Source organism: Lepidochelys kempii, chromosome 18 (genome assembly GCF_965140285.1).
Source record: "Lepidochelys kempii isolate rLepKem1 chromosome 18, rLepKem1.hap1, whole genome shotgun sequence".
NCBI lineage: Eukaryota > Metazoa > Chordata > Testudines > Cheloniidae > Lepidochelys > Lepidochelys kempii.
The window spans coordinates 4,487,044-4,629,344 of NC_136397.1; the positions used below are offsets into that span (position 1 = coordinate 4,487,044).

General features: G+C 48.3%; 3 protein-coding genes across 8 annotated transcripts; 2 read left to right on the forward strand and 1 right to left on the reverse strand.

Moving 5' to 3' along the window:
- Positions 1 to 5,249: 5,249 nt before the first annotated feature.
- P3H1 (prolyl 3-hydroxylase 1) lies at positions 5,250 to 30,313 on the reverse strand. Of its 2 annotated transcripts, none has more exons than XM_073316402.2 (15): positions 29,873 to 30,313; positions 23,718 to 23,870; positions 21,808 to 21,997; positions 21,350 to 21,481; positions 15,542 to 15,681; positions 14,400 to 14,489; positions 14,059 to 14,111; positions 13,430 to 13,551; positions 13,020 to 13,147; positions 12,053 to 12,148; positions 11,417 to 11,567; positions 9,840 to 9,957; positions 9,276 to 9,351; positions 6,781 to 6,921; positions 5,250 to 5,918 (listed from the first exon to the last, which is right to left on the reverse strand). In XM_073316402.2, exons 1-15 carry the CDS (start codon positions 30,278 to 30,280, stop codon positions 5,775 to 5,777), a joined length of 2,142 nt encoding a protein of 713 aa, XP_073172503.1. In that variant the 5' UTR covers positions 30,281 to 30,313; the 3' UTR covers positions 5,250 to 5,774. The 2 variants fall into 2 exon arrangements, with proteins under 2 accessions (XP_073172503.1, XP_073172502.1); XM_073316401.2 differs by having other exon boundaries at positions 29,858 to 30,312.
- Positions 30,314 to 30,772: 459 nt separating this feature from the next.
- On the forward strand, positions 30,773 to 44,624 carry C18H1orf50 (chromosome 18 C1orf50 homolog). Of its 2 annotated transcripts, XM_073316283.1 has the most exons (5): positions 30,773 to 30,849; positions 30,952 to 31,037; positions 37,002 to 37,088; positions 38,716 to 38,847; positions 41,336 to 44,624. In XM_073316283.1, exons 1-5 carry the CDS (start codon positions 30,810 to 30,812, stop codon positions 41,519 to 41,521), a joined length of 531 nt encoding a protein of 176 aa, XP_073172384.1. In that variant the 5' UTR covers positions 30,773 to 30,809; the 3' UTR covers positions 41,522 to 44,624. The 2 variants fall into 2 exon arrangements, with proteins under 2 accessions (XP_073172384.1, XP_073172385.1); XM_073316284.1 differs by lacking the exon at positions 30,952 to 31,037 and having other exon boundaries at positions 30,782 to 30,849; positions 37,006 to 37,088.
- Positions 44,625 to 48,836: 4,212 nt separating this feature from the next.
- CDC42 (cell division cycle 42) lies at positions 48,837 to 99,132 on the forward strand. 4 transcript variants are annotated; one of them, XM_073316923.1, is made up of 6 exons: positions 48,837 to 48,936; positions 64,293 to 64,434; positions 84,260 to 84,332; positions 88,065 to 88,174; positions 88,287 to 88,484; positions 89,545 to 90,203. In XM_073316923.1, the coding sequence occupies exons 2-6, from the start codon at positions 64,330 to 64,332 to the stop codon at positions 89,584 to 89,586; spliced, it is 528 nt and encodes a 175-aa protein (XP_073173024.1). In that variant the 5' UTR covers positions 48,837 to 48,936; positions 64,293 to 64,329; the 3' UTR covers positions 89,587 to 90,203. The 4 variants fall into 4 exon arrangements, with proteins under 4 accessions (XP_073173024.1, XP_073173021.1, XP_073173022.1 ...); XM_073316920.2 differs by lacking the exon at positions 89,545 to 90,203 and adding an exon at positions 97,138 to 99,132 and having other exon boundaries at positions 48,838 to 48,936; XM_073316921.2 differs by lacking the exon at positions 89,545 to 90,203 and adding an exon at positions 95,608 to 96,013 and having other exon boundaries at positions 48,838 to 48,936.
- Positions 99,133 to 142,301: the final 43,169 nt, after the last annotated feature.

Here is a 142,301-nt window from a genome sequence, read left to right on the forward strand (position 1 = left end):
CTTCAATCTCTTTGGTCACTCGATTACAGACCTAAAAGTGGCAATTCTTCAAGAAAAAAACGTCAAAAACAGACTCCAACGAGAGACTGCTGAATTGGAATTAATTTGCCAACTGGATTAACTTAGGCTTGAATAAAGACTGGGAGTGGATGGGTCATTACACAAAGTAAAACTATTTCCCCATGTTTTCCCCCCCACCCGCCTCAATTCCTCAGACGTTCTTGTCAATTGCTGGAAATGGCCCACCTTGATTATCACTACAAAAGGTTCCTTCCCCCGCTCTCCTGCTGGTAATAGCTCACCTTACCTGATCATTCTCGTTAGTGTGTATGGTAACACCCATTTTTTCATGTTCTCTGTGTATATAAATCTCCCCACTGTATTTTCCACTGAATGCATCCTATGAAGTGATCTGTAGCTCACGAAAGCTTATGCTCAAATAAATTTGTTCATCTCTAAGGTGCCACAAGTCCTCCTTTTCTTTTTGTAAAAGGTGTGGTAACTTGTGAAGTCAGCCTGTAAGTATTCCTAGCTGAAATGTGTCATCATCTGAGGAGCGCACCTACTGTGGAAGGTAAATTTAACAACTCTGCCTGGAGACTGGTATCGTATTGAATCTTTCTTCCTCTATTACACTATTACTGACTTTTAGCAATGAACCTGACCAGCATTGGTTGTTTGGTCTCTTGAATATATTTCACACTGTACCAAAGTGTGGTCAAGCAATTGCCTGTGCAATTTATCAGCATCCTAAAACACCTCTGCATGCCCAGAGATGGCTGGATTCTTAGAAGGGCACTGCTGAGCACCAGGTTATAGCAGTATGCTGGAGTTTGCTCTGCAGTATCCACCCAAATTCTGCATCCTTCCACACAGCTCAGGGGCAATCATTAAACTAGGGAACAGAACCGTGTAGCAGAGCACAGGCCTAAACTGAGTCACATACTGCCCAATGCTAATGCCCCCCCCCCCCCTCCCTTCTGTTGGTTACCCACATCCTCCCTCAGGTCCACCTTAGATTGGAGCTTCTTTGGAGGCAGGGACTGTGGGGGGCACATGGTCCCCCTTTGTTGGCTCTATACAAATAAATCTGAAGCTGGGCTGCTCACAGCCTGGGGAGCAGGGAATGGCTGACTGCATCAAGGCCCCTACGCTTACCTCTACATCAAAGCGGGTCTTTGGGGTCCCCCACTTCCCATCCCTGGACCGCAGCATACTCTCAGATTTCAGAGCATGTACAAATAGCCTCAGGCAGCTGGAGGCTTCACAGGGGCTGCCAGCGTGCTCTCTAGGAACGCCCCTACTAGCTATCAGGGTAAGTGCTCGCAGGCAGCTGGGTTCCCTTGTGGGGCTATGAAGCCAAGAGGAAGAGGACGGGGCTGGTGCTGCTGGGAGCTGACGCCAGCTTTTAGTTTCAGTTGGAATCTGATCCAAACCTTCTTCATCAGCAGCAGGTTGTTACTGCAAGTGTCCGGCTGGACATTCAAGCAGCTTTCCCCACAGGTCATACCAGGGGGCTGGGCCAGTCCCTCCAGCAGGTGAAAGTGGAGGAACCCAGCTCTTCGCCCTGCCTGCAGAGACCGGGCTGACAGATGAATTGCCTGTAGAGACCCTATCACTGCAAGCTGCCAGTATTTTTGCATGCCCCCAGCTCCTACATACAAACACGCCCCTTCCAGAGCCCAGCCCTTGGCCTAGTAATAGAGCTCTGGTGCTAATGGCCAGGTGTGCATTTCATTCCCATGGAGGTCAGAGAGAGGTGCAGAGACTCACTAGGGCTCCTGCAGGCCACTTTACCTTTGAGAACATAACATGAGAACAAACGGTTGTCTGTGCCCCAAATCGAACAGCCCTGCTCCCCCCCTCGCCCCCGGAAGGCTGCTGGCGCTCAGCAAAGAGGAGCCACATTAACGCCAATTGTGGGGACTCCACTGATTTTACAGATTGGTTCAAGCTAATAAAAGCCTCTTGCTAAGCTCTACATGCAGCACACAGCCCCCTCCCTTCAACCCACTGCCTATGGGGAAAGCCGGCCTCCATGGCACAGCCTGCAGGCTGTTGAATCGGGGGGGGCCAGATGGCAGAGTCAAGGACCCCTCCCTGAAAACATCCTGCTGCAGCCCCTCTCAGTGAAGCTAAGAGCCTGCTATGCTGTAGCATCTCCACTGATTCATTCACCTGCTGCATGTCACTGCTCAGGTAGCCAGGACTCAAACCACTGCAGGCTGTCAGCTGTGCAGCTGCTCCCTGGGAATTCTGTGCCAACCCCATCAGATGCTGCTGCTCTCACAGCCTGGTAGGCAATTGCTGCTGCTCTCCTACAAACCCTGTGCTGCTGGCCCCTTACTCCCTGGCTGGCAGGATCCTGTTCTGCCTGGTTAAATCCTTTACACATTCCCAGACAGCATCCAGCCAAGGGGACATAGCGACATGAAACAGTTCCACCCCCCCAAAGTACAAAATATAGTTGGAAACAAAGGCTTGATGAGAGCAGGTCCAATAATGAACAAGGGGAATAAAATAAGTGCTAACTTTACACTGGCTGAACTGCTGGCTGGCTTTGCAAACAGCAGGAGATGATGCATGTTGCCCATTGTGCTCTCTAGCCCTGGGGTAGTTTCTTTCCCTGCCCTCACCCTGCCCCTTAGTTCTTCTTTCACAGGCACCACAAGTCAATATCGCGACTGATGTAGCAGTTAGATGGCTGAACATCAAGGGCAGCGAGGTGTTGCATTTCACCCTTCAACCATCTAAGTGCGCACTCCTCCCACCTGTTTGACCATCTGCCCCGCAATCACACTGTGACGACTGGGGTTAAGCCAAATTTCTGTACGGTGGCAGCCACTCTCACTGTTCCACTCAGCAGCCTGTTAAGCACAGTCCAGGATCCGTGTCCCAGGGTGCAAACAAGTGGATGTGAATTCTAAAATTCATCGGCATGTCTGCGTCTCTATCCCACAGTAGCTGCCACTCTGCGAGGACACTGCTGTCTGCCCTGATAGCATTATTCATCTGAGATTGGCACCAGACCGGAAGCACTGGACGTGAATGCACAAATGGCTGCTGCAAAAGTTGTCACGGAATCAATCACAGAAAGTCAGCAGGAACTGCAGGTGGAGGGGTTTTCTTCTGGAGGTGGGCTGGTCTTCTGACAGGAAGCACGTTGCTTATTTGCATCTATTGAAACCATTGTTAGCCTTGCATGCAGCAGGTTGTTTTCATCAGTCATAGCCCTCCATGCAGTTTTAAGGGTAATGACATTGGGTCAAAGTTTAGAGGGAGCTGTATGAGCCAACACACAGATGTTAACATGTGGCCAAGGCAACCACTAACGATACGGACGGCTGTATTCAGCTCTGCATCAATGAGATGCGTACGCTGACTTCTGCCCAAACTGTAGCAATTCTACTGAAGCAAATACCAGCGCCAGGACTGAGGTTCATAAAACATCTGCCTCTGCTCCTCAGAAGGTTCCTGCTAGTTTCTGGATCAAGGTAGTGCGGGAGGTGAACTTTTTTCTTAAGTGTTCTAGATGGGACCTCTATGGTAGACTATGGTCCGGTCTGACTCCTAAATAAGTGACAACTGGCTGTAAAGGGAGTGGACAATTAATAACACCGACTGTAATGGGCTGATTGGCCAGGTGATTGTTTAGAAGGAAGGTTGCAGCCACTATCTTAGACTCACTTAATGTACGACTCCACTGATGAAGGTAACTGGCCAGAGCATTCATGTCCTGGCTGAGTGACCTTCAATATTGCTTAGAGTGTTACCCACATCAGCGCAACAGATGTTCCCCTGCCCTCTCATGGCGAGTCGCATAAAGCAAAATTTAAGTAGACAAGATGCAGGATGCATGCTCGCGTTCTAAGCAAATCCTAAGTTCAGTCCTTTTCATAGAGGGAAAGAGTCCCTGTGCCATGAACCGCTCAGCTCAGCTCGCTCTCCGTTGGCCTGGTTAGGAACTGCTGCCCTCAAGTGGGCAAACTACAGCCAGAAGGCTCTTCAGCCAACAAAACTGGAAGGGACCATCTATCCCAGTGCAGGTTCCATCCTACTTGTTGGATGCAGAGGCATCGTTGCTTGCTGAGAGGCCTTTAGCATGGAAGGGCTTTGATTTCCAAAGGATGCTCCAGCTGGTCCAGTAATCCCCATTAGCTCTGAGCATGGAAAAGCAGGGAGCCAGCCAGAATGGCAGCTTACGTGACACGGATTCTGAATTCTTCTACATGTGCCATCTATCAGCTTCAAGAATTGCACTGACAACAGCTCATGCAGAGAGCCCAGGAGATCCCAAGGGAATGGATATGGAGTATGGCAGGACAGCATAGCCCAGGCAAACTATATGGGGAATTAATATTCAATAATGGGCTCTTCAGGCTAGCAGACAAAGGTCTGACATGATCCAGTGGCTGGATGCTGAAGCTGGACAAGTTCAGACTGGAAAACAGGTGTCCATTTTTAGCAGAGAGTAATTAACCATTGGAAGAAGTTGCCAAGGGTCACGGAGGATTCTCCATCACTGGTCATTTTCAAATCAAGATGGAGGTTTTTCTCCCAGATCTGCTGTAGGAATGATTTTGGGGCAGGTCTCTGGCCTGTGCTACACAGGCAGTCAGACGAGGTGACCCCAGTGGGCCCTTCAGGGCTTGGAATCCAGGACTCGACTTGCAGCACTCACAGCAAGCGCTATGGAAAATAAGCAGAGGAGCATGGATAAGGGTTACAGGCATGAAACCTGGAAGGTGCAGAGATGAGAGAAGGGCCAGAAAGGAAGCAGTAAGACAAGTGGGAGAGTGGAGACAGGCAAGGGAAGGATAAAGTGGGGGACAGAGCAGGGGACAAGGGCATCGCTGCCATAAGATGATACCATGATATTGTCCAAGCATGGACAATACACAGGGCAGAGTGGGATCCAGATGGTCCATTGCCAGAGGGAGACATTCATTAAAGGGCCGTTGCAGGGCAAAGGAGGACAAGGAATGCAGTGGATACCAGACACCTCCCAAATGAGGTCCTCAGTGGGGAGTACGGCACAGAATCCACAGCTCTGTAGCAAACAGACTTGCAACATGAACCCGGGCACTGAGTCAACAGACCCGTCCCCGTTTTCACAGCATCCCATGGTGCAGGGAGCCAACGGGTGCCTTGACTGCTGCCTATCCACTCAGTGGATCGACACTCTACTTATCCACACAGACACCAGGCTGTGACCCAGGGAGGAGCTGATCAAAGGAGAAACCAACAGATTAGAAAAGAAACCTTTATTCCCTGGTTGTCATTGGAAGGCACAGCTGTGACACAGTGTGTTCGAACCAACAGGCCCTTTGGAGGTTCACTGGCTGCAGCTCCAACCCTGATCAGCATCTCCCTAACTCCAGGCACTGAAAGTCCTCCCAGCAGCCCAGAACTTTGATCCCTCCCAGAACGTGTATGTCTCACAGTCTTACCCTGGGTTAGTCATGTCCTCGCTGCAGGAGATGGGGAGGCAGGATGTGACTAGTGACACCAGGCACTTCTCAGGCATGTGGCCCAAACCAAATCCAGCAAAGCTTCCTCTCCAGCCCCAGCTATGCCTTAGCTTCTGGGCAGGCCAAGGAAATCTTTGCTCCTGACAAGAGCTTTAAGGGAGTTAGTTGCCTTCAGTTCCAGGTCCAGTGTCCTGAATCCACAAGCTGCAGTCAAGGGGGTTTGAGTCCTGAAACGAGATAGCTAGTCCCGCTTCCCTCAGCAGGGCCGAGCTGGCGCCTAACAGGGCCCTTCCTGGAGGGCCATCACAACTCGTCCTTTCCCTCTACACTCTGCCCAGGAGCGTCTGTCATGGCTGGCAGCTCTGCTTCCGGCCCCTTCAGCTGAGACAAATCCACCTCCTCTGTGTTGAAGAGCATCTTCACCAGATCATCAGCCTGCACACGCTCCTGGGGGGGAAGGGGAGGTTAGAGCACGCTGCAAGAGCCAGCCCCCTGCTTTGCCCTTGTGGCACTGGGGAGGGGATCCCCAGAGCATAATGGGATCACACCCCAAATGCAAGGGCATAGGACTCAGAGGAACCTCCTGGGTCAGTGAGTCCTGTCCCTGCTATCGTAGCCAACCATTCAGATAACCCCATTCAGAAGCTGGGGACCTGCTCCAGAATCTCACTGCCTGGATGGCTAGAAACCTCCTAATGTCCAGCCTGAGTTTACTCCTGGCCAGCCCATTTATTTTTGTGCTGATGCTGTTCTTTAGCCTAAACAGCTCTTCCCCGCACCTGGTGTAGTAATAGACAGCAGTCAGCTCCCTCTCAGCCTGCGTTTCAGGCTACCCAAGCCCTGCTCTTTCAATTTGCTCTCGTAAGATCAGCTCTCCACCCCCCTGAGCATCCCAGCAGCCCTTCTCTGTGTCACTCCAGCACGGATTCATCTTTCTAGCACACGGGTGACCAGAACAGCACACACTGCTCCAGATGAGGTCTCACCAGTGCTTGGTACAATGACATTAGAACATCCCAACCTCTACTTAAAACATGCCCCTCCTCCCCTCCCCAACACACACAGCCTAGGCTTGCCTTTGCTATTTTCACAGCCCGACACTTGCACAGCAGCTGCAGGGGGAAAGGCAAGTCCCCAGGGATCTCAGCCAGCTGTTTTCCGTACCCCAGAGCCCATTCCAGCGCTATGGAAGCCTCCTTGAGGAAGGCAGGGCAGAGGAGGAGGAGGGGGTAGGTGCACAGCTGGGGGACAGGCATGCGTGTGAGTGGAGAGGTGCCGAGGCAGTATGCCAATGCGGGGCAGTACTTACTCGTTCGCTGTGTCGCGGGTCCAGAGTGAACCACAGGGCGATGGCACACCGCTGGCCCTTGGTCACGGCCTTCACCCCGTGCGGGTTCTCCGAGCCAGAGGAGAAGCCGACAGCACGCCCGCACTGCGGCTGTACCTCTGCCTGCAGGGGACAGGTGCATGGATTAGGACCCCCTAACCATCCAGGCAGCAGCGGGTAATGAGGGACGGGTGAGGTAAGAGCCAGCAGACAGGCCAGTCAACAGGGGAGACAGGACCCTGGGGGCCAGCTGGAGAGGGGATATTGAGGGGATTAGAGTCCCCAGTGCAGGGCAGAAGCAGAGGCATCCCACTGCAGAGGGGTGGCAGCAGGGGACTATGTTCTCAGACTCTGCTGTGCAGAGAGAACTCCAGGCAATGCCGGGCAGTGGGAGTGTCTGCCCAGGAAGTGGCTGGGACAGCCCAGGTCATACCCACTCGGCTCCCCAGCTCTCCTGGAGGTTCCATCGACACCCAGCCTGAGTGATGCAGCACATGCTCTGCCACTGGGTCTTCCCCCGTGGGAGGAGCTCCCCAGGTTCCTGGAGGCCATGGAGGCTAGCCAGGCAGTCAGGCGCCAGGGGATTAGCCTCCACAGGGATCATTCCTGCCCTGTACTGCAGCACAGCCCCAATTCTGCCCCTTGTGACGATGACGTTGTCTAATTTATAACTATGCAAATCATTCTTGCTACCACCATTATATAATTCCAACGAATCTTATACAAAATATAACTCATGGCCAGAAAGGGTTAAACAGCTTGCAGGCTAACTAGCCCAAAGCTGACCTTTAAAGACATATTAGAAATGGCAAGTAGGGCCATTCTATGGCTAGATAGGCTAGAACTTTGCAATGCAAACCTGTATTGTCAGAAATTAGAAGTGATACTATTTGTGTGTATCTTAGATGCTAACTGTGTAAACAGACAGTGCCTGTCTGTCACTATAGCTACTAATTCAGAGCTCAAAAGGGAATATTAACATTTAGATGAATCCTGGGCGAAATAATGTCATTGTTTGTATGTCTCTGAAGTTTGTGATAGACTGCCTAATGGATAAATTGCTCTATGTTAATTTGTGTAACTAATTACTGGTGGTGTTTAGAAAACAGAAGGTTACATCCAAAGCCTATTGTTTATCCAGGACTGTGTGGTCAAGTGGATGCTAGAACATCAAGTGGATGTATAAAAAGACTCTTGGGTCCTGATCCTGTTTATCTCAGATCTGCTTAAGGTTTCATGCAGGGGAAGCCTACGCCACAAGGATTGAGCTCCTACCTCTGACTGGACCGCCCTGAAATATAACCATTGGACTATAACCTATGGACTATTTCTGAAAGAACTCCTTGCAAATACAAAGCTCACCATCTCTGCTATGAATCTGAACCTCAAAAATTGAACTCATGTCTGTATTTATACTGATCTTTTAACCATACTCTCTCTCTTTTGATTTTTAATAAATTTTAGTTTAGTTAATAAGAATTGGCTGCAGCGCGTATTTGGGTAAGATCTGGAATATTCAGTAACCTGGGAGGTGATGTGTCTGACCCTTTGGGATTGGTAGAACCCGTTCTTTTATACAGATGCTCCCTGGATTACACAAGACCTAACTTATGCAAATCTGCACTTATGGAAAAAGTTCCATAAGCTAGAAATAGGAAGGGGTTTTTTTGTGGTTTTTTTTTTTGGCGTAATGGTTGAGTATACGTTTCCGACTTACGCAAAATTCAAGTTATGCAAGGCATTGCGGAACGGAACGATTGTGTAAGTCAGGGAGCGTCTGTATGATGAAGTAAGATTTTCAGAAATCTTCATCATATCTGACATGGGTACCTGGATGGAGGCTTGAGGCTGGGTCACTTCAAGGGAACTGTGCTGTTTGGACTTCTGAGTAACCAGTGAGGTATAACAGAAGCTGTTTCGTGCTGGCTGTGTAAATCTAAACATTGAATTATCCACCAGTTTTGGGGTTTGTCTGCCCCATTCTTTGCAGTTCACCCTAATTGAGTGACCTCGGCTGACTCCCCACTGGGACCCTGGTCACACCCCTCTGTAGAGATGGCCCCATCCCACATCAGAGTGCAGCCATCTCCATTTCCCAGCCAGGGTAACAGCGGGAGTGCTGCCTCCCAGCCCTCTCAGCACCGGAACAGTCATGCTGCTCCAATGGGGAGTTATTCCTGATTAGCTCCATGTACAGATGCTTGTAGTCCAGTGGATTAAGCTAATTTGGAATAAAGCATTCTGGAATCAAAGTATCCACACAGGGAGTTAATTGGGAGTACTTAATCCACTTTAAAGTCACAACCTACCTAATTCTGGATTAATTTTCACGTGTAAACAAGCTCTCAGGGTGAACCCCGAGTGTCAGCCACAGGCAGAGTGGGGCAGGAACTGGGTAGAGCAGAAATGAGTCTCCAACCTCTCCAGAGCTGCCCAAACCAGAATCACTGTGCCCTTGGGGCAGACAAGCTACTTACAGTCACGGTGGTGGCGTCCAGTTCGGTGAAGTAGAAGGCTCCTCCTTCGAAGTCCCCATTGAGATACAAGATGACACTAGAGCCAGACAGAGCAGAGAAGGCATTCACTACCCAGCAGCCTCAGCACGCCTCCCTCTGCCCCAGGACTAGCCAGAGAAGAGACACCTACCGATCCCTCTCCCCCTTTCCCAAGCAGGTAGCGAGCATGGCAGGAAGCCTTTCTGCAGCCTTGCTGCTATGGACTCTGAATGCTGGACAGCTCTGGATCTTCCTTCACACACAACAATGTCCAGGAGCAGTTGTAGCCACACTTCTGAGACTCCCTATTCAGCAAGGTCCCTGTAACTAAGTGTTTTGGCCCCTTTAAGTGCAGGTGCTGGCAGCCTGTCTGTCACTGGGGCTCGGTGGGGAATTCTGGGAAATGTAGTTCCCCAGTAAGGACTGAAAGGCCAGTGATCAGGTCACCAAGTAGAACCAGGCAATTGCAGGATGGGGACTCAGCCTAGCTCCTGTGAGCCTAGGCAGACTGTGCCTTGAGCCAAGCACTGCTCGCATGGCTGTTACCTGTAGTCCCGGAATGTGTACGCTGGCGGCTCCTTGACGCACACCATGGCCTCTGCATTGAGAATGCAGTTATCCACGTGCACGGCATGGCTGGAGTCTGTCCGGTCCGCTTGCTTATCTGAGATGGAACGAAGCATGGATGGTTACAGAGCCTGTCCTGAGACGGCAGGATGTCCATCTACAGTCACCAACCCCTGCACCCCAGGGCACTCACAGCAAGGATGCCCTAACCCCCATGAGCCTCTCCCCTCACAATGCTCTGACCTGCGATTTCGGGGAGGCCAGAATTCAGTGGCAGCTGGCAGAGCTGTGGTCCCTTGTTCCCTAGGCCTATAAGGAGTGGCACTGCTCCATGTTTTAGGGGTGCAATACCCCCAAACCTACCGCATCATCTCAATGGGAGCTCATGATTCCAGTTCAAACAATGACATGTTATAACTATCCCACTGCTCACCCTAGCGGACACATCCAGCCAATGCACTTTCCAGTTAGGTTGGATGCACTGGGGGATACTGGGAATGGCTGGCCAAGTTCCTGGGGTGGGGGAACTAGGAGTTCAAGCAACCCCCAGAATTCCCAGTCACATCTGCCCCCGCCCGTGAGACTCAGCACCTCCCTCCCAGATTTTTAAAGGTACGTACATATCGTTGGGCTCAGCACTGCAACAGCAAACTGATTTCAGAGCCTAAGTCTCATGCTCTTTAGGAGCCTAAACTCACTGACAGGATTTTGGCTCTGTTCCTAAATCACTTTGGAAAATGTGAGTCTCCTAAGTCAGCTAGGCTCTGCAATACTGAGAACAGCAACACCATAATACATTTCACAATCTGGGCCAAAAGCTTTAAGTGCCTCTGAATGCTGGAAACCTGAATCACTTGCCTCCTCTGGTGTCAAGAGCTCCAACGCCCCCCTATCCAGCTGCCAACCTCCTGGCTGCCGCTTTATGTGATGCTGTTATTTGCTGCCAGCAAAACATGGAGGCATTTTTGAATTGAAGCCACTGCAGAATCAATGGCTGAGTTCTGCGGAAGTGACGGGATTCAGCTTGCCACAGAGCAGGCAGGGCCTTGGTGCCAGTCTAGGACACAAGGCTGAAGTTCTGAGCAGTGGCCATCTCCCTCTCCCACTGCATAGTTTGCTCTCCACGTCCTCTGGATTTAGCAACCAAATCTGCACAACTTCTTCCTCCTGTTAGCCCTGCAGAGCCAGCCCAGCCAAGAGGGAGGGAGCTGGAGTCTGTCCCCTCCTGCACATCAACAGAATGGTTAGCTAAGTGCCAGTCAGTTACACCTGGGCCAACTCACCCACACCACCTGGGCTGCACAGGTGGCATCAAGGGCAGAATCCTTATTACGAGGCAGGTGAGAGATAGAGAGCCCACTGGAGAAGTGGTTTGATGGTTGTAAAGGGAGTCCCCCCGGCAGCAGCTACCCACAGGGCTGTGGGAGGAGACGGAGGGGTCCTGCCACCAGCAGCAGCCTGAATCACGAACACCGGGAAGGGGAGATGCAACACCAGCAGCCCACTGAGCAAGGGCGGAGCGGGGGGGGGGGGGTGGGGTGCTGCCAGCTACTCGCCTGCGATGGCCGTGCGGCACACCAGGTGAGAGTAGGAAAAATAGAGCGGGGTGTCCAGGCGGAAGTAGGACTCCATCACGCGCCGCACCTTCTCCGTCACATTGTAGTAGAGCCTGGCACTGTGCATGGACACCTTGCCCTCCTGCCCCAGCTGCAGGGGGAGACAGAGAGTAGGAGCAGCAGTCAGGTGGCCTGGCTTCTTCCTCAGTGATCTCACCCGGTTTTGTCCCCAGAGCCAGCAGTTTGGGCTGGAGCGAAGGGCAGCAATGATAGAGACATCTCCTCCTCTCTGCAATCCTTGAGGGCATGAAGGTCCCCCCACCCCTTGGCTGATACAGGGACAGTTCTGTAAACTCACCAATCATTACTCTGGGGGGCCTGAATGGGTAGGGCACACCCTGGCGACCCCGCCATTCTCCAAACTGGGCTTCCTCAGGGGGCTCCCCAAATTTGTTTATGCCTCCAGGTGAGAGAGCAGGTTGGGCGCAAAGCATCCTGCTAATGCCTTCTTCCCCCGACCTGCCTCATCCCTTCCAGCCCATCTCCCCCACCCCCCAAGCCTTTCCCCAGTGCTAGCCAAACTCTTCTCTCAACCACGTCCACAGCATCCCCCCTCAGTCAAACAAGCAAACCTACCTTGAGGGACTTATAGACAGTCACGCCATAGAAGGTCTCGCTGGGAGTGTGAGGGGAGGTTTTCCCGCGATAGCCATCCCCAGCAGACGCAGCTGCCTGCAAAACCCAGGGTCAGACGTGAGACCCCCATGCTGCCGCCTGCTCCTCAGAGAAGGGCAGGAGCGGGCTTTAGCCAGGGCACGGAGACTGGCCAAACCCTCAGAGAAGCCGAGCAAGCGTGGTAGGGCCGGAACCACCCCTCCCCAGGCTTTTCCCTGGAAAGGAACAGATGTGATGCCAAAGAGCACTGGGGCCTGGACAGGCCAGAAATTGTAACAAAGTCCCACTGAAATAGTTCAGGGTCCTTGGCAAGGAGTTCAGATCCTGCCCCCCTGACATGCTGGTACATGCTGCAGATCCTCATTACCCCAAATCCAGCCTCCAACCCGAGCTCTCTCCACCCTGTCCTGGACCAGCCCTCACTATCGCATCCCCTTCCTGCTGCCGGTCAGAGGCCCCACCCTGCAGACACAGACCCTCCCAATATCAGCCTGAGACCCATGGTAGCCAATGCCACGGGGATGGGGGAGCACGTTATTGCTCGGAGCTGGGTAACAGGATGATCCCGGTGTGCAGGTGCCGGTGGGGCAGACGGATGCGATATTCTCCCCAGTCAGGGGGCTAGGAGGGCTGCTCTGGGGAACTAAAGTCCTGGCTTAAGAATTGCAGAACGAGACTGGATTTAATTCCTCTCAAGTGGTTCACTCTGGATTGTACTTTTAAATAGGTGACAGCCACACTCCCCAATGCTCTCCACACTTCAGCCCCATCCTCCCCTCCCAGGGTCACTCAAAGCAACCCCTTCCCTGCCCCCTGCTCAGCCCACTCTCCCCCGTCGCTGAGCTGCCCTTCCCCAGCCTCCATGCCAGCCGGTCCCTCTCTTGCCTCCCCAGTCTCCGGGTGTTGGAGCCGGCGACGAGCTACTCACGTTGGTGAGTTTCTGCAGCTCCAGACACTCCTCCTCAGAGATGACTCCGTCCACCACCACTCGCTGAGAGCCGTTCAGCAGCCGGGAGTTCATGGTGATACTGAGCCCATCGTACAGCAGGGGCCCACCTATAGGGCCAAGGAGCAATACTGGAGTCCGGGGAGCCCTCTGCCGGGGAGTGTGCATCAGACGGCACTGCTACCACTGGGTGCGTGACAGGTACAGAGGGTGGCATGCGCAAGAAGGGGGAGAGGCCATTTCGCCTCAGCCACAGGCCACTCCTTTGGTAGCACTGAACATCCTGCTCCCTGCCCAGAGCCCCCAGCTACAGCGCACACAGGGGTGATGGCTTGGCTGTCCGCTGGGTCACCGGGGGACATGTGGGCACATTTCACAACTCCCTCTCTTACCTTCCCGCATGAACTTGCTCATGTCCGCAGACTCCTTGGTTTTCTCCTCCACAAGCGTCTCTATCTCTTTCATCAGGTTGCTGATCTCCTCGGAGATTCGAGCCGCTGTCTCGCGCTCCACCCTGGGCACAAAGAAGCTGTGAGCTGCTCTCCTGCCTCTGGGGCAGACGTCTAAGTGATGAGCCAATTGGGAGATGGGCAGGGGGCTGGCGGCAGCAATCCTGAGGCCTCCACAAAGGGGGCAGAGACCGAGAGGTGTAGGGGAAGAAGATGAAGCTGTGGGATGGGTTCAGCAGTCAGGCAGATGGGGCGGGCAGTGCCCCTGGCTGGGGGCTCAGCAGTCTGATGACATGCCCGTAACACCTTCCTGATGGGTTCATTCCAGCCCTAGCTCCCATTTTACATAGCATCCCATCCCACTGGCATGCTCAGAAACTCTCACAGCCTCCAGCCCAGCCCTCACAGCTACTCTTGGAACCACCAGGCTCCCCCGCCTGCTGCAGCAGATGGGTTTGGAAGATTCCAGCTACAACGTGCATTAACAGAAACCCCCACAACAGCGATTCCACATGCCAGCAGTGGGAGCAAAGAGACGATGCTCCTGCAAGTGTTACTGAACGAGTTCTCACTTCTGCTTCTCACGCAGCCTCTTTGGGATCACCTCCTCTGGGGTCCACGTGTCCTAAAGGCAGGAAAGAAACCAGAGATACCCTCATCCTTGCCCGAGACACCCCAATCCATGGCTCAGACACAAGGGTGCAGCCCTGTCCAGGGACAGACAGTAGTGCCATTGAAGAGCAATCAGCCCATCACAGCTCCCTCTTCTCCTCTGCCAAACCACCCCCCTCTTCCAGCACAGCTCCTCCCCTTGGTGCCCCACAGACCCCACCCCCGAGCATTCAGTCTAAACCTGCCCACTTCTAGTTCCCGCAGGTGTGTCCAGGACCAGGCCAAGGGAGTCTCCACTCACCGGATCCACAAATGGAATCCCGAAGGCATCGTAGCTGAAAAAGAGCAGCTCCTTCTCCAGCAGGCTGCGGTGGCGATACACCCGGATATTCTGAAAGCGTGGGAGAGATGGATGGGTCAGAGCAGCTTACATGGGCTTTCCAATAGACAAGCTGGTCTGGCCACTGCGGGGAACCAGGCGCCATGAGGTGAGCATTACAGAGAGAAACAGAATTCCAAAACTGGAGGCGTGGTGGGAATGAAAGTGCAGGACTCTGCTATTCTATGCCATGTTTCAATCCCTCTCAATACACCTCAATCCAGTCCTGCAGCCCCCTGCTCTTCCAGTCCCAGGTCCCTGCATAGCTCTGTCGATGGAGACCATTTCCAGTCTGAAAAACTTAGGGATGAGCGTTAACGCCAGGTTCAAATGGAAAGCTGCTCTCACCCCTACCCATAGACTCTCCATTAAACATCTCCCCTTTCCATTAATTCCTACTTTGTAATGGTAGCAAATAAAGCCAATAAGTTGATTTGGCAAGATGTTTTTATGACAGGTGGGGCTGGTTGTACCATCCCCATGTAAGCTGCTTGACACTCCCCATTATAAGATCCTGTTTTCATTTGCTTATCACTTTGCCAAGCTTTAACCATCTGGGCTGAAATGTCCCACACGGAATGTCTGCTTCAGGCTATTTTTCATTTTGGCCAGTTTGGCAATTTCTGCAAACGAAACGCCTGCAACACCAGACATTCCCTGATATTTCAGAGGAAGGTGCAGAACCCCACACTGGATCAGCACGCACTAACATGCGGATGGGATAGGCTTCTCCCTAGCCCTGCCAGTCAGTGATTGGCTGGTGCTCTGAGGCAGGATGCTAGCTTACGCTTATTCCTGGCTCACATAACCATAGAAATCTGCAAAGTACTCCAGCCATTTTTACTGAGTTGTGTCAGCTGAGCTTTGACCAGGGGTTCTGCATCCAGTCCCTTCAGCACCAGTTGGAACGTATGTGTGAGGAATGAAGACGGCCAATCCTAATGCTGAGCAGATTGCAGCCCATCTGCCCTACAAATACCAATCCCAGGTCTGCAGATGCTGCTTCAACAGGCCTGGCAGAGCTCGAGGAGTGGTTTGCCGGGGACAGACTGAATATCACTCACTTCTCGAGGATCAATAGGTGCAGCCAGCCTTTCCCCAAGGACAGCCGCGTAGTAGGCCAAGTTTTGATTCATCACTTCATCATTAGGGAAGAAAAGCAAGTAGGTCTTGGCGCATTCAATGGCTTTCTCGTAATTCCCACCTGCAAAGAGAAATCAGCTCATTGAGAGAAGCCGTCCCTCTGTGCTTTGCAGAACGCCGGCAAGGAGGGGCGCAGATCAGGAACAGGGCACATTTCCAGCACAAGGATAGTCAGACTCAGATTTAGCACAGGGTCAGATTCAGACGTAAGAATGGCCATGCTGGGTCAGACTAATGGTCCATCTCACCCAGTCTCCTGTCTTCTGACAGTGCCAATGCCAGATATCTCAGAGGGAATAAACAGATCAATTATCAAGTGATCCAAACCCTGTCATCCACTCCCAGCTTCTGGCAGTCAGAGGCTAGGGAAACCCTGAGCATTGGGTTGCATCCCTGACCATTTTGGCTAATAGCCACTGATGGACTCATCCTCCATGAACTTATCTAGTTCCAATTCCCTGCAATGGGAAACCTTGGTGTTCAAACCCTTTTCTCTCTGAAGACTAGGACTGGTTAGTTACTCATGTTCAGTCTCATTATCATGATCAGACTCATTTCCATCATTTATCTTTTGTTTCCCAGTTTCACAATCATGGGGAGCAATTTTTCCCTGCACTGCAGAAGAACGGCCATGAGAAACGGCTCTGAAGCACAGCTGTAAGAGTACTGCAACACCCAGCCAGCATTTCTCAGAAATACAAGGGTCATGGTGTCAGACCTGGCAAGTGCTGTAAGTGATGAGAAATTGGCTCTGCAGTAGGAACTGTCCTGGCTTCTCTGGAACCAGGGAGATCTCTCCTCTCAGCTCTTCATTCTGCTTTGACTACTTCTACACCAGGCCAGATCCAAAGGCAAAGTCCCTCTTCCAAGTAGACAGAGGCAGGACCTCCCTGCACAAGGCTGGTTGGCTTGCAATCCTTCGCTGATGTACCTTGTAATTCCAGTAAAACACGAACTGGGAAGATGGACCAAGAGAACAAAACAGTTTGGAAATCACAAAAGGTAGCAGAAGGGAGCTCGGAATAAAAGAAGAACTCCAAGAAATGAGATCCAGTCTGTGCTGCAACCAGCTAGCATGAAATCATGCACCTCGTGTACAGGTGTGTATCAAAGGGAAGAGAGAAGAGTCTGGCATCTTCCCTCCTCCTCCCAGGCCTGGCCAATCTGCTTTGGACACAGCAGAGTTCACCTGATTTCAGATGAATGAGCCCTGGAAACAACACCTCCCTCAGTCCTGAAAGGAGCTTTCAGAGAATGGTAGAGTGAGTCCACACCAGGATGGGAAAGGCTCAAAAGCATGTCTGCATTTGGTAAGAGCCTTTGCAACAGGGTATAGCAGGGCCCCCCTTGGTCCTGCTTCTGCTCTGCTCCAAAAACCACTTTAGTGTAAGGTTATGCATTTAGGGATTAATAACAAGAATTTTAGTTATAAGCTGGGGACGCATCAATTAGAAGTAACAGAAGAGGAGAAGGACCTTGGAGTATTGGTTGATCATAGGATGACTATGAGCCGCCAATGTGATATGGCTGTGAAAAAAGCTAATGCGGTTTTGGGATGCATCAGGAGAGGTATTTCCAGTAGAGGTAAGGAGGTTTTAGTACCGTTATACAAGGCACTGGTGAGACTCACCTGGAATACTGTGTGCAGTTCTGGTCTCCCATGTTTAAGAAGGATGAAGTCAAACTGGAACAGGTACAGAGAAGGGCTACTAAGATGATCCGAGGAATGGAAAACTTGTCTTATGAAAGGAGATTCAAGGAGCCTGGCTTGTTTAGCCTAACTAAAAGAAGGTTGAGGGGAGATACGATTGCTCTCTATAAATATATCAGAGGGATAAATACTGGAGAGGGAGAGGAATTATTTAAGCTCAGTACCAATTTGGACACAAGAACAAATGGATATAAACTGGCCATCAGGAAGTTTAGACTTGAAATTAGATGAAGGTTTCTAACCATCAGAGGAGTGAAGTTTTGGAATAGCCTTCCAAGGGAAGCAGTGGGGGCAAAAGACCTATCTGGCTTTAAGATTAAACTCGATAAGTTTATGGAGGAGATGGTATGATGGGATAACATGATTTTGGTAATTAATTGATCTTTAAATATTCAGAGTAAATAGGCCTAATGGCCTGTGATGGGATGTTAGATGGGGTGGGATCTGAGTTATCCAGGAAAGAATTTTCTGTAGTATCTGGCTGGTGAATCTTGCCCATATGCTCAGGGTTTAGCTGATTGCCATATTTGGGGTCGGGAAGGAATTTTCCTCCAGGGCAGATTGGAAGAGGCCCTGGAGGTTTCTCGCCTTCCTCTGTAGCATGGGGCACGGGTCACTTGCTGGAGGATTCTCTGCTCCTTGAAGTGTTTAAACCACGATTTGAGGACTTCAATAGCTCAGACATAGGTGAGGTTTTTCACAGGAGTGGGTGGGTGAGATTCTGTGGCCTGCGTTGTGCAGGAGGTCAGACTAGATGATCATAATGGTCCCTTCTGACCTTAGTATCTATGAATCTATGACTCAGCAATCATTGGTGCAGTTTATTTACAGGGTGCAATCCACCACCTTCTTATCATTTACATCTTGGGGGTTTCAGCCTTAGGGCCTTCTCAATCTCTGCAGGAAGGAAGGAAGAACTACCAACCATCTTTCACTCTCTGGCTTCCCACCCTGCTTCCTTCCTCTGGGCCTGTATATAGCCCCAGGCTAATCAGGCTGGCAGCTGTTTCCCCTTTGCCAATCAGGTACAGGTTTTTCTAGCCAGCTCCAATTAATCTCCCTGAATTGGAGCTGGCATGACAGAGGGCTGGCTCCGCAGTTCCTCCTCAGGACCCTGTCACAGCCTTGTTTTGGGTCTGCAAGGGGTGACCATACCCCTGTGCAACTCAGGTTTGTGATGGTCCCACTGCCTGTGTGTACGGAGGGGATGTGGGGGTGATGGGAGGGAGACCCTAGAATCAGCCCAAGTTAAGCAGGAGAGTGTTGCACTGCTCCCATAGCTGGTGTGGCCAAGAAACGGAGACAGGCATGCACTTACTGCAGCTTCTCCACTGAATGTGGAAGGCTCTGAGAGGAGCAGGGTGGAAGGAGTCTGGATTCAAGGTCTCACCATGCCGTCCTTTGGTGAGCGCCCTTACCATATGCTCAGGTCTTCACTCTCACCTGACAGTTTTGCTCAAAGTTCAACAGGAACAAAATATTGACAAGTGTCTGTTTTGTGATGGGAACATCCCTGGGCCTTTGCTACTCCCATGTCTATCGTGCTGCAGCAGCCACTGAGTCGCTGGAGCCAGCATCTGGGGAGGGGAGCTCCCTGCTCAGAGCTGCCAGAACCTCACCACTCTGAAAACAGCTGCAGCCTCCTGCTAGACACCTACCAGCCTAGTGGAAAAGAAACCATGCCACCTGCTGAAGACAAAGAACTGTGTGCCAGGAAGCAATGAAATCACCCAGTTCTCATCTGCTGACAGGGAGGAAGTACACGAAAGCACCTGGACCAAAGCAGAATACACAGATGAGGATTTCCTAGACAGCAGAGAGGCTTCAAAACAGTTTGGTTGGAGGCTGCAAGCAGGAAATAAATCAGACACTCGGAAGATAGAAATGGGACGGGAGCGCACCAGGAGCATGGACAGTTATCCCGGAGCTAGGGGACAGGTAACGGATGTTGCCAAAGCAAGGAGAAGGATCCTGGACTCAGAGGCTCACCCCATCTCCATATCAGGCGCCACTGCCGCAGGCCTACTAGTTTTCACCCTCGGAATACACGTCCAAGTACTATGCTTAAGCAGTGCACAGAGAGACCCAACACGTTCCATTATGACCCCCCATTTTCAGTCACTTATAACTCCAACCAACTAATCATCTGAGCTGAAGTTTTCCAGGTTTCATTTCTTCCTCGGGTTGACTTTGTTCTGGAAAGTTTATGCAGAAGCTGAGAGGCAGTTCAGCTGTTTCCCAGGAGTAGGATAGTGAAAAATAGCGAGTTTTGCCAATGCTAAAAAAAAATTATGACTGTTTTCTGAATAGTTCTAATGCCTCTGTGGTTTGGAGCAGGAGCCTGAATGCTGGCAGGGGGCAGCTGTGGGACCAGGGAGGTGCCTTTCACTATCCTCACAAAACCTGTCCAGATCTGGCCTCAGAAAATCATTTGCACACACATAGCAGAACTTGTTCGACATTTGGCCCTTAATTTTCTGAATGTTCCAATTGCACTGGGCCTGACACCATGCCCGCCTGAGCCTCCTGCAACCAGCAAACACAGCGAGCTAGTGCACCAGGTGGGATACGGACAAAAGAGAGGATGACCCTCCTCCAGCTGCTACTTCTACTTTCTTTCCCCAAGATATCCTTTGGCCAAGTGAGGGTCACTGGGTTAGAAGACCATGTGTTCTAGTCTGACCTTTCCCACTGACTGATGTTAATAACTTGGCACTTCATAGCTTTTCAAAAGTTGTAATTAACAGAGGCCTCCTGCTGGCTCCCAGTGTAGGGGTAAGTATAATTTCTCCCAACTTACAGATAAGATAGCCCAGTACCAGACACTGCACCAGGAATGGAACCCGAGTTTTAAATATGGCAGAGCTGGGTCTGCCAAAATTAAATGCTGCCTCAGGCCAAATTTACCAGACCTGTGACTCTCGGTCAGTAACGTGGAGTGGGTTGGCTGGGACCATCACAGAGGCAGGATTAGGAAACAAAACCAAATACTAACCTACCTCTCAAGTGCGGTGTATGTCGCTACATGTTGTGCTAGTCTCAGCCTGTCTTCTTTGTTGGGACCAAAAGGGTCGATCTCATGCCCTTGCTTTGTCCAGCACCTAGCATGAGGGATCATCGCAACCCCGATCGGGGCCTCTACGTGCTACTGTCATCCACATCAGGAACACTGATCTCAGGGTTAGGGCGCTGCCCTGGGAGCCCGGAGAACTACATTGTATTCCGGGTTCTGCCTGACTTGCTGTATAAAGCTGGGCAAGTCACTTACACAAACATTTTCTGGGTGCCCAGCTGAAGACACCTAGGGTGTCATTTTTCAGCAGTGCTGAGTACCCACAACTTTCACTGACTTCAACTAAAGCTGAGAGCATTCAGGATTTCTGAAATCAGGCTCTAGGACTCCAGTTGCGCACCCAGCGTCAGTGGACACTTGGCCTTAGTCTCTCTGAGCCTCAGTTCGCCAACTGTAACACTCCTCTGCTATCTCACCTGGGTATTGAAGATAAATGCGCGAGTGTCTCTGTTCAGATACTACAGTTACAAGTGCAACACAAAAGCCCAGGAAGGAATAAAAGATTCCGTTGTCAGTGCAGCATCTGGATAACGAGCAGAAAATAAGTCCTCGGGCTACACAGTGAACGCCAAGCAACAGACGAAATACTGAACAGTTGCCTCGTTCCCTTGCACCATCCCTCCTGGGCACTGAATGATGCAAGGGCTCTAGGGCAAAATATATGAGCTAGTGTAATTTACGGTTATATCATAATGCACGTACATAAAGGGGCACAGCAAGTTGCCTGGATAACAGTAACTCTGGTGTTTCCTAACTTCTGAGTGCCCGACTCTGCAACACTGATGATCTTCTTCTAAGGTAGTTCTTTTGTCTGGACTCTTGTACCCTCCACTATCTGTGCAAAAGAAAGAGGGATCAAGACAGCTAAGTTGTGTGCCAGTGATCCCAAGAACCCTAATGTCAAGGCTTCCCAAGCATCAGAGAAATAAGAGAAATGCTTCTTACTGTTGTAATAGGCAAACTGCAGGTAGTTGAAGTGGGATGGAAGGAAATCCTCAATGGGCTTGTCCTGGCCCGGCTGGGAGGCTAGTTCTGTAACACAGCTCTGCTTACAGCTCAGCACCTGCACATAATGATCTGGGAGAAAAAGACAGCACATTTTATTGGTCAGGGGAGATCTGTACCAGAGTAGCATTCTTCAGCCTGGAAGAGGCTTCACTCAGGCATTACTGTCATTAGGACCAAGAAAATGGGCTGGAGAATTTAAATCCCCATTAGCCCAACCTTAGCATAGTCTCTCGAGTCATCAACCCCCCATCTCTCTGGTGGAAAGTGCCCCAGAAATCTGAACTGATAGCCAAAAACATTCAAAGAGAAAGCTGCAGCAGTAAGTACAGTATGCAGGGGCCCGAGGCAGGCAGTCCCTGTGCTACACGCCAGCTGGTTTACCGTGGTGCACACACCCGTAATGGCCTGGACCAGGTCAGCATTGTATTCCAGGTAGTTGTAGCCTTCGTAATCGTAGGGCCCCTCGCAGAGAGCTCGACATTCGGTGTCAGCTACAAAATATTCCTCCAGCGCCTTTTCCATATGCAGAATGGCTGGTTCTGGCTGCTCCTCTGTGTAAAACTTCACACCCAGGCGGAACTCGTGCTGCAAAGAGCCAGGAGGAAAAGTGAACCTAGGCCCCAGCCAGACACATTCCACCCTGGGTGCAGTTCAGCACTGTCCCCGCAAATATCTCGCCCACCCTCTGCTCACTAAGGCCCAGGGGCAGTAGATTGTGGCTGCCCAACTTCACAGGGTCCCTCAATAAAAAAGATCTCCAAGCAGATGGCAAGCTGAATACATAGCACACAGACCATGGGGCCAGAGGACAGATGCTCTCTCAACAACAAATCATTACAGCCTTCAAAGCAAAACTGCACCGTCAGAGAGGGGTTAGTCTACTGTGGCCAATAATGCTATCCAGGGCTCAGGGCTCTCATCTTTCATGCATCTGTTTGGGCCAAGGTCAATACATGGCCAGTTAGGCATGTAACATTTTGGCTCTTCCCCATGATGTGTCTGAGTGTTTGGGGAGGGAATGGAGTGGAAGAAATCCTCCCATCCCAATATTTGCTGCTGGAAATTTCACACCTCCACATTTCAGGTATTCCCAAAGATGAAGAGCTCTCTGGTCTGTGCTATGTGCACTGGGACAGGCTCTCAATTCAGCACAGTGTCGCAGGAATGGTGCACTTCCACGCTGCTCCACATAGGAGAATCCTCCTCTCCCCAAAGGCCCTTTTACTGGTGCCCCCGACACGTGGCCACTTCACCGCACACAGAACACAGCTCTTTTAGCCAGCCAGCCAGCCAGGCCATTGAGCTCTGGTCCCATATGACCTTCCCCTGTCCAGCTGCACCCCTGAATCTCATGTGTCGGTGACAATGCAGGCTGGATGGTTTAGGATCCCTGGTTCCAGGCCTTTTCAGTCATTTTAAATGAATTACCATCTATTTTTTAATTCTGCCAGTCGAAAAACACCTAGAGTTTTATTATCTGTGATGATGCTCCACAAATGCCCAGCCCTCTCCATATTCATTGGCTTCGATGCAGAATCTGACACAGCAGGGTAGTCAGGAGGGAACTGGGGGTAGGATACCAGGCTGTTGCCTCCTCCTGTCATGTGAGCCTCTTTGCTACAAACTCATAGCCAAGGCCAATATCGAACCTTAGGGGTGGCCTGCTAAAGAAGTGATTTTGACACATGGGCTTGGGTTCCCTACGATGTGGGCCCTTCCCTGAAAGGTTGCTTCCCCTATCTCCTCCCGAAACACTCACAAGTACTGATAAGGTCAGGTTAGATCTTCCTTGGCTGTCCTGGAGGGCTTCACCTGAGCTGAAGGGCAGGGGAGTTGAATCTTTAACCAAGACATCCTTTCTCAACAGTGTTCACTGGGTGTTGGTAGTTAAATAGGTGTTTAAAAATAGCAAGACCTGAAAAGTTTTACAACATTGACAAAATCCTTTACTTCTCAATCACTCAGCTTTCACATCCCTGCCCTGTGCAATGTCACTGTTTCACTTGGTCGCCATCCCCAGACAGGACCTGAACTTCTACCACAGAAGCAGAACTCTCCCCCCAGCCTCTTTACTGTCATAAACCAGCAAACAGGACACCCCTTTTATTCCATCGTTTGTAGCCATTGCAGGTCAGCTCCAGAGATCACCCGCCTTGCAGGTGCTGAGTGAGACTTTGCTCATTCAAACTCTCCACACAGACTTTGAGTGCCCAAGGAAATGATGGTGCCAGGCTGGCAGGTGAGGGTGGAAGCCTTGACCCTGAAGAGAGACCTCAAACACTTGCGGGAGGAAGGTTGTTCTTACCATGTGAGGCTTGGCCTCCAGGTCTGTGAAGTCCGACTCTTTGACTCCTGCCATCATCTGGTAATACTCCAGGTTCTGCCTCATCTCCACATGGTCGGGGTTCCCAATGAAGAAGGTATGAGCGGCAGCCACAGCCTTATCGATCTTGTGGATCTAAGCAAAGAAAACATGGGGAAAGGTGAGACCGAAGCCCCGACTCTCCACCACACAGGGACAATGTACTCGGCACCCTGGGAACATGTTACTATATCAGCACAGCACAGGTCTCGGCCACTTCTCCCCACGGATTTGCCTAACTCCACCCAGCCATAGTCCCTGTCCCCCCAGCACACCCCAATTCAGCCACTCCCCATGGGCCCTGTGCATGCCCACACCAGGTTAACAACAGGACTGGTAACCTCACAGCACCTGACCCCTCCCTAACAAAAAAACGCAATTTATCTGTGCCCACCAGAACTCCAATTCAGGTCTCTTATTCCCACCACCCAAGAGGGCCCTTGGCGTGGTCCGTGTGGCAGCACTGAACTGGGGCAGGAATAATCACTGCTGGTTGACAGAGATTGCGCTGGACAAGCTGCCTTGCCTCCCTGCTTCATGCTGCAGACACACTGAAAGAGGCAGTGGGGATCTCAGCTTAGATAAACATTCCCCACTCCCAAATAACAATATAGCCAGGGCCCTAAGGCGTGGGAAGCTGCACTTCGATGGAGCAGTTCCTGGTTTTAATGAGTCTGTGGTTTGTTTTGCTTTGTCACACTGACTCTTTGGGGCAAGGGAACACGACTCTTAACGGAGGATTTCCTGGTTTTCGAATGCTCGAATTGGGGTATGGCGATCTCCTCCCCCACAACGGACATGGGGAGCAGATGGGACCGTTGAGGCAACAGCCTGAACTGCACCATAACCAAGTTGCTTAGAAATGAAACCATCCAGCACCTTTTTGTAAACGTCACAGGTCAACTTTACAAGGAGACTTGAGAGCACAAATAAACCACCCAGTGAATTCAGGATGATGCGCAACGCTGGAGAGTTTCAGAGCAGCAGCCGTGTCAGTCTGTATTCGCAAAAAGAAAAGGAGGACTCGTGGCACTTTAGAGACTAACAAATTTATCTGAGCATAAGCTTTCGTGAGCTACAGCTCACTTCATCGGATGTATGAGAGTGAAAATCCCACGCTGCTCTGGGGGAATGCTAGGACCAGACAAACTTAATCTACTGGGGAAAGCTACTGGCTTCTTCAACTGCCTGTGTACTAGAACCACAGGAGAACTTCCCCTCAAGACAATTTGTGTGGAAAACTGTACCAGCCCAGCCTTCCCCTGCAGGGCACAACCAGTCCCTGCCAACTCACCAGGAACATGTCCCGGACCCAGACTGAATGAACAGCCCATGTCACAGCTGGATGTCATTACTTACTAACCAAAACACTAATCCCGTCTCTTCCTGTCATAACTATAAAGAGAAGGGTAAACCCCTTTAAAATCCCTCCTGGCCAGAGGAAAAATCTTCTCACCTGTAAAGGGTTAAGAAGCTAGGATAACCTCGCTGGCACTTGACCAAAATGACCAATGAGGAGACAAGATACTTTCAAAAGCTGGGGGGAGGAAAAAACAAAGTGTCTGTCTGTGTGATGCTTTTGCCAGGGACAGAACAGGAATGGAGTCTTAGAACTCAGTAAGTAATCTAGCTGGATATGCGTTAGATTATGATTTCTTTAAATGGCTGAGAAAATAAGCTGTGCTGAAAGGAATGGATATTCCTGTCTGTGTGTTTTTGTAACTTAAGGTTTTGCCTAGAGGGATTCGCTATGTTTTGAATCTAATTACCCTGAAAGGTATTTACCATCCTGATTTTACAGAGGTGATTCTTTTTTACTTCTTCTATGAAAATCCTTCTTTTCAGAAACTGAATGCTTTTTCATTGTTCTTAAGAGCCAAGGGTTTGGGTCTGTGGTCACCTATGCAAATTGGTGAGGATTTTTACCAAACCTTCCCCAGGAAGTGGGGTGCAAGGGTTGGGAGGATTTTAGGGGGGAAAGATGTTTCCAAACAATGCTTTCCTAATAAAAATAAACCCACATTTGGTGGTGACAATGGAAGTCCAAGGGAAAAGGGTAAAACAGTTTGTACCTTGGGGAAGTTTTAACCTAAGCTGGTAAAAGTAAGCTTAGGAGGTTTTCATGCAGGTCCCCACATCTGTACCCTAGAGTTCAGAGTGGGGAAGGAACCTTGACACTTCCCCAGCTCTCCATACACACCTTATACCTTGCATCAGTCTAAACATTTATTTTCTTTTGTGTTCCACAGAGCCCCAGGCTGTGGGCTGCTACTGCTTTAGCTAATCCCAGCTGTTTGAAAGTGTGGCTGTCCTGCAGGGGCAGCACAAAATTTCAACTAAGATCTAAAGGTCCCTGGTTCATTCCCAGGTTTTGGGAGGCTTTGCCCATGCTTCCTTATTTTGGAACGGAAGGATGGTTTTGAGGTTAAAGCACTGGACTGGGACTCAGGAGATCCGAGTTCAGCTCTTCGCTCTGCCACAAACTTCCTGTATGACCTTGTGCAAATCTCTGGGCCTCATCTCCCCCGTCTGTACAAGGGGAATAATAATCTTTCCGGTCTCTCACCCATTATGTCTCTTTAGATTGCAAGGTCTTTAGGGCAGGGATTGTCTTTTATTATGTATAGTATGTACAACACTGAGAACAATGGGGCTCTGATCTCGGATGGGGCCTCTAGGTGTGATGGTTAAGGCTGCATGCCTTCTGCAGTGTTCGGTGTGGCTGGCCCCGGGGCTGCCCGAGCAGATCAGGCGGCCCCTGGGCCAGCTGCACTGGCTGCTACTGGGGCAGTGTGGGTGTGGGAGGGGGCTCAGGGCTGGGATGGCACTTACCTGGGGCTTCCCAGAAGCGGCAGGCATGTCCCTGCAGCCCCTAGGCGGAGGAGCCAGGAGGCGGCTCGGTACACTGTCCCCTGCCCACAGGCTCCGCCCCCTCAGTGCCCATTGGTTGCAGTTCCCAGCCAATGGGAGCTGCGGAGCTGGAACTCATGGCCGGGGCAGCATGCTGGAGCCCCCCAGCCTTCCCTCCCCCTCAGAGCCGCAGGGACATGTGGAGCCAGGTAGGGAGCCTGCCAGCTCCGCTGCCTGGCTCTCCCTCCCACAGCAGGGGTCCCGAGCTGTGCGCCGCTGCCCCCACAGCACCAGTGGCGGTCCCGGGACATCCCCCCAGCACCTCCGGCCCACACTCCCAGAGCACCCTTGGCCCAAGTTTTAGTTAGGGGTATATAGTACAAATCATGGACAGGTCATGGGCCATGAAATTTTGTTTACTACCTGTGACCTGTCCATGACTTTTACTAAAAATACTCGTGACTAAAACATAGCCTTAGCAATGGTCATTCAAATGATAATTAATAAGAGTCTCCCAAGGGAAAACAGCCTCCTTTTCCCTTCCCCTGGGGGGAGAGAAAGAAATGGAGAAGACATCATGTGAGACAGATGTCAGGCATGTTGTTTAATGCAGCTCTGGAAGGCATTCAGACACTGTGCTGATGGGTTCAGTATAAAAACCTGAACAGAATATACAGGGCAGTAGTGGAAGACCAGACTCTTACGTTATTTTAAATTGGACGAGACAAAGCCCAGAATGCATCATACAGACTGATCCTGCCCTGGCAGGGGCTGAACAAGCTGGCTTTACAGGTCTTTTTCATTTCTGCCTTCTGAGAATCTATGAATTACACCTTATCCCAATGGTTTAATTTTCATGAGAACTTAAAGAGGACCCATCCAGGTGAAATCTAATCAATAAAAACCAGAACAAAACACAGCTGAATAGTTTCAGGTTCTGCATCTACCCAATGCTGCGCTGCCAAATTTTTAGTTTTTTAATCTACATTTTTCCATTTAAAAAATATTTTCTCTTCCCTCTTGCTCTGTGAAAGACAAGTAACAAGAGACACCAACGGAGTGTACAGTGGAGAGTGAAACTGTCAAATGCACAAAGTAAACAAACTGAAAACCAAATATTTTTTCCTCTCATTGCCTTCAGTATTTGATTTTAGCTGTTACTTGTAATGCCAGTAGGTAAAAACTATTCACACAGACATGGGATTAAATGGACATTTAACCAGCCTGACCCAGTATTTTCTTTAAAGCTTTCTTGGGGAGCAAAGCAGAGACAAAATGTCTGTGGCCCCCTATTCTTGGGCTACAGGAGAGTCTCTGTGCCACAGAGAGTCAATGTGATCATCGATGCAATACAAAACTTCCCGAAGGAATCAAGACCCCCAACGCCACATAAGAATATTCTTTGCAGTTATTTCCTTTAAGTGCCCAGTGGGGCAGATTGTTAGCGCTAGCATCATCGTTACCACTAAAAATACAGATCTAATGGATGTAAACACTTATATGCCTCAGTAAGGTCACTGAATGGGACAAAGACATACCAGCGGCAAGGAAGGGAGTGTACAAAGGGGCCATTTTTTCACTTTTCTGACTACAACTGCACTTGACATCAGTTCTGAAACATGTGACCCTCGTGGATCACATTACACTGGGCATGAAGGATGATACAGCCCCCAGCTCACTACGTGGCATTTCAGCTTCTGAAGAAGGGAGGAGGAGAATAGAGGGGGCTGGACTTTCTGCTGCAGGAAAAGGAGGGGAGACATCTGGAACTGCACATGTGGCATAAACTCCATTACCCTTCCCTGCCCTGGGGTCGGAGAAGCAGCGAGAGGGGAGGATGGAGAGCTCCGTGACTGGACTCTGTTACATGTGCTGAACTGGGAAAAAGGAAATGTGCTAAATACAAACCAAGGCACAAAAGGAGTTAGGGGGGATATCCATTTCACTAGCATATGGCACCGCGTGAGGCGGGGGCCACAGACTTGGCACTGCCCCCACCATCTAGCCTACCCATCACAGCACAATACTGGCCTGTAGCTAACTCCCAGAGAACACCCTTCTGCCCATCTCTAGTGTTATCTCATGCTCCCACTGATACCTCATGCACTTCCTTGGGTCATAGCCTGCACTTCCCACTGCCTCTCTCCTTGCACCGTCCTGTTCCCCCTCCAGATGCAGCTGCCTCCCTTCCTAGCACCATCCAGCACCCCCGCCTAATACAACTGCTCGCAAGCCCTCCCCAAGGAGGAATGTGCCTGCATTAAGAGCAGCACACAGCTCCTCTGGATTGGTACCCAGGGAAAGGACAAATGGATCTGCATGCCCTCCATTTTGACCCTTGTTAAGGGGGCCAAGGTGGGTGACGGAGTATCTTTTATTGGACCAATTTCTGTTGGCGAGAGAGACAAGCTTACACAGAGCTCTTCCTCAGGTCTGGGAAATGCACACAGAGTCACAGCTAGATACAAGGGCAACAGATTGTTTAGCATAATTAGTGAACACATATTTCAAGGGACCATTCTTCCCAGATTCAACCCAGCCCACTAGGGACAGTGCTGAGTGTGTGCACACCGTCAGAGTGGAATGGGCATGGGGTTTCAGCTGGGCCATAGCTTAATAAAACACTCAGCTCCACTCCCACATAGGAGTGGATGCCCTGGATGGTGTCTGATGTGGACAGAACTCCCTTCCTTATTAGCAGGCAGCAGACAGACCAGATACGGTCCCGTGGCCTTTCAGTCTCACACTGAAATGAGCTCCTGCATTTGGTAACGGGTCTGATCTGCCAACAGAGTAATTTCTCAACCTCAGAAGTCCTAGCGGCTGCAAAGTCCTACGCTGCCGGCGGTAGCTGGTGAGTGCCCAGCTTTGGGCAGTTTGGAGCCCAGGTACATCACAAGGCAGAGCATGGGACGACGGGGACCCTGCGCTTTGATTTCCCCGGGGATTTATCGGAGCGGAGCAGAGCGCGGGACACCTGAGACAGAGCCACGCCCACGGGTTCCCATTCCACCTGCGGCCCACCTCACCTGGGCCCCCCGCCAGCCCCTCCCTTCCCTCTGAATTCGCCTGGAAAGGGCCCTGGGGATCCGCCTGCAGACAGCCCCCTGCAGAGACGTGGGGGCCCAGGGCGGCCCTTTGTCCCCGGGGCTCCCCCGTCCGCAGCCAGGCCCTGCTCTGCCTCCCCCAAACCCACCTCCCCGGCCCGGTCTCCCGCCCGCCCGGGCCCGCACCTTGAAGTAGGCCACCTGCAGGTAGTTGTAGGGGCTGCGCCTGCGGAACTCGAGCTCCAGCTCCTCGCCGAGCCGGTAGCGGGACGGGGCGCCGGGGGCGCCGGGGGCGCAGGCCCGCAGGCAGGCCGCGCGGCGCAGCAGCGGCCGGAAGAAGAGGAGGTCGCGCAGGGCGGGCGGCGGGCCCGGGCTCCCCGCGGGCCAGGCGCTGCTGTCGGCGCAGCGCAGCCGGCAGCGCACGAGCTGGGAGCGCAGCGCCGCCCGGGCCCGCAGCGCCCGCTCCATGTGCAGGATCACGGCGGGCCAGTCCCCGCGCGCGTACGCCTCGGAGCCGGCGGCGAACAGCGCGTCGGGCGGCTCGGCCGGCTCCGGGGGCTCCGCGGCGCACGGCGCCAGCAGCAGCAGCAGCAGCGCGGCCAGCGCCATGGCCGAGCGGGGAGAGACGGGCGGGACCGGCGGCAGAGCCCCGCCCCGCAGCGCGGCCCCGCCCCCGGCAAAGCCCCGCCCCGGAGCGCGGCCCCGCCCCCGGCAAAGCCCCGCCCCGGAGCACGGCCCCGCCCCCGGCAAAGCCCCGCCCCGCCCCGCAGCGCGGCCCCGCCCCCGGCAGAGCCCCGCCCCGCGCGCCCCGCCGCGCGGCCCCGCCCCCTGGAAAACCCCGCCCCGCCGCGCGGCCCCGCCCCCTGGAAAACCCCGCCCCGCAGCGCGGCCCCGCCCCCGGAAAAGCCCCGGCCCGGAGCACGGCCCCGCCCCCGGCAAAGCCCCGCCCCGCGCGCCCCGCAGCGCGGCCCCGCCCCCTGCAAAACCCCGCCCCGCCGCGCGGCCCCGCCCCCGGCAGAGCCCCGGCCCGGAGCGCGGCCCCGCCCCCGGCAGAGCCCCGCCCCGCCGCGCGGCCCCGCCCCCGGCAGAGCCCCGCCCCGCCGCGCGGCCCCGCCCACGGAGCGCGGCGGCCGCGGCCATGGCGGACGGCCGGGCCGGGGCGGACGCTGCCGCGGCGGGTGAGTGAGGCTGAGCGCGGCTGTAGCGTCCCCCGCCCCGGGGCCGCGCCGCGTTCTAACGGGGCCTCTCTCTCTCTCTCTCTCTCCCCCCCCCCCCCGCAGGAGCCGCTGTGGCGCTGGCGGAGCGCGGCGCCGGCCGGGGCACGGCCCCCGGCGAGCTCGTGGCTCTGGCGCAGCAGGTGCAGCAGGTGAGGAGCCCGGCGAGCCTGGGGTTTGGAGGTCGGGGCCCCTCGGGACTTTCCGGGCGGGGGCGAGCTGGGCTGCCCCGTCCCCGGGGGTCGCGGGTGGCCCCATGGGCTGCCCCGGCCCGGGGGGCTGGCGCGGCGCTGCTCGAACCAGTTCCGTTCCCGCGGGCTGCGAGCCGGCCCGGGCGGGCCCTGCCGGGAAAGGGGCGAGCGACATGTGGGGCGTGAGGGGCTCTCGCCGGCTCGGCTCGCCCCGTCCCTGCGCCAAGGCAGGGCTAGAGCTAGCTAGGCCAGGGCTTCTCACACTCGCCTTGGTGGGACCCGCGCTGAAAAGATTTCGGGCTGTGATGACCCCTCTCCCCCCCCCAAAGTGACGACCACCCATACCATGCCACCCTTATTTCTGTGCTGCTGGCAGTGGCCCTGCTGCCTGCAGAGCTGGGCACCTGGCCGGCAAAGGCTGCTCTCCAGTAGTCTTACAACCCCCATTTTTGGGTCTGCCCTCCTGGTTTGGGAAACACTGAGCTAGGCCATCCTGGCAGGTGTTTGGCTACAATGATCTCCAGTGATGGAGATTCCACAGCCTCCATAGGTGATCTGCTCTAGTGCTTAACTGCCCTGACTGCTAAGAAGTTTTCCTGATGTCTAACCTAAATTCCTTTGCTGCAAATTAAGCCCATTTCTTCCTGGCTGCTGCTAGCCTGTGCACTGCAATGGTGCCCGCTGAAGTAATTGCCAAGTGGTGTGGCAAAGTGTCCTACCGTGGGGGAAGAAACAAGGCGGCCCTTCCCGAAATCTTTGGCAGACGATTGCAGATTATCTCCAGGAAAGTTTCCTAGAGATCTCTATGGAGGCTTCACGGGACATCCTGGTGTTCATAAACCCGCTGTTTGGCAGGGCCCTCTCTCTCCCTCATACAGGGGAATGAGAAGCAGACAGCAACTGTCTCTGTATTGGTTATTTCACTAGCTCTTCTAGCTTGATTAAAAATGCAGTACATGAGCAGATGTGTCCCTACAGTATTGAAGCAAACTGTGTCCTGACCAGACCTTCCCTTCCCTGCATCAGGCTTGCTAGAGGTAGACTGCTCAGGAGTCAAAAAGAGGTCCTGGCTCACCACTCCACCGGATCTCGTTGTCGCCTGCCCCAATCCTTTTTCGCCTCCACTTCCTCGTTCTCAGCGTTTGCTCTAGTGGTCTGTGACTCCAGTCCCGTCCCCCCCTCGAAGTATCCACTGGGTTCTTGACTGTGGAGGTGGGGTCGCTGCAGTGGATGGCATACACCTCCTTGTAGAGGAGCATGTCTGCAGCTCTGCACCAGAGTGATTATTTGCCTCCCTTGCCTTCTGGTATGCCTGCCTAAGCTCCTTGATTTTTATGTGGCACTGCTGTGTTGCTGTCATTGCGCAGGGCATGGAGGACAAGGGCTATCTGGTCATAGATATTGAAGTGCCCATGACTGCACAGACTTCTCTCCCCACAGACTTGGGAGATCCACTACCTCCAGCGTACTCCAGGCAGGAGCCTGTTTGCTGTGCGGCGCTGGCATGATCAGCTGGGCAGTTGCTATGTTAGCTCTCCATGCCAAGCAAACGGGAAGAGCAATTTCAAAACTTCCTGGGGCTTTAAAAGGGGAGAGGGGCATATTTGTGTACCTGGCTGCAGGACAGCAGAGGTCAAAATGGTGACCAGAATGGTCGCCGTGGGCATTATGGGACACCTGGAGGCCACTTAGGTCAGTGTAAGCACCACAGTGTCTACACCAGAGGTGGGCAAACTACGGGCCACATGCGGCCCGTGGGACCCTCCTGCCCAGCCCCCGAGCTCCTGGCCCAGGACCCTAGCCCCCGGCTCCTCCCCCATAGCCTCAGCTCCGTGCACTGCTGGTGCAATGCTCTGGGTGGCGGGCTGCAAGCTCTTGCCGGCAGCGCAGCTACAGGGCTGTAGCCTGACCCAGGTGGCATGGCTGGCTCCAGCTGGGCAGCCGGGGCCGGGCCATGCCTGGTTGTTTTGGGAGGCACTGCCTCCCCTAACTGGCCTTCCATACAATTTCGGAAATCTGATGTGGCCCTCATGCCAAAAAGTTTGCCCGCCCCTAGTCTACACTGACACACTCTGTCAACCTAAGTGCTATATCTCTTGCCACAGTGGTTTTATTATGTCGGTGTTGCGGGGGAGTTTAAAGTGGTGGGAGGACCAGTGCAGTGTGCACAGCTCCATAGCTAGGTCGATGTAAGATGCCTTATGTTGACCTAACTCTGTAGTATAGACTAGGGTTTGTTCATCCAATTGCTGCTACCCTTTTTGGTGAAAACAATAAACAAGGCATTTAACACTTTAGACGTTGCTGGATTTTCTGTTACTATTTTTCCCTCCTCATTGAGTAATGGGCCTGCCCTCTGTTTGCGCTTCCCCTTGCTTCTAATGTGGGCATCTTTAGAAGCATCTATTGTGGGACTTGGCACCCTTGGGGTGGAATATCACCAGTGGGTCAGCAATGATCTCTACACAATGATGTCTGACTGTCTGAAGAACTCCCACTGGACCCAGACGGGGAAGCAATGGAGGCCAGCAGAGCCCCGTGGTACACCTAAAACTTAGGTTGGCCTAGGTGCGTCACTCGGGTGTAAATTTTTCACACAGACCAAGAGTCATACTTAGCCCAACCTAAGCCTTGGTATAGACACCACTAGGTTGATGAATTAATTAGTTACTGCCTTGTGAGGGGTGGCTTTATTGCAGTGACAGAAAAGCCCCTTCCATCATTGTAGCACGTGTCTCCATGCTACAAGAGCAGTGCTCCACCTGTGCTGCTGTAGCGATAAGAACATGGGTTCACGTTTGGTTCATGCGACTGCCACTGCAATGATAAGAACTAGAAACAATTAAACCCTTGAAAGCTCAAATTCTGGAGCTCAATTCAGCAAGGGATGAAATCCACTGTAATTCTACTGCTGCAGAATTTTGGAATACAGAGAGTCCTGGTTAAAACCAGTAAGAGACCCGTTTGTAGTAATGGGCATTACTGCATATACAAATGGGTGGTACGTTCTCCTGTGGAATGCAGCATTCAGACAGGAAGACGGGCTCATCTTCAGGTTAAAGTACTGGACTGGCAAAGCATAAGAATGGCCCTACTGGGTCAGACCAAAGGTCCATCTAGCCCAGTATCCTGTCTTCTGACAGTGGCCAATGCCTGGTGCCCCAGGGGGAATGAACAGAACAGGTAATCATCAAATGGTCCGTCCCCTGTCGCTCATTCCCAGCTTCTGACACCTGACATGTGTTACCTGATATTAGGGCCCTGATCTTGCTTGGGGCCTCTATGCACTACTGTAATACAAATAATTCACTTTTGGTCCCTTCTTTCAAGGTTGTACTTGAAATAGAAAAAATCAAGGGAAAAGGCATCACTTGCTTAGTCAATCAGCATGAGGAAGAAGAGGCAGTTGCTTCCATAGCAGCAGACTAAGGGCTGTTCTACACTAGAAAACTAGTTTGACCCAGCTACTGTGCTCAGGGGTGTGAAAAATCCATACTCCTGAGCTACGTAGTTAAGCTGACCTAAGTCCCCATGTAGACAGCACTAGGTGGATGGAAGAATTCTGCCTTGCAGGGTGGTGGATTTTACTACAGTGATGGGAGAACATTGCTGTAGTAAGTGTTTACACTGAAGCACTACAGTGGTGCAGCTGCAGTAGTGTTTAGACAGAGGCTTATACTCCATATGGCAGCGACCGAGATGGCTCAGAGAAGAGTGAGAAGAATGATAGAGGAAAGGACTGGACTTGTTTGCCTTTGAAAGGAGAACAAGAAGACAGGACGTGATAAAAAATACATAAAACAATGAATGGCTTAGAGAGGGTAGACCAGGAACTTCTGTTCTCCCTGTCTCAAAACACAAGAAGAAGGGAATGTTTAATGGAATTAAAAGGTGGGAAATTAAAAATAGATAAAAAGAAATACTTTTTCACAGAACGTGTGATTGAAGAGTGAAACTTATTGTTACAGGAAGTTTGGCTAAACTTTTATACTATACCAGGGGTGGGCAAACATTTTGGCCCGAGGGTCACATCTGGGTGGGGAAATTGCATGCAGGGCCATGAATGTAGGGCTGGGGCAAGGAGTTGGGGTACAAGAGGGAGTGTGCGGTGTGGGAGGGGGTGCGGTGTGCAGGAAGGGGCTCAGAGCAAGGGGTTGGGACAGAGGAGGGGTGCACAGTGCAGGAGGGGGCTCAGGGCATTGGTGTAGGGAGGGGGGTGGAGTGCAGGAGGGGGTTCAGGACAGGTGGTTGGGGTGCAGGCAGGGGGTTCAGGGCAGGGCATTGGGTACGGGGTGCAGGAGGGGTTCGGGTTCCAGCCCAGCACTACTTACCTGGAGCAGCTCCAGGGTGGCAGCGGTGTGCACCTGGGCCAGGGCAGGCTGCTTGCCTGCCCACCCTGGCCCCGCGCCGCTCTGGGAAGCGGCCAGCATCACGTCCCTGCTGCCCCTGGGGAGGGGTGGGGGCAGAGAGCTCTGCACGCTGTACTTGACTGTGGGTATCTCCCCCAAAGCTCCCACTGGCTGTGGTTTCCCATTCCTGGACAATGGGAGCTTCAGGGGAGGTACCCACAGACAAGGGCAGCATGCGAAGCTCTCTGCTCCCCTTTCGGCAGGGGCTGCATGGACGTGGTGCCGGCCGCTTCCCGGAGCGGCGTGGGGCCCACGGCACCACGGGGGTGGCAATCCCAAAACCCTGCGGGGCCGTATCTGGGCCGTAGTTTGCCCACCCCTGTACTATACCATCAGAGTACTCCTGGTGGACACAACTTACTCTGGCAAAACTCAACTTCTATTGGTATAGCCTATTCCAGCTTCTTCAATTAAATGAGCGTTACCAGCAAAAGTGAGGTTATGCAGTCTACCTGTATTTACACTAGGCACTTTTGCCAGCACAGTGGTGTCAGGGGTGTGATGAGGCGCAATCCCTGACTGACATGAGTATGCTAGCAAAAGTCTGTAGTGTAGACATGGATTAACTATTGGAGACCAAATGAAGGAGACGGATTATCCCACCGTTCTGCCTACTGCAGGGTTCTTACATCTTCCTCTGACAGTGGTCAGTAACAGATGCTTCAGAGACAGAATACTGAACTAGCTGGAACTCAAATCTGATCCAGTCTGGCAGTTCCTATAATCCTGAAAGGCCAAGACTATTTTTCTTAGTGGTGTAAATCCTGATAAATTTTGAATTTAAAGTCTCAGTGACTGAAGAACAGCAAATGCAGAAGTACTGCAAGCTTCTTCCACATAGCCCTGCCAACCTGCCTCAGACATGAACCTGCAGGACCACCATTACAGGTGAAAAGGGAGCTTAGTCTCCATGGAGGAATCAGTTCTTGACTTTTCTGCAGATGCTCAAATGGAGTGGTAGGGGCAATTTGTTCCAATTATGTTGGTAATTGTGATGTGACTCTGTCCACTAGGAACGTGGTGCTGGCTGCTTCCCGGAGCGGCAATCCTGTGGGCTGGATCCAAAGCCCTGAGGGGCCATATCTGGCCCGCGGGCCGTAGTTTGCCCACCCATGTTCTAAAAGCAAATAGCTTAGCAAGATTAAAAAAAAATTAGACACCTGAAAAGGAACCACATCTTCAGCGGATACTTTCCTGGCTAAATGACAAATCTTGTGTTTCAGAGCATACACCTCATCAGACACGTTCAAAAAGAACTCACTTTATGACCATACCAAAACTCAGGCTGCTTATGGCAAGTTTTCATGCCAGTCTTTGTGTAACAATGCACACTGTGCAATTTCCATAACATTACCTGAAATAACCAGCCTGAGTTTTGGTGAGGTCAGAAAGGCCAACCTGGTGGGAGTGGAGCTGGCAGGCATTAAACCCATACAGACTAATCTTTATAAGGAGTGAGAAGGCCAGTAAGTTTTCTCTGATGCCTGTTTATTAACATTTCCCTCTTTCTTACAAGGCAGATGAATTCATCCGAGCTAATGCCTGCAACAGATTGACCGTCATAGCTGAGCAAATCCGGTATCTGCAGGAGCAGGCCCGGAAGGTAAGGGAGAATTTAGCATTATCAGTGCTTATCTGTCAATCCTGCAGGTTGAACTGATTTCTAGTACCTGTCAGAATGGTACATGGTTTGTAGTTGTGTATCCATTTCATGGTAGAGAGAACAGGAAAAAACAGGCAACAGTCCAACTCTTCTTTCTGAAACCATTCTGTCGCTGGCAGAGAAATGTTTACCTTTTTCCAGGTAGAGTGAGTAGTGTGTGGAGGGCAAAAGTCTTGATACTTGAATATGTGACCAGAAACTGTAAGATCTTTGTTCTGGCTCCCAGCTTTATGAAGTAAAGAAGATTGCTCCTTTCCCAAACAGTATGAAGTGTACAATCTCTAAAGCAAAAGCAGCTGTCTCTCTGGAATGATAGGATTTGTGACATAAACCTCCCATACCACAGAATTGTGCTCCAGTATCTAAGCTAACATCTTAGGTGTTACAGAGGAAGAAGCAACAAGGTTTGGATGCAGCCTGGATGTGTGGGGTACGGGAGAGAGAGCACTCAAAGATGGCTCACTCCCAGGTTTGGGAAGGAAGGAGGTTTGGGAAGCTTGGTTTTAGCTATGCTAAATTAATCTTGATTGCAAAACATCCAGGAAGAGATCTGGGATTCCATAGAGTGGAGAGCCAGAGCTGTTCTCTTCAGAAAAAGCTAAATGAAGTATGTGAGTAGGTAGATTTCCAGAGAGGATGGATGTAACGGGAGAAAAGGATTGGGTTTAGGATATAAACCTGGGGGGCTATGGAGAATAGGAGGAGGGTCCACCAAAGGAGTTACTGTCTGAATGACCAGGGAGGTGGAAGGCGAGCCCAGAGCTGACACAATTACAAAAGCCAAGGGAGGACAAGATTTGGAGGTCGGTATGACTGACTGTGTCGAAAGTAGCAGAGGTCAAGGATGGGTGTGTAACATGATTTTCATGGGGAATTTCTGTCCTCACTTGTTAAGGACACAGTTCCCTATAGATACCCACCATAATAGATTGGATCTCAGCTACTTGGCTGATTTGTGATCCTGAGACAGATTTGAACCCATGTGTGAAAGGTAAGTGCTTTACCTTGTACAGGCAGGATCTGTGTTGCTTCCCTGAATTCAGCAGCTCTGAGTCTTTGGTGGTGATCCATCATTAACAGGTCTTAGCCCTGCCACTCCATTGGGTTGTAATTGGCCATTGTAGACATATAGGTAAGCCTCAGAGTTAACAGAACTATACAAGTTTTCCTCCCCCCCCATCACCCCCACCTCCCACTTCTAAGAAGCAAGACCTGAAACTTGAAATTTGGAGCCATAAAGCCCCATGCTCACAAATATACCTGTGGCCTTTTTCTAGCAGGTCTGTTAGATGGAACGGCCAAGCTAGATTCCAAGGGAGGAGTCTACGTAGTGCCGATAGTTATGAGACATCGGCACAAATTAGCCCACATCGTTGAGTTGACTTTACTGAGGGAGTTTCTTCCCTTGCTTTCCAGAATTACAGCATAGTGCTCCTGGTGGAGAATTGCTGCTGTGTTTCAGTGCTGGAAGGCGTGCTGTATAGTCTGAGGTGTGAGTGTTGCACTTTTCTTTTCAGCTGTGTGGATTTCAGAGGGGACAAAGGTCTTACAATTCTGTTGTATGTAGGTCTTGGATGAAGCTAACAGAGATGCTGATCTTCATCATGTAGACTGCAATATTGTGAAGAAACCAGGAAACATCTACTACCTGTATCGGCGGGAAAGTGGCCAGAGATACTTTTCCATCCTTTCTCCTAAGGTAGGCGGTAACCTACTCTCCCGAAAGAGTGGGAATCAAGAGTGAGCGTGAAGCGGATGTCACCAGCACACATTGGGGGCTGGCTCATTCTGTCTGGGGTCTCTCAGCAAAGAGTCCATTGACCCAATGGGGGTGCACTTACGAAAGCTGCTCTAAAGAGGGTAGGTTTTTTAATGGTGACTTGGTTTGTGCTCGCAGGTTGGCTTGGGAGCTGTATTGTGAAATAGTCTTTGAGGAAAGTTGAAAAGATTTTAGCTGTTTAGAAAGCAGGCCAAAAAAAATTCTAGGTTGACCTGAGAAGTGAATGGGAGATTTCAAGGAGTCCCCTCCTGGTGGATCTAACACACATGCTTGCAGATCTGTCTCCTCTGAACCCCATGTCAGTGAATCTCCTCAGGACAATCTTTTCCAATGTTAAGCCCAAAAGTTGTTTCCCTGCCTCCTCACAGTTCAGCATTTCATGTGTTTAGACATGGAAACTGGGGGCTACTTAACTCTTAGTGGGAAGGTCTCAGAGAAGCTCCCCTGCTCTAGGCAGCCACAGCTGCCCTTTCCTTGGGTGTGAACTAAAGAAGCTTTAGAGTTTTCATTAAATATAAAATTGAGGATTCTTGTTACACATCAAGAGGGTTACATATGACATGCCCCAAAGGGCTGGAAAGCTGTGATACTATCTCCTCCCATCCCCATGTACACCAGCAGCGGATTTCTGAGTAGGCCCCGTTCTGGTCACTATGCTCACTCTATACCAGTACTGTGATTGTTCAGGAATAGACAGGGGTGAAAGTAACTTGAAGGACTTACCGGTATGCTGGAGTCCTGAGCACGGGGACGGGGCCTCAACTGGAAGAGGAGGGGCCCTTAAATCCCCAGACTTTAAATCGAGATCCAACCTGGCTCTGGCTGAGGTAGTGGCGGCTGGGAGCTACCAGCTGCGGAGGAGGCTGGGAGCCCCGGGGCTCAGTGGCGATTTAAAGGGCTTGGAGCTCCGGCCGCCGCTACCGCAGTGGAGCCCTGGGCCCATTAAATTGCCGACAGAGCCCCCAGCTGTCGTCGCTACCCCAGGGTTCTGGTGGAGAATTAAAGGGCCCGGGGCTCCGAGTGGTGGCTGGAGCCCCTTGCCCTTTAAATCACTGCCGCAGCCCCGCCGCCATTACCCCAGGGCTCCAGCAGTGGGACTTGGGTGGCGATTTAAAGGGCCTGGGGCTCTGGCTGCCGCTACCACCCTGAGCCCTTTAAATTGCCACCGGAGCCCCCGCCGCTGCCACTACCCCAGGGCTCCAGCAGCAGGGCTTGGGCGGTGATTTAAAGGGCCTGGGGCTCCCCGCAGTGGCCAGAGCCCTGGGCCCTTTAAATCACCGCCCGAGCCCCGCTGCAGGAGCCCCCAGGGTGGTGGTGGTGGCCCGGGGCTCAAGCGCTGATTTAAAGGGCCTGGGGCTCCCAGCCACCACTACCGCAGCGGAGCCCCGGGCCCTTTAAATCGCCGCCCGAGCCGCGGGATCCCAGTCACCTCTGCTACCTGGAGGGCTCTGGCAGCAATGGCCTGGGGAAGCCAGTCAAGTACGGCATACCAGCTCTTGCTGGTACCCCATACTGGCTTACTTTTACCTCTGGGAATAGAGATCAATGCCTCCTAGGGCTTTGCTCATGATGTTACCCCACTCTGAGGAACCTCCTCTGAGGTAAAAGTTGTATTTTCTCTCTGACGTGTCCAATATTCAATTCACATTCTTTAATAAAAGCAGATTGTAATGGCATAGTACAGAAAAGAGCAAACCAGAAATTGAGGTCCATATCAATGAATGCCTCTAGTTGGCTAAGCTACTACTCTGTCCCTGTCAGCTCTGTCACTGCACAGAGCTTGTATTAGAAAGTATGGTAATAGGCCTTAAAATACATCTGAGTCATTGTTAGTGTTGCTAACATGTCTAGGGAGGTCACAGACTCTGAATAGCCTGGTACTCGTGTTAAGTTTTTGAAACGAGCGTTTGGGTATTTCATAACCCCAAATCAAACTAATATGAGTGAGTTTGCTTGAATCCTCCAATTCATACGACTCCTGGTACCTGTCCTCTCTTTCCCCCCCTGCTCTCCCCTTCCCCCAACAGATATGTCTAGGCAAAATCCTGAGTCCCATCCCCCGAAATATCGCATGCATAGCTATTATATGCTTTACTATTCTTAACATACACTTTCTATTTTTATTTTCCTGTTGGAGAGTGCATGCTCAAATAAACCCCACTTGTGCCTAGGTACAGCTTTTTCCTTCGGAGGGCTAACAAATCATTAATGCCACAAGAAGGGAAGCAAGCCTTCAAAACTGCAGAAAGTCCTCTGTTAGGAAGTTTGACAGGACTCTGAATATTAAAATCTATCAATGTTGGTCTACTATCAGTCCTAGTAGACAGACCTGTGTATAATCTGTGTAACAGCTGAACTTCCCGTGAGTGAGACCAAATCCTGACATGAACTTGTCTGTTTTCGACAGGAATGGGGGACCAGTTGCCCACATGAGTTCCTTGGTGCCTATAAGCTTCAGCATGACATGTCCTGGACTTCATCCGAGAACATTGAGAAACGAGATGCTGAAATTAGCATCCTTGACAAGCTGCTGAGCCAGCAGGCAGTGTTGCCTCAGTTTACAGAGCCCAACTTCCAAGGCCTCACCAAGTGAAGCAGGCTGGCAAGAACAGTGCAGGCATTCTGAACAGCTTCTAGAAGAGGATGGATTGTCCTTTCCTGACCACTGCAAAAGGAGTTCTAAGAATGGAGTCCAAGAAATGAAAACAGACCAGCAGCTCAGTTCAGCTACCCCTACTTCCAGATTTTCATTTAAAACTCTTAACACAAACCATTTCTGCCTTGCCCCACAGTATCTAACAACTTGTAGTTTAGTTAATTACTCTACCAGCTCTAAGAACAGACGTCTATCTTAAGTTCCTCTAGTATCTTCTCCCATGGTCTACACTACAGAGTTAGGTGGACGTAAGGTAGCCTACATTGACCTAATTATGTCAGTGTACACACTACAGCCTTGCTCCTGCTGATGTAAGTGACCTACTACACGGATGTAATAATTCCACCTCTGTGAGAGGCATAGGGCTTATGGTAGTGTAGTTAGGGTGACAGTGTGTGTAGACACTGTGGGATATTTACATTGGCTGTCATTCTTGTCAATTTCATGGTTCAGTGCTGGAGCCATGAAATAGACAAGAAAGCCTCTTACAGCTCGGTCTGTTACCCCAGGGTGAATGGAGGGCTCCCCCTCCCAGTCAGGCTGTTGCCCACAGGGGCTCTCAACTCCCCACCAGGAATCTCATGTTCTTGAGTTCTACAACTGAAAGTTCCTTTTCTGTGCCCCCCTCTGCTCCCACACCATACCCCACTCACAGTGGTGGTTCTTGGTCAGTGAGGACCCAGGGTTCAGAAGTGCACCTATGTGAGTTCAGCTCTCACTCAGGGAAAAAGACACCTGGCTTGCTCTACCATCTGAGCACTTGCTCTGGCTGGCTGCCCTGCCAGCTGCTGCTCCTTGCCGCCTGTTAGTCACCTCTTACTACCACCAGTGTGTCTCCTGTGATCTCTGCAGGTCAGTCTCTTAGTGATTTTTTGCTCTCAGTAGGTTGGGCAGAAACACTGCCCCACTGCAAGTGATTTCAACTCTCATGGAGTACTTAACAAAGGCTCCTAATGACACCTATTTAGCTCTATCTTTGAAGGGCGGGAGAACAGGTTAAACCAGACTGGGACCCTTAGGGAGAGTCAGCACCTGTCCCTGCCCCTCTAACTTTCACAGGGGTCTGGCATTTGAGCCATTGGCATAACAAGGTCCTTTCAGCTGAGGGTGATCCCCTCATTTGGATTAAGCAAGGTTCTTCTCTCCTTTATTCATAGAATAAAGAAGACAACACTGATAACAGCATTTTACTACCCCTATATTCAGTACTAAAGTGATTTGTAACCCAACACCAGTCAAAGTTGATCACTTTGAGCAACACTGCTCCCTCTGCTCGATATCTAAGCAGAGTAGGTGTGTTCATGTAAATACAGTTTGCTCCTGAAGTCTCTCCACCTCCCAGTTACATGTCAAGGGAGAGTTCATTTAGACCCTGCTTACAGTAGTTTGACTTGTGCCAAATGGTAGCAAGGCCAGTACTATCCAGTGGAGTAAATATAAGTACCTTATTCTTGGAGATGCCTCACTTCCAGGGTACTGGTGCCTCACTTCCAGGGTACTGAGCAGGTTCCCCCTGGCCTGATGATGCATGAGCCAGACTCAGTGCGGGGAAGCTTGTCATAGAAGGCTCAAGAAACTAGGCCCTCTAGGCCACCTTTCATCTGCTGCTTCCTTCAGGGGAGTGAGGCCTGGGGGAGTCCAGCAGGTGCCATTTTGAGGTTTGTTTTTCTGATAAGGAAAAAACAATTTAATTTTTTTTAATTAAAGCTAATGTTAAAATTATCAAATACACAGGTTAAGGAAAGAGCATTTATACATCTGACTATAATGCTTAAATTATTCAAAAGTACAGAGTTTGGTTTAAAAGTCAGAAAATACATATTATCTAGAACTCTGCCAGAACACTTAGAATGCCGTTTCCCATCCACATGCCTGGGGCTTGCAAAGTATCTAGTGACTGAGTGCAGGGCTCTTAGATGCTCATCTTAAATATTGTAGCATTGTGTTAGGTTTTCCTCGAATATTGTAGAAATAAAAATATGCTCTACCACAAAAGAATTTCAGAAGCAGCTGTGCTGCCAGAATAGGAAAGAGATGTCTGTTCTCCCTTCTTTATTATGCAATTTGCATTACTTGTTGGGTTTACTTTCAGATGAATCATAACTTCTAAGCACAGGGAGTCAAAGCACTGGTTTTAAATCACAAAGCCTATGGGATTTCCAGCAGGGGCAGGAGGTGACTTAGTGAAGGTATTTTCTGTTGTTCTCAGCTGCTCGCTTATATTTCAGTACCAAAGAATAGAAATTTGAGAATTGAATTAAAAATATCTTAATTTGTTAGATGACACCTTCAGAGCCATAGGACTAAAATGCAAACTGTTCCTTGTCTCCAACTTTATTACAGGTGATGCTATATTATTTATATAGAGATGAGGTGCACATAATGTTCAGTATGCACACAGGAAAACTAGGTCTCTGCCCTGGTAACTTAACCATCTTTTAAAAAAAAATCACTTCTAGCTAAAGATTTAAACATTGTAAAAAGAGCCTCAGTTATTTAAGCGGCAAAGAGTCCTGTGACACCTTATAGACTAACAGACGTATTGGAGCATAAGCTTTCGTGGGTGAAAACCCACTTTGTCGGATGCACGTCAGTTATTTAAATTAGTCAGTTATATAACAATATTGATCTCTCTGCCCATTGCACAGGAATCACTTTTAGCATCCTTTCTGTTGACTGGAATGTCACATGGACAGGGACATCCAGCCCAGTTCGAGAGTCAGTTAACTAGCTCTAGTTATAAATTGCAGTGACTTACAGCAGTTAATGTTAATATTAAGAATATTTCCAGTGTTGTTTTCAGCCCTGGGGAAACATTTAAATAGGAGGGAGGCCCCTATGACTTGAGCTATGCCTGAAAGAGCATTTGAAATCTCATGCACTGGCTTTGCAGGAAGCAAAGAAAAGGTCTGGGTTACCCTCACAGCCTATGCACAATCTCCAGCTGTAGTGGCCAGTTTGGTGAATCCACATTGCTTCCATTTGGTGGCAGCACAGAGCATTTCTTGCTGTGAGGATTCAGAGTAGCAGCTGTGTTAGTCTGTATTCGCAAAAAGAAAAAGAGTACTTATAGAATATCAGGGTTGGAAGGGACCTCAGGAGGTCATCTAGTCTAACCCACTGCTCAAAGCAGGACCAATCTCCAATTTTTGCCCCAGATCTCTAAGTGGCCCCCTCAAGGATTGAGCTCACAACCCTGGGTTTAGCAGGGCAATGCTCAAACCACTGAGCTATCCCACTTGTGGCACCTTAGAGACTAACCAATTTATTTGAGCATAAGCTTTCGTGAGCTATAGCTCACTTCATCAGATGCATACTGTGGAAAAGTGTAGAAGATCTTTTTATACACACAAAGCCTGAAAAAATACCTCCCCCCACCCCTCTCTCCTGCTGGTAATAGCTTATGTAAAGTGATCACTCTCCTTACAATGTGTATGATAATCAAGGTGGGCCATTTCCGCACAAATCTAGGGTTTAACAAGAACGTCTGAGGAGGGTGGTGGTGGGGGGGGGGGTTAGGAAAAAACAAGGGGAAATAGGTTACCTTGCATAATGACTTAGCCACTCCCAGTCTCCGTTAAAGCCTAAGTTAATTGTATCCAATTTGCAAATGAATTCCAATTCATCAGTCTCTCGCTGGAGTCTGGTTTTGAAGTTTTTTTGTTGTAATATCGCAACTTTCACGTCTGTACTCGCGTGACCAGAGAGATTGAAGTGTTCTCCGACTGGTTTATGAATGTTATAATTCTTGACATTTGATTTGTGTCCATTTATTCTTTTACGTAGAGACTGGACAGTGTTACGTAGAGATTGAAGTGTTCTCCGACTGGTTTATAACATTCATAAACCAGTCGGAGAACACTTCAATCTCTCTGGTCACGCGAGTACAGACGTGAAAGTTGCGATATTACAACAAAAAAACTTCAAAACCAGACTCCAGCGAGAGACTGATGAATTGGAATTCATTTGCAAATTGGATACAATTAACTTAGGCTTTAATGGAGACTGGGAGTGGCTAAGTCATTATGCAAGGTAACCTATTTCCCCTTGTTTTTTCCTAACCCCCTCCCCCACCCTCCTCAGACGTTCTTGTTAAACCCTAGATTTGTGCGGAAATGGCCCACCTTGATTATCATACACATTGTAAGGAGAGTGATCACTTTAGATAAGCTATTACCAGCAGGAGAGAGGGGTGGGGGGAGGTATTTTTTCAGGCTTTGTGTGTATAAAAAGATCTACACTTTCCACAGTATGCATCCGATGAAGTGAGCTGTAGCTCATGAAATCTTATGCTCAAATAAATTGGTTAGTCTCTAAGGTGTCACAAGTACTCCTTATCTTTTTGCTGTGAGGAGTTGCTCTAATTCACAGGGAGCTTTGAGTGACTCTTAAAAGGAATACATTACCTTTGTGCTCTTATAGGTACTGGCTGCCCCTTTAAAGTGCAGGTTTTAACCTAGAAAGGCTTAAATGGATTCTGTCCTGAACACCTGCAAGATGTGCCTGTTATAGCCCAGTGGCCCAGATCGTCTGAGACATCCAAGCTTAATCCTCCCTACCCAGGGGTGCTGGGACAGTTTTTATAGTGAGGGTGCAAACCCCTTATATATTTATAGGAAACCACTTCAAACCAGAGGCTGTGGTAGCACCCCCAGTTCCTGCAGCTATGTCCCCAACCTATTTAACTGGAAGGGAGAGGAAGGGAAGCTCAGAGAGGGGGCTGCAATGGTGGAATCTGCTCCCTGCTTCAGTTTAGCAAAGTTTTGAAGCTGTTGCCCTTCAGATCATATTGCAAGGTCCATTTAATTGTTCTCCTGGTGGCTAAGGGCTGAGCTTCTAAGAGAACTCCCATCCCCTTTCCTAGAGAGCTGGGGTTTGGGTGAGAGGTATGTTGCGGACTCTGTATGTGGATTGAATGGATGTGTCCCCAGAGCACCTAACCAGGCATTGCAGAAAGTGAAATAAATCAGTTGGTCTTAAATGACTAAAATGAAGTACCTTTTTCTTGGCGCGGCCCCTCTCCTGCTGACCAAGGATCCTAGAAATCTGTTTGCCATGGAAAAATGTGGAATTTGCATTTTTACAGAGAATCTTTCGTTTTTACATTTTGTGAAAACATAAAAACACACAGTGGAACCCCGATTATCTGATCTAATTGAGACTGAGGTCAGATCAGATCATCAAAAATTTGGATAAATGGGAGAATTGGTGGAGCTTGGGCTGTCAGCTTATATTTAAAAATTTTAACTATAAAACAGATATCCATATATATTGTGGCTAGGGAAACTAAAGTTCAGTGTTTTATTTTAATTGTTTTAAAACTTCTTTTTTTTAACTGGACAATTTTGGGTTTTTTATCACAGAAAATTAGAATCCCTGATGATGATGCATGACTCAGACCCAGTGTGGGGCAGCCTGTCATAGAAAGTTCAGGAAACTGGGGCCTGCAGGGCACCTTTCATCTGCTGCCTCTTTCAGGGGAGTGAGGTCTGGGGGAGTCCAGCAGATGCCACCCTTGGGTTTGCTTTTCTGATAAGAAAAAAAAAAAATCTAGGATTTTGCCAAAACACTTAGAATGCCATTTTCCATCTACATGCCTGGGGCTTGCAAAGTGTCTAGTGACTGAGCACAGGGCTCCTCTGGACCCATGTGTCATTCAGTCCATATCTGACAAGTGCTGGGTTGTAAATGTGCTTCTAAGCAGGATGTGCATGTGTAGCCTGTCTTTGCTTCAGGAGGTGCTCTAAAGTGGTAAAAGTTACAGACTGTTTAATGTCTGACCTCCCAGTAAAACTAAAGTCTGGGTTTGGCAGAGCACTATGTTTCCTCCTAACTCGTTCAGTCTCTCTCCCTAGTTGAGAAAGGAGGCTAATACCAGTGCTGTGCACTTACATAACTAAGAGCATTGTGCACATAAGTGCACTGGTATTATTAACCCCAATAAGAGGGGTGCTGTCACCTACTGGGTAAGCCATTCTACGGCCAGATAAGCTTTGTTTCTCTTGATATGCTACAAACTTTCTGTGTTATCATTGGTAAATCACTTAAACTCAGGTCCAGATCCTCAAAGGTAATTAGGCTCCTAACTTCCAAGGGAGTTCAGTATCAAACTGCAGGCTCTGAGCATCTCACAATATTTACAGTATTTATTCTTCACCACCTCTGTGAGGCAGGGCAGGGCTAATATTTCCTGTGGCATAGAGAGACTAAGTGACATGCCCAAGGCCACACAGGGAGGCTGTAGCAAAGCAGAAATTTTAACTCTGCTCTCAAGCCCCAGTTTAGTGCCCTAACCACTAGACCACCCACTGCCCTATCACTGGTAAAGGTAGGGTGGGAGCATATCCCAGCCACCAGTGATTTAACCAGTGTCACCTAACCATATTCAAGCAAGGCCCAGGTGCCATGGTGATTAAAAATCTGGCAGATGACAGTGGCCTGTCCACTCCCCACTGTTTGTCCCCTCACTCTTCATGTCACTTTTACAGCTTGGATTAGAAGCTCCATTGAGCCGGGGCCAGGCACATGGGTGGTGCTGTAAAATAGTTAACAGTAAATAATGCCCCCTCTTTTGCCCTCCAGTGTCCAAACTGGCTTCGCTGCTGCAGGAGAGACAAGAGAAAAAGCATGGAATAGGCAAGAGCGCAGAGGGCCATGGAGAGGCCACAAGCTAGCAACAGGCACAATGCGATGCTCAAATAAATAGGGCAGGGTGCTCTGGCAGTGGGCGCCCAGAAGGATGGGGCAGGGCGCTGTGATGATGGGTGCGCCCAGGGGGATGGAGTAGGGCTCTATAGCGATGGGTGCAATGGCGCACCCAGAGGGATGGGGCAGGGCACTGAGGCAATGGGTGCGCCCAGAGGGATGGAGGGAAAGTGCCCTGGCAATGGGGCACCAGAGGGATGGGGCAGGGTGAGGTGGCAATAGGTACAGTGGGAGCCCAGGGGATGCAGTGGGGCTCTATAGGGATGCGTGCAATGGGGCAGCCAGCGGGGTGGGGGCAGGGCGTATGGGGATGGCTGCGCCCAGGGGGATGTAGGGCTCTATCACAATGGGCGCCCAGGGGGATGGGGAGGTGCCGGGCGCAATGGGCGTTCCCAGACAGACGGGGGGAGGGGCGAGCCTCTGACCCTCAGTGGGTGGAAAGCGGGCGGGGCCGAAGGTCAGGTTTGGGGGCGGAGCTACCACCGCAAGGAGGCGGGGTCGGGAAGTTCCGCTCAGCCGTGGACCCAGCCCACAGCCTCTCTTGCGCCGGCCCCTCCGTGCGTGCGCGGTGACGTAGCGTGCGTGCCCCTGCTCCTGAGCGCAGGAGACCCCGCACAGAGCTGCCAACGCCCGGCGGAGACTCTGAGGTGAGGGAGTGCGGCGGGGAACGGGACCCAGCGAATCCCGGGGGGGAGCCTCGCCCCGCGCCCGCCATGGAGTGGGGAGCGCGGGCATCCCCGCGCGCGTGGCTGGGGGCCCTTCCCACACGGAGCGGGCGGGCCGGGCCCGGGGTTCCGTGTACGCTGAGCCGCCCTCGGTGTGCGCCCCCGGAGCAGCGGGGATCTGGGCCCGCCGGGCGCAGCGGGGCCGGTGGGCGGTGGCCGCTTGTCTGCGGGAGGGGCTTCGATCTCCGGGCCCCGGGAGCTGGCGGGCGTTTCCGGGGGCAGGGGGCGGATACGGGGGGGGGCGCTCGCTCGCTTCCCCCTCCCCCGCGGCCCCGACTTCCTGCTTGTGCTGAGCCGCCGACATTTTACAGCACTAGGGAGGGCTGCGGGCCCCGGCCTCTCCGCTCGCGCCTTCCCTCCGTGCTGAACGGCCGCAGCGCCCGTGTCCGCTCCCAGCGCGGTGAGGGGGTTCCCGCAGCCCCCTGCTCTCGCGGCCCTCGCGGTGGGTGGGGGAGGAACCCGCCTTTTGCTGACCCTGCTCGTAGCAGCTGCGGCCTCCGCCTGCTTTGGGGCCTCGTTGCCGAGGGTGGGTCTGCGCTGCCGCCCTGCTAACAAGAATCCCCCAGGAGCGGAACGCGCAGGCCTCCGTGTATTAAACCATTTTTAGTGGGCTTACGGGCGGCACCCCCAGCACCGAAGGCGTATACTTCAAGTATACTGGGAGCAGAGATTGGAGGTAGAGGCCTCAGCACCTGGCTATTTCCTGGCATATGCTGCACGTACAAGCTTTTTAACTGTAACTTCAGATCTCCAGTACTTCACTGCTATGACAAGCTAGATGTGTAAAAGGGACAGAAACCATCCTCTCTTTGTCAAAGGTAGATGCCACATATCATGCGTCAACCACCTAATGACACTTGTGTAGAGTAGAGCTGACTTAATATTACTTTACCAGCTTTATCTTTTCATTTCCTGATTCTTGTTCATTGAATATTTTAACTGTATTGTGACATTAACTCTTTTGTATACTTGTATGTTGTTTGTTCAGCCTTCTGGTCCATTGTCTAATGCCAGAGAATATATGAATACTAGTTTGTCTAAAAGGATTGCAGGATTGTTTTTTTTTTTGTTCATTACCTAACTAAGAGAATGAATGAAAGTAACTTCCTTCCTAGATATTTTAACGTTGATCCACTTGAACTGCAAAGTTAATAGAGTTCCTGTAAAAAGAACCAGTAGTTCCATTTAAGCTTGTTAATTCAGAAATAGTCATTGATGCCAAATCGCAAACAGATTGGAAAATGAGTTATGATTTTTCCGTGGAAGCAGTTTTCTTTGCCTTGTTCTCCCTTGCAGCCCAGTCATAGGTTATCTCATGTAGTGTAAAAGCAGGTACACGTAGGATAGCATACTTTCCCTTCCAGTACTGTGTAAATGTTTGGCCATTTTTTTTAACTCTTTCCAGAGTCATGTAATTTTGTTTCTGGCTAGAGCTACAAGAGAGTAAGATTCAGTGCTGCTAGGAGGATAGGCTGGTAGATCATTTATAAATCCCCTTTACTCCTTCCAAATCTCAAATGTGTTGTGAAAGTGATGCATATGAACTACTGTAGTGTGCAAACCCTCCCCCTGTTTGTATTGTAAGTGTTCTTTTGGCTACTCAGACTATGCCTGCATTAGCCCTTTTTTGTGTGGAAAAACTTCATGTATAGTTACTGGTAGTAGCAACAGTGGAAATGCTACCAGGGACAAGAGTCCAAGTGCACTATTCAAAGTGCCGTATGGCGAAAATTCTTGGAGCAGATTATCACAAAAGGATGGAACAAAGCCTGTTGCCTTGTCTACAATAAGACTTGTGAAAATCCACTGGATGTAGTGTTAGCAATGCTGGGAATTTTTTAAGCCAAAAGCATCATGTGAACAAGACCTCATTGAGGAAGCCATGTTGGTTGACAGTAATACAATTAGGAATAGTTTAGTTTGGCCATTTGTGTTTGAGTCCTTTGTCATGTTTACCTGTGGATATGGCTTGCTTCTGGGAAAATTAGGTGCATTTAAACTGTAGGGCATTATAGATTGCAGTGCCCAGGAAGTCTTTTTTTTTTTAAAGTGGGTTTGAGAAATGGGTCAAGAAATATCATGGTACTGCTTAGACTAATGCAGTAAGAACATAAGAATGTCCATACTGGGTCAGACTAAAGGTCCATCCAGCCCAGTATCATGTGTACCGGCAGTGGCCATTATCAGGTGTCCCAGAGGGAGTGAACCTAACAGGTCATGAACAAGTGATCTCTCTCCTGCCATCCATCTCCACCCCTGACAAACAGAGGCTAGGGACACTATTCCTTACCCATCCTCGCTAATAGCCATTAATGGACTTAGCCTCCATGAATTTATCCAGTTCTCTTTTAAACCCTTTTATAGTCCTAACCTTCACAACCTCCTCAGGCCAGGAGTTCCACAGGTTGACTGTGCCCTGAGTGAAGAAGAACTTCCTTTTATTTGTTTTAAACCTGCTACCTATTAATTTCATATGGTAGCCTCTAGTTATATTATGTGAACAAGTAAATAACTTTTCCTTATTCACTTTCTTCACACCACTCATGATTTTATATACCTCTATCATATCCCCCCTCAGTCTCCTCTTTTCCAAGCTGAAAAGTCCTAGTCTCTTTAATCTCTTCTCATATGGGACCTGTGCCAAACTCCTAATCATTTTAATTGCCCTTTTCTGAACCTTTTCTAATGCTAGTATATCTTTTTAGAGATGAGGGGACCACATCTGTATGCAGTATTCAGAATGTGGGCGTACCATGGATTTATATAAGGGCAGTAAGATATTCTCTGTCTTATTCTCTATCCCTTTTTTAATGATTCCTAACATCCCGTTTTGTTTTTTTTGACTGCCACTGCACACTGTGTGGGTGTCTTCAGAGAACTATCCACAATGACTCCAAAATCTTTCTCCTGATTAGTTGTAGCTAAATTAGCTCCCATCATATTGTATGTATAGTATATTATAGTAGTGTAGTATATTACAGTAGATCTATAAATGTTCAGAGTTAACTTCGGTCAGTAAAGGGTTAACATACTCATAATAAAATAGAAATTATTTTACTATCCTAAAATTTATATCTGAAGCTTTTGGTCACTGGAAATACATGAATATGCAAACTTCAAAGTACAGTCTTGTAAAATGGCAGCTTATGCTGCTAATCTTTGTTTTCCTTTGAGTGTGCTGAAGGAAGAATTAGCATAGAAGAGTCTGTTAGAAAAGAGCATATTGACATGTACAAGATTTATACACGTACAAGCACAGAATTGACTCAACATGTTGGAACCAGTAGATCAATATTTCCATTATTACCTTCTCTGTAAAGAGAGCACCTTGTTTTAAAAATCTCTGCCTGGAGTAATTGAACAGGAGAATGGTGACAAACATTGCTTCTGATGCAAGATGGAACATGTCCAAGATTTGTTAACTTGCTTATATGGTGAAACTTCGACAGATCTGTATGTGCATATATGTAATGTCTTATGGTTGTGTTTATTCATGACCTGTAACTGATGCATTTACTCTGATTGCCTTGTAGCTGGATGTATGGTTGGCATGTTAAAATAAATTTGTTTGCCCTAAAGTGACAGTTTGTTCCAGACAGGTTCCCCAGAATCTGTTTTCCCTCTGATACAGAAAATTTGAAACTAGACTCTGATCATAAAATATCTGACTTGCTGATGTTTGAAATTATTTGTAGTAATAAATGTAGCTGGCAATATGACAACCAGATCATTTAAAAATGGGCTCTTTTGCAAGATTAGAATCACAGAGAAAATTAGAAATGAGGAAAGTGAAATGATTAGGAGATCAGAGAAGATATAATCATTATACAAAATAATGAACAGTATATAGCAGGTAATTTGGGTGCTTTTTATTTTTGTACTAAGAGAAGGGACAATGATAAATTGAAAAGGAACTGATACAAAGAACTAATTCTATGAGCATGTGATTCCATAAGTATCCATTATGGAATATTTTGCTCCTTCCTGTAAAATATTTAGTATAGGTCACTTTCAGAGACAAATACAAGACTAGATGGATCTCTGGTCTGATTCAATATAGCAGTCCCTTTCTTCCTGCTAGACCTTTGATCTAGTACCAAAACTAAAATGCCCTAGATCTTGTTAGCCGTACTCCTAAATATTCTAAATTTAACTTTTTAGCATTTGAATGTGTGCAGCCCTACAAATCAGGAAAGATGTGCCTTGATTCCTGCTTGGAATCTCCTAACGTACATACATAATACTATAAGCCCATGGCTCTCAACTTTTCTAGACTACCATACTCCTTTTAGGAGTCTGTCATCTTGCATACCCCCAAATTTTGCCTCACTTAAAAACTATTTGTTTACAAAATCAGGCATAAAAATACAAAAGTGTCTCAGCACAATATGACTGCAAATTGCTTGCTTTCTCAGTTTTACCATATAATTATAAAATAAATCAATTGAAATATTAATATTGTACTTACATTTTCAGTATATAGAGCAGTATAAACAAGTCATTGTATGAAATTTTAGATTATACTGACTTCGCTACTGCTTTTTATTAGCCTGTTATAAAACTAGGCAAATATCTAGATGAGTTGATGTACCCCCAGGGATGTACCCTTGGTTGAGAACCACTGCTATAAGCAACGTGCATTATTTCAATAACAGTAGTTTAGATGGATTTTGTTTAACTGACTTGTAATGTCAACAACCTATCAATGACTTTCTGTTCTTTAGGCACCCGCATCCCATCGAAGTTCAAGGAGAGTTGAGAATCTAATTTATTTAAGCTCCTTTGAAAATCCAAGCCATAATGAATGAGTCATATGCTATGTTAGCCAAAGGAATCAGTGAGAGGGAATTGCCACCAATTCTGATACTCAGTTTGAGTCTGCTAAAGTATCATGTGTATTGTAGGGTTTAAATTTGGTGCAGAACCGTGGACGTCTTGAGTTTGCACAGCCATATGGGAATACAGTCCATCTCCTGCTGCTTCTTTATAAGTCCTTCTGTAGCTTATGTTACAGCTTATAGCACTTCCCTCCCTACAGTAGTGTGGGTAGAAATGTCTAAAATCAGTGGGAAGAGCATAGAGGTGTGAAGAACTTAGTTTAAGGCAGGAGGTGGTCTGCGGTTTTCTGCTACATAGCCTGTAGTTTATTGAATTGCTGGGTGAAAGAAACAAGCCCACCCACCTCTGTTCCCTAGACACACTGTAACGTTAAACTGAATCAAGCAAGGTGCAGAATTTTAGAGATACCAATATTTAATTGTTTAAACTGCTGCTTCTCTGTCTCTTGCTAATGATTCCCACTTTCAAGCAAAGCAGTTTAAATCTCCAAATTGGCCACAGCATCCTCAGTTGATAATCAGGTCACAATGCGGGTCCTTCTTCTGAATGAGATAGGAGAGAGAGATTTTAGTAACATTGTTAAATTTTTTAGAAATGTAGAAGGAACAGAAACACAAGGTTTTTAAATCAGCACTTCTGAATTTCAGATGTTACCCTCTGTTCTATTTAGGATCTCTTGCCACACCATCACTGCATCCAACTTTTTGTACACAGTACTTTCAGTTGTCTAAGGAATAGACAATAAAATTGAAAACTGATTACGTGTTGTTCATGAAACATTTGTTTTATAGTATCTCCAGACTCATTATTTGGGATCTGGGCCTCATTATGCTAAGTGGCATGAGCCTTTTCTGTGCTTTGAAAACTTACACCAGTGTAACTAAATCTAGTAATGCCAGTGTCCTTTTGCTTAATATTGGCAAAGTTATGAGAAGGCATGGCTGCTGCTCCAAAAAGCTTTCAAAAGAAGTAAAACCAAATATAACAAGTCAAAGTAACAAGAAGAGGGAGGGAATAGTTAAGGCAAGAGAAAATTAGGAGTATAGCTCTCCGTCGTTTCAACTTTATGGTTCTGAACTGAAACAAAATCTATCTTCTGTTTCTATATAATATAGCTGTAGGAACAGCTAAGGTTGTCTTAGTTATTTCCATTTTAACCACCTTTCAAACTGAAACTTACTATCCCTGGTTTCTATCCAATATTGAAATTCTGTTTGGAAAAGATGAGTAAAAATACTTCTGTCTTTGTGAAATTAATGGGAAAATTCTTCCTCTGCCCAAACTACTTAAATCTGTAATTTTTTTAAGAACCGTTTCAGGCTGATAGAATTGGGTGAAGGACATGGAAATTTTGCATGGGAATAGCCCTTAATAAGAAGCGTCTTCTAGCTGCTTGGTAAAAATCAGTCTTGATTTGATTGCTTTTTTAAGCCTTTGCTCATGTGCAGTAGAGTTGGTTTGAGTTAATCAAGTTTGACATTCCAAGTGCAGTGTGTCCATGCTGTGGAAGTGCCTGATCCTCATGGACTATAAGCTTAACTCCTGACCTTCTGCAGAGGTGGGTTTTAGAGATTTTTAAGCAATTATCAGAAACACAGTCTTGTAAGAATTGCTGCTGTTCTCATTGAGAAAAGGCCTCCTTAGCTTATGCAGCAGTTCTCAAACTTCATTGCACCTTGACCCTGTTCTGACAACAAAAATTACTACATAACCCCTGGTGGGGGTATGAGGGTGGAGCCTGAGCCCCACCACCCCAAGGTAGCAGGGCTCGGGCTTCGGCCCCAGTGAGTCTAATACTTGCCCTGGCAACCCATTAAAATGGAGTCATGACCAACTTTGGCATCCTGACACACAGTTTGAGAACCACTAAGATTTCCTCTTCCTCTTTCTGGCCCCAGTAATTGCTGTTTCTTCCTTAGGGGGGCCTCTGCATATACCTACTCTTGGGATAAGTCACCAACAGCATTGTAAGCTTCTGAATTTTTTTCAGGCCCATGCTCACCACAGCACTTGAATGGTCAGCACCTGGTGTTGCACAAGAGGTATGACTCTCAACTGCTTCACTTCCTTCCTGTGGTTAGGCTGCATGGAGAGGAAACTCTCTCTTTAGTCTGGCTTTGCCCAGGCTTCTAGCCCTCTTGAAATTGAGTTGTTGGTGGTTTATGATGATGACAAAAATTAAGTAGTCTGATGCTGTCAGGATACTTTTTGTGCCATGCGTCCTTTCATATACTTGAGTGAAATCTGACACCACAACTACCCACAGAAGGGGCAAATATAATTTGTCCTTTTACTGATGGGCCTTTAGTTATCTCATAAATTACAATACTGCATTGTGGTGGGATAGAATGCCTAGAAGACACACACAGGGCACAATATTCTGGGATATCCACTGGACAGAGAGCTGAGAGGAAGGATGATGGTCTTATCCATGCTTCAAAAAATGTGTGCTCAACCAGTGACAGGAAGCCAGTGTGTCAGAGTAGGGCACTGGCAAAAGTTAAACACTGTTAGCTTCACGGTTATTAAGGGTGTTAACCGTGGGGTAAGCAGACACAAACAATGTCAAGAGTCAGCAAAGCAACAAACTAGCTGAAAAAGTAGTGAATAGGTATTGGAATTGGTGAACAAATAGTTACATCCACAAACTGTAGAAGGGCACAAAATTAATTTTAAAAAAATCTGACATTTTTACTTAGTTGTTGCAAGTAACACAGAATATCACTAAACTTAAAGGGCAAAACATTTTATTTTTCACTTTATATACTTAGTGTTTGACAGCATTTCATTGATGGTCAGTTTCCTCAACCTTTCACACAGCAGTAAGGCAGAGAGAAATCTCTTTAACCTCCTTCAGCCCCCTCCCCCCCCAAAAAAAAAGGAAAAAGAAGAAAATTGAGACTCGAAGGAATGTGTACAACCTGAAACTACTTGTTTGTTCAGAAAATAAGCAAGTTAATGTTACATCCCAGTAACATCTTTGGTGTGGTGAAAATTGTTTTGGGGGTGGAAATAGTTTGGAGTTAAGATAATCGGGAAGATAGTATCAAGTTTCTTAAGGCACTGTGAACAACTGTTTACATGGGATTGTGTGCCATTTTACTACACCTGCTGTTTTGGTGATGAAGATAAACCTTCATTTTTATTTTTTGTCAGTGCTTGTAAGCTGCTGAAATTTTCCATGCTTGGTCTCAGTTTAGAAGTCACTTTTGAAAGGGAATTTTGATCAAATTAGCTCTAAACCAATTTGAATAAAAAAGTATTGTGTTTTTAGGTTGGTTTTTTACATGCAATACTGGAAGTAAAACCTTCAATATCCAAAGTCTTCAGATAAGATTCTTCTGCTGGGCTAAGAGTATAGTTGGATAGATTAACAATATTGCTGGGTGGGTTAAGGGAACCACTGTTGTGGATAGCTCACCTTAAGTGATCACTCTGGTTACAGTGTGTATGGTAACACCCATTGTTTCATCTTCTCTATGTATATAAATCTCGCCACTGTATTTTCCACTGAATGCATCCGATGAAGTGAGCTGTAGCTCACGAAAGCTTATGCTCAAATAAATTTGTTAGTCTCTAAGGTGCCACAAGTCCTCCTTTTCTTTTTGCGAATACAGACTAACACGGCTGCTACTCTGAAACCTTTGGTTACTTTGTGAACTTGCAAAATAAGTACAAAAAATAAGAGTATAGCTTCACTGCAAAAAGAGGTTGTGTGCTTCTCTCAGGTTAGCTTACTTGACTTTAAATAGCAGTGAAGACATGGCACCTTGCCTTTTAGCTCTCCTTAGAAGCTAAAGATAAAGCTTATAGGGGAAGGAGGGAAGGGTTGAACTTGAGCTGCTAACCAGAGTTAAAATCAGTTGCCTTCACTACTGTTTCACCTCAAGTTAGGAACACTTATGTGTATTTTGCATTGGAGATGTCCTCTGAATTAAATGTCTTGCTATCGTTGCAATCCAATTGCTAATTGGATTACTAATTGCGGTACTAAATACGTAGATAATAGATATAGGAAAGTCTCATGCTCAGCAGAAGTAACGCAGCTGGAACTTGTAGATTCTACAGGTAAATAGCTTTGAATTTCTATTTTTTAATTGAAAACTAAAATATGAAGGTTAGTAATGCTAACAGTGCATTAATTTATTGGAATCTGTCAGTTACATAGTTAATACCGTTGGTTAATACTTACGCTCTGTGTTTTGAGCATTGGCCTGCTAAACCCAGGCTTGTGAGTTCAATCCTTGAGGGGGCCATTTAGGGATCTGGGGCAAAAATTGGGGATTGGTCTTGCTTTGAACAGGGGGTTGGACTAGATGACCTCCTAAGGTCCCTTCCACCCCTGATATTCTATGATACAGTACATATCCAACTGCAGGTCAGTATGAGTGGAAGTGGGATCCATGTGATTCCACTGTGTCCGTGATTCCATGCATTATGAAGCACATTTAGCCTTGGTTTCTAGACAAGTAATATGAATGCTGTAAGTAGGCTGTGAAGCCATTTAAAACATGGCTTTGCATCTGAAACCACTTTCAAAAATAGTTTCACTTTGTTCTAATGAAAACTTATTAAATATGAGCATTCAACAAGCAAAATGCCTCCCTGAGCAAATTCCTTACTTGAGTAATTTGTGACTTAATCTCAGATCTTGTAATAATTGAGTTGATGTGTTGCAAGTGATTTTTAATGTTCCAAAGAACTTGATTAAATAAGTTCTCAGTTACCAACAAGCAGTTATTTACCTGTAGTGAACTTTTAAGTTCAGCCAATCCATGCAATGAAATGGTCGCAGTTACATGGTCCATAAAAGAGGAAGCTGTGATGCAGCTGGTGCTCAACAGGAAACTAATACAGGAAGTGTACACAAATTTGATGGCTCAGTTTCCTCAGGCTAGATAGAGGTATGAACATTTTAACCTAAAAAAGAGGCATTGATGCAAGTGTAATTTACTTAGACTCAAGGCTGGAAATGGAAAAGCTATGTTTTCCATAGCAATTCTAATTGCTCATGCTGCATATGTGAAGGTAAAAATTTAATAGCTTATAGATTCTGATTTTAGGGCTAGAAGGAATGTGATTGTCTGATCTTTTGCTAACAGCCCATAGAATTGCCTTCTAATTCTTACAATGATCCCAATAACTTGTGGTTGAACTAGAGCATATTTTAACTAGTCTGCGATGTGTGGATGACTCTGTTGCCTTAGGAACCTTTTAAGCTTTTTTGTTTTAAATCTGGGGGTAAATCAGGAAACTTGCATTTTAATTTAATTACTGATAAGAGACTGTGCTTAACTAAGAAATCAAGGCATCTACTTCTGTAACTCTTTGAGCTGTGCATCAACCTGTTTTGTGTGCTGGTAGAAACTAAGTGACACTTAATATTTCTGACCACTGAAGCTCCTTCAGTAGGAATCTAGTAGTTTTGCTGAGCTAAGGGGACAGACTTTATTAATGTGCTATGTACTTCATAGAGCAGAGAGAAATGATCCTTAAGTAAAAAAGGAATAGAGAGATGGACTGGGCAGAAAACATGGAGAGAAGGCAAACACAGGAAGGAAATGTTATATAAATTTCATCTTAATTATAGTTAACACCCAGGGACCCCATCCTACTAGATGTACACACATGGACACTGTTCCTGCCTTGAAGTACTTACTACCTATAAGTGTGAACAAGTATTGCCCTGCTTTTCTCAGCAGACAGTGCACTTTTTATCGGGTGTGAGGAATTTGCTCATATTCTGTGTTGGACTAGATTATTTTTTCTCTTAATGTGTAAAAAGAAAAGGAGTACTTGTGGCACCTAAGAGACTAACTAACCAATTTATTTGAGCATAAGCTTTTGTGAGCTACACTGAATGCATCCGATGAAGTGAGCTGTAGCTCACGAAAGCTTATGCTCAAATAAATTGGTTAGTCTCTAAGGTGCCACAAGTACGCCTTTTCTTTTTGCGAATACAGACTAACACGGCTGCTACTCTTAGTGTGTGTGTGTGTGTACTTTTTTTTTTCCCTGTAGATATTGTTTAATTTTCCTTTATTAGGCTTACACAAGGTGTCAGGTAAGACTTTCAGAAATGGAGGTCTAAACTTAAGAGGCTAAATCTATATTTGGAAATCAGGCCATTTATTTAGGTGCCTAAATATGGCCTTAAAAGCAAAAATTTATATATGATTTAAAAAAACATCTTGGCCGAAGATTTTTTGGACAATAACCAGCATGGATAAATCCTTAAACCTGACCCAACCCCCCCCCACTCCCCCGCGCAAAAAGACCTCTGAATGTGTCTTTAAAAGGACACCACTGTATTTGGGAGTATTTTATACATGTTGTTGAAAAGGGATTATTTGGCATGTAAGTAACTTTGGAAAGATTCAGTTACAGTTTTAAATTCCATGAAGGAATTTCCTTTTTTTAAATGTATCTTTGTTTATGTTCCCTGTTGTATTTAATTATTGCACTTGTTATCTTTTCAGAACAAGTGATTCTGAAACTCTTTACTATTACACCTCGCTCTCCTGTCAAAGGAGGTTAGTTCAGGCCCCATGTTCACATTGTTTAATTATAAAAACTTTATAACTTTGGCCAATCAGAAGCTCATCCATTTCGTTAAAGTGTCATTGTGTGTGTTTATCATTTCTAGTTGTGGAAAAACCTATCCAAACTTAAAACTGGGATTAGCCTGCAATGGAATTCGAGGGTAGGGCTCCAAAGGGAGAACAACAGAATGGGAGATAAAGGAGATTAAGGCCTGGGAGCTGCTATCTGCTACAGTTTCCTTCTGATGATTGTGGGTTGTCTGTAGTCACCAATAAGTGGAGCACTTAGAGTGGAGAAGAGTTACCTTGTTCTCAGTGCTGGTATTGTAGTGGCTCCCAAGGATGGCCAAGAAGAGTTATTGCAGAGGAAGCGCTGAAGGGTGGGTGACGGACAGATTGTAACTAAAGCTGGTACAAGCATACAAAAAACTGAGAAGCCCATGCAGCAACTTGCATTTTCTTACATTTTTAACTTACCCTCTTGAAAACAGGAAGAGCGTTCCAAGCCTCGCCCAGATACTATCCACTCCCTACCAATGCAGCCTGGCCACACAGCTTGAGAGAGCCTACTGCAGAGCAAATCCAACAAGAAAATACAGATCAGCCTATCTTCCGGAATGTATCCCATTGGAGAGTTAGTGTGGCATATTCATAATTTTAGATCTGTTTTAAGTTGGTTCACACTTAGTATTTGAGCTTGTGGTCTGGTGTCACTTTGAATACTCTGGGTAACTTAGTTGGAGTTCTGTACTCCTTCCATTTTCATGTAGAAATTTTATAAAATGAGCCAGTAAATTCTCACTGAAGCTTAGTCTATGCTCAATTCACTTCTTAACCAACTTTCTCTTGCCCCTTATCTTCTCTGACCTTCAACTTCTTTCCTTTGCCTTATTTCTTCCACAGCTAAGCACATGAATATGTAGCTATTTCTTGCATCAGGTATATTCTAGTACACCTCTACCCCGATATAACGTGACCCTATATAACACAAATTCGGATATAATGCGGTAAAGCAGTGGGGCTGCGCGCTCTGGCGGATCAGTGCATCAGCGTGTCTGGCTCTGACACACTGGCTCTGAGTGGCGTGTTAAGGGGCTGAGGGGTTGGATAAGGGGCAGAGGGTCTCAGGGGGAGGGGTGGTGGTCAGGGGACACGGAGCAGGGGGAGTTGGATGGTTCGGAGGTTCTGGGGGCGGGGCGGTCAGGGGATGGGGAATGGGGGTGTTGGATAGGGCATGGGAGTCCCGGGGGGCCTGTTGGGGTGGGGGTGTGGATGGGGGGCGGGGCAGTCAGGGGACAGGGAGTAGGGGGGTTGGGTGGGGTCCTGGGGGTGATTAGGGATGGAGGGGGTAGTCAGGGGACAAGGAGCGGGGGGGTTGGATGGGTCGGGGGTTCTGAGGGGTCAGTGGGCAGGAAGTGACTATTAATAACAGAAATGCTCGAGGCCAAAGCAAGTTTGATACAATGCAATTTCACCTGTAACGTGGTAAGATTTTTTTGGCTCCCGAGGACTGCGTTATATCGGGGTAGAGGTGTATTCCCAGCAGCTGCAATGGTGTTGCTCTTGCCACTGATGGGGATTGCATCTGAATCCTTATGCAGTTCTGCATCCTAGCATGAATGATTCACCATAAATCATTTTAAAAGTAGTGTAGTCTAGCCTCTGTTTTTATGGATCTGTTGCTCTAAAACAGTGATACTCTGAGGCTTCATGAGCTGCAAGTGGCTGCTGCAAAGAGCTGTAGGAGACCTGATATTAAAACATAGTGTGATTTAATTTTTAACCAATCAGGTTGCTCTTACTATGTTGTTAACCAATTAAATTATCAACTTACACTAATTTATTGGCTGTGAGAATTTTATACATTAAAAATACATAATACTACAGTAAACGAAACCGTGAATACACACTACTGTGGCTCTCTTAGGTGATGCTAATTGCTAATTTGGCTTCTGAACCACTGAGGTCTGAGTATCGCTGCTCTAAAACATCCCCACCCCTTTATTTTTTTAATAAGAATCCTGTTTCTTAAATCGGGACTGAGTTGGTCTCAGTGTTGTCTGCTTTTCGCTCATGTTTTTTTTTTTCTCTGAAATATTGTTCTTGTACCTCAGAACATACTATAACTAAAAGCTACTCTGCCTTTGTATGCAAGTGCCATAGAATGTAGGGAAAATATTAAGTGAGATTGTGTAGGTCATTAAATATTTCTCTGGTCACTGGTCTTAACCTCAAATATGTAGTCAAATTGACCTGAATGAAAGGACTAAATCTACCAATAATCCTTTTGAACAAGGACTTGTCTTTTGAAAATACACTAACCCTGCACTCTCCTGAGGGGCCAGATTATTGAAACTAAGTATTAGGCACATGAATGTTGTGTGTTCCCTAAGATGTGGCATCAGATTAGATGTTGGAATTTTTGTAGCATACGTATGCGTCTACATAGGTTAGCAGATTCCTGTTTTTTCTGGTGCTAGCCAAAGTATGACACAGAGTAGAGGATTAATGTCATTGTCTACATAAGTCTTCCCCGTAGTAAAGGGCTTAATGTTTATGAAAAGAATGGTATAAATGACAGTGTTGAAGGAGTGAAATGCCAGATGGTGCATTATATCTTGTTCTGAAAAAGTATCTTTGCTACCATTTCCTAAAATTGGCTTAATTGTTATGCACCCATGGTTCAAAAGCTAAGGTTGCAGTGAGAATTCTGTTTCAAACCTTTTTACCAACCACTGAAAATGTTTGGTCTAACAATTTCCAGATCTGTTCTGAAGACAAATAAGCATTTGAAGAAAAACTGGTAATTCTTCACTACTGTCACATGGATGGAGAATAACTTGTTATAAAAATGCAGATTGCATTAAAATACTTGGATTGAATTGAAATAATTATTGAAACTGTCTAAACAGAAGGTAACATTGACAACCAAATTAAGGCTGTCTACACTACAGACTTTACAGTGGCACAGTTGTACTGCTTGCTGAAACTCTCCCGCCGACATAGTGCTGTCCACACCAGCACTTCTGCTGGTGAAACTTATGTTGGTCGGTCAGTGGGCAGGAGGGGGGTGGGGGTGTTTTCATACCCCTGGCTGACAAGTTTTACCAACAAAAGTGGTGGTGTAGACCAGCAGTTCTCAACCTTTTTCTTTCTGAGGTCCTGTCCAACATGCTATAAAAATTTCACTGCCCACCTGTGCCACAACAGCTGTTTCTGCATATCCAGTAGATTAAAAGCCAGGGTTGGCAGTAGGTGGTGGCAAACGGGGCAACTGTTCGGGGACCTATGCTGCAGGGGGCACTATGAAGGTAAGTTGCTCAGACTTCAGCCCCAGGCAGTGGGGCTTGGGCTTCAGCTTTCTGCCCTGGGCCCCAGTGAGTCTGATACTGGCCCAGCTCTCTGGATTATTTTGACAGACCCCCTGAAATCTGCTTGTAGACTCCCTGCGGGCCCCAGACCTCTGGTTGGGAACCACTGGTGTAGACAAAGCCTAAGTTTAGTTTTGTTGTGGCCCAACCCTGTATTCTTCAGTGATATGGACTTGTGGACACCCTTCCCAAAAAGTTGGTTTCTGGACTCTTTTTTTTCTTCATGCTGTTTGTCACCGGTTGGAGGCAAGATGCCAGCTGATACTGTAAATTGACCAATAGGTGTGCTGAACAGAAAATATCCACTGAACTAAGGCTAAAAAATGCCTAGTGTATTAACCAGTTTCTATAACCTGTTCGAAGCTTGTGTGAAATTGAGAGTGTGGCTACCTTGGCCAGAGGGCTCCAGTGCTCAAAGATGCTCATTCTGTAGTTGAGACTGCTCGATGAAACTGGATTAACACTTTGTGCTTTTCTGTGAGAAAGTAAGCAAAAAAAATCTAAATATTTTCTTTTGTTCCCTTAGATTCATATTGGATTTGATATACTAACGGACTTCAGCTATGCAGACAATTAAATGTGTGGTCGTGGGTGATGGTGCTGTTGGTAAAACATGTCTCTTAATTTCTTACACAACAAACAAATTCCCATCGGAATATGTACCAACGGTGAGTATAAAGGGTGAAAATGTTGTTGGTTTTGGGTGTTGCGGGCAGGTGAAAGGAAAAACATAATCCTGTAGTTTAATTTATAGTCCTATATACTGTTACTTTCTTGTGCTCCTCCCAGATCTTTACTTTTACCACATCTCTCCCTCTCTACTTGATACCCAGACCTCATGACAAGCTACGAAGCAATGTGTTCAAGGCACATTCTGCTTATAATAAGCAAAAGTTATAATAGCTTCTGTATTGCTTCTCTTTGTGTGTTTTGAGACATTGGCATAAGTGAATTCTTGTCTGTGATTTATCTGTTCCTGCTGCATAGCCTTCATCTGAAGACCTAACCCTCTCATCTGTTGACAATACAGTTGGGTGCTGTGAGTGGGATTATTTCAAGCTCTTTTAACTTTAGGTGGAGTATGAGCAGCATACATGCTTAAAAGATGTAATTTTAAATAGGGATGCTTCCTGACCATTCATTTTTTCTAGCCTCAAATGCATGTGCTCATGCTGCTTCTCCTGTCTTTGGGGAGTGATACTGTCCCTCCTCGTATCAGTCTGCAAGATCTTGAGCCTGAGGACAAGAAAAAAGGCAGAACTGCCTACTGGCTCTCCTACTGCAAGAGATTTTGGCAATCAAGTCTTACAGTTCTGAGGCTTCCAGTACCTCAGTTTCTATGATGGACCCATGTTTGTCTCGTGACCCATCTAGGGGCTAAGAGGTAGTGGAGGTAGCCATAATCTTAAGATTGCAGGAATCAAGGCAAAGGAATCAAGGCAGAGTTGACCAGCAAGGATCAGAAGGTCTGTTGGTACAAGGTATCAATATACTTCCCACTCTAGTTTAAGCTTAGAAGAAGCATGGCATGGTTGTGACTGCAGAAGATAGCTCTAGTAAGCATTACCCCACAGGTCGTAATCCTCTCTGTGGCCCTGAAACAAGGGCAAGAGGAGGTATCTAGAACCCCTTCTTCCTTTCCTTTGGAGGAGGAAAATAATCACTAAGTGAGAGTGCTGAGGTGGCAGTACAAGCTTCTGGTTCTGTTGCAACTGATTCCCTAGTTCTCCAAGTGATTGTGCACATATGCATTCCATTGTAGGGTGTGTGTGTGTGTGTGTGCACTTGAGTTGGAGACTTTTGCCAGTAGTACCACTAGTTAGCGCATGTGCCCCTGCTTTTCTCGTGCTCTCAGGCAAGGGCATAAAAGGGGCATGTCCACCACCTCCCTCATACTTTCTTTGCACTGCTTGTGGCAAGAGCTGGAGCTCCACTTAGTCATAGCTTTGGTCAACCAGTTTAGAAAACAGTCTCTACAAAGTTGTTATAGTTATACTATAAGTGTGTATATAGTATAGAATAGTATAGTTTATATATACTTTTATTACTACCTAGAAGATTTACTATGAAGAAATCCCTGGTTCTAAACAATATGCCACATGCAGGGCTGTTATTCTGGTCAGGTGGGCACAAGAGAGAGAAACAAGAGAAGGGACTGAGACTTGAACCTGCCTGAGCCCCCACGTGGAGGGCCCAAAACCTGAGCTGTGTGTGTCAAAGCTGAAACCCAAGGGCTTAAGCCCTGACAGCCCGGGGTAGGGGCTGTATCCTGAGCCCCGTCACTCAAGGCTGAAGCCCTTGGGCTTTGGCCCTGGCCCTGGGCAGTGGGGCTTGGGATTCAGCCCCAGGCCTCAGCAAGTCTAATGCCACCCTTGGCAACCCTATTAAAACGGGGTTGTGACCCACTTTGGGGTCCCGACCCACTGTTTGAGAACTGCTGCTCTAGACCCTCTCTCCAACATAGACCTCAATATTCCCCTAAGAGGAGACCAAGATCTCCTAGACGTCACCAGCTGTCTTTAATATAGTGGGCCCTTCTCATCAGACATCTTCAAAACAGTGATTTGGACATTTTGGTTGAAGACAGTATATCAATAATATCTCCTTTTGAGTCATGTCTATCCCTTTTTTTCCCAAGCACAGTTTAAAAAAAAAAAAAAAATTCACATCAGACAAGTGGGTACTCAGCATGGTTAAGGAGGGATATATTATCTAGTTCCTTTTAGCAACCCATATTCCTTATCCGTCTTCAGGGCCCGTCTCATGAGACTGTTACTTCAAGTGCTATGGTCTTTTCTGGAATTGGGAGCAATAGCAGAAGTTCCTTACCAACATGAAGGGAAAGGCTTCTATTCCCGACACCTTCTGATTTAGAAGAAATCTGGGGGCTTCCATCGTATTTTAGACTTAAGAAAGCTGAATAGGTTCATCAAAAAGATCAAGTTTAAGATGGGCACCCTTGCTTCTTCCCTGGAGATTGGTAGCTGTCCTCAATTTTACAAGATGTATACTTCCACATTGTGATACATCCCTCCCACATTAATTGCCTTCGATTTGTGGTAGGCACCAACTACTACCAGTACAGTTTCAGTTTGTCATAAGCTTTAAGGGTCTTCACCATGTGTATGTCCGTGTTAGCAGCGCCTCTGTCATTTAGGCATTCAAACTTTCATTTACTTGGACAATTGGCAGATGTGGGCAGCATCAAGAGACCAGATCCAATGTCATAGTCATCAGTTGCCTGTCATTGAGTCATCTTTTGTCTATGCCTGAAACTAAATTTGGAGAGGTCTCAAGTGCAACCCACTCAATGTATATCTTTAACAGGGGCATACCTCAATAGTCATGGCTTCTCTCCCAGTAGAAAGGTATAGAACTATAGCAGCCCTTTCCAATGGCCTCAGATCCAGCCCTATAAGAGTGCATAAACCTGCCTGCAGCTCCTAGGCCTTGGTTCCATCATAGATGCATTTCTTCTTCCCTGGTCCAGTCTGCTCCTATATGCATTCCCTCCAGTTCCCTATCATTCCCAGAATTCTCAGGAAGCTGAAATAGGACAAAGTATTGTTGATCCTCATTTTACCAGCATGGCCAAGACAATGTTGGTTCACAGATCTACATTGCCTCTCTATCCGTACACTGAGAACTTCACCTCTAGTGGCAGATCTTTTGTCACAGAACTAGGGTGAATCTCTGCATGCACCTTACTGCATGGATGATCTCTGGATGGACACTCATGAGAAACTGTGATCCCGATAGGTCCAGACCATCTTGGTGAGTAGCAGAAAGGAGTCTGCTAGAGCCACACACAAATCAAAGTGGAAGAGATTTTTCCCTTGGGGCACAGTCCCACAAATTATCACCACATCACAGTCCAGCTTTGATCCACTGTCTACAGCCAAGCTCTAAGATGCAACCACATTTGCTCCAATCCCTCAGACAGACAAACACGTACAGGATCTATATCAAGCATTCTTAAAACTACAATATTCACCTGGTGAAGTGAAGAAACAGATTGACGGAGTCAGAAGGGTAGCCAGAAGTCACCTACTCCAAGACAGGCCCAACAAAGAAAGTAACAGAATGCCACTAGCCGTCACCTACAGCCCCCAACTAAAACCTCTCCAGCGCATCATCAAGGATCTACACCCTATCCTGAAGGACGATCCCTCACTCTCACAGATCTTGGGAGACAGGCCAGTCCTCGCTTACAGGCAGCCCCCCAACCTAAAGCAAATACTCACCAGCTCCCACACAACAAAAACACTAACCCAGGAACCTAACCCTGCAACAAACCCCAGTGCCAGCTAAGTCCGCAGATCTATTCAAGGGACACCATCATAGGACCTAACCACATCAGCCACACCATCAAGGGCTCGTTCACCTGCACATCTACCAATGTGATATATGCCAGCAATGCCCCTCTGCCATGTACATTGGCCAAACCGGGCAATCTCTACGCAAAAGAATAAAAGGACACACATCTAAACTCCTACTGGTTTTTGAATGTTATAATTTGTGATGTCAATCTCCCATGTCACTCAATAACAGATTTAAAAGTGGCAGTTCTTCAACAAAAAAACTTTCAAAAACAGATCTAACGAAAAACTGCAGAACTGGAGTTAATTTGCAAACTGGACACCATCAAATTAGGCCTGAATAGAGACTGGGAGTGGATGGGTCAGGACAGAAAGTAAATCTATTTGTTAGTCTCTAAGGTGCCACAAGAACTCCTAGTTTTTACAAAAACTAATTTCTCCTTGCTAAATACTCAGACCTTCTTGTCAACTGTTTTCAATGGGCTACCTTGTTTACTTTTGGCCGCCTCAACACTAGAAAAGTGATTTCCACTCCTTGTCAACTGAGAGTTGCCTACTTCCAACTTGAATTGAATTGGCTTGTTAGCACTGACCCCCCACTTGGTAAGGCAACTCCGATTTTTTTTCATATGCTGTGTATTTATACCTCCCTACTGTATGTTCCGCTCCATACATCTGATGAAATGGGTTTTACCCCACGAAAGCTTATGCCCAAATAAATTTGTTAGTCTGTAAAGGGCCACAAGGACTCCTCGTTGTTTTTGCTGATACAGACTAACATGGCTACCACTCTGAAACCTGTCCTACATTTCAAATCCACAGGCCTCTGAGAGTTTTGAGAGTTCACCTGGGTTCTGTTTCAGCATATCATCTGCCAATACATGGATTTTCCATCTTCTCTCATCCTCTTGTTTTGAGATTTTCAAAAGGCCTAGTTAATACTTTCCTTCCTGTGTCTGCTCTGTTGTCTGTATGAGATTTAAATTTAGTTCTCTAGATTCATGGGTCCCCCTTTGAGCCTGTGGTGACAACTTCACTATCTGTGTTGTCTCTGAAGATCACATTTTTAGTGGCAATCACTTCCATGAGGAGGGTTTCAGAACTTAAAGCTCTTCTTGCTGACCTTCCTCTTAGAGCCTTTCATAAGGACAAGATGTTCCTTAATACACATCCTAAGTTTATGCTTGAGGTAGTTCAGCCTTCCATCTAAATCAAACCAATAACCTTTCAGGTAGTTTTGTGTAGTCTGTGTCCGTCCCCCCCTTCACCCCCCCCCCCCCCAAAATCCCATTCCTCTCAGGCTGAGGAAACTCTCTATTGGATGTTCATAGAGCTCTGGCATTTTATTTGGACTGTACTAGATAACCTCGTGACCCCCTGAGGGGTTGAACCCCTTATTACATGGGTGGTCGCAAGCTGTCAGCCTCCACCCCAAACCCCGCATCACCTCCAGCATTTATAGTGGTGTTAAATATATATTAAATGTTTTTAATTTATAAGGGGTGTCATACTCGGAGGCTTGCTGTGTGAAAGGGGTCACCAGTACAAAAGTTTGAGAACCACTGCTTTAGATCTTCTCCAAGACTTTGTAATCTTTATTGAAAGAGCGAAGGGTCAACCTGTATTGTCTGAGAAACTCATTGGATTTCTGGAACTACCAGCTCACTAAAGTCTCTCTCTCTCTGCCGGAGCTCAATCCTCCACTTCAGCTTTTCTGAGCAATGTTCCAATAGGTGGTGTTATATGGAAAGCACCAGCATGGTCAGAACTTTTCTACATTTTATGCCATCATGCAAGCCTCTCGTGATGATGCCAGCTTTGGTAAGTTGGTGCTACAGTCTGTTTAGATCTCCATTCCACCTGAAAGGGAACTGTTAAGTCACCTACCGTGGAATGTATATATGCACAATCATTCACTTACAGTAACCTGTTCTTCAAGATGTGTTGTGCACAAAATACACTCCACGACCCTCCCACTTTCCCCGCTAGTCATAACTGAGGAAGGACTGGAGAAGGAAATGGTGGAGATGCTCTTAGGTGACAGCATAGAAGAGGCATGAGGAGAGAAGGGACACATGCTATGCCACATGGTACTACTGGCAAAAATCTCCAGCTCGAGTGCACTGAGTTTGTACACACCTACAGTGGAATGTATATGTGTGCAACATGTCTTGAACAACAGTTACTGTAAGGTAAGTAACCATTTTTTCTGGAGCTCCTTAACAATAGGGCAGTCTCTTCCAGAGAAGAAAATGACTCTGATCCACTCCTGTATCTGGGACTATAGGAAGACTCCTACCTTCCTAATCTTGGACCTAGGGGCTGTCCAGACTGGCCTCTAGCATCCAGTGTGGACCTGAAGCTGTTGGAGGTTAGGCTCAAAGCCCAAGGGTCTGTGCATATGCACTGATTTGAGACTCCACCTTCTAGCAAGAGTGAATCTTATTACATACATTGGAGAGATTGAGTTTGAAGCTTGAATGATGTGGCTGTACTGGCAATCTCTGTGATTCTACCTATACCACAGGAAGAGGATGGAGAAACTACCCTCTTGCAGATGCACTACTCCTAGGATCAGGGATTATTAAGTCCACTTTTGAAGCCATGGGAGATGGCTCACTGTTTTGTCTCTGAAAACTGCATTCCTTATAGCTGTAACAACTGCAAGAAGTGTCAGTGATCTTAAGGTTCTTATGACTGATCTTCTTTTCATGGTTTTCCATGAGAATAATGTGGCCCTTTGTAGTCACCCTAAATTTTTTCCAAAATTGATAAGATTACCATATATTAACCATTTGTTATATATATTAGTATCTCTTCCAGCTCTGGGTTCCTAAACCAGTCGCTCTCAACCTTTCCAAACTACTGTACCCCTTTCAGGAATCTGATTTGTCTTGTGTACCCCCAAATTTCACCTCACTTAAACTACTTGCTTACAAAATCAGACGTAAAAAATACAAAAGTGTCACCAAAAACTATTACTGAAAAATTGCTTGCTTTCTCATTTTTACCATATAATAAATAAATTGGAATATAAATATTTTACATACATTTCAGAGTATGGTGTATAGAGCAGTATAAACAAGTCATTGTCTGTACGAAATTTTAGTTTGTGCCGACTTCGCTAGTGCTTTTTATGTAGCCTGTTGTAAAACTAGGCAAATATCTAGGTGAGTTGATGTACCCCTTGGAAGACCTCTGCGTACCCCTAGGGGTACATGTAATTGCTTGTACAACTATTTGCAGCACATGTCAAGAGTGCTTTCTACCCTTAAAAATTCACCGTCCTTCATTGCATATGGTGATAAGGGAAATTTATTTCAGTGCGTGTCAAGTGAATCAGAGTCTGTATTTGCAAAAAGAAAAGGAGTACTTGTGGCACCTTAGAGACGAACCAATTTATTTGAGCATAAGCTTTTGTGAGCTACAGCTCACTTCATCAGATGCATACTGTGGAAATACAGAAGATGGTTTTTATACACACAAACCATGAAAAAATGGGTGTTTATCACTACAAAAGGTTTTCTTTCCCCTCCCTCTCCCCCTCCCCCACTCTCCTGCTGGTAATAGCTTATCTAAAGTGATCACTCTCCTTACAATGTGTTTGATAATCAAGATGGGCCATTTCCAGCACAAATCCAGGGTTTAACAAGAACATCTGAGGAACAGTGGGGGTGGGAGAGGAATAAGCAAGGGGAAATAGGTTACTTTTTATAATAACTCAACCATTCCCGTCTCTATTCAAATAAATTAATTTGTATCCAATTTGCAAATTCATTCCAATTCAGCAGTCTCTCGTTGGAGTCTGTTTTCGAATTTTTTTTGGTGAAGGATAGTCACTCTGAGATCAGAAATCGAGTGACCAGAGAGATTGAAGTGTTCTCCGACTGGTTTTTGAATGTTATAATTCTTGACATCTGATTTGTGTCCATTTATTCTTTTACGTAGAGACTGTCCAGTTTGCCCAATGTACATGGCAGAGAGGCATTGCTGGCACATGATGGCATATATCACATTGGTGGATGTGCAGGTGAACGAGCCTCTGATAGTGTGGCTGATGTTATTAGGCCCTGTGATGGTGTCCCCTGAATAGATATGTGGGCACAGTTGGCAACGGGCTTTGTTGCAAGGATAGGTTCCTGGGTTAGTGGTTCTGTTGTGTGGTATGTGGTTGCTGGTGAGTATTCGCTTCACGTTGGGGGGGTTATCTGTAGGCAAGGACTGGCCTGTCTCCCAAGATTTGTGAGAGTGTTGGGTCATCCTTCAGGATAGGTTGTAGATCCTTGATAATGCGTTGGATGGGTTTTAGTTGGGGGCTGAAGGTGATGGCTAGTGGCATTCTGTTATTTTCTTTGTTAGGCCTGTCCTGTAGTAGGTGACTTCTGGAAACTCTTCTGGCTTTATCAATCTGTTTCTTCACTTCTGCAGGTGGGTATTGTAGTTGTAAGAATGCTTGATAGAGATCTTGTAGGTGTTTGTCTCTGTCTGAGGGGTTGGAACAGATGCAGTTGTATCGCAGAGCTTTGCTGTAGACAATGTATCGTGTGGTGTGTCCTGGATGGAAGCTGGAGGTAGGAATAGTGGTCAGTAGGTTTCCGGTATAGGGTGGTGTTTATGTGACGATCATTTATTAGCACTATAGTGTCCAGGTAGTGGATCTCTTTTGTGGACTGGACCAGGCTGAGGTTGATGGTGGGATAAAAATTGTTGAAATCGTGGTGGAATTCCTCAAGGGCTTCTTTTCCATGGGTCCAGATGATGATGTCATCAATGTGGGCACCAATGATACTGCCAAGGATGACCTTGAGCGGATCACTGCGGACTGCGTGGCTCTGGGAAGAAGGATAAAGGAGTTTGAGGCGCAAGTGGTGTTCTCGTCCATCCTCCCCATGGAAGGAAAAGGCCTGGGTAGGGACCGTCGAATTGTGGAAGTCAACGAATGGCTGCGCAGGTGGTGTCGGAGAGAAGCCTTTGGATTCTTTGACCATGGGATGGTGTTCCATGAAGGAGGAGTGCTGGGCAGAGACGGGCTCCACCTTACGAAGAGAGGGAAGAGCATCTTTGCGAGCAGACTGGCTAACCTAGTGAGGAGGGCTTTAAACTAGGTTCACCGGGAGAAGGAGACCAAAGCCCTGAGGTAAGTGGGAAAGCGGGATACCGGGAGGAAGCACAGGCAAGAATGTCTGTGAGGGGAGGGCTCCTGCCTCATACTGAGAATGAGGGGCAATCAGCAGGTTATCTCAAGTGCTTATATATGAATGCACAAAGCCTTGGAAACAAGCAGGGAGAACTGGAGGTCCTGGTGATGTCAAGGAACTATGACATGATTGGAATAACAGAGACTTGGTGGGATAACTCACATGACTGGAGTACTGTCATGGATGGTTATAAACTGTTCAGGAAGGACAGGCAGAGCAGAAAAGGTGGGGGAGTAGCACTGTACGTAAGGGAGCAGTATGACTGCTCAGAGCTCCGGTACGAAACTGCAGAAAAACCTGAGTGTGTCTGGATTAAGTTTAGAAGTGTGAGCAACAAGAGTGATGTAGTGGTGGAGATCTCCTGCTATAGACCACCGGACCAGGTGGATGAGGCTTTCTTCCGGCAGCTCACAGAAGCTACTAGATCGCACGCCCTGGTTCTCATGGGGGACTTCAATTTTCCTGATATCTGCTGGGAGAGCAATACAGCGGTGCATAGACAATCCAGGAAGTTTTTGAAAAGCATAGAGGACAATTTCCTGGTGCAAGTGCTGGAGGAGCCAACTAGGGGGGGAGCTTTTCTTGACCTGGTGCTCACAAACTGGGAAGAATTAGTAGGGGAAGCAAAAGTGGATGGGAATCTGGGAGGCAGTGACCATGAGTTGGTTGAGTTCAGGATCCTGACACAGGGAAGAAAGGTAAGCAGCGGGATACGGACCCTGGACTTCAGAAAAGCAGACTTCGACTCCCTCAGGGAACGGATGGGTAGGATCCCCTGGGGGACTAACATGAAGGGGAAAGGTGTCCAGGAGAGCTGGCTGTATTTCAAGGAATCCCTGTTGAGGTTACAGGGACAAACCATCCCAATGAGTCGAAAGAATAGTAAATATGGCAGGCGACCAGCTTGGCTTAATGGTGAAATCCTAGCGGATCTTAAACATAAAAAAGAAGCTTACAAGAAGTGGAAGGTTGGACATATGACCAGGGAAGAGTATAAAAATATTGCTTGGGCATGTAGGAATGAAATCAGGAGGGCCAAATAGCACCTGGAGCTGCAGCTAGCAAGAGATGTCAAGAGTAACAAGAAGGGTTTCTTCAGGTATGTTGGCAACAAGAAGAAAGCCAAGGAAAGTGTGGGCCCCTTACTGAATGAGGGAGGCAACCTAGTGACAGAGGATGTGGAAAAAGCTAATGTACTCAATGCTTTTTTTGCCTCTGTCTTCACGAACAAGGTCAGCTCCCAGACTGCTGCTCTGGGCATCACAACATGGGGAGTAGATGGCCAGCCCTCTGTGGAGAAAGAGGTGGTTCGGGACTATTTAGAAAAGCTGGACATGCACAAGTCCATGGGGCCGGACGAGTTGCATCCGAGAGTGCTAAAGGAATTGGCGGTTGTGATTGCAGAGCCATTGGCCATTATCTTTGAAAACTCGTGGCGAACGGGGGAAGTCCCGGATGACTGAAAAAGTCTAATGTAGTGCCAATCTTCAAAAAATGGAAGAAGGAGGATCCTGGGAACTACAGGCCAGTCAGCCTCACCTCAGTCCTCGGAAAAATCATGGAGCAGGTCCTCAAAGAATCAGTCCTGAAGCACTTACATGGGAGGAAAGTGATCAGGAACAGTCAGCATGGATTCACCAAGGGAAGGTCATGCCTGACTAATCTAATCGCCTTCTATGTTGAGATTACTGGTTCTGTGGATGAAGGGAAAGCAGTGGATGTATTGTTTCTTGACTTTAGCAAAGCTTTTGACACGGTCTCCCACAGTATTCTTGTCAGCAAGTTAAAGAAGTATGGGCTGGATGAATGCACTATAAGATGGGTAGAAAGTTGGCTAGATTGTCGGGCTCAACGGGTAGTGATCAATGGCTCCATGTCTAGTTGGCAGCCGGTGTCAAGTGGAGTGCCCCAGGGGTCGGTCCTGGGGCCGGTTTTGTTCAATATTTTCATAAATGATCTGGAGGATGGTGTGGATTGCACTCTCAGCAAATTTGCGGATGATACTAAACTGGGAGGAGTGGTAGATACGCTGGAGGGCAGGGATAGGATACAGAGGGACCTAGACAAATTGGAGGATTGGGCCAAAAGAAATCTGATGAGGTTCAATAGGGATAAGTGCAGGGTCCTGCACTTAAGGTGGAAGAACCCAATGCACAGCTACAGACTAGGGACCGAATGGCTAGGCAGCAGTTCTGCGGAAAAGGACCTGGGGTGACAGTGGACGAGAAGCTGGATATGAGTCAACAGTGTGCCCTTGTTGCCAAGAAGGCCAATGGCATTTTGGGCTGTATAAGTAGGGGCATAGCGAGCAGATCGAGGGACGTGATCGTCCCCCTCTATTCGACATTGGTGAGGCCTCATCTGGAGTACTGTGTCCAGTTTTGGGCCCCACACTACAAGAAGGATGTGGATAAATTGGAGAGAGTGCAGCGAAGAGCAACAAAAATGATTAGAGGTCTGGAACACATGACTTCTGAGGAGAGGCTGAGGGAACTGGGATTGTTTAGTCTGCAGAAGAGAAGAATGAGGGGGGATTTGATAACTGCTTTCAACTACTTGAGAGGTGGTTCCAGAGAGGATGGTTCTAGACTATTCTCAGTGGTAGAAGAGGACAGGACAAGGAGTAATGGTCTCAAGTTACAGTGGGGGAGGTTTAGGTTGGATATTAGGAAAAACTTTTTCACTAGGAGGGTGGTGAAACACTAATGCGTTACCTAGTGAGGTGGTGGAATCTCCTTCCTTAGAAGTTTTTAAGGTCAGGCTTGAGAAAGCCCTGGCTGGGATGATTTAATTGGGGATTGGTCCTGCTTTGAGCAGGGGGTTGGACTAGATGACCTCCTGATGTCCCCTCTAACCCCGATATTCTATGAATGTAGCGCAAGTAGAGTAGGGGCATTAGGGGACGAGAGCTGAGGAAGCGTTGTTCTAAGTCAGCCATAAAAATGTTGGCATACTGTGGGGCCATGCGGGTACCCATAGCAGTGCCGCTGATTTGAAGGTATACATTGTCCCCAAATGTAAAATAGTTATGGGTGAGGACAAAGTCACAAAGTTTAGCCACCAAGTTAGCCGTGACATGATCGGGGATAGTGTTCTTGATGGCTTGTAGTCCATCTTTGTGTAGAATGTTGGTGTAGAGGGCTTCTACATCCATAGTGGCCAGGATGGTGTCATCAGGGAGATTGTAGTTTCCTGAGGAAGTCAGTGGTGTCTCGAAGGTAGCTGAGAGTGCTGGTAGCGTAGGGCCTGAGGAGGGAGTCTACGTAGCCAGACAATCCTGCTGTCAGGGTGCCAATGCCTGAGATGATGGGGCGCCCAGGATTTCCAGGTTTATGGATCTTGGGTAGTAGATAGAATATCCCAGGTCGGGGTTCCAGGGGTATGTCTGTGCGGATTTGATCTTGTGCTTTTTCAGGGAGTTTCTTGAGCAAATGCTGTAGTTTCTTTTGGTAACTCTGTGGGATCAGGGGCTTGCCTACAGTCTATTCCCATTATAGAAATCTGTAGGGCTTCTACGTGGAACTCAATACATGCTCTTAATAAGCCTTACGCCTTCCACTAAGCCTCAAGATATTATCCACGTTTGAGAGCAGTGTTCAGTCTAGTACTCCTAAGCCCACCTTTCTGGGGAAGGATAGCACTACTTGCTAAATTATTGTAAGCTAAGTGACCTTGAGGAAACAAAAGTTACTTAGTAGCTGGTGGTGGTCAAGATAGGCTTCTGCATGTTCATACTGCCCATCTTCCCTTCTTCCTTGGCGTTCTGTTATTCTCAAACTTTGAGGTTCAGGTGGAAGGAACTTTGGCTGTTGTTACATCCCCTTTTCTAGCCTTGAATGCAGAATGTTCAGTCTGAAAGTGGGTAGGGTCTGCTTGCAGGAGCCCGAACAAGCACTGATGCTGGAATATTCTATTGGCCTGCAACTCTACAGGGCCATCTCCCTATAGTGTGAATGCACAGAGGCTTATTTCAAACTCCTGTTAGTGGACAGTGACTTTCATTTTTATTGCTAATGCTCAAAGTAGTAATAGAACACAGGCAAAAAATATAGAAATACAACAGCCAGTATTGTTTCTAAAATGGAAATGATTCATCCATTTGTCAGCCAGCCTTAATGTCTCAAAGGCATTTATAGCTGAAAAAAGAAAAGGAGTATTTGTGGCACCTTAGAGACTAACCAATTTAACCAATTTAGTCTCTAAGGTGCCACAAGTACTCCTTTTCTTTTTGCAAATACAGACTAACACGGCTGTTACTCTGATAGCTGAAAAAGAAACTTAACTGAGGGCCTGCAAGGCTATTTTCTGCTGTGGTCCTTGGAACACTGTTAAATGACCAGTTGTGATTCCTGGCAGGGAAACTTTAAAAGCACCTAAGGGTTCTGTGTGGGATTGTTGAAATATACTTTCTTATCCCCACTGGTATTTGTTACCTCAGCGGTAGAATCTGGGATGATTGTAGTTATGATGGACAGTAAGTCTCTTCTCACCCTTCGTTCCCCCCCCCCCACCCCCCAATACACCAATAAGAGTAGAGAGTGACTGGCTAGACATGACTCATTAAGTCTTATTATTCTAGCACAAAAAAAATGGAGATCCCCTTTTGTTGGTTGTGCTCAGGGAGAAGGAAGTATAAAGCAATCTGACAAGACAGAGTAGAGCAGGGATAGTCAATTTTTTGTCAAGGTCCAAATTTCTTGGTGAGGGTCTAGTGAAGGTCCAGACTCCAGAGAATAGCAATAAGTATAAGTAAAAAAAAGATTTTAAAGTCCATTCTAAAGCATCTAGTGGTCCAGATTTGGCCAGCATTCTGTCTATTGACTACTCTTAGAGTAGAGTGAAAGAGATGGGGGATTGCCACTTTTTGCATACACTTGGGTTTTTAGGCACTGGTGTTTGCTGTGAACTCACACTTTCAGCTTACCCCCTGTTAGCTACACTGGTGCAAGTAATGGTTTGCACTTCTGGACCACACGAGCCATTCAAGTAGCTGCAATAGTGAAAACCCCAGTATAGACAAGGCCTTCATCTGAAACTACTGCATTGTCACTACACCAGTGTGGTGGATCCCCTTTCTCTTTCACTCTATTCCATCTCCTCAGCTTCCATCATTTCCCTCTTCCTAGAGCACGGTCAGCAATGGAAGAAAGGGGAATAATGCAAAGAAGTCCAAGATATTCACCACATCTGAGAGTACCCTTGCAAAAAAGGAGCTATGGAGACAGTTCCTCGAGGGGTATCTGTGGGAGAGGGAGTAATGGGGTAGGATTCTACCTCAGGTGCTTGCTGATACCAAAGATGGTAGAAGGCCTACCTGAATCTGAGATGAAACAGATTCATCAAGTCCCTCAAGTTCAGGATGCTGAGGTTGAACAGTCATCCCTACCCTTTCCTAAGCTGGCTGTGCAGATCTTCATCTAAACAAAATACTAGCCTCTACATCAGGGGTGGGCAAACTTTTTAGCCTGTGGGCCATATCTGGGTATGGAAATTGTATGGTGGGCCATAAATGTTCACAAAATTAATAATTCATGTTCAGACAGGGAAAACACAAGTTTGTTTCAAAATCAACACTATTAAAAAAAATGTTGAACAATGCGCTGTTATACAATTACATTACTGGGCTGTTGATTTTACTACATAATTTTGCTCCTGTCTGAACACAAATTATATGTTACCCTGGCTTTGGATTTGTTGGGCGTCAGCTTCCAGTTATTGGAACTCATTGAGATTCACCAGCCGCCTGCTGTCAGAAGTCTCCTCCCACATAGGTCTCAACAGCCCACAATCAAATAGCCTCTGGGTGCTAGGAAAGTCACCTAAGCCAACAAGTAGCAGGCACCTGGGCTTGCATGTTCCAGGCTCCGATGGTGCATGAGGTGTGTTTGGGTTGTGTAGCCAGAGTAACATGCGTGTTCTCATGCCCATAACGCAGGAGTGTCGGGCAGCTGGAGTGGGGGAAACCCCTGACCACTCCCCAGCTGGAGCACTGGGCAGGTAGAGCGGGAGTGCTGGCGTGGACCTTGAGGGACAGATTAAAAGGTCGGACAGGCCGGATGTGGCTCGTGGGTCATAGTTTGTCCACCCCTGCTCTACATAGCCATCTGACAGTTGCACTGGAAATATCTGACTGTTGGGGAGAAAGTTACTGTTGGTACAGAGGGCAATCCTTTGATCTATCCATGGCACCAGAGATGTTCAGTGCTTAGCTGTGGTAATTACTTGTCTTACTCTACTTTGGCTCATTCAAGCATGATTCAGCCAGGCACATGCATGCATACTTCTAGGTTGACATCCTCTGTTGCAGACTCTTGGTCTGCAAATAAACAAATAGTATGCTTGTTTTATACTGGAGGATATCCTATGAGGAGGAGCAGTTCTGGATCCAACTCTGGCAGAAGCAAGATCTGAAAAGCCATGTCTGTCTTAAAGAAACCCTGTCAGGGAACAGTGTTTTTCCTCAGATTGGTGTCTTTGTTCACATGACTATAAATAGTCACCTACACATGAGGCCTCTATCACACTGGGTGTCCTAAATCACACCCTAAAAATGGACACTTTAGACACTCTCTCCACCAATTCTTCATATCCTAAAACTGCTCAGATGGTGGGTGCCCAGGGACAATGTAATGAAAGTTTCCTTCAGCCCACTAGCTTCCTTAGCAGTTATCACCACAGATACTTCCAAACTGGGCTAGGAGCCCATTTACACAAACAAGAAGTCCATGGTCACATAAATGCGCCGGAATGCAGAGGTATTTGTTTGGGTCCTTGTCATAAAAATAAAGGGAAGGGTAACCACCTATCTGTATACAGTGCTATAAAATCCCTCCTGGCCAGAGGCAAAACCCTTTCACCCGTAAAGGGTTAAGAAGCTAAGATAACCTCGCTGGCACCTAAATTACCAATGAGGAGACAAGATACTTTCAAATCTGGAGGGGGGGGGGAATGAAGGATCTATGTGATGCTTTTGCTGGGAACAGATCAGGAATGCAGACTTATAACTCCTGTTAAGTTAGTAAGTAAGCTAGCTAGAAATGCGTTAGATTTCCTTTTGTTTAATGGATGGTAAAATGAGCTGTGCCGGGTGGAATGTATATTCCTGTTTTTGTGTCTTTTTGTAACTTAAGGTTTTGCCTAGAGGGATTCTCTATGTTTTGAATCTGATTACCCTGTAGGGTTTTTACCATCCTGATTTTACAGAGGTGATTCTTTTACCTTTTCTTTAATTAAAATTCTTTTAAGAACCTGATTGTTCTTAAGATCCAAGGGTTTGGGTCTGTGTTCACCTGTACAAATTGGTGAGGATTTTTATCAAGCCTTCCCCAGGAAAGGGGGTGTAGGGCTTGGGGGGGATATTTTGGGGGAAGACGTCTCCAAGTGGGCTCTTTCCCTGTTCTTTGTTTAACACGCTTGGTGGTGGCAGCATACAGTTCAAGGACAAGGCAAAGTTTGTACCTTGGGGAAGGTTTTAACCTAAGGGGGTAAGAATAAGCTTAGGGGGTCTTTCATGCAGGTCCCCACATCTGTACCCTAGAGTTCAGAGTGCGGAAGGAACCTTGACAGCCCTAAAGTCACTTCTGCCATCTCTTCAAGGTCCAATTGTTCAGATGCTGACAGAAGCACAAGGGCAGTGAACGTTCAGAACAAGCACGAGAGAAGTCTTTCCCAAATACTCTGCAAAGAAGCCCTGATTTTTTCCCACTGGTATCTTGACCATCACATGCACCTAGTGGTTGGATTGCACTTGACAGAAAAGATTCAAAGCAAGCATGAGTGGTGTGTGAAATAATCAGAGATTGTTTCGGGTAGGGATTGTCAAGCAGAGCCCTTTGCTTCCATAGCAAATTCAAAGTTATACTTTCTTCTGTTCAGGGAAAATATTGCCGGTGAATACCTTCCTCTGGTACTTCCTCCTCTAACGCCCCTACTAACTCATCTCACTCCTGTGGTTGTTCAAAAGTTATGTTGACACAGAACAAGTGTCTCCATGGCTTCAGGATGGCTAAGGCACCACTGACAGACCAACCTTGTAGAGCAGTCACGGGAACTGTGCTGGTAATTGTTAATGCCTTTATTTGTATTGTGCTAATGCCTAGAGCAGGGGTGGGGAACCTGTGGCCCGCGGGCCGGATCTGGCCCCTTGTTCATTTTCATCTGGCCTGCGGGCCACACATGTTCAACTCACCTAGCGGGGTGACATGGAGGCTCAGGGCAGCCGGCACTCGCAGTTCCAGCCCCGCAGGTGGGCACTGATGCTCCAGCCTGTGGGGTTGGGGGCACTGAGACTTTTGGCCTCTTCTCTGTGGGGCTGGAACTGTGAGCGCCAGCTTGCCCCACCACCGGGGGGGGGGGGGGAGCCCTGAGTCTCGGTGTCCCCCTATAGGGCTGGAGCCATGAGCGCCAGCTCGCCCCACTGTGGGTGGCGGGGGGGAAGCTCCAAGCCTCTACTTCCACCTCCCTCCTATCCCCCCCCCCTCCCGCCGGGTAAGTAAGTTGAACATGTGTGACCCACCATCTTTATTTTATTTTTTATTATTTTATTTATTTTTGTTGGGTCAATGGCCCCGATACAAAAACGATTCCCCACTCTTGGACTAGAGGCAAGGACTCCATTGCTAAGCACTGTACAAACAAAGACAATCCATGCCCCAACGAGCTTACATTTAATCAACTTCTTCTGTTTTAGGATCTCCTATACTCCAGAGGTATGATCAAATTCTCCATCCCAATTTGGAGTTTCCAGACTTGATAGCATGTATCATAGGAAGCCGGCTTCCACAGAGCTAGCTTACTCTTTTCAATTTCAAGCAGTCTTGCAACAATCTAGGAATTCCACCTAAAATAAAGTTACACTAACACATGAAAGAAATTTTCAACATGGACAAGTCACTAATTCAGCTGCAGTACCCCTATCATCCTTCAAAATCAATCTGGCTGCCATATCAGGTTCTCATGCTCCAGCACATGGAGTTAGCATTCTTTCATCCCATCACTTTGATGCCTGAAACGTCTCAAACGCTTTCCTATTGCAGAAGAACCTGTCATCCCTCTTTTTGGAACTTTTAAACTCAGTGCTAACAAAACTGATGGAACCACTAGGAAAATGCTCTTTCCTGCCTGTCATCCAAGGCAGCATTCTTAATAGCCATCACTTCTGTGAGAAGGTTTGGTGAACTTCAAGCCCTGATAATTGACCTACCCTATAATTCTGGTGTGAAAGGACAAAGTGTTAAACCATACCCAAAGTTTATTCTTGAAGTGGTTACAGATTTCTCTTCTACTGAGATATCCAGTAGAAAGTGTTACCCACTGGGCCTTATGACAACGTGCATAATATTCACCATGATGACCAGCAACGTGAGTACAGGGAATATTCATCTGTCCACGTCTGGTTGATCTACTTATCAGGTATTTCAACTATAGAGCATACAAACAATTATGAAGTTCACTGTGAGGATACTCAGTGGCATGCTGCTTAATTGTTGACCACCCAATGCCTACACATACCATAATTCACCTGGGAATAGTACTTGACCCCAAAGAAGGAATCTGCCAACACTTCAGATTACAGAAACTCCATTTCACCATAGATAAAAATCAGACTATAGAAGAAAGCCAAAACTGGGGCCACTTCCCCTTTGTGGGAATGAAGGTGCTGCTTATAATTTCCTGGGCCTTTTCGAAAATGTGGTGGCTATAATAGTGTCTTTTGTTCACACAGTAGCCCAAGAAACATTCCTTCATCGGGAACCTGGTTCAAATATCTTCAAATCAGATACCTTTCTTTCAATGGTAGATTTCCCAACCTTTTGAAAGGATGTAATAACAGATATCACGGCAGGAGTGCAATTGGGCAGATAGTTGCTGACAAAGGAAGTGGGGCATTCACATGCAGTTCAGACCTTTAGCAGGATGTCTCCTATGATAGGCACCATCTTGGGGGGATGGGAATATCGCTAGGAATCTCTTAACATAGGGCTGGTGGTCAAGAAAAGAAAGTTCAAACTATACATCTTCTGCAGCTGAGGAGACTGGTTGTGGTTGCAGCAATGCTAGTCAGTGTTGGGGGATCAACAAGGATGAAATTAGATAAACATGAGAACAAAGGTTCACAGGGCAATAATAGTTTTCCAGAGGCCAGAAATGATTAAGTCCCTTGTCATGTGGCACAAACCCTTAATAGACATAGCTTAGTTTATGCTTTCCCCAAATTTTAGAATTTCACTGTCACAAAGCTCATAGTTGAAAATATGCAACTACGTTGTAGACTTGGGGGAGATGGGTATTTTTGGCAGCTGAATAGGGTAATTAAATATTTTGGTCCCCAGAAAGGTAGGGAAGGATGGGCGTGTGTAGGGGCAGGGTGGGTGGGTACTGGAGCTTCTGGTATTAAGAAAGGTGTATATTTCCCTGCCATTTTGGGCAGCAGTGACTCTTTGGAAGTGGAGTGCTTTGAATGCCCCACTTCCTTTGTCAGCTACTAGCTGCCCAGTTGCACTCGTGCCCTGATATCTGTTACTACATCCAGCAGTAATGGAGGAACTCATGAACTTAATTCTGCTAAAATGATCGCAAGTGAAATGGTTAATATTGATATTTTAAATTGTGTTCCAGAGTTCTCACTCCATTGAGATACTGTTTCAGGTTTGCATGCTCAAGTAGATTTCCCTTTAAAAATTTATACTCCAATCATGTTGGAAGGATTTCTTTGATCTATATGGGCTTAACTTTTTTAAATGAAAGGTTAGATTGACATACTGTTTTATGACAACTTAATTATTCGTTTCTCTGGGACCATTACGTAAAGCATAGTTTGAAAAATCATGTTGATATGCTGTTTTAAAATTAAATATTTCTGGAGCAGCAAACTGAGAGAATCTGAAAGGGGAGTAGGAGAACCCATATTGGACAAAATGGCTTGTTTTTATTCAAAACTTGTTTCTTGCTTCTCCCCCCCATTTTCCCCCCTCCAGGTTTTTGATAACTATGCTGTAACAGTGATGATTGGTGGGGAGCCATATACCCTAGGATTGTTTGATACTGCAGGTGAGAATGTTAACTTTTCTGTATTTATACTAACTCGTAACATTTGGTACATTTTAGGTATTAGTTATGCACAATCAGTTCCTTGAAGAAAAAAACTATACTAGTATGCAACAGTCTATCTTGCCAGCCATCATGGCAGACTTATCAGTTAATAACAATTTTCCAATTTTTTAAAGGTGACTTGATAGGGGTGTGTGTGTGTATATGTGTGTGTATACACACACTTTTTTTTTAAATTGAGCTTTTTCCTTCTTTATCTTATGCAAACTAAAGAGCCTGATGGGCTTTTATACTCTCTCTTTCTGCCTTTTTTAAATCTTAAAACACCCCAGAGATGTCAATTCATTCTTCTCTGGTTTTTCTGGAGGATCTCTGGTGGGGCTTGCATAAACTAGGATAAATGGTGTATATTTAAAGTTTTTAATTTAATATATTTTTAAAGTCCTATCTACATTAGAGTTCTAAAATGTTCACTGTCACCTTTAAAAAACAAAACTCATCTTGGTCTAGGTAAACTCTGAGATGACTGGAAGATATTTGAACAAAAACCTTTATTAGACAGCTGGGAGTGTTGAATCTTGAACTGTAGGTTCTTTTCAAAATGCTAGCCATTGAAGTTAAATAAGAGTTGTTAAAAGTTCTTAAAAATCCTTACTAAAATTCCTTCCTATTTGTTGCATAACTTTCATTCTCAAGTCCATGTGGTACAGTAATTTTACTAATTTTTTCAGTAGCCTGTCTTCTGGCCTAGATAAAACCTGAATTTGTAAAGTCAAAAATTTGCTGCTGTTTAGGCATCAACCTGTCATGCAGGCTTTATCTGTCATGAAGCAAAATAGGCAGGATAACATGCCCAATGTTTGAATTATTATTCATTAAAGGTGACCTTCAAATAAATAAATTTGGATGTCGGTCAGTTTTGGCTGTTTTTTTGATGGAGGATAAAGGCTAGAAAGCTTTTATATTTTAAAATGTTTTGTTTTTTGTTTTAGCCTCAGTTTCTAGTGTAAAGTCTACACTGAAATGCTCTAGAGTGACTGGACAATCAGTGCTATTATATACAAGAGTGACTAAAAATTCCATCCCCTTCTTGTTCAACTTTCAAACTGTTTAAAACTTTTGTTAGCCCCTATTCCAATGCCTAAAGAATTCTTGATCTGGAAAAAGGGATCAACATTGAAGTGGCAAAATTTGCAGATGATACAAAATTACTCAAGATAAGTCCAAATCAGACAGTGAAGAGTTACAAAGTGATCTCACTAAACTGGGTGACTGGTTAACAAAATGGAAAGTGAAATACATGTGGAGGCCAAAAGTGTTAACTGGGTTCAAAAAAGAATAGGTCCATCAATGGCTATTAGCCAAGATGGTTAAGGATGCAAACCCATGCTCTGAGTGTCCCAAGCCTCTGATTGTCAGAAGCTGGGAGTGGACAGCAGGGGATGGATCACTCAATGGCCTGTTTTGTTCTGAAGCGCCTGGCATTGGACACTGTTGGAAGACAGGATACTGAGCTAGATGGGTCATTAGTCTGACCCAGTAGCGGCATTTTTATGTCACTATGAGGTGAATGAGTGTGAAGATACTTGATGCTATCCAAGACCGTGCTTGTCCCAAAGAGATTGCTCATTGTCTGTCTTTTAGATAGACTAAATAGGAACAAAACACTCAGAACCAGGGGAAAGCTGCCATGTAACAAAGCCAAACTGACTCTTTCCAGTTCTGTTCTTCGTGAACCTACAGTTTCAGCACAGTATGTAGTAGATTTGTTGATTGATCCTTAACTATGTAGCACAAACAGCATAGATGGGAGCAATGAGAAGTAGTTCCAAAAATACACAATGATTCAGATTCAAATAGTGGGGACATTAATGACCTTTTCAGTTAAGTTTCTGTATTACTAGAAACACTGAAAGGAAATGAGGACTTCTCTTATTTAGATCAGTTTATAGGAAAAGTTTGTTGATGCCATTAGTGCTATAAATATTTTACAATTGTAGAGCAAGTCTTTGACTGGATGTTAATGAGAGAGACTGGAGCTGTTTACCAGCTCAACTCTAAGCTAGGTCAATTGTACAGAAAATAGTTAACATCAAACAGCAGTCGTTATTTGTCCATGTTACAAAACCCAGTATAACTGATGTCCTTGTTAAATATCAGTAATTCAATATTGAATGGGCCTTGGAGACCACTTTTTTTTTGCCACTAGAGGAAGTTCCGTGTTAGAACTGATTTGCTGAGGATGCATTCGTTGCTGCTTGTCTGTGCTGCAGCTATCTAGAGATAAACAGGTGACTTTGCTCTCTCAATCTGTGAATCCAGTACCTTTCCACACTTGACTGTTTCTTAAAATCCTTCTTTAAATCTGCACAACGCTTTCAAAAGACTAGCCTAGGAGCTTAAATTTGTAACTTTGCTAGACACTAAAAGTAATAATTTTAATAAAGACTCTGGATTTATGGTTTATTACAACAATCTGTAACCCATTAAACCTCTCTTTTTGTCCTATGACTAAAGGGGTGTTAACGGGCCATCTCACCTTAAATGTTTCCTTAGTTTAGCGTAGGTAGTCGCAAGGTTGAACAGATGGAATATATTCTATTTAGCTGTGATACTCTTAGCACCTTTCCCAGTCCTGAGGAAGAGCTCTCTGTAGCTTGGAAACCTGTCTCTCACCAACAGAAGTTGGTCCAATAAAAAAATCTTCTCTCACCCACCTTGTCTTTCTAAAAAGAAAAGGCAGAGATGTTGATCACTTAATCTTAAGTACCAAACTATTGAGTTAGGCAAAATCTAACTGTGCCCTGCAAAGAGGGAGGAACCATCTCATAGCCTTGAAGAAGTGAACCTTGTGGCATCCCTTTAGATCACATCATCATCCAGGCCCTTCTTGGGCCTTCTTAAGGCATTTAAGGTGGTGCTATCATATGATTTTGATCCTTCATAATCCTAACTACTCCCCTTTAAATCTGTAGTTTCTGTAACAACACTATTATCAAATAGTCTCCATCTCTGCTTCACTTTTATCTTTAATTGATAAGGCCTTTATTCTGTGATCTGCATCTGATATTAAAACATTTTCTCACCACTCTGACTTCATTTTTTGTATCATTTCTGTAACTTCATTTTTTGCTTAGGCTTTTTACATGGGAACAATGTGCGTTAGTGGCACAAGACTTTTTAATGAACAAAGATGACTCCCAGCATAGCATGCTGTTATCAAATTTAAGCAACTTTGTATGTGGACTCTGCTGTAGCTAGAATTTGCAGAACTGTACAACCAAGAGTAAAGAATTCTAGAGTTTGAAATACTTATGATTTGAAACTTAGTTATATATGGGGATTCTCTGATTCTTTTTTGTAAATGTTGTGCTTGCATCACTCCAAGGGCATAGTTAAGGTAGTTTTGATGGGGTATTTCCTTTTGAGTGTGGTGGTGATGTGCTGTGTTGAACTGGATGTGAAGACCATGCTTTCTATAAATTGTTGATTTTGCTTGCCTTGTAACATATTTGACATAACTAGATTTCTGCCCCATTATGAGGGAGTGGCCAGTGGTATTCTCTTATGGTTAAGGTTAAGCAAAATGTCTTTTTATTGGAATACAAATTGGATATGCAACTCTTCACCAATACATCCTATAAACATTTGTAATTTGACTAAAAGAATCCTTCTCTAGGAGAGACTTCTGAAGGCTCCCCTTTTAATGCTGCTGTTTTTCTTTTTTTCTAGGACAGGAAGATTATGACAGATTGCGACCCCTCAGCTATCCACAGACAGATGTGTTTCTGGTTTGTTTTTCAGTGGTCTCTCCTTCTTCATTTGAAAATGTGAAAGAAAAGGTTTGTCATATCTTTCTACCCAAAACTGGAGCTGTAGCAATGCTTTAGGCAGTGTCATTTGAAATTGCCTCAGGAACTTGAATAGTAACAATACGTTCTTTGTCCCCTTTAGTGGGTACCTGAAATTACTCACCATTGTCCAAAAACCCCTTTCCTGCTTGTTGGGACCCAAATTGATCTCAGAGATGACCCCTCAACAATTGAGAAACTTGCTAAGAACAAGCAGAAGCCCATAACTCCAGAGACTGCTGAAAAACTGGCCCGGGACCTGAAGGCTGTCAAATATGTGGAGTGTTCTGCACTTACACAGGTGAGAATCGTCCACTAAACATCTCTCACAGTTGTGTTCACTACTCATTTTTTCCCCTCCTTCACAGCTGTGGAGTACAGCTAAATAGGGCATGTTAAAAGGTGAGAGTGCTCTTTCTGCTGATATGGATGCAAAATGGCTGAGCAGAAAGGAAGTTTCTGAGGAATGAGGGATTAGAAGTGACACAAAGAAAATCCTAGCATGGAGAGTAAGCAGTCCAACTAGAGGGAGATGGAGATTTTGTGGTTAGAAGAGGGATCTCATGCCGGGGTTTGTTCTGTGTTGGAGGAACTGCAGTGTAGTGTTAATTATTTAAAGAGCACATTTAAATAGGAAGCTGTGATCTGGATTGTTTGTGGGTTAGGACACAAGATTAAGTTTATCACTGGGGAAAGCAGAGACTTTTTGCCAAGGTCAGTTTTCTTCCCTTTAAAGAAGGTTAAATTAACACACGCCCCCCCCCCCGCCCCCCCCGCTGCGGCTCTCCCTCCCCCTCCCCACCACGCTAATAACCTTGTAGCAGTCTTGAAAGTCTTTCCCTTCCTGTGCAGCCTATGGTGAGCTGTTTGCCTGCCTCCCACCAGAAGTCTAATGTGTCACCAACTAACAATGAAATGGCAACTCTAAGACATTACCCCCATCCACAGAAATGGAGATAAACAGTGGCAGCAGTTTTTTTATTTAAAAAAAAAAACAAAAAAACTCTAAAGCCAGTGGTGATTTAAGGCCAATGAAATTGGAAATCCTGTGGAGGTCCTAGAGAGTAGGTCAGCTTCTTTAATTACATAGACCCTAGTAATTTAAAATCTTGGCACGCTTGCTCTTAATCACATAATTATGTTAAAATATTACTAATCTGACTTGAATCCACAGAAAGCTGAAAATTGAGTTGGCGTCTTATGTCCCTGCCTTACATGCGTGGGGAAAGATATGAGATACAAAATGTCATGCTTTTCTCCGTTCCATGTATTGTCTTGGCCCAGTATCTGGAGTATGAAGCCTTACCTCAGTTTCCTGTATTCTGTGAATCTTGCCTTAACCCCAAATTTGTTGTTCACAGATTTCAAGGCCAGAAGAGAACAATTATGATCATCTGATCTGACCTCCTGTATAATGCAAGTCATAAACACCCCCAAAATAATTCCTAGAGCAGATCTTTGAGGAAAACAACCAACCTTTATTTAAAAATTCAGTGATGGAGAATCCACCTTGACCATCTGTAAATTGTTCCAATGTTTTTAATTACCCCCATTGGAAAAAATTATGCTGTAATTGTCTAGCTTCAACTTCCAGCCTTTGGATCATGTTATACCTTTTTCTGCTAGATTGAAGAGCCCATTATTAAACATTTGTTCCCTGTTTAGGTGCTTACAGACTGTAAGCAAGGCACCCCTTAACCTTCTCTTTGTTTAAGCTAAGTAGATAGACTCGGAGCTCAGTCACTGTCAGGTATGTTTTCTAATCCTTTAATCATTTTCGTGGCACTTGTCTGAACTCTCTCCAATTTATCAACATCCTCATTGAATTGTAGGTACCAAAACTGGGCACTGTATTCCAGCAGTGGCTTCTCCAGTGTCAAATACAGAGGTAAAATAATCTCTGTGCTCCTCCTCAAGATTCCCCTTTTATGCATCCCAGGGTCACTTTGGCTCTTGGCCACAGTGTCACATTGGCAGTTCCATGTTCAGCTGATCATTCACCACACACCCCCAGAGTCACTGTTTCCCAAAAAGATTTAAATCAAGGTTTTCTGCTTGCTGATTTTTAAATTGATTTAAATCTGTGATTTAAATCATTCCACCCTGTTTACAACTGTATGCATGCTGCTAACCAGGTTCTGGTGCATTCTTGCTGAACAGTGTGTCCAGGGATTATTTTCTTACCCATGGCAGTGAAATTAGAGGCAACTGCCCCAGTAATCCATGGCATGGACTTCAGTTCTTTTACTTACCTTTTGCACGCTTTGAGAAAATGCAAGATAAGATCATTGTTTTAAATTACATGCAGCACTGACAGTTGGATAAGAACTCATTCAGTATCAGAAATTCAACATCCATCAGTTGTTACTTCCAGATATTGAAATAGAAACTACATGCTCAAAATTTTGCAGGAGGAGAAATTTCCGTATTTCCTGGGGCTCTGTTTCTTGCTTTCCATATATTCTAGAAATGGTAGTTCAATTTGTAAGAAACTCTCACGTTTTGTCTCAGACCATCTGGAAGCTTTTTTCCTCAGGGGCTCCATCCTCTTCCAAAATTCTACTAATGCACATCTTGATGATGTCTGAAGATGAAAGCAAGCAGGTCTTTACTTAGGAGTCCCAAATGCATGCACATTGGATCCATTGGTAATTTTACTGCTATCCAATATGAGGTTTAAAATTCGTGACCAGTATAAAGCAGTGTTGGCTAATGAATAAAACACTGGCCTGGAAGAGCTGAGTTCTGTTCCTGGCTCTGTTAGTGGCCTGCTGGGTGATGGTGGGCAAGTCATTTTTTCCCCCATCATTAAAATAAGGATAATGTGATTGACCTCTTGTAAAGATCCATGGATGAGAAGTGCTATATAAGAGCGAGATGGTGGTATTGTGTTGTGACATTCCCATCAATGGGTAAAGATGCCTTTCATGCCTCACCTCTTGTGTCCATAGATTGCTGCTGTTCTACTGTCTACTCCTTTAATATTAAATAGAGTAGTTACTGGTTTTTCCCAGGGCTTTGGGAAAAGGGGATGGATAAATAGCTCTTAAATGTAACTAATCCCTTGAGTACTAATACCTTGTTCACCAAAATTACTGTTGGTGGTTAGCTGGAGTAAACAAACTGTTTACTTGTGGTCTTTTGTATGACCCAAATATACTTTTGTTGTGCATCTCTAAACTTGCCCAGTAATTCTTAATGGAAAAAATTGTAGGTCCACCAATTTTTTCTTCTCTTCTCTATCTTTTTAATTCCCTGTTCTTTTTAATTTGCTCAGCCCCATCTCTTCCCTATTCTTTTTAATTTGCTACTGTATCTTTATTTTTTTGTTCTATTTTTTTCTTTAACTAAATCAGCCCCAGCCACTGAACAAAAATTTACATACCCGGAAGCCTACAGAGGGAAGCTAAAGTTCCTAGTTAGCTTCCACCTGCTGATCTATTGTATGTGAGCTAAATGTAAAAGGAACCTGACTTTCCCTGGGTAGGATTAGTCTTTCCTTCCTTCTAAGGAAACTCATCAAATCTAGCATCAGGGAAATGGACTAGAATTGTATAGTCCTTGTTGGTTTCCCTTTTCAATGGATTCTATATGTAAAGTGCTTCTCCACTGCTGGCAGTGTCATGGCTAGTGACAGACAGCTGATTGGGAAACCTGGTGGAGTTGCTTCCATGTGGCAGACAGAGACAATGCTTGATGGATGGGATTTAGTCTTTTGAGGGGAAAAATAAATTTCAAGCTCCAGTGTTTCCATCAAAGTAATAGTGAATCATAGGCAGATAAGTTCTGGGACTTTGATGTGAAGATAAATGTGCACCTATCTGGTACACACCTTGTGTTGGCTGGATGAGTCTGTTGTACAGCACTGGAGATTCAGTGACAGTTTCACATAGGAGGCCCAGGGTTAATTTATGGGTGTCTCTCCTGATTTGAGAGGAAGGGTAATCTTGTGGTTAAGACTGTTCCTAGCTCTGCTAATAGACTTCCTTTGGTAAATCAGCAGCTCAATCCATCTGTAAAAAGTGTGTAATACTTCCCTACGTCATAAGAGGGTTGTGAGCTGCTTGGATACTAGTTACATGTTGCTGAAAAAACCTATAATTTTTTCTTTAAAATGTGCCTTAAAAAGTAGGTGTTCGTGACTATGAAGAGGCTACTTAACCTGCTTTTGGTCTGTTGTCTCCTCAGTATATCACTTTTACAGCCTAATCTTTAAATTGTTCTAGATTCATTGAGCACTGAAAGGCTCTATTTACCCTAGACCATGGAGAGGTTTGAAAAGTTTTTTTTTTGTTTTTGTTTTTTTAAACTGGTTGTCTTCCTCTTTCCCTGCTAAGTCCGACTTCAGCATTCAGCATGTTAACTGACCATTCTGACACATCCATATTCAGTCTCAGTCATGTTTTGAAGAAGGATTTCAAGCAAGGCTCTTAATGGACTACCTTTTTTCTCCATGTCAAAGACCCCCTTGATTTGAAATCTGTTTTCAAAGTAGTTGCGTATCTGCCCTGGTGACGTTAGTCACTTTCCTTTTAATTTTTTTTCTCTCTCCTCTGGTTGGTGCTTTTGAAAGATCCACAGAAACAAAAGGAGAAACTCGTCCTTTCTATAAGAAATGAAAACGATTTTACACAAAATTTGACACATGTATGAAGCATAGAGGAGAAACACTCTTTTTTTCCAGTTATCTTTCAGTTGTAACAATCTTAGGTGTTACCTGTAACAATAATAGGCTTAAACATTTTCAGCTAGAGGTGATTTTTTCCCCCAAAAGGCGACTGTCTTCTTTAATGGATTCTAAGGTCTTTCTCTGCTAAATTGAAGAGCCCATTATTACATATTTGTTCCTCAGGTAGGTACTTACAGACAATCAAGTCACCCTTAACCTTCTCTTTGTTAAGCTAACTAGATTGACCTCCTTGAGTCTATCATAGTAAAGCATATTTTCTAACCCTTTATTCATTTTTGTGACTCTTCTCTGCACCTTCTTTATCAACATCTTTCTTGGACTGTGGGCACCAGAACTGGACAAAATATTCTACCAGTAGTCGCACCATTGCCAAATAAAATAAAACAGATAAAGTAACCTCTCTACTCCTACTCAAGATACCCCTGTTCATGCATCCCAGGGTTGTATTAGCTCTCTTGGACACAGTCACACTGGGAGCTCATGGTGGATAATCAGCCCAACAAGACCCCCACATTTTTTTCAGAGTCACTGCTGCTCAAGATAGTCTTCTGTCCTGTGAGTATGGCCTATAGTCTTTGTTTCTAGATTGGGGCGGGCAAACTTTTTGGCCTCAGGGCCACATCGGGTTTCCAAAATTGTATGGAGGGCTGGTTAGGGGAGGCTGTGTCTCCCCAAACAGCCAGGTGTGGCCCTGCCCCCGCCTCCTATCAAACCCGCCCTCACCCCCTGATGGCTCCCCTGGGACTCCTGCCCCATCCAACCCCCCTGTTCCCTGCCCTCTGACTGCCCCAACCCCCTGACCACCTCCCCCAACTCCCCTGCCCCTCTATCCAACCCCCTCTGCCCCCTTACCGCGCTGCCTGGAGCACCGGTGACTGGCGGCACTGCGGCCGCGCTGCCCAGAGCACCGGGTCAGGCAGAGGCTCTACGACTGCGCTGCCTGGCTGCCCAGAGCGTTGTGCCTGTGGCGTGGTGCTCTGAGGCTGTGGGGGAGGGGGAACAGCAGGGGAGAGGCCGGGGACTAGCCTCCCAGGCCAGGAGCTCAGGGGCCTAGCAGGGAGGGTCCCATGGGCCGGATGTGGCCCGTAGTTTGCCCACCTCTGTTCTAGATGCATACACTTGTAATTTGCTTGTGCCCATTTTATGAAGTGATCCATATCACTCTGAGTCAGTGACCAGTCCTCTTCGTTATTTACTGCTTCACCAGTTTGTGTCCTCTGCAAGCTCTAAAGCACAACTAGATATATTCCCATATACACACATCTAAAAACCTACACTAAAGCTTTTCCTAAAACCCAGTATTCAAAGCTGAGTGCTTTTCCCAGTCAAATCAGTGGGGGAGAAATGCTTTTCAGCTTGGGTGACTGAACTTCCTCCCTGTGCACAGATGGTAGTCTCTGAGGAATGAGTTTTACCTTTTTGTTTTCCTTTGTTTCTTACCCTGTAAACCTCTTTCTCTGAATTTCTGCAGGTCACACTCATGACAGTAAAGTTAACAAGTCCAGTTAGTATAAACTGAGCAAGGTTTCTCTTCTGGTGCCCACGTGTAACTTCTTAGAATTGTATGGCAGTGAGAATATATTGTAGAATTCTTGTTTCTGTAGAGCTAATGAGCGGTTCTCAAACGGTGGTTCAGTACCCCATTTTAATGGGGCCAGCATTAGATTTGCTGGGGCCCAGGGCTGAAGCCCAAGGAGGCCCCCTCCTCCCAGGGTGGTGGGGCTCTCCCCTTGCCCCTCCCTCCCCATGGTCATGTAGTAATTTCATTGTCAGAAGGGGGTCGCGGTGTAATGAAGTTTGAGAACTGCTGAGCTCAAATGCATGCTTTGTGCTCATGTGTAACCCTTGCAGACTTCTTTAAAGCTTTTGACTGCTTGCTTGATGTTGGATTCCATAGTGTCAAAGAAGCATTCCAATTCTAACGTCATTTTTCTGTCTCCCTGTAATTTGAGTGGTTATAATACTTGCTTTAGTAACAACATAGTTGACTAACTGGAATATACCATTTTTATAGTTGGCTGTCTAAATGTCAAAATAATAGCACTGATAAGGCATTGCCTTATGTTAAATGACTGAGCCCTTACATTGGAAGAGTGGTTTACCAGGCACAAGTCCTGCTTCCATCCCAGCATGAACATGCCCAGCAGTCTGTGTTGGAACTCTTCAGTTATTCAGGGGCTGAATTCACATAGCAATCCAGTAATTTCAAGGTACCACTTAAAACTAACTGCTTCTGCAGTAAGTGGGGAAATCAGCACAAGTTTGAAACTCCACATACCTAAAATGCTAACGTACCTAATATGGATAGGAAAGATATGTACCTGACCTTCCATCACAGCCACATGGGACAAGCTACTTTTGTTTGTATGTAAAACTCATTGGGAATGTTCAGTCTAATAGTTCAGATAGGTGGCAGCAATGATTCTGTTAAGTCTTTGAAACCTGTTAAGACACCAGTATTCTCACTAACCTCTGCTATGTTTGTCCTTTTGTCCTTATGGGTGTACGTGTTTCATCCAATTGTTGGCTTTCTGTACACTTCTGTCTTGATTGATCTCCTGATCATCTAAATGGTGAATTATTTTCTCCAGGATCTACTTTGTTACAACAAAGTAAATCTGCTTGCTGCTTCTGTGAATTCAGCCCAACTTATCCTGAATGCTCTTTATCTGCTTGTTTTTCTCTAATCCTCTAACCTGGCTGCTGTTTTTTTCTCCTCCCCTCTGTCTTGTAGAGAGGTCTGAAGAATGTGTTTGATGAGGCTATCCTAGCTGCCCTCGAGCCTCCGGAAACTCAGCCCAAAAGGAAGTGCTGTATATTCTAAACTGTTTTCTCCTTCCCCTCTTGCTGCTGCTTCTTCTGTCCCACTACTGTAGAAACTTGATTAAAAATGAATAAAACCATCCTGACTGAAAGCTTCCGTGTCTCTGCTTAACATCTTAGAGCAACCTCTGTATTAGCTTTTGGACTGAAAACAACATATACAGTTCCTTAGTAAAACATTTGTGACTGTGGAACATGAACTGGACTCCTTTAACTCTTTGCTGCGTGGGTTGCCAGATGTTGATAACTTTACAATTTAGGTTACTGGGGAAAAGGCCTGGGTGTGTCATTTAAAAACTGAACAAAAAAAAAAACCCTCATCAAGAAGGAATAAAGACATGTTTAATCTTCCTGAGCTCCAACTGGAAAAAAATGCATACTTCATTTTCTACCTGAGTCTATTGTTAACTGTATTTGCATGATAAACATACATGAAAGTGACCTGCAAGTAATGGTGTAATGTGAAGGGTTTTCTGGTTCTCCTTTGTGCAGTGAGACTTTCTGTTGCTATTGCTTTGGCTGTCTGTGCTGTAGTGGAGTATTTGTCAGTCCTCGGGGGAAGGAAATATCAATGTATCTGCTACTGCTTTACAAAGATGTTAAATTCTTGCTTTCACTAACACCAGTAGTCCTCTTCATTTTAATAATTGATTCTTAAAGCTTGTTAATGTAACATGTAAAGTTTGCCTTTTAATTTCATGCTTCTGATTTTTGTCTTAAGGGGAAAAACTTCAATTGTAGTTACCTTAAATTTTGGAATTAAAAATTGCAGTTTGTATAAATGACTGATGAAGCTTTTTTTCTGTTTGCATTCACTGGCTTCAATTTAACATTTATACAATGTTATAGTACCCATTTTGTAATTCTCTCATTTGAATTCTGTTATGGATACCATGCACAGCTTCTGAAATCTACCTGGCTGCTGCTAAACATTTGGTGTGGGGAACAGAAGCTTGATTAAAATATACCAGACTGCAATCCATCTTTGCATGCTTGCCTCCTGTATAACACAGGTGTCACTGCAACGTGTTCTGGAATCATTACTATTCTGTGTTCCAGATCCAGCTGTTTCATCTGAATGCAGTACTTTCTGCTTTGTCATTAGTGTGAAATTTGTTACCAGCAAACTAATCGTAAAACCCCCATTGATTGAGGCAATTACTTCTGTATTTGTTTTGCTGCTTATGAAATACACTGGTCTGCAGAAAATGGTTTCAAATGACTGCTGTACTATTCTGAATATCAAATACTCTTCTAAAGAACTCAGTACAGCAACACAATTTGGACAAAGCCAAGTTAAGCAAAATGACTTTCTGGAAATTGTAGATCTCAATATTTTATTCACCATTATTGGGGTTTAATTCTGCCTTGGTTTTATTTTTGTTTTTTTATAACAACCCAGAAAATGAGACCGCCCCTTTCTCTCTTTGCCCCTTTTCAGAAAGGCCTAAAGAATGTATTTGACGAGGCGATATTGGCTGCCCTGGAGCCTCCGGAGCCGAAGAAGAGTCGCAGGTGTGTGCTGCTATGAGCGTCCCTCCACAGCCCCTCTGCAAAGCTGATGTTTGATGTCATACTAAAAGCAATGTTTAAATCAAACTAAAGATACAAATTTTAAAATTTGTTTTTGCAATAATGACAAATGCCCTGCACTCCCACACTCTCCCTGTGTGAGTTGAGAATGTTAGTGTTCATTCCCAGTGCCCTTCCCAATTCAGTTAAAGACTAGTTAATTTTGAGTAATTATGTATCAGAAAATACTGATCATTACTAGTTTTTTATTTTGTTTACTGTTTCTAATTTTTGTTTAAAATCCAGGCATGCTTGTGTTGACTTTCTCTGTAACAGACTAATTCTAGGCTGTGTTACTGAAATCTTGTCCCAAGCTGGCAAGACTCTGATTCGTTGACCTTCTGGGGCTATATTCTGTAATCAGCAGGCAGCCTGGGTATGAGCATGTTTCTGACTCAGTTTTGAGGACTGAAATTAAGATGTCCCAAGCTGGTGCTCCTTCTCTAAAAGTTGCCTTGTTACCTCTCCTTGTCACTTTCCTCTGAGCAGGTCAGAAATTCCTACCCTGTCCTTTTAAGTTATAAAACCTTTGAAATGGGAGGTGAATTGTTCCTTTCTCTGTGGATGCACCATCAACTTGTATTTAAGAAAATTAGTTTATTGGTGGTGGAGGTGAGGAATGGGTCATTTTTCCCCTCAAACTTGACATTACAGGCTTTCATCAAATGTGAAGAAATAATGGCACCTTTTTAAGCACACCCAACTTATAGTTGGTTTTTAACAAGAAAAAAACAAACCCAGAAAACCACATACTTCTCTCAATCACTGAATTGCTTGGTACGGGCAGGCTTACAAATTGCCAGTATGGTGTTGCTAGGACGCTTCAAAAGAGCCTGGGATGTATTAAGGTGAGTTGGGGAAGTGGTGCTAGTGGGTGCATATCCTACAGAACAGTTCAGCCTCCTTTTAGGAGGGGTGGAAAAATAGACCTGCTTCAGTAGGAAAGAACTGCAGGGGAGGGTTGTCTAGTGTTTGGTGTGGCACCATAGGGACCAGTTAAGGGAATCCCCTTTATCTGCATTGTGCATGTAAGTAACCCTAAAGCCTGTAAGATGGGTTCCAGTCTAATAAGGATCATGTATGAGATCTTTAGACTCCAGTGTTAATAGGGATTTTACCAAAACTATATTTTGGCTTGCAGATTCAAATTTTTTTAATACATGGGGAATCCTATGTCTTCCCAAATTCCTAATTCTTGTAGACTCATTAATGTTGAACCAATGCTTTTTCATGTCTAAGTTCTTTGTATATGCATTCTTTTCAGATGTATTAAACATGAAATATCTTCACAAGCCCGCCTAAGGGTAATTTTTCCCCCAGACTCTCATTATGGTTCTTTAAGGACTTGCAAACACAGCCAACTTTTCCCCTTTGAGCCCTGCTCTCCAGTTGTGAGTAGCTTTCATTCCATTCTTTACACCTAGTTCCAAATATTTATCCCTTCCCATTGCTCTCCTCCCCCATTAATGGTCTCATTTCTGTCAAGCTTGCTGTAATGCTCACAAAGTAATCCTTCCACATCAGAAAATTACTGCTGTAGCATCAGGGTCTGTAAAGAGATGTATACTGTTCGCTTACAACTTAGGGCTGTTGAGATTTTACCATTTAATATTTCACGTGTTCCAAAATCTTTCATAAATGAAAAGATGACATCTTCAGATTACTTTTTCTGGAGTGAGATGCAATGCTATTACTGAAACTCCATGTTGCTTTCTGCTTGTGCATAGATCTCAGGAAACCAAATATTATGATGTTCCCCACTCCAAACATACGTTTTGGTTTTGTTAGCAATTTGTGGAGATCACTGAAGTCTTGCAGTGTGGAAGCATTATTTTGTATTAATGATTAAAACACTTTCCAAAGAGCTTTGTCGAAGATTACTTTTGTTTTAAGAAGTTGAATAGAATTGTACAACAACCTAAGTAGTCAAACTTAAAACCCGTGTGGCTTCCAACTTTTGAGCTTTGCTGTCGGTGTTTCCACTCAGCACTGTTTTTGCAGAGTTCAACTTCTGATTGCGTAGGAAGGCTGTACTTCAAGGTGAGTTTGTCAGTGCTGTTGAAATACTGGCCTTGACGTCCTATAAAGGTTAGGGTCTGCAGGCTTCTGACTCCGCTTATGGCAGAGACAGAGACTGGTATTTCCCATGCTGTTCCTCAGACTCCAGAGCTGACCATGCTCCTGCAGAACATGCCAGTTTCATTGTTGGATTTAGATCACAAAGCTTGCTTAGGTAAAAGGCAGGCAGTAAAGCAGCAGTACCCAAACTTTTCCTGTCGTGCTCCCCTTCCCCACTTGAATTCTGTCTGCACAACCAAAGCTTCCTCATCAGAGGAGCCTGGGCTGAAGGCAGAGCTGGGGACAGGGAAGGAGCTGGGGCTAGAGGTGGAGCTGGGCTGGGGGCAGAGTGCAGCTGTGGCTGGGCTCGGAACAGGGCTGGGTGGCACTTCCTCCCTGTCCTGTGAGTGATGGCTTGTGCCACGCCGCATGCTTACTGAATGTTCCTCCGCACCCCCCTAGGGAGTGCACCTCACAGTGTGGGGACCACTGTACTAAAGTGAGTTACTGAAACAGCCTGAAATGGAGGAGACACATCAATTTCCATTGTTCTTCCTGAAGTAGCTGTTTTACTCTATAAAGCTGTTGCTCTGGCTCATAAGCATCTCATTTTTCACCTGTGTACATCCTCATGGAGGAGCTGTGTATGCAGCTAGTTGGCTGGTTGGTCTCATTCAAGACCAGTAATGTCTCATGTACCATCTCCCTCTCAAAAAGGGATATGCCAGTCTTCTACCTAACCCCAGCAACTTAGCTAGGAAGAAGGCCTGCAGTTCAGACTTGGCTGAGTGCCTAACTTCTCTCTGGAAGAGAATGCTGATGGTATTTGATTCATGGAGAAACTTTTGGGTTTTCAAGGGACTGTCTTGACTTAGTTCCTGGGTAGGATGAATTATCTAAATTGCAAAACTAGCTTACAAACCTTGTGCAGAGGGCCTCTGCTAGAGGAAGGGGGAAAAAAGGTTTTCCTTAAATGTAATCAGTTTTCTCTTTTGGAACCCATCTGTCCTAAAAATCTACAAGGCTACCCCCAGCAGCTGGCACCAACACCCAAAAAGTCTTTATACAAGTTGAAAGTAGTGTAGTAATCTGTGGACTCTATTTGTCAGGCTCAAAGTGGTAGTAGGGGAGCTTAATAGAAGCATGTTTACTACATCATTTTGCTTCCTTTGCTTAGACTTTAAATAGGAGAACAAATGGCTAGATCCCCCAACCCCTTCTTCTTTTGACAACAAGTATCCTCCTATATGAGGAGTTTGTCATTGGGTAAAGTGGCGGGAGTAATTTTGTGGGAGCATTTTATTAAAACACTACCAGCACTCTGTTATTCAAGACAGTAGTCTGTAGTAATGTATCTCAGTGGCCTTGAATTTGCCTGCTGGTGTCCTGGTCACAGATTGTACCTGTGTCTGACTTCAGGCCACAGCATTCCACAGTTGAGAACCTGTGACTTTATGCTGATTCTCCTATTATCTGTACATTCAGAAAAGAGAATGCACTCAGAGGTTGGAAAGTATGCTCACAAGAGGTGGATTAGAGCATCCCCAAGAACTTTAGTCTGCTTAACAAACATAGTTAAGAGCAGAGTCCTGGTTTCATATAAAGTAGTTGTCTGTTTCAAAGAGGCTACATGGATAAGGTAATTTACTCTAATTTAGTAAAAAGAAAAGGAGTACTTGTGGCACCTTAGAGACTAACCAATTTATTTGAGCTAAGCTTTCGTGAGCTACAGCTCACTTCCGATGAAGTGAGCTGTAGCTCACGAAAGCTTATGCTCAAATAAATTGGTTAGTCTGTAAGGTGCCACAAGTACTCCTTTTCTTTTTGTGAATACAGACTAACACGGCTGCTACTCTGAAACCTCTAATATAGTAGTAATATCAGATGGCTAGGGGCTGGAGCTGAGGTGTGGAAAGAAATTCTATTCCCTGCCACACTTCCAGTGTTTCTTAGCAGAAAGATCTTGCCAGTGAACAGATTATATTTCAACACTATAATAAGAGACAAGGTAGGTGAGGTAACATTATTTTATTGGACCAACTTTAGTTACTAGAAAATCTGATTTCCTTCCCCAGACCTGAAGCGGGCTCTATGTAGCTCAAAAACTTGTACCTTCTACTACCAGAAGCTGTTCCAATTAATATTGCTCCCTCACCTATCTTGTCTTTCTCATGTTCTGGGACTAGCATGGCTATACCAATGCTGCAGATGCTATACTATAGCTTTTAATCAGTACTCTAGTGCTGTGAACAGTTCCCACTTCTCAAAAGTATTTTTTCTGTCTAGGTTAACTCTAAAAATCTGGTGCCAATACTAGTTCAGCTTTCCCCACTGTAGCAATATCAGATGCTCAAATGTAGATGGGCCACCGATCGTTTTTATCCATGTCAACTAGACCTGCTCTGAGCAAGGTTACATCACAGTGCGAGCCTACATTAGCCAGGTAGCCTGTCTGCATTTCCCCTTAGTGCTAATATCAGCAGAGCTGAACTGTGTTGAGAAATGGTGGAAAAATTTTGGAAACTTCTGTGGGTGGAAAGGATCTCTAGCAGGCAATTTGGTGGTTGCAAAGGAAAACCTTTAACTTAAGTATTAGGACTAGAAGCAGAATTTTTGGTTTAATGAAAGCTCCGATTCTGCAAAATTGATATGGCACCAGAGAAGTATCATGCTGCACATCCCTCAGCATGGTGTTCCAAAGTAGTGGGAGTTGTAATCTTTTGAAGAGGAGGCCAAGCAACAGAAAAGTGCTTGATGGGCCATGTATCTTCTAGCTAGTAAAACCAAGCCACTTAGGGAAGAAATTGCCTAACAGGTTTACTTGTACTAACTCCATCCTTGTGGTAGAATAGCACCTGTATCCAAAGCTTTTTATTCTGAAAATGGGGTATCTTTACCTGGTTAGAGTGGTCCTACTGAGCAATAGGCCAACCTTTTTTTGGTTGCAGGTACCCGGAGCAATGCTCATATGATCTTCCTGCTGTTGATTTCTCTCGTAGGCTTATTATTTATAGAGATTTTTCCCTACAGCTTTAGAAGGCAGTGTCCCAACTAACTCTGGGTCTGGAACACAATTGCAGTTAAAGGGGAGAGAGGCTTTTAGCAGCTGGGCTGTGGAGTTACTCTCTAAACCTAAGTTACTTCTGATCCTTGCTTAGTTGCAGGGAGTTGGCTCCAAATTCACTGTACCTTCCAGCTTTGTGTCTTGGTCATTTTTTGCAAAGATGTGTAGTGGTAAGAGTGACGATGGAACAGGGCCCTGTGTATATGCAGCGGTGGGCTAGAGCAGGGCTTGTAAGACAATTTCGGCATAATAGTATGGCACACTTGAGTGCTTTCTGAATTTGTTGTGAATTTACTCCAGGTGGCTCTCTCTAGCTATCTCCAGGCTCAGTTACTGCTTCTGTTAAGGAATTAAGTCCTAAGCATTGGAAAAAGCTCCATTTTGTACAAAAGGCAGCAGCCTCTTGGCAACTCAAGATTTGTTGTGAAACACATCAAACTGATGCTTTGCAGGGTTTCCCTACTGAGTAGAGTCCAGACCACTATCTGCCCTGATCATCGAAGTCTTCAGTGCAGTTGGCCCTAGCACCCTGATGGCTGTATTCCACCGTAACTATGAAACCTCTGACCAGTGCAGAGGAGGCTTATGAGTGCTGGAGCTAGAACTAGACTGTAACCTGGACCGAGACACTCTCTCTGCAAGAGAGAGACCACAGGCCTCACCCTACTCAGAACTCAGCTCTTCCACTTAATACTCCCATTATCTTTTTCTCAAAAAAAAAAAAAAAAAAAGGGGGTGGGGGGAGGGCAGGAAACTACTTGAGTTATTTCTCCTACAGCCTGAAAATAATAAGGGGAGTGATGCACTTCCTGTTTTTTAAGTACATGAGGAGCTCACAGGTATTATGGTGATTAGGAGAATAGATCTATCAAGGTAGGTGTTGCTCCAGTCATTGTCACTGTTCCTTGCTATATCCCCCAGCATATCCAGTAGTGGAATCCAACTAAAGCAAGTTGGCAGTTTTACCTGTCTCAGCAGCAACATCTCCAATGATGGATCTCTTGACAAAGAGATCACAAAAAGAATACAGAAAGCTTCTCAGTCATTAGGAAAGCTACGTAGCAAAGTCCTGAAATCCCACAACATAACCCTCTCAACAAAAACAAATCTTTATGATGCTTTTATGTTCATATCTCTCTTCTATGGCTGTGCGACCTGGACACCATACAAATAGCATATCAAACAGCTAGAGGCCTTTCATAACTGCACTCTGCACACCATTATGGGGATCCGCTGGCAAGACCAAAATTACCAACCTGGAGGTTCTCCACCAGTCAAATGCCAGAAGCATTGAGACCATGCTGATAAAAACCCAAGTACGCTGGGTTGAACATCGACTCCCCAGAAAAATTTTCTATGGAGAATTGACACAAGGACATCGGAATCAAGGCTGCCCCAGAAAACACTACAGGGACAACACCAAGAACAGCACACACTTTGGTGCAATAAAACTGGATGATCTGGAGAAGGCTGGGTTAAATAGATCAGCCTGGCAACACACAGCACTCAGAGCTTTCCAAGCCTTCGAAGAGGACAGAAATAATCGATTGTTAGCTGCAAGGGAAAGCATCATACTACGACTATAGCTATCAAGACTCTCACCAATGACTTTGTCTGCCCGATCTGCTCACGAGTATGCACATCACGCTGTGGACTTCAGATTCACTCCAGAATCCGCAAAAAGAGAGAGCATGAAAATGTCATTGTTGAACTGATGAACTACACATCATAATCAGGTAGGTACAGTTGTAGACTCACTTGTGGTGTTTCTAACCTTTTTAAAGCGAATATGGGAAACTGCAGTCCAAACTTCAAGTGTAGCTTGTCTCATTAGGAGAGATGACCTTGGAGAGCAAAAAAGAAAGAACTGCCATGGAAGTTGCTTCTTTCCCATAATATTTATGCTAACATGGCAAGTGAAGGCCAGAGAAGGCCACTACATTAGGCAGGAGCCCCGAGTTGATCACTGGCGCTTTGTGGCAATACACTCTGTGAATCTCTTGATGTACTACATGTGCTGTTTGTTTGCTACTTTTTTACTTTTGGATGTTAAAACAAACAACTGTTGAAAATAACTGGTTCCCTTATACCAGTGCAGTTCACCCTTTCCAGCACAAGAGCCAAACATACGATGGAAAAGTTTCAAGGGGCCAGAGCATCCTGGGGCAGGTTCTCAGTCTAGTTCTGCTCACTCAGTGCAAGGGAAGCAGAAATCACTTGGCAGTTCCCTATTGGGGATTCCCTAGTACGTTCACAGCTGATCCAATTAGCCCATCTGCTTCTCTTTCTTCAGCTCCTGCTTCAGGGGGCATTGGAGATGGTGGCGTATGATCCCTATAAGCTGCTCGAGCCTGTGCTGGGGCAGAGAATTAGGGGCTATTGCTGTGGTTCCTCAGTAATGTCCCTGTGGCTGCTCGACTTCAGGTGCACATGCACTCTAAATGCCTTTTGATTAGTGGTTTTTGTTAGCAGTGCTGTTTTGCCCGTGCATGCACCCTACTCACACTTGTACACAGCACCAAGGCTATAGAGGGCTGCGCAGGCAAACCAGCGTCCATTCCTTCTCAACCACCTTGGCCTAAGACAGAACTGTAACATGTCCGCTACCAGCATGCCTCTTATTAGAATAATTTCCTTTTTATCTTAGTAGTAGTTTAGTTTTTAGTTTTGTTTTAGAGGATTGCCTCTTTCTTTTCCTCTCTTCTCCCATCCTGGAGAGTTGTCTCCTTGGGAGGATATGCCCAGCTCCCTGGGCTTCAAACATTGCCTTACTCACACATCTCACAAATCTATGGCTAGGAAGAACCAAGAGATCAAACTGAGGCATCTGATGGTGGAGTGCTCTCTTTGCCCTATTGCAGAGCAAGGTCAGGATTCCCCTCTACATCGGTCTCTGGGCAGATCTAGCGCCCCTTTGACCTCAGCTCATCACTCCCCCAAGAAGGGGAAGGTCTCAGAGACCTCTAATGGCCCCAGGAAAAGGGTCTCTGACTCACTGTAAGGAGTCTGCTCCAAAGAGGCCTTGTCTTCTACTAAGTCAGTGGTCTTGGAATAATTGACTTCTAGATCCAGTGCTGCGGACGCTGCAAGTTCCTCCATTGCGGTTAGGGCTAGAAAACCAAGAAGGTTAAAAAGTAAACACTGCTCCAAGCGAGCCTTGGTACCAACCAGGCACAACAAGAATGACTAGGAGAGAAACACATCCAGACAAGATGCATCTTTTATCAGGTTTCAGAGTAGCAGCCGTGTTAGTCTGTATTCGCAAAAAGAAAAGGAGTACTTGTGGCACCTTAGAGACTAACCAATTTATTTGAGCATAAGCTTTCGTGAGCTACAGCTCACTTCATCGGATGCATACTGTGGAAAGTGTAGAAGATCTTTTTATATACACACAAAGCATGAAAAAATACCTCCTCCCACCCCACTCTCCTGCTGGTAATAGCTTATTACCCAAGTTAGCCCAACTTGATTATCATACACATATTGTAAGGAGAGTGATCACTTTAGATAAGCTATTACCAGCAGAAGAGTGGGGTGGGAGGAGGTATTTTTTCATGCTTTGTGTGTATATAAAAAGATCTTGTACACTTTCCACAGTATGCATCTGATGAAGTGAGCTGTAGCTCACGAAAGCTCAAATAAATAAATTGGTTAGTCTCTAAGGTGCCACAAGTACTCCTCATCTTTTATCATTATCTCCGTTGGGCCTACCGGTGCCATAATAATCTAAACATCTTACTCCAGCACCTTCATCAGAGCATTCTGAATCCTCAGTATGGTCAGCTTCCTGAGACAATTGCATCAGTGCTGACACCCCATTCACTACTGCAGGGATTTTGATTCATTAAGGACCTAGCCATAGCAGAGGAACTGCAGTCTCATGGGCACCAAGGTTTCCACAGTACCAAGACTAGTTCAGTTGCTGGACTCCCATTTACCACTGACACTCAATTTGCCACCATTTTCAGTTGGGACTCCTCCATTGCTCTGAGGAAGAGGAGAATGAAGGAGACTTTCACTCAGTCCATTCAGCCTTGTCAATCTTAGTATAGAGTTTCCCTCACCTACTCATATAGGAACACTTTCTGTGTGGACCATGGAGACAGGGAAGAGTCCAGAGCAAGTCATCAGAACCCTGGGTGCCACCATTGCTTTTCTATGGACCCCTGCAGTGGCCATACTGGGACCACTGGACTGCTTACCATCAACAGTTTTCTCGGGCTCCAAACCCAGCCCACCGGGATGAGACTCAATCTCTGCTACCTCAGACCATTCCCATGCAGGGGGAGACATTTGAGGAACAGGTTAGGGCAGATGAGGAGACTATCTACTGCTATCTCATCACCTGATGAAGCAGTGATGCCCCCTCTACCATCTATGGCTGATGACTTTAAGCAATTCTAAGACCTCATCAAGCACTTGGCAGACTCTCTTCAGATACCGCTTAAGGAGTCGTAAAATAAGTTATTGGATATTCTCCAATCAGTTACATCTAGAGTTACGCTTCTGATTAACAAGGTGATCTTGGATCCTGACTGGATTGTTTGACAGACCCCAGCACCAACACCACCAACTTGCAAGAGGTCTGATAAGCTATACTACGTTTCCACCAGGGACTCTGAATTCCCATCCCTCTCCTAATTCCCTGCTGGTGGAGGTTAGTAAATGAATGGAGGAAGCAGCATCATGCCAAGGTAACCCCATATGACAAGGACCAGAAGAGTCTCGATCATTTTGGACAGAAGTCCTATTCATCGGCAACCCTACAACTTTGGATCACTAATTACCAGGTGCTTATGTCCAAATACAAATAAATGCACTGAACTTTGCATAGTTGATATAATTATCATGTTCCTCTGGAACAAGGAGAGCTCCAAGCTTTCGTTGTGGAAGGACCGTTACTAGCCCTCCAATCCCTGCAAGTGTCCCTAGACCCTGCAGATGCTGCGGCCTGTTCAGTCTCTGGGGCACCAGTCATAGCTTCAGCAGCCCAGCTTCCCACGGGGGGTCCGGAGTATGGTGGAGGACCTTCAATTCAACGGGCTCGAGTTATTTGTAGAGAACATGGATGAGTCCCTCCATACTCAACAAGACTTGAGCCACGCTGCAGTCACTATCAGTCTATACCCCTGCGAGCAAGAGGAGGTTTAGTAGATTGCACATTGCTCAAAGATCCCACCCAATAAATTTCTCTGGGTTCCAGATGCTAGCTGAGCCCCCTAGAAAAAAGAACAGCTTTCATAGGAAGAGAACCACAAAATCGTCTGGTTCAAGCACTCAGTTGGCTTTGTCTTCAAAGCATCAGTTTTGATGGACTGGTCTAGGGTTTGAAGCCGCTCCACTCTTTAACTTGCCAGCTCCAACAGTTTGCCCACCCTCCCCCATTTGGAAGCCATTGTTCCCATTTCTGCTGTGCATGGGAGCATATCACCACAGACATGGGTTTTGGAGATTTTCATTGGGCTATGCCATCCACTTTACACGCGCACACACCCTTTCCAGTCCCTCTTCAGGGACCCCTCTCTCGAGCTCCTACTAAGACAGGAGATAATCTCCCTTCTTTGATTAGGAACGATAGTCTCTCAGCTCTACACGGGGTGGGGGTTTCTGCTTGATAATACTTTGTACCGAAAAAAACCTAAACCCAGAGTGTAGAGACAATTTTAGATACAACACACTTTTTATATAAAAAAGTCAAGTCCCAAAAATTTGGATAGTGACTCTTGGCAGCTATAATTCCTTCATTGAACCCAGGGGATTGGTTTTCAGCTCTCTAGCTCTAAGATGCATATTTCCATATCACCATACACCCAGCCCTCAGAAGGAACTTGCACTTTCTGATAGGCTGGGATCACTACCAGTATTGTATACTTCCTTGTGGTTTTTCTTCAGCCCCAAGAATGTTCTCAAAGGTTCTAGGAGTAGTGGCTGCTTATCTTTGTCAAGAGGCTCTTATGGTATTCCCATACCTTGATAAGTGGCTGTTCGAAGGTCTGTCTTACAGGGAGGTACTGGTGACCAACCAGAGGGCACTAGCGCTGTTTCTGCAGTTCGGCCTCCAGACTGATGTAGACAAATCTGAATTGAACCCTGTGCAGAAAATACATTTCCGAGGGTTGTTTTTGGATTTGCTGATTGCCAGGGCCTATCTTCCCACGGACAGATTCGTAACCTTATCAAACTTCATCGAGACTGTTGAAGTGAACCCTTTAAACCTCTGAGAGGCTCTGGCATATCCTAGGTCACATGGCAGCTTGTACTTTCATCACAGATCATGCAAGATTACGTCTTCTCTGCCTTCATGGGTGGCTCAGGCCAGTCCTCATCAAACAGACACTGCCTGAACAATCAAGTTTTTTCTGTTCCACACCAGGGGAAACAGTCCCCAGACTGATGGAAATACCACCACAGTGTCAGGGATGGCGGCATTCTTCGGCTAATGCGGATTGTGTTCATACGGTCCGGGGCAGATAGTCACCTCAGAATGAAGGACCTGTATTACGCGTTTTCTCCAAAACCTCTAATTCTAAAAGTGACTGACAGGATCAGGTAGGACAAGGACATCCAGATAGTCCCCATGTAGACTAGACAAGCATAGAATCCTTATCTCTTTTTTGACTGTCTCTTCATCCCGCGATCAATATTCTATACTTGTCATCTCTCTCAAGGTGTCAACCGAGTGTTTCACCCCAACATAAGGATTTTCCACCTCGATAGTTCTCTTCCTCTATGTTGGATTACCAGCTGCAATTAAAGAAAGCAGGCTTATCAATTAGCTTGATTTAAGGTTCACCTGGCTGCAGTATCAGCATCCATTCTCCAGTGGAGGGGTTCTCAGTTTTCTCTCACCCTACAAATACAATGTTTGTTAAATTTACTTCCCTCAAGTAAAAGAGCTTTCATAGGGCCTCCTTTTGAACCTGTTGTAACCTGCTCTTTATTAAACCTGTTCATGAACACTGCCTTTTTAGTAGCCATTACATCAGCTCAAAGATGTGGGAAAATGGGGCTTTGATGGTGGATCCTTTCTTTACTGGTGGGTTGTTTTTTTTTTCCGGGGATCAAGTTTCCCTACAACCACATTCCAAATTCCTTCCTGAGGTATTGTCTGAGTTTCACTTGTACCAGACCATACTTAACATTTTCCCCCCGCAACTCCCAACCACATAATTTAGGTCAGGAATCTTTCTTCCATACAGTAGATGTCAGAAGAGCTTTGACTTTCTATCTCAGTAGGACCAACCCATTCTGGAAGTCTGGACTATTTATCTCCATTGTGGATGGGATGTATTATCACTCGCTATAAGATTGACAATATTCAATCTCCTGCTAGGGTTCTGGCCCACTCTCTATTAGATCACAGTTTACATCTATGCCTTTCGTAAGGATGTTCCAGTACCTGAAATCTGAAGGGTCTTCTCCCATTGAGGCTTTTTTCCCCCATGCCTCTAGATCTGACGCGGCAGTGGGAAGTGCAGTTCTGTAGGCTGTACTAGACTGTTGTGACACTCCCTCCTGGGGATACTGTACAGTAGTAACGGTAGAGAAGGAACTGAAGGTGGTTTGCCTGTGCAACCTTGGTGCGGGGCAAAAGGGTGTGTAGGGTGCATGCACGGGCTGAATGGACACTGCTAAAAAAATTGCCCAGCAAGGGCACATGCACACTTGAAGTGGAGCACCCCTGGGGACACACCTCTTGAATTCCAGTTACTGCACAGGGTGAGTAACCTTTCCTCCTTAGCTCTTCTCCCACCCCCACCCCCCTTACCCTAGGTGGCTGGGGAGAAGGGGGCCATCCTGTGTTAAGGGGTTTCCTAGATTTAGATGGAGACCATTGAGCTCTGATTCTTCTCTCTTGGGCTCCTGAGGGAGGCTGAGGGAGCTGGGATTGTTTAGCCTGCAGAAGAGAAGAATGAGGGGGGATTTGATAGCTGCTTTCAACTACCTGAAAGGGGGTTCCAAAGAGGATGGCTCTAGACTGTTCTCAATGGTAGCAGATGACAGAACGAAGAGTAATGGTCTCAAGTTGCAGTGGGGGAGGTTTAGATTGGATATTAGGAAAAACTTTTTCACTATGAGGGTGGTGAAACACTGGAATGCGTTACCTAGGGAGGTGGTAGAATCTCCTTCCTTAGAGGTTTTTAAGGTCAGGCTTGACAAAGCCCTGGCTGGGATGATTTAACTGGGAATTGGTCCTGCTTTGAGCAGGGGGTTGGACTAGATGACCTTCTGGGGTCCCTTCCAACCCTGATATTCTATGATTCCTGCAGCTGGGCAGGGAAGCAGGCAATGGAACAGCCTGTTCTCCTCCTCCAGCATAGGGTGCCCGCGGGGGGTGCTGCTGAGCACTGGGAAGAGGCAGTAGCAGTGTGGGAGGCTCCCAGCTCATATTATCAGTGGCCCTGGAGCTGCAGAGAAAGGGGGGCCCCCACCTCCCTGGGGCTGATTCAAACACTTCCATTTAGAAGTTACAGGGCAGAGCTTAGGGACGTGCTTTCACTTGAGAGTCAAATACACATTTGATCCTTAGTACTGTTGTGCTGAGGGCCACAACTGCTGCTTCCCCTGGCATGTTTTGGGCTCTCCTGCTTTAGACTGTTGGGAACTGTTCTCACGGAATGAGGGTAGATAAAAGCCACCATGACCTGCGGTCAGTTGCCCTACAGAACAGTGGTATTTAGCTTCAGGCTTGAGCTGGGAAAATATAAGCAAACTCCCTAGTGTCCCTTTGGGAAAGCACCCACCCTTACTGCTTCCTCTGTGGCATGCCAGCACTTGCTGTCAGCACTGTGCACTGTACTCTGCAGGGTGTGGCCTTTGTCAAAACATGAGCAGAATATTGTGTAGAAAAATAAGCACATTGACTGCTGACCATCTGTAAGAGCTGTGTGGTGCTATGCATCACGCCAGCACAGCGGAGAAGAGTGCACAGGCTCCTGAGACTCTCTCAAGTCTTCTCTGGGAGTAGTAAAAAATTGCACCACAGTTGAAAACAGCATTGGAGGAATAGCTCGTGTCTGCTCCTGCTGGACGAAGTGTGCTACCCAGCGCGCTCATCTCTTCAGCTGGGAGCACTGGACACAGGCCCTTCTCAAAAGCTGTGTCCTGCAGAAGGAGAACGGCCCTGTCTGCCACTGAAGCATCTTAATAATTGGTTTAAAATGCCAGCGGAACCGCCAACGGCTCTTTGCTTTGTAGTATTGCTTTGCTCACTTGCTGCTTTTATTTTTGTAAAGGCCAATATTTTAGACAAGAGAATCTTTATTGGATTTGCCCTTTTCAGTTTTTGAAAGCAGTTCTAGTCTCTAGCTGTACCTGAGTAGTTCCTGCAGCCTAGCTTTTTGGCTTTAGGAGGGGCTTTGTTCTGGTCACTCACTGGTGCAAAGGCAGAGCTCTTGCCCTGGTGAATGGGAAGTGATACAGGTGTAGTACCCTGTCTTGTGCCGGTAGAAGAGATCCTGTCAAAAAGCCTTATAAACCTATAAACAAAAACCTACCTACAAACCAGTGACCATGCTGATCAATTTAAAAAATCCACTCTAAATAGAAAATACTAACAGCCAAATTGTTTCAGGAGACCCAACCCTCTCCCAGGTATGGTATGAGGATTGCTAGGCAGCCCGTGCACTCCCACACCTTAATTCCCAACAGCTGCCTTTAAATCATCTCTCTCCCTGTGGTTCTGTCGCAGTTATTCATTGTCTCCGTTGACTGCTGTAGGCATTAAGATGCACAGACTGTATCGCAGTGTATACACACACAGGGCTGAATTAAAGTTGCATGAGGAACTTGCCGTTTAGCATTTCCTAACGTTGTATACTTGACCTTTCACCTTTAACGTTCTTTTGATACTTTTAATAATACTCTTGTAGCAGATGCAGATGGTATATTACATACAGGACCTGCAGCATTTGCATACAAGCCATGTTAGGCAATATGAGCAGGGTACTGCATTAGTGTAGTTTGGGCTGGTTCAGTCACACTGCTGTAACTTGAAATGATGCAGACACAAACGTAACAAACACAGACAGTTCCAATTTCCTAGGTTTGTTAGCTACCCTCCCTGATCGTCCTGCTCTTCCTTCCGCTTTCTCTTTAAGGTTGTTCTGTTAATAAAGTCAGTGTACTATAGGTTTTATTTTTCTGAGGCCTGTTCTCTCTCCACCCACCTTTTGAATTTTGCCAGGACTTGCTTTGAATTTCACTCACTTTAACACAGTTACCCTAAGTGGTAACTATTGATTGCAGCTCTTTTCTCTTTAAAACCCTATACTATCCTTTACTTACCCTCTCCCCCTAGTAAAATCTCAGTGTGGTCACATCCTTCCCGGCAGCATCTAACGTGCCCCGTGCAGCGTGGGGTGATCATGGTCAGCTATATGTAGTAGAAGGGAACATACTGTTTTATAGACTCTCCAAACACTTCCAAGGTTGGCTCTGGGCCTCCTTGCTATTTCCGCCCCCTCACATCCCCCTCAGAATTTTGGAAGTTGAAAAATTGTGGCCAGCTCTAGCATTCGCAACTAATAAGAGCCCTATGCCCAGGGACTGGCCCTTTCAATTCAATTAGACTTTTGGGGCATAACAAGCTTTACCAGTGTTGCTTAGCTATGGGGTTTTTCTCTTTGTTACAGTCATCTGTCAGATGCTTACCTAAGCTAGGCACACTTTGTCTGGGTTTGGGCCCTCATCCATATATCATTTCAGAGCCAGCAATACATTGTTTTAAAAGCAGACTGATTGGGGAAGTTGGCTACTGGATCAGTACTGCCAGAAGCCTGGGAAGCCCTTGGCTATCTAGGACTCCTGCTTGGGTCAGCCTCTCCTAGATATTCCACCTGTAGCTCCTTATATTATAGCCAGCTTGCCTCCTTGCGTGTCTCATTTCTTCTGGGTGATCCTGAAGCATTGTCTAGCAGTACCTGGGAATGGTATCCTCAGGACTCTAGCAGGTCTCCCATACTTCCCTTTGCCATGTGCAGGGCCAAGTTCTACTTGTCTATCTCACGCCCTTCCTCTTCCCGCAATCCAGGTCTGGCTGGGAATGCTGATTTCTGATTGAAGGGTTGGGCCTTTGATGTTACAGCTGTGTGGTAATGCTGCAGGGTGAGACCGCAGTGCTCCGCCACAAAGGTGTAGCCCGATGCCCCTTCTATTAATGAAGAGGGAAAAAAATTACTAGGAGAAAATCCTGTTTAAAACAGAGCAGGGGGAGAGATGTTTTACAGCGATTGAACAAAAAACCATGGGTTTTAGCATGAAGTCACCTCCCTCTTCTCTCACCTTCCCCGGTTAAGGAAGTGCAGTGATATGAAGCTCTGATGATTCAGTGGAAATGTAAAGTCTTTAATTACCCCTGCGGCCAGTTTAGGGCTTCAGTAGCACTTTGATTCCTGAGCAGGAAGGGCTGTTCCAAGACAGAAGTGGAAAGGGGCCCTAAACAAGCCCCACTCAGTTCGTTCTTAGAAAGATACAGAGGAACAGAAAAAAAAATCTGATTTTCAGCAAGCCCCACTGCCCAGCATCTTCGAACCCTCGTGTCCCCTGGCCTAAGGGAGCCTCCTCTCTGTCCCAGCACTATCTGTTACCCGAGGCAGGTAGCTGGCCCCACTGCCACAGTAGCTGAGCACCTCACACTCTGGAAGGCATTAACCTCAGCACCTCTGTGGGTAGAGCAGTGCTGTGTCTCCATTTTACAGAGAGGAAGCTGAGGCACAGAGCGGTTACTTGGCTTGGCTGAGGTCACACAGCAAGTCACTGACCAAGCAGGACTTGAGTCTAGGTCTCACAAGTCTCAGAGGAGCATCTCCAAACACTGGACCATCCTTCCCCTTTTAAGTGTGCTGAGTGGGCCAGGAAATCTCCCCCCTCCCATACAACCTATCTAAACTGATAATGAAACAATGTCCTTTCTGGTCCCCACATGTCTACGCCCATGTGAGGAGAAAGCATCACTACCTCCCTTTGTGGGACACGTGGCCTGTGGCTGGGACCTGGACAACACCCACCTCCTAAGGGGAGGAATTCTGCAGCACATGCCTGCCCCGCACTCAGCAACCTCATGGATGCTGGTGCAGCAGTTCCCATCCACATACACTCAATGGAGCTAGGCACAGAGCTGATCCCAGAGAGCACCAGCCTCTCCACCCTTCATCTGGCTGGAGCTCAGCAGCTTGGGGCACACACCTGGCTCTGTGGGCTGCCCAGGTAATAGAACCAATCTGCTGATCGAACCCTTAGGACCGCTGTGGTTACTGGGATGGTTAGTTATGTTGAGCAACTCCTCACCCCCCAGTGTGTTCTAGATACTTTCCGGAAACAAGCCAAGTCTGCTTCGAGCCCCAAGCAGTTTTCAGTCTCAATTTAGCCCCATTAGATCCTGTCTGCACTAGGAGCATAACAGGGACCAGGGTCTTTACATAGGACCTAGCCCCTAGAACTGGGTGAAAGCACCACACCCCGTAACACTTGTGTGGCCATTGCTAGGCCAGTGTGGAACAGGAAGAAATATTTCACTTTACAGCGGAGAATACTACTGGTAACAGGGCTGAGCTACCCAGGACTGAGTCAGCAGCAGCTGGTTCCACCTTGGCCTAGCAAGAGGGTGTGAAGAGCTGACAGTGCTCAATGGTTTCCTTTCAACTCCTGCTGGGTGGCAACTGTAAAGCCTCAAGAGAAGGGCAGGTTTCAGCTCTGCAATGAGTCATTCCGGCAGCCCTGGAGTTGATAAATGCATTTCAAGATGCCCTCTGGTGGTTTCACAAGGAATGACTGGGATTTCCAAAGAAGTGATTTTTTTTTTCACCTGTATCATTGCTCTCGTGTGTGTAATGGCATCCACAGTAAATCAGGCAGAAGAGTCTCTGACCCCATCCTGAGCCCAGTAACAGGAGCTGAGCGAGGGATCCAGCAGGGTGGGAAGTGCAGATGCCATGCTATGACTATAGCTGCCAAGCATCCTAGCTGGCATGCTGGGATGCGTTGTGCTTCAAGGGTAACCTCGTTCACATCGCTGTAGGGCATAGGAATGGCCAGACTGGCTCAGACCCAAAGGTCACGTAGCCACTATGCTATCTGCATGAGTGGCCAGAACCAGATGCTGCATTCACCCCCTCAACAGTAGGAGACAGTCTCTTTATCCAACATCCATTAACACAAACCACAGACCCCGGGGACCTGGGCTGCAGGTTGGCTGCTGAGCAGACCTCTCAGCTCCTGCAGCCTGAGCCCGGGATAGTCAGACTCCCCAGCTGCCCTTGCAGATGCAACCCTCGCTGCCCTCAAAACATCTACAGATTGTTACCAATTGCTAACCACAGGGCTGAAGCTTATCCTAGGATAAACCTGCAGATCTTGACTCTCCCCCGCCCACAGCCAACAATGCCAGCTGGGTGTGGAGCTGTCTCCAGCACAGAGCTCATGGGCAGCAGCTCAGCAGGTGCGTCTCTGCTCTTTTCCTCTTGCTTTTCACAGACTGCGCTGGCTACATGTAAGGAGCCACATATAAGGCATCTGAACAAAGTGAATGGGGCTTCCATGTGGGAATCTCTTCCCCACCCCTTCCCATCACCGCACAACTCTGGCACTTTAGCAAGCAGGTGCCCTGCATGCCCCATGTTCCATATTGTCCCTTCCATCCAGTGTAGGGCCTGGCAGCCTGTGTGTGTGAGTGTCAGAGAGAAGGGTGGTTCTCCTGAAGCTTTCTTCTAAGTCCCCATCTAACAGATGCACCTACAACCCAGCCAGCCAGTGGGAGAGAAGGTGTCCAAGATGCAGGAGTGCAGCAGAGGACAACAGCATGGTCTCCTGCATCCTTGCACTTGTTGATCTTCCCAAGGCTCCCAACAGGGAGACTCTCCTTGCATGCCTCCCTGCACTGCTAGTCCAGAACTGCTCTGCCACATGGACCCCTCCTGCCTGTCCCAATCGCAGAATGAGTCCCTCTCGTACGTGGGGGGGGGCGGGGGAGGTGGTACAGGAAGAAATGCCTCTCCCCATCGAGGGGGCAGCCATGCACCAGCCCAGTTACAGGACAATGGGACTGACAATGGGCCATTTACCAGTGCAGAGGTAGAGATCCTGACTGTCCACTTGAAGCTCTGCTGGGAGGAGCACTCTGCTCACTGAACAAGGGTAAATGTGAACTGGGGGCTCAACTTGCTCAACAAAACAAACAACATGCCCTGGCTGGCTCTGATGCAGAGGGTTCATCCTTCTCCTGCTCCTTCCACACCTTCAGCTCAGCTCTGGTCTAGTCACCAATGTGCAGAACCGTGCAACTGTCTCCTCCCTTCCCTCCTGTTCCTAAAACACGGCCACCCCTTGAGATCCGACTCAAATGCAACCACCACCTGTGGAGACCCATGGCCCACAGCTCAGTCATGAGGATGATCTTCCTCAACAAAGCCCCATTTAAAGCCCCTCTGCTGCCCATGTGCCAACTCTGTCCCTTCCTTACCAGAGTTTTCTGTCCTCCACTGACCCCACATTCTGTCCCAAGCTGTCATCCAGCTTAGGGCTGGAGGATCTGGGCTATGCTGGAGCTCCTCAAGGGAGCCTGTCCTACATAGGAGCAAAAGGAATAGAATCATAGAATATCAGGGTTGGAAGGGACCTCAGGAGGTCATCTAGTCCAACCCCCTGCTCAAAGCAGGACCAATTGCCAACTAAATCATCCCAGCCAGGGCTTTGTCAAGCCTGACCTTGGAAGCGTTCTGTGTTCTAACAGCTCCTCCAAAGCCAAAGCAAGTGGTACTGCCTTCTCCCTGCCCTGGGGCTCTCGCTGGGTTCCAGAGCTGGAAGGTGTATTTTTGTTTGGAGATGGAACGGAATGTGATGGCAACAGAACCAGGTAAACCACAACTGCTTTATCAGCTGCCTCCAGGTGTGTCTGTTATTGCCAGACTGGTCTGCCACCTCTCCCCAGTGGGCTTCCTCCAGCAGCCTAGGCTTGGACAAGGGCTAGCATTGCCTGCTGGGAACTTGTGTTCTCCTTGCCCTCACCTCCCACCTCCCCGTGTAAAATCAGAAGCCTGCTGGCCAGCTCTATTGGTGCTGGCCTCTGCTGCATTTCCCTTAGGGAAGTGATTTCCTTTCCAGCGCCCCTCTCGCTCCCCCCAAGCCTGCTCCTCTCCACCCCTTACCCTGCCCAGCCTCCAGTATCCGTAGGCCATGCTCCTGCTGTGTGCGCTGCATGCATCCCTGTCTCCTTGAGCAGCACGGACCTTGCAGATCGTGGAGCCAGAACCAGGGTGCAGTGGGGCCTGCATCTGCCTGAGCCAAGCAGAGGCTAGGAGGTGAGTGTGCTAATTGTGCCTGCTGAGTCAGTGCCTAGTGATGAAGCAGCGCCTGGCTGGGAATGGGAAGGGCCATGTGGTGTGTGTCTGAAAATCCCAAATGAACAGTATGCCCTGAGCCAGGTGCCCTGCTCAGCCCCCTTCTCCCGACTCTTTTAGATTTTAGAAACTTTCACCCCTTTAAGAAAATGCCTCATGTACCTAGAAGCCCCTTTAGCTGCCCAAACTGCCAGTCCTGGGCACGCAGGCCTATGGATGTTCAAACTCATGGATGACAGGAGAGGTCCCTGAAGACCGGCGAAGGGCTAGCATGGTGTCCATCTTTAAAAGGGGGGAAAGGAGGAGCCAGGGAACTACAGACCAGTCAGCCTGACTCCGATACCTGGGAAGCTACGAGAGCAATGTCTCAAACATTCAATTTGCAAATACCTGGAGGATGAAGGGGTTGAGCTCTAGCAGCCAGCCTGGATTTACCAAGAACAAACCCTGCCAAACCAGCTTGAGTCCTTCTTGCACAGAGTAACTAACTTGGCGGATGGAGGAATGTGATGGACTAAATATATCTGGACTTCAGCAAGGCTTTTGACACAGTCTCACATGACATTCTGATAAGTAAGCTGGAGAAATGCTGGCTCAGCAGAACTACCATTAAGTGGATACATAATTGGTTAAACAACCGCAAACAAATGGAATGATGTTGGATTGGACAGAAGTCTCAAGTGGGGTTCCACAGGGATCTGTTCTGGGTCGTGTTATTTAATATCTTTATTAGTGACCTGGATGTACATATACAGAGCACACTGATCAAGTTTGCAGAGGACACAAAGCTGGGGGGGTTGCAAATACTTTGGAGGACAGAGCTAAAATTCAGAGGGATCTGGATAAATTGGAAAACTGGGCTATAGACGACAAAATGAAATTCAACAAAGACAAATGTCAGGTGCTACACTTAGGAAAGAAAAACCAACTGCACAAATACACAATGGCAGAGAACTGGCTTGGCACAGAAGCACTGGTGAGAAGGATCTGGGAGTTGTGGTGGATCACAACCTCAACATCAGTCAGCAATGCGATGCTGTTACAAAAAAAGCAAATGCAGTTTTAGGTTGCGTTAACAGAGACATAGCATGTAAGTCACAGGAGGTGATACTGCTCTACTTGGCGCTGGTTAGGCCTCCGGTGGAGTACTGTGTCCAATTTTGGTCACTAATGCATAGAAAGGATGTAGAGAAACCGGAAAGGATCCAGAGGCAAGTGACAATGATCAAAGGGACAGAATGCAAACCTACAAGCAAAGGCTGAAGGAACTGGGTATTTTAATTTGGAAAAGAGGAGATTAATGGGGACATGATAGCACTCTTCAGATATTGAAAGGCTGCCATAAAAAAGATGAAGAAAAGTTGTTCTCTCTTGCCACAGAAGGCAGGACAAGAGGACATGGGCTCAAACTCCAGCAGAGCAGATTTAGATTAAACTAAATCTAGAAAAATCTTTCTAAACTGTAAGAACAGTCGTCCAATGGAACAGATGCCTCAGGAGATCATGGAAGCTCCTTCACTGGAGGCTTTCAAAAGGAGACTGGATAGCCGTCTGTCTTGGATGGTTTAGAACCACAAATGCTACATCTGGGCAGGGGGTTAGAGTAGATGGCCCTTGCAGTCCCTTCTAACCCTCTGGGTCTATGATTCCTCCTGGCTGCTGCGTGCATGAGTGAGGAGATAGTCCTCAACTCATGCCAGTAAAAGCTGTGTACCGCACCACAGCGTCACATATTCCACATGGATACTGTGTGTGTGTGTGTGTGTGTGTGTGAGCGTGGTGAGAGCTGGGGGTGCAGCGCCATGTGAGGGTGGGGGATGTGTGAACAGACAACCAATAAGCAAAGGATTTGACTCGCAAAGAGGCTGCAGCACCTTCACTTTCTCACCGCATCTGATGCTGGTGAGGAATCACCTCAGGGGATTGGTGCTAGTTTAACAAACCTCTGTGTGGCCAGTGCTCAAATTACAGGTGACTCGGGGGCAGGGGAGTTAGCCCCTAAAAGGAGTAAGGGGGTCTATTTCACTTCTGTCTTCCCTGACTTCTTACTACTCTGTAAGTCAGCCACATGCGATTCAGGCCCTCCTAGTTTTTCCCCATAATTTGACCATGGTGTGAATCTTTGAACCCTCAAGGGCTTGCCTAATTCCCACCTGGGGCCAAGCAGCAAGAGAGAGCCAGCCTGGCTCCGATTCCCCCCAGAGAGAGCCTGCCTCAACCAGAAAGCAGCTCCCTTCGCTCCATACATTCCTGCCTTTGTTGCTGTCTGATGCCAACACAAGCAGGAAATCAACTTGGCACAATCCCTCCCCCGGGTAAGTGGTGTTTTAAATATACATAGGCTCAGGGTTGGGCTGCCAGAGCTGAGGGGAGGAAAAGGAGGGGCTGGAGAAGGGCTGGCAGAGAAGGAAGGGGTGGTAGGGGTGGTGTGTGTGGCTGGGAAACAGAAGAGACTGGGAAGATGCACTGAAATAAATAAAAACAACACAACTTTGGTGCTCTCCCGACACTGCGCAGCTCTGAGATCCCTGCCCTGGGCGAGGGGCCCCACCCCAGGAGCCATGAGTGCAGCATCAGGTACAAGACTGAAGGAAGATCAGGTGAGGCCACTCAGCCTGAGGGACTGGGAGCCGCTGTGTGGTCAGGATGCTTTCCTGGACCGCAGTTCCTGTGAACTTTCTCTCGGCTCCCTTCCCTGCCCCGGAAGGTCAGACGAGAGACGTTGGAGCGACCCACTAGCGCCCTCTTCCCTGTCGCAGCCACGGGAAGGTGCATTTCCACGAGCACTCGTTTGGATTTGTCAATGATAAACGGTGCTGGCTCCACCGCCCTGGAGGCACAAATCTTGTCTGCGAGCAGCGACGGCCCAGGCAGCAGCCCAGCTCTACGGGTGAGAGGAGTGGTCAGTCTTCATGGCACGTGATCAGCTGAGAGTGCCAGTTAGAGGGGCTGACTCATGATTTTTGATCTCTTGAGCTTGGCAGGAGTGAGCCAGCCAGAACCACAGCAGGAGCCTTCGCCCCAGAGAGAGCCAGAGCCAGTGGGTGCAGCCAGGTGGCAGCAGGGAGAGCAACCGCCCAGACTTGCTGGACCAGCTGCCCTGCAGGCCAGCCTGTCTCCCCCCAGGCTGGGATTGCAGAGCAGAGGGAGCCTGGCTGGGCAGGCGCGGAGCTGAGCCAGCTACAGAGAGGTGATAGAGCTTGGTCTCCTGCGCAGCAGCATCAGACCCTGATCCTCCTCCTGTTCCCTCCCCCATGAAGGCATTGAGGAACAGGGAGGCACAGTGTCAGGGGGAGACAGGCCTGGAGTGGGGAAGAGACTGGAAAGGAGAAATGGAAGTGTTGGGGGAGCAGGATGCTTTGAGCCTTATGGGCCATGGGGGTGTCAGAAGGAACTTACACTGTAGTATGTATGGGGGTGGCAATCACAGTCACGTCTGCCTGATGCATCGAAGGACAGATGTGCTCAGCATCGCTGGGCGCTTCCTTCCAAGGACACACACAGCCGGCTGGGTTTTTTAAATGGCAATTTCCTTATAATTAATCACAAGGACAGTGACACCTGTCTTGGGGCCGGGGGGCAGTTCTGAAGGGGGCGGTAATGATTAGGTGCTTCCTGAAGGGGGTTTGTTAATGGAATTGGACCAGGACTATACTTATTTTGTTCAAGGATACTTTGGGTCTTAAGACAGGCGGTTGCTTAGCAGCATGTTTGCCTGTGACAGGTATGACAGCATGAACAGCTGTGGCTGTATTTGCTGCATAACGTAATGGTTTCAACCCCCACGCACAGAGAGCTTGTCTACACAATGTAATCAGCACCATGCCGCTGATGTCAACGGAGCCACCGTGAAGAGCTGGCTCGGAGAGTAAGAACAGGATATTTTTGTAATTGAACAAGTCTTTGTGCAGCAGCTTTCTGTGTGGTACTCAGCTGGTGGGAAAGCGAATGGGAAATGTACACTGTACACACACGTTCCTACAGAGCCACAGGGCAAGATGGACAATGGCTACGTGAGTTTTAGAAGGAGAAAAGGAAAGGCACCAAGAAATCTCTTCAGAGGGCTGAAAGGCTATAACAGAACCACTGAGAAACAGCTTCCAGGAGAATGCCAGCAGAAAACAAGGATTAGCTATTTTCACAATGTAGACCCAGGAAGCACAAGAAAAAGCTGGAGGGAATGCAGACAGGTAACGAGCCACCTTCATTTCTTCTGGAAGTGTCTCAAATTGAGGGACAGATTCGCTGATGTCTCAGCATTGCTGCAAGAATCCCCCAGTCCTTGTTCTGCAGTCAGGGAAGTGCCCACATTTTAATGAAATGATACCTGCTAAGGAAAGCTGCAATGGCTGCCGATATGAGCATTTCACTGCTTGGGCTGCAAGGCCACAGTGCACTTCACAAAAGTAACAGGCTTAAGAGACCTAAAGACTTAAGGACAGCGATGCAAGGAGCTAGATCTAGTTGTCCCTGGCCAGCTGAGTGTTCCCCTGGCAGGGGGATAGATTTAGCTGGCAGAAAGCCAGCTATTGTGCCAAGTGTATGGGGCATGTTGAGGGAAAGGGGGCAGAGTGGGGTGGGCCATAGCACCCCTCCACACCGGTTCTCTGATAAGAACGGCCACACTGGCTCAGACCAATGGGTCATCTAGCCCAGTAGCCTGTCTGCAACAGTGGCCAGTACTGGGGCTGCTTCTCTGAAGTGTCCCTGTGGACGCACCACTTCAGGTGCACGTGTACCCCACTTGCCTCTGAGCAGAGATTTTCCTTAGCAATGTCTGTTCAGACCACGCATGCTCCCTACACACCCTCATGCCCCACACCGAGGCTAGATAGGGCTGTGTGGACAAACTGCTCAGTGGACAGAACAGGGCAATTCTGGAGAGATCCTGTCTTCCCCTCCCACCTTCTGGCAGTTGGAGGCTTAAGGGTTACATCCCTGAGCATCTTGGGTAATAGCCATTGATGGACCTATCCTCCAGGAACTTCTTCAGTTCTTTTTTGAACCCAGTTATCACAACATCCCATGGCAATGAGTTTCACAGACTAATTGTGCATTGTGTAACACTTGCTGTCATAGGTGAGAACAGGATCTGCTAGTGCTGGGGCCAGTTGCATTGTAGCTTGAGAATCAAGGAGCTGTAACCAACCCTGCCCCATTCCCTGCTGCCTGACACAGGAGAGATTCTAGCTTGTGCTGTTTCTGTCGCATTCACACTGAGCTGAGGAGAAATGGTGCAAGTGGAACGGACAGAATAAAAATAAATCATTGCTTAAAACTCTTCTAATAGCATGGAAAATCACTCTACACCAGGACCAGCAGTGCCTTGGTTCGGCATGGTTTCCTGCTCGTGTGCAGGTAGCTGATATCTCGTTCTTACTGACCATGTGAGAAAATGATCCAAACTGGCAACAATTCTGTTTACCATAAATTAAAAACCCGAGTAAGTGAAATAGGATTCTGTTCCTGGGAGTATGTAACAGCTGGCCCAGGGAGCAGGCTGGGAGCCTGACGTTGGTTGATTTTTAAAGCCCTGTTCAAATAAACTTTGAAAGGTTTTGCACAATTTATTTCCCTTCATTATTTCATAAATTCTGATCACCATGATTTGGTATGCCGTTGAATAACAGAGACAGTGATTTGTCTCACTCATACAGCAGAGTGGCAACAGGCAGGGATGGAATTGGCTACAAGGAACAATCTGGAATTTATCATTTCTGTTTGGCACATCTGCTAGTTAAAATCCATGTCACTCGTCTTGCCACAGTTGTTTCAAAACTTGCTATACGGTCCCCACCAGTGAATTTATGCCACTTTTCCATGGGCTCATTGCTCAAATCCAGATCCTGCATCTGTTACAGCAGATGCCTCATCTCCCTTCCTGCGAGACTGTAGTTCTTGACAGTGAGATTCAAAGGTCAGTGAGACTTGTACCCAAGGCTTGGGTCGTTTTGTTAAGATTGATGACATCTGATTACAGTCCAGCAGCAAGTCTGCTATTTACATGCAAACCTTTCTGCTGACCAGCAGGGGGCACAGGCCACCTTCCTACCACTGGTCCAGGCTTGTTCTCCAGAGTAGTTCTTCTTGGCGTGCTTGTTCACATCCATTCCACATTAGCTGTGTGCGCCACGTGCACGAGCGTCGGAAACTTTTTCCCTGAGCTGCTCCCGTCGGGCCAGCGGGCCCCCCGAGTGGCGCCACTGTGCCATGCATATATACCCCCGCCGGCCCGACCCCCTCCAGTTCCTTCTTACCGTCAGTGCTGGCATTGGAACGGCCTCCTGCCCCGGGCCGTGGGGCATGCCGCAGGCCCACGGCTTCAAGGCTTGCGCCACGTGCCACAAACCTATGCCAGTTAGTGACCCCCCGACTCGTGTCTACGTTGCCTAGGGGATGGACATCGAACAAAGGTGTAGGATTTGCAAGGCGTTTAAACCAAGGATAAGGAAAGAAAGAGACTTTCGCCTAAAGCAACTGTTGATGGAGGCCGCATTGCAGCCGCCGGGCCCGGAGTGCCCAACGCCGGCTCAGGCTTTCTCGGTGTGTAGTGCCCTGGAGCTGTCGAGAGACCCAGCACCGGCTAAGCGCCGTAAACTGTTGGCCCCAGAGCACCAGGCTAGGCCCCGGCACCGATCGTCCCCTCCGGTGCAGCCCCTGGCGCAGCCGAAAGGAAGGCGCGGTTGTTCCCCGCACGGGAGGCTGGCGCCTCCCAAGGCCCCGAGCGCCAACAAGACCGAGAAGGCTGCAGTACCTGTGCTGACGCAGGCGGTCCCGGCAGCACAAGCCCCACCGAGCCCAGACCTAAGTGAGCTGAGTGCGGACGATGGGCTCGAGGGCTTAATGGATCAGCCTCCACACCTGGCACCCTTGAGGCTGCAAAGGACCTCATCGAGTTGTTGGCGGCGAGCCCCCTCCCGCCTGGAGAGAACCCTCCGGTGCCCATGCCTCGGGTACCATCGGGGGTAGGCTGGCAATGGTGTGCCGCTCGAGGACACTATCCTGGCACCGCTCCCGGAGTTGGTCCCGGTCGAGCTCCGACTCTGCAGACTCGCACTTGCCAGCAGCCCAGGAGGAGGTTGCCGCACTGGCAGCAGGTTGATGCGAAGAAGCGCCAGAAAGGACACGCCTCTCTCCGGCACCGCCCAGAGACCGGCACCGGGAGGAGTTGAGATGGCCCTCGCCAGAGGTCTCCCGCAGATGGTCCCTGTCCAGGGAAAGCTGGCACTGGTCCCGATCCTGGTTCCAATCCCAGGGATACCGGTACCGCTCCCAGTCTCGCTCAGCCAGGAGCCGCTCGTTCTCCCGCCGGTGCAGATCATTGGCACCGCCATGGCCTTCGCGATCGGCGTCGCCACAGTCCGGCGCCGGCTCCGGCCACTGTAGCTACCCACACTGGGGCGCAGAAAGCAGGGACCCTCAAGGGAGCTGGCAGCCTCAATGGGGGCCGCCAGGCCATTGGCCCTTCTGGACCCCCTGGGCCTATCAGGAGCGCCAAGGGGCGCCGTCCAGGGCAAGTTACTCGGTGCAGCGGTCCCGGTCCCCACACCGACACCAGACGGTGCCAGAGGCAACAGTATCCAGGCCTCCAGCATCCACCCAGCATAGACTGGAGAGTCCGGCACCAAGCCCAGTGCCGAACCATGGTCTCCCGCCCTGGCATGAGCCGGAGGCCCCTGCCACAAGAGATGGGGAGCAGGAGGACCAACCAGAGGAGGTCAAGCAGCAGTTAACCTCCTTGTCCTCCCCCAATGAGGTGGTGGTGGGTACAGAGGTGTCCGGCCCTCTGCTGATAGACCATAGAGACCACCAGGAACTGTTGCGCAGAGTTGCCCAAAATTTGGGGTTGCAGGCCGAGGAAGTTGAGTAGGAGGACCCCATGGTGGACATTTTGAGCCCCAAAGGTCCATCCAGAATAGCACTCCCGCTCATTAAGACCATCTAGTCTAACTATAAGACTATATGGCAGACCCCGGCCTCCAGCGCGCCAACAGTTAAAGGAATGGAGCGTAAATATTTTGCCCCATCTAAAGGCTATGAGTTCCTGTTCTGCCGCCCGAGTCCATGCTCCCTAGTGGTTTTGGCGGTGAACGAAAGTGAGCACCATGGACAGCAGGCCCCGGCCCCTAAGGCCAAGGAGGCGAAACGCCTGGACCTTTTTGGTAGAAAGGTGTACTCATCTGGGGGCCTTCAGTTGAGGATTGCTAACCAGCAGGCCATCCTCAACAGGCACAATTTCAACTCCTGGGTGGCGGGTGGGGAAGTTTAAGGACAACCTCCCACAAGGTTCCCAACAGGAGTTCACGGCCCTGGTGGACGAGGGCAAGGCAGTAGCCAAGACCTCTCTCCAGGGCTCCCTGGATTCGGCAGACGTGGCAGCTAGAACAATCATGTTGGGGTGGTCATGAGGCGCTTAGCGTGGCTCCAGGAGTCAGGCCTGCCCCCGGAGGTCCAGAATACACTCCAGGACCTCCCCTTCGAAGGGTCTGGGCTCTTCTTGGACCAGACAGACGCAAGGCTGCATAGCCTCAAGGACTTGCAAGCTATGCTCAAGTCACTGGGTAAGCACACCCCGGCGACCCAGAGGAAGCCCTTTAAGCTGCAGCCTCCCGCTCAACGCCAGTACCAGCCTCGCCATAGGCATGAGCCTTACTGTAGGTGAGGCAGGGATAACAGGCAACGCGCAATAACAATAATAATGCGCCCGGGCCAGAACCAAGGCCAGCACAAACCCCAGCCGGGCACTAAGCCAGGCTTTTGAAAGTGCGCTCGAGGACAGCATACCAGACCAGTCGCCGAATCCGTCCCTTTGTTTCCTGAACCGCCTGCCCCGTTTCTCCCGTGCATGGTCTACCATTACGACAGACCGTTGGGTCTTACGCACGGTGCGGAATGGGTACTCACTGCAGTTCGCCTCCGTCCCGCCCCCCTCCCCGTCGCTCTGCAGGGACCCCCTCATGAGCATCTCCTAGAGCAGGAAGTCCGCTCGCTGCTGGAGGCGGGGGCGGTAGAGGTGGTGCCTTACTGCCTAAGGGGGAAGGGGTTCTACTTCCGGCACTTCCTCATCCCCAAGGCCAAAGGGGGCCTTCGCCCCCTCCTAGACCTGCGCAGGCTCAACAAGTTCCTGGTCAAGGCCCAGTTCCGCATGGTCTCTCTGGGCACCATCATCCATTCCCTGGATCCAGGGGACTGGTACGCTGCCCTCGACATGAAGGACGTGTACTTTCATATCGCCATCTTCCCAGCACACAGACTGTTCCTACGCTTCACCGTGGGCCAAGAACATTACCAGTTTGCGGTTCTCCTGTTCGGTCTAGCTGTAGCCCCATGGGTGTTCACGAAGTGCATAGTGGTGGTGGCGGCCTTCTTACGGAGGCAGAGAATCTGGGTGTACCCGTACCTCGACAACTGGCTCCTGGCGGGCTGATCCAAGGCAGAGGTGCGGGACCATGTGGAGGTGGCCCTGAGATTGTTCCACGAACTGGGACTCCTGGTCAACATCCCCAAGTCCACGCTCGTACCCACGCAGAGAGTGGAATTCATGGAGCAGTCCTGGACGCGGTGCAAGCCAGGACAAGCCTTCTGGTATCCCGATTCTGAGCAATCCAGCAAGAGGTGGCCTCCCTGTGCCAGTTTCCAATGCCAACAGCCAGGTGCTGCCTGCGGCTGCTGGGCCACATGGCAGCACGCACGCACGTGGTCAGGCATGCCAGACTGAGACTCAGGACTCTGCAGGCGTGGCTCGCTCAGGTGTACCGCCCAGGCAGGGACCCCCTGGACTTGGTAGTGACAGCCCCAAGAGATGTGCTTGGACTCCCTGCTGTGGTGGCAATCCCAGCCTGTGGTTTGCGAAGGCATCCCCTTTGCCCCCCCACTTCCAGACCTGACGCTGGTAACGGATGCGTCAGACCACAGATGGGGGGCTCATCTGGGGGACCTCATGATGCAGGGGTTGTGGTCCGAGGCAGAGCGGTCGCTCCATATCAACGTGAAGGAGCTTAGGGTGGTTTGTCTCACCTGCCAGACCAGGCCACTCTGACTGGTCACAGTGGGGCAGTTCTGACGGACAACACTATTGCCATGTTTTATATAAACAAGAAGGGTGGGGCTCATTCCTCGCCACTCTGTCGTGAGGCTCTCCTTCTCTGGGACTTTTGCATAGCCCATGCAATTCACCTCAAGGTATCCTATCTCCCGGGGGTGCGGAACGAGCTGGCGGACTCCCTCAGCAGGTCGTACCTCATGCACGAGTGGACACTCAGGGCAGCTGTCGTGCTTTCACTCTTCCGCAGGTGGGGGTTTCCCCGGGTAGATCTGTTTGTCACCAGGGCCAACGCCCAGTGCCCACGTTTCTGCTCATTCCAGGGCTGCAGACCGGGCTCACTCACAGACGCGTATGCGATCCCATGGAGAGGGGGCTTGATGTATGCCTTCCCCCCCACTCCCTTTGGTGCACAATGTCCTGCTCAAGGCATGCAGGGACAGGGCGGCCGTGATCCTCATTGCCCCAGCCTGGGCCCACCAACACTGGTACACATCGCTCCTAGAGCTGTCAGTGGAGGCCCCAGTAGTCCTGCCCTTACACTGGGATCTCATTACACAGGACGGCGGGCGGCTTCTCCACCCCGACCTGCAGTCACTGCACCTGATGGCGTGGAGGCTCTGTGGCTAAACGTCCTGGAAAGCCGGTGTTCCCCTCCTGTGCAGCAGATTCTGCTTGGCAGTAGAAAGCGCTCTACCAGGGTGGTCTATATGGCCAAGTGGAAAAGGTTCTGAGGTCAGCGATGCTTTGCATCATCAGAAGTTGCCAGAGAACACAACCCAAATTACAATTAATTTACAGAGCTTCCAAGTGTGCTAGGCACAATTCTGGAATTAAGGCCCTGCACAGCATAGTTTACGATCTAAATAGACAAACAAACCCACCAAAATATTGTTTATAAGCATCATAGTTAACAAGTAACATCTTCTGCAACACACAAGCCCCGAGGTGTTATCCTCATTTTACAGGTGGGGACACTGAGGCAGAGGAGAGACAGAGTTTACCTAAGGCACCCCGTTAAGACTGAAGATCCAGAAATCTAGAATACTTCCCCTCTTGCAAGCACAGAGTCTGAGTGTAGCAAAAACTTTTAATAAAAGGAGGAAATTAACTTAGCATTAATTTGGGAAAACACCACAACTAGGGCTCATAAACACAAACCATGAGCAAAAGACCCACTCCCAAGTAAGTTGGGCAGGGTCCTTTTCCCCTCAGGGTCTTAAGTCCAGTAACCCAAAAGTCCCTTTAATGTGCCCATCCCTTCTCTGTACCTCACTCACAGTTGCTGTCATTGGCCAGTGCAGCCCCAGAGTTCACCTCCCACCCTGCATCAAAGGCAGGGGTAAGGAGGCACCTTACATGCTGCACTGCTTGGGCACTCGCTCATTGCCCCAGTGGCCAATTGCCATGCCTCTACAGGACTCTGCTCTGGCCCTCTCCACCAGCCACCCTGCTAGTCACTTGTCATGCCTCTCCACCAGCCACCCTGTTGGCCACACCTCTCCACCAGCTGCCTGGCTGACCACTCACCAAGATGCCTTCAGGCCCCCCACTTAACACAGCTCTCAGTGATTTCAGGTGTTAGTGGGGGAGCCTCACTGCTGGTACACACAGAGCAATTTCTTGCAATGGAAAGGTGAAAGGCCCTGCCCTAAGCCTAGATATCCACAATTTCAGAACACACACCACCCAGCACAAGTACTTCTTCCCTGCCTCTCCCAACTCATTGGGCTTTGGAACCCATGTCCCCTGCCTAGGAAGTGCCATTTAGTTGAGGGTATTGGCGTATGCCAGGTACAGTTCTGTTGCCCTCAGTTCACACAACAAGGGATAACAACCCTTCATTATTCCTGCCCCACTAACAAGGAGACTGGGGATCCAACACCAGCCACAAGTGATCATTTGGGCAAGCAATCCCATCATGCTGAGCACCTAGGCAGGGTGGGTATGTCCATGCAGATGAGACCAACTTCTGAAGTCTTTTTCCACAGCTCACCACTAGATGTCAGGGGCATTCAGACCCTGCTTATATATAGATACAAAAATAATACAAGCATACAAATATGACAATCATATTCAGTAATTCATAACCTTTCCAATGCTATCTCATGCATCTCAGATATGCTATAATGATGATATAACAATATTTCTATGAAGAATATGGGACGTAATGTCACAACCACGTTTGGTTTTGTGCCATTATCGGCCGGGGGAAAATCATCCAAAAAGAGGCCCGTGGGGTTTGAACGGCCTGCCTGTGTGTGGGGCTGGTGGTAGGGTTGCCAACTTTCTAATCACACAAAACCAAACACCCCTGCCCCATCCCCTTCCCTGAGGCTCTGCCCTGTCCCTTCTCTGAGGCCCCGCCCCCACTCACTCCATGCCCCCTCCCTCTGTCACTCATTCTCCCCCATTCTCACTCACTTTCACTGGGCTGGGGCAGAGGGTTGGGTGCAGGAGGGAGGTGAGGGCTCCAGCTGGGGGTGTGGGCTCTGGGGTGGGGCAGGGGATGAGGGGTTTGGGGTGCAGGAGAGGGTTCCGGGCTGGGGCAGGGGATTGGTGTGCAGTGGAGGTGTATGGGCTCTGGGCTGGGGGTGCGGGCTCCGGATGGGGCCAGAAATGACGGGTTCAGGGTGTGTGAGAGGGCTCTGGGCTGAAGCAGGGGGTTGGTGTGCGGGGGAGGTGAGGAATCTGGCTGGGGGTGTAGTCTCTGGGGTGGGGCCAGGAATGAGGGGTTTGGGGTTTGGGAGAGGGCTCCGGGCTGGGGCAGGGGGTTGGGGGTGTTGGGAGGGTGTGGGATGTGGGCTCTGGGAGGGAATTTGGGTGCGGGAGGGGACTCTGGGCTGGGGCAGGGGGATGGGGTACAGGTTTGGGGTGCTGGGTCCCAGCAGCACTTCCTGTGGCTCCCAGGAAGCGGCCGCCAGGTACCTGTGTCCCCTAAGTGCGTGGGCGGCAAGGGAGGCTCTGCGTTCTGCTGGTGTGCCCACAGGCGCCGCCCCCACAGCTCCCATTGGTCACGGTTCCCAGCCAATGGGAGCTATGGAGCCGGCAATAAGGGCGGGGGCAGAGCACGGAGCCTACCTGGCTGCTGCATTGCCTAGGGGCCGCAGGGACCTGTCGGCCGCTTCCAGGAGCTGTGCGGAGCTAAGGCAGGCCAGGAGCCTGCCTTAGCCCCGGGACCCTGCTGTGCCACCAACTGGATTTTAACGGCCGAAAACCGGATGCCTGACAACCCTAGCTGGTGGCCTGTGCCATGCAGGTCAGACTGGCCTTCAGGCTGTAACCCTAGGACTCTAACTGAAGCTGGCCACAGCTGGCTTGTCCCCTTCTCCACAGCAGAGGGAGCCAAGAGCGCCATCCAATCTACTTACTAAGGCAACCCACGAGCTGCATTTTGTCTTTTTTAGTGACCCAACCAGGGTCCAAATTCATGGGTGGGAGGGGGGACCCAAACTCATAGGCCAGTGCCCTTCTCCAGCTCCTCCCCACCTGCTGAGGGGGCACCAGCCACCACCGTCCGCCTGGCACCCTAAACCCAGCCTGGTGCAGAGGGGAGGCCGCGAGTGGGGGTTGGAGCATGAGCCACCCAGCAGCAGCGGGCATGTGTCCCTGGGGCTGGGCCTGGTTCCCCGCTCTGGGCATTGTGACCTGGCAGGGACACTGAGGTTAGGCCTGGCTACTGCAAACTTGAGTGAGTGGTGTTAATTTGCAACCAAGGCTCATAGGATCACAGCACCACTGTGTCCGAGCCAGCCTCCGTCATGACAGAGGGTCGGCCAGGCCAACACTGAGTAGTGCCAGGACCTTGTGTGAACATCCAGAGTGGGGAGCCAGGCTCAGGAGCTGCAACTGTAGGATGAGTGTGAGGTGCATTCGCTCTCCAACCCACACCCCCAGGCTTCCCCACTGCGCTGGGCCTGCAACACATCTCGACCTGTACCACGACCCATTTGTGGCTCAGAACCCACTGTTTGGGAAGCCCTGCTCTAGATCTCTGAGCCCCGGACCTGGGGCATCACTGAGTTTGCGTATCAGACAGAAAGTGTCCAGATGACCACAGTGTAAGCTGACAAAGCTGAAGCATGTTCTGATATTAGGAACAAAGGAATTGCCAGAGCATAGAATCATAGACTCATAGAATATCAGGGTTAGAAGAGACCTCAGGAGGTCATCTAGTTCAATCCCCTGCTCAAAGCAGGACCAACCCCAACTAAATCATCCCAGCCAGGGCTTTGTCAAGCTGGGCCTTAAAAACCTCTAAGGATGGAGATTCCACCACCTCCCTAGGTAACGCATTCCAGTGCTTCACCACCCTCCTAGTGAAATAGTGTTTCCTAATATTCAACCTAGACCTCCCCCACTGCAACTTGAGACCCTTGCTCCTTGTTCTGCTGCCACTGAGAACAGCCGAGCTCCATCCTCTTTGGAACCCCCCTTCAGATAGTTGAAGGCTGTTATCAAATCCCCCCTCATTCTTCTCTTCTGCAGACTAAATAACCCCAGTTCCCTCAGCCTCTCCTCATAAGTCATGTGCTCCAGCCCCATAATCATTTTCATTGCTCTCTGCTGGATTCTCTCCAATTTGTCCACATCCCTTCTGTAGGGGGAAACCAAAACTGGACACAATACTCCAGGTGTGGCCTCACCAGTGCCGAATAGAGGGGAATAATCACTTTCCTCGATCTGCTGGCAGTGCTCCTACTAATACAGCCCAATATGCCATTAGCCTTCTTGGCAGCAAGCGCACACTGCTGACTCATATCCAGCTTCTTGTCCACTGCAATCCCCAGGTCCTTTTCTGCAGAACTGCTGCTTAGCCAGTCGGTCCCCAGCCTATAGCAGTGCATGGGATTCTTCCATCCTAAGTGCAGAACTCTCCACTTGTCCATGTTGAACCTCATCAGAATTATTTTGGCTCAATTCTCCAATTTGTCTAGGTCAGTCTGGACCCTATTCCTACTCTCCAGCATATCTACCTCTCCCCTCAGTTTCGTGTCATCTGTGAACTTGATGAGGGTGCAATCCATCCCATCATCCAGATCATTAATAAAGATGTTGAAAAAACTTGCCACTGGACTGAACCCTGGGGCACTCTGCTTGATACTGGCTGCCAAGTAGACATTGAGCCATTGATCACTAACCGTTGAGCCCAACGATCTAGCCAGTTTTCTGTCCACTGTGACAAAGTTCCTCCTCTACTCTGAATCCTCTACCTTGGTGGATCTTGCGCTTATTGGTGGATTTGCTCGCCTTGGAGCTTCACAGCAGCCCTCAGTTTGGCCGTTTTCGTGATCCCACAGTCCAGGTCAACTCCTCCTGTGTCTGACCAGGAGTTGGGAGGTTTGGGGGGAACACAGGCCCACCCTCTCCTCCGGGTTCCAGCCCAGGGCCCTGTGGAATGCAGCTGTCTAGAGTGCTTCCTGGAATAGCTGTGTGACAGCTACAACTCCCTGGGCTACTTCCCCATGGCCTCCTCCCAACATCTTCTTTATCCTCACCATAGGACCTTCCTCCTGGTGTCTGATAATGCTTGTACTCCTCAGTCCTCCAACAGCCCACGTTCTCACTCTCAGCTCCTAGTGCCTCTTTGCTCCCTGCTTCTTACACGTGCACCACAAACTGAAGTGAGCTCCTTTTTAAACCCAGGTGCCCTGATTATAGATCATAGACTATCAGGGTTGGAAGGGACCTCAGGAGGTCATCTAGTCCAACCTCCTGCTCAACGCACGATCAATCCCCAGTTTTTTCCCCAGATCCCTAAATGGCCCCCTCAAGGATTGAACTCACAACCCTGGGTTTAGCAGGCCAATACTCAAACCACTGAGCTCTCCCCCCCCCCCCCCCCCGATTAGCCTGCCTTAATTGTCTCTAGAAGGTTCCTGATTGTTCTGGAACCTTCCCTGTTACCTTACCCAGGGAAAAGGGACCTACTTAGCCTGCTCTCCTGCTCCTGCCCTCTGGCCTGGGCTTTCCTTGCTTTTGCCCCTGCTTTCGGCTTCCCCCCCGACCGGGCCAGACGCTCTCCCCCCTTTCTTTTCCTTTTGGTGTTTTTTTTTCTTTCTCCGCTGTTGCTAGAGTGTGGCCGGCTGCCCGCCCGCCCTCGGACGCTGCTGCTGCTCCAGCTGAACCCCCCCACCCCCCCCCGAGAGAGGGGGTACCTGCCGGCCTGCTTCCCCGGAGGGGGGAGTGGAAGGACCCAGCCCCCAGACCCAGCTGCTTGCTGTTTGTCTGCGGACTCGTCTCCGGCTGAGAGAATTTCTTATCATCCGCTCCAGCATCCCTGGAATGCGAAAAAGAAAGCCCGGAACAGAGAGAGAAACAGCCGTCTACTGGAGGAACATTGCCTGGGGAATCTACAAATCGCCGTGGAGGGGGCCCAAGACTGAGTAACTTTCGAACTGTGCTCTCGTGTGGGGGGAGGCCTTGACTGTGTCATGACTATGTTTGTAGGGACACAGGGGGTGTGGCACGGAGCTGCCCCCCGATCCATCTGTGTCCTCCCAACCCACAAACTACTATCCTCATCACTGCCCCCTCCATCGTCATTGCTGGCTGTTTAACATCTGCCTCTGGACTTAGCTGCTCGCCCTGATTCCACTGTGTGGGCCAGAAGCACCAGCCAACCAAACAGGACTCTCTGGACAAGCGTACGGTGGTTCATGTGCCCCCCCCCCCGAACTGCCCATCCCACGGCCTGTCCCTTTTTACCTGACCCCAACTCCTGTTAACCACCTGCCACCGCCCCCGCTGGGGCATCGGCAATGGAGGGCACTGGGGTGACCTCCGGCGCTGCCATGCCCACCGCCTCCCCAGATTCTAGGGGAGCCCCCCCAGCTGGCAGGAAAGCCAGGGCAAGAAGAAGGGGAAGGGCCCGGTAAAACCACCAGGCCCTCCGTGGCAGGGGCCACCCACACTGCTGCGGCCCCGCCACCGACCATGGCGTCCCTCCCCGCTGCCCCTTCCACCGGCTCTGCGGGTGTCCCTCCCTCACCCCCCAGGATGTATGCCCGGGCGGCGGCAGCCCCCCCGACTGCCGACTCATCATCTCTCCCGCCCACCGCCTCCGCCACCATCAACAGCGGCCAGGGCCCCTTCCCCACCATGACCAGGAAGCACGGTGTCAGAAGCCTCCTGGTGCCCGCCTCGCCCCATGTGGAGACCTACGTGCGGGCGTTGGCGAGGGTGGTGGGGCCCTTGGCCATTGTGGCAGCCTCCAAAATGTATGGGAAGGTCATCTTCTTAGTATTCGAGGCTGCCGCCCAGGAGGCGGTGGAGAGGGGCCTGGCGGTGGGGGGGGGGTGTTTGTCCCCCTAGAACCGCTGGAGGACCTGGGCATCCGCCTGGTCCTGACCTCCGTCCCTTCCTTTCTTCCCAATGCTGCCCTGTTACCCGCCCTTTCCACCCTGGGGAAACCTGTTTCTGTCATCAGCCCTCTCCCGTTGGGCTGCAAGAACCCCACCCTCCGTCACGTCCTCTCGTTCCACTGGCAAGTGCAGCTTCTACTGCCGTTGACGGCGCGTGACGGAGAGGCGGCTCGAGGGGTCCTTCCTAGTCCCCCACCAGGGGGCCTGTTACCAGGTGTATTTCTCCACGGGGGAAGCCCGGTGCTACCTCTGCTGGGCGTCAGGGCATGTCCGGAGGGACTGCCCCTTAGCCCGGCAAGGAGAGGCACCTGGGATCCCCGAGACCCGGCAGGACATCGGCCCCGTCATTGCCGACGCCCCTGGCCGCCCGATACCCAAACCCGCCCCCCCTCCTCTTCAGACCACCACTTCTCCCACTCAGGCCCAAGGGGCACCTCCCTTACAACGCCCAGACGAGCGGGAGAGCCCCACCCTCGCTGCTGACAATCTGGCGGGGCCGACGGAGGAGGGTGTGGCAGAGATACCACCAGGCATGGGAGAGAGCCTGCCCCAGGGAGAATCCTCCCTCCCTTATACCACCCCCACCGTCCCAAGTCCCGGAGCCATCGCCTTTACCCCCTGACACGACCCCTGCTAACCAGCCCCCAGATGATGCCATGGAGGGCTGGGCCCTAGTCCAGGGGAAGCGATGCAAGCGGAAGGCTCGAGCTCCACCTCATCTACCCGAAGCAGAGGCCCCCCGGAAGACCAGGAAGGGGGGCACCAATGCCGAACTTTCCGCTTTGCCCACGAGTGCATCCCATCCACTGATGTCAGCCGGGAAAGACGTGGTAGCACTGGAAGGCAGTGTCTCCCCTCCACGGGAGACCCTCCCCTCCGAGACCCTCGAGGAAGCCCCTTCTGTCCTGACACTACCCGAAGCCCCCGTGAACCCCGAGGCAACCGTCGTGGCAGGTGCCAGCGGGGAGAACCCCGGGGTGGCGGAAAGTATCCTCTCCTCCACGTTTGAGGAGATTGAGGCCCTAGATCTGACCCCGGTCGCCCAGGGGAAGGATGACCTTTTGCCAGCAAACCTTGATCTGGGCGACCTCACTCCACCCCTCTTTTCCCCATGCTCCCTCCCCCTAACTGCTGCTTCTGCTCCCACCTCCAAGGAGCCCCTGGACTCCTCCATCAACCCGGCCGCTGATGGCACCCTGCTGACGACCACCGAGCCTGCTCAGGTGACAGCCGGCGCCACGCGGCCGGGACACGAGCCGCCAGGGGCACCCCCTGTTGGTGTGGAGCAATCGACTTCCTTCCCGGGCGGGGGCCCTACAGAAGATAATCCACCTCCTGATGCTGTGGCCACTAAATCCACCATAGAGCCCGTGCCCGATATCACTGAGAGCTCTCTCCCCACCCCCTTAACCCTCGAGCCTGATTGGGAGGCCCCACCATCCAGCTGCTTACCTCCCGAAACCCAGAACCTCACCTCTGCCCCTGCCCCTACCCCTATCCAGTCTACCTCCTGCGATGTTATCGCCGCCCCCGGGGCTGTCTCTTTCCCTTTTCCAACCGATGACCCCCAGGGAGCGGCCTTTGCATTCTCCTGCCCCGACCCATTAGGGGCTGTTATTTTCCCTCCACCTCCCCCTATCACCCCAGGACTTGAGGCGGGCCTAGAAGCTCCAGCCCATCAGGCACCCCGTCAGGGGTCTGCACCCTGCTTGCCTGTTTTAGTGGGCCATGGGGCTGCACCAAGGGCCCCGCCGGGGAACAACAGGGAAACCATAACCCCACCCCCTCATGAGCTGCGAGGAGAGCTGCGGAAGTTTTTAGAGGATGTCCGTGGCTCCCGCAACAAGGTACAGCTTGCTCTTCAGCGATGGGGGGACTTTTCTCAAATCCTCCGCGCCACAAGGGCCCTTATGGGGGTGGGTGAAAGGACTGGGAAGCAGGCCGTCGCGGCCTACCAGCGGGTCTGTGGCTTCCGTGACTCCTTACTCACCTACAGGGTAGGTCACGGTTTGCTGTGTGGCCCAATGGGGGCCCCGAGCGTCCCTGCTTGCGAGAATCCCCCCCAGCCCTTCTCATGGCACCGCTCTTCATCGCAACATTGAACACCTGGGGCTGTAGGATGGGTCTCCGCAGGTCCCAGGTGCTCTCCTTTCTTCGGGAGGGGGGTACTCTGTGGTTTTCCTGCAGGAGACCCATACAGATCCGGCCGCCGAAGACAGTTGGCGGCTGGACTGGGGGGACAGGGTCTACTTTAGCCATCTCATAGTTCGTATGGCTGGAGTGGCGACCCTGTTCTCCTCCGACCTACGGCCCGAGGCGCTGGGGGTCGCCAAGTCTGTGCCGGGCCGCCTGCTGCACCTCCAGGTCCATATAGAGGGGCTTGTGGTCAATCTCGTTAACATCTATGCCCTGACATCGGTCCCGGAGCGGCTGCGATTCTGTCAGCAGGCATCCACCTTCCTCAGCACTTTGGATCCTCACAAGTGCCTGGTCCTGGGCGGGGACTTTAACACCACCCTTGAGGAGCGGGACCGCTTGGGGACTGAGCAGTGCCTGGCCGCCGCGGACGTCCTCCAGAAGATAGTCAAACCTAACTCCCTGGTGGACATCTGGCGCAACCACCACCTGGATGACATTTCCATGTTCACCTTTGTCCGGGTGGAGGCCCATCGGTCACGCCACTCCTGGTTGGACCGCATTTATTTATCACGCTTCCACCTTTCATGAGCCCACGCCTCCAGCATCCGGCTGGCCCCTTTTTCTGACCATCATTTAGCCACCGTGACAGCCTCCCTCTGCGTGGAGAGGCCGAGGCCTATTGGCATTTCAACAACAGCTTGTTGGAGGATGTGGGCTTTGTGAAGTCCTTCCGGGAGTTCTGGCTGGCCTGGCGAGGGCAGCAGCGTGCCTTCCCCTCAGCATGGCGGTGGGACCTGGGGACCTTCTGCCGTGACTGCACCCGGGGCGCCAGTCGACAGAGGGATGCGGCAATAGAGCAATTGGAACAGGAGGTCTTAGAGCTGGAGAGGCTTCTGGCCACCAGCCCCGAGGATCCGCCCCTCTGCGGAGCACGCTGGGAGAAGCAGGAGGAGCTCCGGGTCCTTGAAGATCATCGGGCCCAGAGCGCCTTTGTTTGATCCCCCATCTGTCTCCTTCGGGAAATGGATTGTGGCTCCCGCTTCTTCTACGCCCTGGAGAAAAGAAGGGGGGCCAAGAAACAGGTAACCTGCCTTCTGGTAGAAGACGGCACCCCCCTCACGGATCTGGTGGAGATGTGCTGGAGGGTGAGAGCCTTCTGCGCAAGCCTTTTCTCCCTGGATCCGACTGATCCTAACGCTTGCAGAGTGCTCTGGGAGGAGCTCCCTTCGGTCAGCGCGGGCGACCGAGACCGGCTAGAGCTGCCTCTCACTCTGGCCGAGTTCTCGGAAGCCCTCCGTCCCGTGCCCACCAATAAATCTCTGGGCATGGACGGGCTGACCGTGGAGTTCTACCGCATGTTCTGGGACGTCCTCGGCCCAGACCTTGTCACCGTCTGGGCCGAGTCTTTGCAGAGCGGGGTCCTCCCTCTTTCATGCAGGTGAGCCGTGCTCGCCTTATTGCCGAAGAAGCGGGACCTCCACGATTTACGAAATTGGCGTCCCGTCTTGCTCCTCAGCATGGACTACAAAGTCGTGGCAAAAGCCATCTCGCTGTGGCTAGGGTCCGTGCTGGCGGACGTGGTCCACCCAGACCAGACCTACACTGTCCTGGGCCGCAGCAGCTTTGACAACCTATATCTGGTCCGGGACCTTTTGGAACTTGGGTGTAGGGATGGTCTGTCGTTCGTCCTCCTGTCCTTGGATCAGGAGAAGACGTTCGACAGGGTGGATCACAGGTATCTCCTGAGCACTCTGTGAGTATTTGGCTTTGGACCCCAGTTTGTGGGTTTTCTCCAGGTGCTGTACGCCTCTGCGGAGTGTCTGGTCAGGCTCAACTGGACCCTGACCGAACCGGTCAGCTTTGGGTGAGGAGTACGGCGGGGTGCCCCCTCTCGGGCCAGCAGTACGCTCCGGTGATCGAGCCCTTCCTCTGTCTCCTCTGCAGGAGGTTGACAGGGTTGGTGCTCTGGGAGCCGGAGCTGCGGCTGGTCCTGTCGGCGTACGCCGATGACATGCTCCTCATGGTCCAGGACCTGGGCGACTTGGCACGGGTGGAGGCTTGCCAGGCCATCTATTCGGCAGCCTCCTCCACCTGGGTCAACTGGGTCAAGAGCTCTGGCCTGGTGGTTGGGGACGGCTGGCAGGCGAGCTCCCTCCATCCCGGTGGAGCACGGGTCCGCTGCTCTATCTCGGCGTTTACCTTTCTGCCACGCATCCCTCTCTGCCGGAGAACTGGCACGATTTAGAGGGCAGGGTGATAGAGCGGCTCCGGAAATGGGCAGGACTACTCTGGTGCCTCTCCCTTCGAGGGAGAGTGCTGGTGCTTAATCAACTAGTCCTGTCCATGCTCTGGTACTGGCTCAACACCCTGGTCCCAGCCCCGGGTTTCCTGGCCACCCTTCGGACATCAATTCTGGAGTTCTTTTGGTCAGGACTGCACTGGGTCCCTGCAGGGGTTCTTCATCTACCCCTGGAGGAGGGAGGGCAGGGCCTGAAGTGTCTGCACACTCAGGTCCATGTCTTCCACCTCCAGGCCCTGCAGAGACTCCTTTACGGTACAGGTAGTCTGGCGGGGAGCATACTGGTGCACGGCTTCCTGCACCACTTCCGAGGGCTCCGATACGACTGGCAGCTTGTTTATCTCCATCCGAGAGGTCTTCCGCGAGACCTCTCTGGGCTGCCGGTCTTCTACCAGGACCTCCTCCGGACCTGGAAACTGCCTTCAATGACCAGGTCCATGGCGGCCACCGAGGGGGCAGATCTCCTTGAGGAGCCCCTGCTACACAACCCCCAGCTCAGTGTGCAGGTGGCGGAGTCCCCCTCAGTGTGCCAGAGTTTGGTCCTTGCAGAAGTCACAAGAGTCGGAGACCTCCTGGACTACGACCGGGGAGACTAGCTGGATCCCCTGACGCTTGCTTAGCGCATGGGGCTCTCCAGATCGTGTACTCCCCAGCGAGTACTTCAGGAGGTGAGGGCCGGTTTGCAGCCTGCTGCTCGGGTTTACCTTGACCGGGTCCTGCACGAGGGCACGCCCCGCCTACCCTCCACCCCAGGCCCGCCGGACCTTTTCATTGGGCCCCTGCCCCGTGGACCCAACCGACCCTCCCCCACCCCTTCACCATGAGCTGGCTGCACGAGCTGCAGCCGATCTGCTTCCAGAACGCGCCAAGGAAACATCTATACACGCTTGTGCTCCACACTCTTCATGCCTTCACCCTCTTGTCCCGCCCTGATACAAAATGGCAGGACCTCCTGCCACCTTTGGAGGGTGCGGAGCCCCAGGGGCCAGTCTATATTCCACCTTGGTCCCGAGGCCCGCCAGGGATATCAGTTGGCGGCTCCTTCACGGAGCTGTGAGCACGGGCGTGGACTTAACGCGGTTCACCCCTATCCCAGACACCTGCCCCTTTTGCGGCGTGAGGGAAACCCTGGCACACATATATTTGGAGTGTGCCAGGCTGCAGCCCCTATTCCGGCTCCTCACAAATATTTAGTTGCACTTTTACTCTCACCTTCTTATTTATACACTTCCCAATCTGCGGCTCCACAAAGTCACAGGATCTCCTGGTCAGCCTCCTCCTGGCCCTAGCTAAAATGGCCATTTATAAAACTAGAGTGAGGAGGTTGGCCGATGGAGTCTCCTGTGACTATGGGGCCTATTTCCGATCCTCGGTCCATTCACAAATCCGGGCAGAGTTCCTCTGGGCGGCGTCTACTGACTCCCTTGATGCCTTTGAGGAGCAGTGGGCGCTGTCCGGGGTTCTCTGCTCGGTGTCCCCCTCTGGTTCCCTTCGTTTGACCCTTTGACCACACTCCTGTCCCTGTTATTTCATTAGTTGTCCCCCATATTTATTTGGTGTCCAGGTCCTGTGGATCCCCCTCTTAGGCTGGGGGGGATCCTTTAGCAGTGGGCAGGCAGAGCACTTCCCAGATCCCAATAGGATTACTCTCCTGTAGCCCTTTGGCCCGACCCTGTCACACCACTTTATAGTCCATTCATCCAATCCATACTTTTTTAACTTGCTGGCAAGAATACTGTGGGAGACCATATCAAAAGCTTTGCTGAAGTCAAGGTATGTGACATCCACTACTTTCCCCATATCCACAGAGCCAATTATCTCATCATAGAAGGCAATCAGGTTGGTCAGGCCTGACTTGCCCTTGGTGAATCCATGTTGACGGTTCCTGATCACCTTCCTCTCCTCCAAGTGGTTCAAAATAGATTCCTTGAGGACCGGCTCCACGATTTTTCTGGGAACTGAGGTGAGGCTGACCGGTCTGTAGTTCCCCAGATTCTCCTTCTTCCCTTTTTTAAAGCTGGGCACCATATTTGCCTTTTTACAATTATCCGGGACCTCCCCCTATTGCCAAAAGTTTTCAAAGATAATGGCCAATGGCTCTGCAATCATATCAGCCAACTCCCTCAGCACTCTTGGATGCAGCACATCCGGACTCATGGACTTGTGCATGTCCAGCTTTTCTAAATAGTCCTTAACCCGTTCTTTTACTGCTGGGGGCTGCTCCTCCTCATACTGTGCTGCCCAGTGCAGCAGTCTGGGAGCTGACCTTGTCTGTGAAGACCGAGGCAAAAAAAGCATTGAGTACTTCAGCTTTTTCCACATCATCCATCACTAGGTTGCCTCCCCCATTCAGTAAGATTCCCACACTTTCCCTGACCTTCTTCTTATTGCTAACATACCTGTAGAAAGCAGATCAGAGCCATCAGTGTCCCATCTGTGTTATCAGCCAGCATCAGATGCCTCGGAGGAAGGAACCCTTTGTCATGGAGCCACATGATCTGAGCCACTGATCTGTGACCAGTCCCTTGGGAGTGAACCCTTCAGTGTGCCAGGCCCCAAGGACCCACACAGTTCCACAGGGGCAGGCCCATGGCCTCCAAGACTCTGAGGCCTTCGGGCCCCAGTGATCCCTGTCTCTCCTCATGGCTCCTGCAGCAAATCCAGCTGAGCCAGACTCCTGCAGGAGGTTTCTCTTGGGCTGGGCCTCTTCAGGGCGCAAGGCTCTCAGGGGA

Bases quoted from the DNA above. Each gene is read 5' to 3' on its own strand.
- P3H1 (XM_073316401.2), bottom strand. From the start codon at position 30,280: ATGGCGCTGGCCGCGCTGCTGCTGCTGCTGCTGGCGCCGTGCGCCGCG. The intron at 9,352-9,839 runs GTAACAGCCATG...GTCTGGCTCTAG, and splicing joins TACACATTCCGGGACTACAG to TGTCATCTTGTATCTCAATG. The intron at 6,922-9,275 runs GTAAGTAGCTTG...TGTCCCCTGCAG, and splicing joins TGGACGCCACCACCGTGACT to GCAGAGGTACAGCCGCAGTG.
- C18H1orf50 (XM_073316283.1), top strand. From the start codon at position 30,810: ATGGCGGACGGCCGGGCCGGGGCGGACGCTGCCGCGGCGG. The intron at 30,850-30,951 runs GTGAGTGAGGCT...CCCCCCCCGCAG, and splicing joins GGCGGACGCTGCCGCGGCGG to GAGCCGCTGTGGCGCTGGCG. The intron at 31,038-37,001 runs GTGAGGAGCCCG...CTTTCTTACAAG, and splicing joins TGGCGCAGCAGGTGCAGCAG to GCAGATGAATTCATCCGAGC.
- CDC42 (XM_073316920.2), top strand. From the start codon at position 64,330: ATGCAGACAATTAAATGTGTGGTCGTGGGTGATGGTGCTGTTGGTAAA. The intron at 84,333-88,064 runs GTGAGAATGTTA...CTTTTTTTCTAG, and splicing joins AGGATTGTTTGATACTGCAG to GACAGGAAGATTATGACAGA. The intron at 88,485-97,137 runs GTGAGAATCGTC...GCCCCTTTTCAG, and splicing joins AGTGTTCTGCACTTACACAG to AAAGGCCTAAAGAATGTATT.